General features: G+C 37.5%; 4 protein-coding genes across 12 annotated transcripts in view; 2 read left to right on the forward strand and 2 right to left on the reverse strand.

Annotated features, from left to right (window-relative positions):
• LOC127524783 (signal-induced proliferation-associated 1-like protein 2) overlaps positions 1-27409 on the reverse strand; it is a 150249-nt gene extending 122840 nt beyond the window's left edge. For 4 of the 5 annotated variants that reach the window (XM_051916667.1, XM_051916669.1, XM_051916668.1 and 1 more), the window contains exon 1: positions 27242-27409. The gene's annotated coding sequence lies outside the window, so the exon portion shown is untranslated. The remainder of the gene's footprint in view (positions 1-27241) is intronic. The other variant, XM_051916666.1, reaches the window with a different exon arrangement.
• Positions 27410-29438: 2029 nt separating this feature from the next.
• On the forward strand, positions 29439-33933 carry map10 (microtubule associated protein 10). Its single transcript, XM_051916697.1, has 2 exons — positions 29439-30435; positions 32189-33933. Exons 1-2 carry the CDS (start codon positions 29550-29552, stop codon positions 33439-33441), a joined length of 2139 nt encoding a protein of 712 aa, XP_051772657.1. The 5' UTR covers positions 29439-29549; the 3' UTR covers positions 33442-33933.
• Positions 33934-35906: 1973 nt separating this feature from the next.
• ntpcr (nucleoside-triphosphatase, cancer-related) lies at positions 35907-44582 on the forward strand. Its single transcript, XM_051916781.1, has 5 exons — positions 35907-36046; positions 37399-37561; positions 37663-37759; positions 40498-40698; positions 44145-44582. Exons 1-5 carry the CDS (start codon positions 36016-36018, stop codon positions 44211-44213), a joined length of 561 nt encoding a protein of 186 aa, XP_051772741.1. The 5' UTR covers positions 35907-36015; the 3' UTR covers positions 44214-44582.
• Positions 44583-54509: 9927 nt separating this feature from the next.
• LOC127524779 (spectrin beta chain, non-erythrocytic 1) lies at positions 54510-112130 on the reverse strand. Of its 5 annotated transcripts, none has more exons than XM_051916652.1 (33): positions 111461-112130; positions 107348-107416; positions 103108-103260; positions 95689-95835; positions 94969-95160; positions 94383-94466; positions 93910-94028; positions 92261-92375; positions 91987-92064; positions 91731-91846; positions 88527-88689; positions 79950-80065; positions 79761-79842; positions 77181-77330; positions 76629-76778; positions 75882-76138; positions 75685-75805; positions 73308-73502; positions 73020-73172; positions 70429-70646; positions 68931-69114; positions 67938-68093; positions 67460-67762; positions 66009-66116; positions 60849-62786; positions 59780-59845; positions 59536-59616; positions 59095-59181; positions 58839-58930; positions 58668-58753; positions 58292-58564; positions 56982-57089; positions 54510-56780 (listed from the first exon to the last, which is right to left on the reverse strand). In XM_051916652.1, the coding sequence occupies exons 1-33, from the start codon at positions 111929-111931 to the stop codon at positions 56533-56535; spliced, it is 6879 nt and encodes a 2292-aa protein (XP_051772612.1). In that variant the 5' UTR covers positions 111932-112130; the 3' UTR covers positions 54510-56532. The 5 variants fall into 5 exon arrangements, with proteins under 5 accessions (XP_051772612.1, XP_051772611.1, XP_051772613.1 ...); XM_051916651.1 differs by having other exon boundaries at positions 94383-94469; XM_051916653.1 differs by lacking the exon at positions 66009-66116 and having other exon boundaries at positions 94383-94469.
• Positions 112131-126337: the final 14207 nt, after the last annotated feature.

The raw sequence follows: 126337 nt of genomic DNA on the forward strand, positions 1-126337 counted from the left end.
GGCCTCACCCCCTTTGTTGCATGTTCTCGGGGGCGGGGTTTATGTAAATTTTGGGGTTTGTGATGTCACTAACCCGGGAAGAAGCTCGTTGTAGTCCCTACCAGCCGTTTGTTGTCGATTTCTGTAAAAGAAAATATCTCCCTTTGCATTGAACTTTGAGTGTCGTAACTTTGCAGATGTTGTTTATGCTCAAACAGCAACATTACACACTAACTAAAGTTAAAAAGTGAAATCATAATCAAGGACCCCTTATATAATAATATGACAAAAACCCACCAAACATCAGCTAAGATTAATATATTCTCCTACACAGTGAATGAAACCCTTATTAAAAGGAGTGGAAAGGAACAGAACATGGTCCGAGTCATTTCCATTCTCTCATCCCGCTCTCATACGGGGTGGAGTGGAAACATTCAAGGAAATTCTCATGGAGAATGAGAGACAAGGTCCGAGAGTGGCTGCTACTTTTAAAGTTCCCTTTTTTCTTCTGAAAAGAATCTCGCTGTGTGTGTCCTTCATTGTGAGACTCTTCCCTCAGGCTCAGTGCACTAAAAAAATCCATTTATCCTTCCTGAGAGTTTGAAGCGGCAAAGAAAAGAGCTAAAGAATCCAGCAGGAGTCACGTGCCGGGTGACATGGCTTTTCCCTTGTAAAGACTATGGGCCTGTCTCACCGCCGTGGGTCCTTCAGAATGGGATCATTCCTAATGACAGCAGAAGAGAAAAGCCCAGTACATCTGTTCCCAATATTTGCATTTCTTTGGTAGATTTCACAATGCACCACTTGACTCGATGGATAAAAGGACATTCTCATTCAGGCGTGAGAAACAAGCCCCGTGAATGAGTTTCTCTTTCAATCTGTGAATCAACTCATCGAGAGACATGCATTTACGGTTTTTAAAAAATGAATACGCCTGACGTGATGTGTGTGATCACTGCGTTCTCCTCTTCGACCCTGGTTTGAACCAGAAATGTGTGGAAATATATGCATGCAGACATGCAATATAAATGAGGCTGTCATTCAAAATGAGACCAAATTATTCTGCAGGATTCATCAGAATAATTTGCAGCATTCCATTTTAGATCATTTCATTAATGGTGCATTGACAACGTCTGCGGCACCAAGCAGAATTGCAAACATAAATATAGCTGTGAGCAACTGTTGGAGTTCAAGCGCTTTAAAGCCTTTAAGCGCATGCATAAAAATGTATAATGTTTCATTTAGCAAGGCTATAACCACCTCAATCATAGATGGAAAAGACAATTTACAGCCAATACAGGCAGTTTACCATAGAAAATATATGTTTTTTAAAGCTTTTTAACAGTTATAGCGCCATCTATGGTCCGATCTCCATAAAAAAGTGGGCATGCTTCTTTAGAGTCATATGCTGCATGTGCTCACCTATTTTTGTGTTTTGAGTTTTGAGTTTTTGTTTAGGATTTAAAGGCATTTGAGTGTATTTTGGCATGCCCATTTTCTAAATGACCTTGTTATAGCTACCCAAAGGGTAAAGTTCAACATTTCTTTGATAATTATTGATCTAGAGAATCGTACTGCACAGATTTGGTTCCAATCTGGCGAAAAACTTAGGACTAGTTCACAAAAGTAGGTTTTTTAAACAATCGTGAATATTTAATGAATGATTTGATTGACAGCAGTGGTTCTTGAGAAAGTTGTTCAGCATGAGGAGATCTATCAAATGATAAGAATATTGTGTGTATGTGTGAAACACCACATGATTACAGGGGCGCAAAACTCGTTAGCGCCATCTAGTGGCCGATTTCTTTCAAAATTCTTACAGACCTCTAGGACGATGAGTCGAACATGCCCACGAGTTTCGTTCCAATCGGCCTCTGTTAACCTTGTCTAATAGGTGCTCAAACTTCATTGGCCGATGTCGGCCATGTTTTTTGAGATACGCCAGTGTCCTCATAGACTATCATGGCTCCTTGGACCAAGACACTGCATGCCAATTTTCAAGTCAATCGGACTAACGATTGCATAGTTACAGCTGTTTTCATGTTTGTTTGTTTTTCATGTTATAGCGCCACCGAGTGTCCAATCACCGCATTTTTTTTTACTGTGACCAAAGATTGAGCCCATACACATGTGTACCAAGTTTGGTTAAAATATCTCATTCCGTTCAAGAGTTATAGCCATTTTAGTAAAAGTGGCTCCACCCACTTAGAATGTTTTGGCACTCCCTTAGCGACCGTGAATCGAAATTTCAACTTTTTTTGATAACTTTTGATATTCAGTCTCCAGAGAACATTTCTGTACTGGTTTGGTTCCAACTGGGCTTAAATATGAGTTACGCTCCAAGAACATAATATGTTATATTGTCAATAAACCACAGGAAATATTTAAAAAATGCATTGACACTTATGCACTTACAAATGGAAGTTTCTAGGACTAGCACTCAATTGCATTATAATGCATTATGGGACTTCAACTAGGAAGGAAACAGGATTGATACACAACAAGAGCTATATTCAAACCTACATGAGCACCACGTACTGTAGTACACGTGTTTAGATCTGTGCCACGGATCTAATTCATGACAGCACCATCTGAAGCGCTGTAGAGTTGTTTTCTTCATAAAAGAGACTATGTTCAAAGCTCAGAAGAATTTCACGGCATAAATGTTTATATAATTCAGAGTGACATAAAGAGAGCTTCAGTTACACCAAGAAAATGTTTCTTCCAAGCCCTCGAGACGAGATCAGTCACCAGATGAAAAATGAACAGAGAACAGTGCTTGTCCTTAATCGCAGCACCACTGGAGCCGAACTACACAGACCCAAATAAACCCGTCGTTCCTATTCCCCTCTCCCTTATCGCCTCAGTGCAGGGCTTCTGATTGAAGTCTGGAGATGTTTTCAAAGCTTTGGACGGCTGCACAGTACTGCAGAGGATCTTCTCCTTCACAACTTCATTTCACAGCCAGAGAAAAAAGTCCCCCTGCAGATATAATAAAAGCCACCACAGATAAATATGACATTTACCGTAAAGAAAACTGCAGACTTGAGATTTGTTAAGCCCAAAGGGGACCAATTTAAGAATGTTCCACAAAAGAGTTACTTTAATTATTTTATTGAAGGTGTTTTTCGCATAATTACAGTCCGCAGCATGGGAACAAACTCTCCATGAGCTATCACATGGGTTATCTTAAGCTTATATTCTTACAGGCCTCAGATCACATGCTACATTGAGCCGGGTTGAGACGAGCTGTGGGGTCTGTGATGGGTCTACAGCGGGAACGAGTCCTACTGCTGAATGCTGTTCTGAAATCAACAACAAATGGAAACTACATATAGATAACACATGAGTAGGGGTGTGAGATATTGGCAAAAAATAAAATCTCGATATTTTGGGGGATTTTTTAGGCAATATTTTGCCCAGAGTGTGTTTTTTTGCTGGTACCACGGTTGGTTTAGGCCTATCTAAAAGGTGGCAGCCCACCATTCAGTCCTGTCTTATGGTGCGTTCACAACCAGACGCGAATGAAGCGTTAAGTGCGAGTGATTTACATGTTAAATCAATGCAAAGACGCGAATAGACATCCGGCGACGCGAATGACATGATTCGCGCGAATTGCGCGAGTTGAAAAATCGGAACTTTGGCGAATATTCGCGCCACGTTAACCAATCAGGAGCTTGCTAAAGCCAGCTAAAGCTAGCTAAAGCCGGCAAATTGAGCTTATTCGCTGTATTTTACAACTACTTTCCCGTTGATGTGTTTATTCAGAGGAAGTGTGCAGAAACGAGACGAGCCGCCTGGCAGAAGCCCCTCTCATGAAGCGAATTCGCGTCTGTTGTGAAGTGAATTTCACGCGCCAATGAAGTGAATAAGGGTAAGGGGCGTTCACACCAGACGCGGCTTGTGCGAATAAATCGCGCTATTCGCACGTAGTTGGACGCTTGAACATTGAGTTTACTCGCTTCATTAGCGCGTGAAATTCACTTCACAACAGACACGAATTTGCGTCATGGGAGGGGCTTCTGCCAGGCGGCTCGTCTCGTTTCTGCACACTTCCTCTGAATAAACACATCAACGGGAAAGTAGTTGTAAAATACAGCGAATAAGCTCAATTTGCCGGCTTTAGCTAGCTGAGTAAAGAGCATTTTTTACAACTTATCAGATTGTCCGACCTCCTCACTCACTTTCTTCCAAGCAAGATCCTTTTTATTCCTGTTTCTATAAAAGTACAAAGATGTATTGTACAGCGACGATGATTTTGTCTTCCATTGTTGTTTCGGATTTCTGCCTCCGCTCGCTACGTCGTAATCACGTCACTACTAGAGCAAGCTCCTGATTGGTTAACATTTTTCAACTCGGGCAATTCGCCCGAAATGCTCAATTCGCACCGCCGGATGTCTTTGCATTGACTTAACATGTAAATCACTCACGCTTAACGCTTCATTCGCGTCTGGTGTGAATGCACCATTAAACAATTCGTTCAAAATGGTTGATTCATTTAGAAATTAAGCAAATTCATTCAAGTACGAAACATGTTGCTCTGCAGTTCTGCTCCGGCTTTGTTTGGAACTTTTTTGTTGGCAAAACGGAGCAAAAACACACAATATTGTGTCCAAAACACTCAATATTAACTTGTTGAACTGTTGAAAAAAATTGATATCACATTCATGATCGCGCTTATGTGCTGATATTCGGGAAAACGGCACTCTTGCTTGTGTGTTACTTGACTTACTGTTACAGGCTAAATATAAAACAACAGAAAAATCATACAGGGATATTTTTTGCCCACATAACTTAAATTATAGAGGCATTGTAACTGAATTCTGATTTTCATTACGCAGTCAATGCTTTTGGTCTCTCAAGACGTGTTTTTTCCAGTGTGTGACATACTTGATAATGTCAGCTTGCATATTGTTAAAACGACAATTGTGATATTATCGTAGATGATAAATATTGCACAGCCCTACACATGAGCCAAAGCCACAAGACTACAAGTCAATTTCAAGCTCAGGGTGGAATGAAAATCTAAAGGACAAAAGTGGAAGAGAAAAGTGTAAGGTAGTAGCAGTGTTGTTTTGAAACATGATTTTCAGGATGGCCATTAGTAGGAATGTGCAAAAATACATGCATTCAAATTTAATCTGACTTGACTTCAATCAAGTCAGTGAGTTGGCTATTGGACTGGACGACTAATCAATCGATCATAGAGAAACCAAAAATAATTAGGCTGGTTACTAGGTTCAGACGGAGTTTGAATGGTTGTTAACATTTTCAACTGTATACTCTTAAAAACAAAAGTTCTTTATTGGCATTAGAGCTGCACGATTAATCATAAAAAGATCACAATCTCGATTCAAACACTCACACAATCTTATTTTATTAATGGCAACAATTCGGCCATCTCTGTTAAACCTTTGACAAAATCATACCGAAACCTTCAAATATGTGTTTGTGCTGCCGTGGTGAGACAGAGAGAGCAGTTTTGAACCACACAGTAGTTATTTCTGTGTTACAAAACATCTCGTAGAACTACTGAAATAAAAGTTTAAAGTTAGGATATAAACAATGATGTCTACGATAGCGTAAAATAGAGCAAACAAACTTGGCGCTTCAAATAACGGTTGTATCAATTACATCATTACGCCACTAGTTGGCGACAAGTGACTTTAAAAAAAAACGCATTTGTCATTGAATCATTCATTCAAAAGATTCGTTCAAAAACACTGATTCATCCAGTAATGAAACAGGTATTTATTAATGAGTCATTGAATTCATTCAATACCATTTTTTTAAATAATTCATTCAAACATTTTTCCAGCAATTAAGATTTTGTCAGAACCTCTAGTAAATTACATGTTATTTTCTTTAGTTGTATATTCAGAATCATGGGAGATCTCAATTTGAAACCAAAAAAATCGTGATTCTCATTTTCGTGCAGCTCTAATTGGCATCAATGGTTCCATGAAGAACCTTTAACATCCATGGAAACTTTCCATTCCACAAAAGGTTCTTTATAGTGGAATAAAGGTTCTTTAGATTTAGAACATGGTTATTTTAAGAACTGTTTACTGAAATGCTCTTTGGGGAACCAAAAATTATTCTTCTATAGAGGCTTTCGCATCGTGAAGTTATAGGAACTCAGTTATAAGAACTAGCCACCAGGACATTCCCCCAAGAATTAAACTTTCCTGGTTGCATTCGCACCACATAAGCCGGCCAACACTGATGTCACTTAAGAACGGCATTCAACAATGCCAACAACTGGAGGATGGAGGAAGTGTGTCTTTGGTTTCGTGATAATGGAGATTGAATGTTGATGTATATGTTATGTGATTGAAAGAGCAAAAAGAAGGGGTAAGGGACAAAATCTCCTACGACAACTTGAAGTGCTACGTTACCTTTCTGGGTTTATGTTAGTTTGTGGAGTAAGTATATGCAAACTGTAGTTCATATTGTGCTTGGTTAGACCCTATTTCATTTTATGTCATGTCTTTATTTTCTGCACTAAATTATGGAGAGTAGCATCAATAAGACTAATTGATAACGGCAAGTAATATTGGTATAGATAAAATACTAATGATACCCATCCCTACTAAAAGACTTGTCTGACATTGTGATCCATTCCCAGTCATTAGATGGTTCAAGCTGTTTTAGGTGGTTGACTATCATCTGGATGGGATCTGGCTAAACTGGAAAACCATCTAAGACTAGAAACACACTAGTTGCTGTAGTCCAAAATCCATCTTGACCTCATTTTACCAGCTTTTAGTTCTACATGCTCAGCCAGAGTCCTTGGCCTTTAGGTCAACTGCACTGTAAAACCTGTGTGGAAACCTGTTGTGTTTCATATCTACAACTTAATCTGGTTTTATTTAGATTATCCAGCAAGACTGACCAGAAGTGAGCTGGTCAAACAACAGGTCACTGTGCAATGACAATCAAAATGATGAAACTACTTTTCATTTGTGTTAGTTTCATTCCACCATCTGCCTGTCAGGACTGAAAGCTTATAGAGGATTAAAAACAAACTCATGATAAAACAATATTTTATGGAATTAAACCATGTTTGTGACATGTGGCATTTGCTGGGATTACTGCACTGTAAATATGTTCCAGACTAAAAGCGTAGACGGCTTTAAGTTCAAAGACATGGATGTTTATGACCTGGTTTCAGAGAAACCACCTCCTAAAAACATTTACTACCCATCCGAAAACCACCGTGCTGACATCATGTAACAGAACTGCAATAATAAACTCGATATTTCAAAGCAACGAAGAACATCTCTGTTGCATAACAATCCTTTCAATTCATTCCGTTCTGGTACAATGTGTAGGGAATAATACATCTGTCTCATCCCTTCTCCATTTCGCCCCATGGCTTCTGTTTAACCGAGCATCTTTACCGGGAACTTGGATTGAAGCTTCCAGAGAGGATGATACTCGGAGAAGAGGGGGAGGGAAGGTTAAAGCCACAGATCTGTGATCTGGTCGACATTGCCAAGGAACAACGGATTACAAGAAAACAGGAGATGAGGAAGAATCAGGCCACTGTCAGTCCGGATCATTATCTGCAGACAATTGTGTTTGTAAGGTGGATAAAAGAGGGGCATTCGTACAGACATTACAGCTCAAACAGTAGAGCATGGCGCTAGCAAACACAAGGTAATGGGTTCGATTCCGAGGAAAAGCAAGAACTGATATGTTGGGTAAAAGCATCTGACAAATGCATAAATGTGAAAGCAATCAAACTATACTTTCTTTCCATTAGTAATGTCTTCAAGTCAACATAAACTGATGTTCGCAACCAAGTAAATAGGATATTCAAAATGTTTAGCAACTCATTCTTTGAGCGATGATAGTGGTTGGTAAAAATTGTAGTTTTGTGGCTTTTAATCAATGGCTGTGTCCAAAATCACCTCCATAGACCATTTGGGAACAGACGTCACAGTTATGTCACTGCAGTTGCGCAAAAACGGCCAAGATCCATGGAATAAGAGGAAAAATTTCTTGTTGGATGTCAGAATTTGAATGCAAAAAAAAGAGGGTCTTCATTGAAGCTAAATGCAGACGTTTATGGTTGTAAGCCATTAAACAGACAGACCGGTCAGATGAAACCTGTAACTATTTCCCTACTATTAGAGCATGAACTTGATGTAAACAATAGATCTACATAATATTCACACATATGCAGTTCATAGGGGGCATAATGTATTAGCCCAACAGTTACAGCATGAAATAATATTTAAACCTATAACAATTTACACCGATAACATTCAAACCTATAACATTTATATCTCCCAATTCTGCAATTGCAAGTTTATATCACAATTCTGAGTGGAAAAAAAAGTCTATAAACTCTCAGCTGTAAGGAAAAAAGGCAGAATATCGTGTTTATATCTTGCAATACAGGTTTTTCCTTCTCAGAACTGTAAAATATAATTTGGAATTGCAAGAAAAAGAGTCAGAATTGTGAGATATAAACTCGAAAATACATTTTTTATTCTTTTATTTCTTCACTTTCAGTAAATGTGCGACCTTCAGCCTGAGATGGACAACATGATCTACAAATGTGTATTCAGTCTTGTTGAATTTGCCTGAGAATCTGGAAGTGCTACAAGATAATGTTACCAAACAGTGTCAGGTAATCGAATGTAAAATGCATCAGTTGGTTTTTAATGGAGTTTGAGTGACAATAAATGCATCCGTGTCCTCCAAGCACTTGTTATGTGAGAACAATAGTGACCAGCATGGCAGAACACAACAGGAAATAAAGGCCAATTTCCTTCACACGCATGATAAAAGGCTCCTTCTGAAAGTGACAGCTCTTTCCTGTCAAAATCGCTTATATCCTGTAAACAAGAGTCCAGTAACGTCCAGTGATGTCATGAAAGAGTTGACACAATGTCCAATGAAAACATTATTTATAATAATTCAATTCAACTCAAATATATTAAAACTGATTTTTCAGACAAATTCTGATGGAATGAGCCATGTTGTAAGACACACAGAATGTGTCTGAAGTTTTCAGCTCAAAATACCCCACATATCATTTATTATAGCTTGTCAAATTTTGGGTGTGAGTAAAAAAACACTGTGTTTTTGTGTGTGTCCCTTTAAATGCAAATGAGCTGCTGCTCCCGGCCCCCTTTCCAGAAGAGGGCGGAGCTTTAACAGCACACGCTTCGGTTGCTCAAAAACAACAAAGCTGGAGAATCTCACGCAGCCAAAATGAGGATTGTCAGTAACGATGTTCAGCCTTACATTGTTCAAACCGGAGTCGACACTGATGGAGAGACTCAGGAAGAAGTTACAACTTTTAGACGTTTCTGAATGGTTAGTGGATAAATTTATGTAGTTGCTCTGGAGTTGATTCATCTCATCCACTAGCATGTGCCGTCATGTTAATCTTTTGTGCAAATCCAGCATTGAATTGACCCTCGTTTGGCGTAAAATGACAGCATGTCAACAACACTCTACTACAACAACTCTTCCACAGCAACATTACACACTAACTAAAGCTAAAAAAAGTGAAATCATAATCAACCACCCCTTTAAACTAAATCTTTAGTCTGTCATATCAAAGCACTGCAGCGTTCTCAACCTTCATGTCAAAATAAAGCCTGCAACAGATTATAAAAGCATTTTTGAACATCTCTGTTAGCAAAAGCAACATAAATCAGGTTCCTTCCAAAAAATCAGTCAAGAACACATGACTGCTGGAATGAGACCGCTGGCTTTATCAAAAGACTCATATTCATGAAACGGTCATCAGCAATTATACGCGGCCAGAGGAAGTTTCTGGGGCAAGAGAAGAGATAAGATAAGCCTGGAAGAGAGCAGAAATAACAGTGCAGCAGAGAAGACATGCTTTAAAATACTCTAAAATGCCAGTGCATTTCAGCGACTGAATTAGTTAAATCTCAGCTTTCATGCATCACTAAATGAGCTTTGACCTGTGACAGAGACACAAACTGGCTGCTCCACTGACAGGGAAGGTTAAATACAGAACTACTTGATAAGTGACTCTCTGATTAAGCTTAATTAGCCTTAATTAGCTGAACAGGAAAAAAGAAACAACAATGTGTTTGAGGACAAGCCCAGCAAAAAGAAGAAACCGAGTGAATGCAGGACTAGAGCGATTTGTTTTACTGTGATGTAAATGACAGGCTAACAAGTCAAGCAGCATTAACGTGACCAATAATCAGTATATTAATTGAGTGTTGCATTTGCACACTAACCATTATCAAATCAACCAGGTATTCCATGCATACAGAAACTTGCACACGGTAGGGCTGCACGATAAATTGCAATTAACACGAAACCGATTTGGCTTAGTGCGATTATTTTTTTATGCGCAGCTTGTCAGTGAAGCGCGGCTCTGTGATCAGTAGTAAATGCTGCTCTATCTGAAAACACTGCGAGTTTGAGTCGCTTATAACGTGCATTTGAAAAAACAACACGCGTCAAAACATGAGAAGCAATTATGAACCTCTTGTCCAACAAAAGACAACATTTAATAACATTTTACTCCAAACTCACTTCATAATGACAGTTGAGCATCCTTTTGTGAGATGATGTGGCTTCTTACACAGAATAAGGCAGTCGTGTTTTTATTAGTCATGTTTAATCAATCAAAGTGTTTCAATCTTCTGTTTATTCAGCTACAGCGATAGTATGGGATTTCCTGGAATGACGCGTGTTCTACTTCGGCAGCAGGGCATATCTGCAGTTTCTGCGTGAGAGCACCCTCTGGTGTTCAGATGAAGAAGCATTTACTACTGATCACAGAGCCGTACGTCTCTGACCAGCTGCGCATAAAATAATCGCAGCCTTTGCCAAATCGAGTGCGATAAAATTGCGATAAATCGTGCAGCCCTACTACTGATCACAGAGCTGTGCTGAACTGAGAAGCTGCGCATACAAATTTTGTTCTAAAAATATCGCAGCCTTTGCCAAATTGCCTAATCGTGCAGCCCTAGCACACATGCACTCTAGATACTGCAAAAACAGAATGAGCAGTACGCTATTCCGAACATAGCCTTGGTTAGTTGTTACACAACTCGAAATTCAACATTAGAATAACTAATATGATGTTGTTTCAACTTAAAAAAGTAAGTTTCTGTGCTGCCTTAAAGTTTTAAGTTTAACCAACTTGGATTTTTGGGTCGTGATTAAGTTGTGATAACTAATTGCAACAATCATTTTTGCAAGCATACTACAATATAAGCTGTATACAATGTAAACAAGTGCCGCAATTATCCATGACATCCATTTGTGCCAAGTAAGTAAAGCCTACACTGAAAGAAATGGAGCAGGATTTACTTGGAAAAAAAGTAGTAAACAATTTTCACGTAGATATTACTAGTAAATTTCACAAATAATTACAAAGAAACGGTAAGTAACACACACAATAGTCTTTTTTTGCTAAACGTACTGCAATGATCTTTATTTACAACTATTTGTAACAGTGTAACTGAGTTTTATGCCCATTCCTCATAAAAATGTTCAACATCAAATCATATTTCATTAACCAAGAACGTCATTTCCCACGATACTGTGCTTGTCCTTTTGTGATGCATGTCAAAGTAATTATTCTTAAAATAAATTGCTTTGTCCTAAAAAACAGTCTCAGAACCTCATGTCAGCATTTTTGTTTTACAGGTCTATTGTTCCCATATGTACGTACAGAGCTTTTGTTTCGAAATACTGTGATTGTATCAGTTTACACAAGAGATGCATTGACATTGAATGATTTTCATATTCATGCACCAAGACACTTCCAATAATGCATGATGCATGTACAAGTATTACCATGATTCCTAGACAAAACAAAGTATTCCATGCCAAATAAAAGGGCCAGGACTGATACAATTTGTGTAATTCATTGCTTGAACAATCTAGATTCATTAATATCAATCAATCATGCTCGATCAAATTCAATCTTAATTTAACTATGTATAAGTTAAACATGTCAAATTTAAATTGTTTTGTTGAACATTCTGTTCTTTAATGATTCATTATACTGGCAGCAGTTTGATATCATTACTGCATTAAACCTGCTGTAATATAGTGTGCACATGTATTGCATGAAGGAAGAATCTGATTTGTTGTCTTGCCAAAGGAAGGTCAGATGAAGGAGGTTAGAACATCAACCCATCCAGCATCAACTCCCATGAGGCTCACACTAACACAAACCATATTATCGTGACCACATTACCGCACATCTGTCAAGGTTACGCTCCATTTGACACAATAATTGAAACTCCTCACCCATAAAAACTGCATTTTAAGAGTTCATAATAAGAAAGCCCAGTGTAATAAATACAAATCCACTCCAACTAACACAGCGGTTGATGAGTTTTTATCATTACACACAGAATGATGTCAGCTTGTTTTTGAGGTCTTGAGGAATATTACAGGCAACTTTTAGGTTTCAGGCTTATTTCATTCAATAAAATCCTGTCATAATAATAAAAATGGAAAAGTGTTTATAATAGATGTTTCTGTTTCTTGCAATGTCAAGGTCATGGCTTCAATTCCTAGGGAATGCATGAACTGATAAATAAGTAGACGTTGAACACCATACATAGAACTTTTTTGGCATAAAGCGTTCTTTATAATTGAGTGAAAAACCCAAGATTTCTGTATAGAACCTTTTCTTCTAAAAGTGCTAGAAGGCCAGATGGCAAGAACATGGTAAGGACATCGAATGGGTAACAACTGTGCAAACTGCACTTCACTATCTCACACAGCAACTGTGAAAATAGGAAAAGGAAAAAGGCTGAGTCGAGAGAAAGTGAATAGTACAGAGTCCACAAGCGGCTGCATACCTCCCCCCTCTCTCTCAGACGCCCGCCCGTCACAATAGGGCAGAGGTATGCGCTTGAAATCCCTCTCATCTCAGATCCGAGGTCGAGAGCGTCAGGGTCAGTGTCCCAATTGTCTGGAGCCACTGGAGAAAAGCGAGCGGGTTAACCCTCGTGACCCCTGAGTCCAGCTCCAGTGCAGTTAATGACTGATCCGCTTTCACTGTCTCTACCGTGAGTCAACAGACACTCACCAATCAGAACATGATGTCAGGCCGCTGACTCAATCCTTAATCAAAACACATTATTTTCCCGCTTACAACTACCACTGGGAAATATGTTAGACCTGGATGTGAGATTAAAAAGAGTTATGAAGAAAGATTTACTTTTACTCACTCAAAGCTGTTGAAAAATAGCCAATGTATGCATATCTATTGCTCAATATTAAACCATCACTAATATTATTGCTCAAACTTACAGTTGGTTAACATCTTTGCATATGGAAATAGCTAAGTATTACATGTGGAACTCTTTCGAAAACTTTTAGCACGTTTTTACTATTACAGCTCTCAAGGTTTACTAATCGTGAAAAGTGTTGATTATCACATTATATTTAGATCGTGGCATGAAAGGTTGCAGTGATGAACATGTAGCCAATTGAGTGCATGGATGCAGTGATCTCGTCATTGTAACTCGATTTCTGCACACTTAACGAATGCTTTCATCATAACTAACAGTGCAAACGCAATGTAAAATATAGCTGCGAGCAGCAATTATCGGGGTTCAAGCATTTTAAGGCCTTTAAGCCAATGCGTAAAAAAGTATTATGATTTATTTAGCAAGCCTGTAACCATCTAAATCATAGATGGAAAAGACCATTTACAGCCAATAGGCAGTTTAACATAGGAAATGCATGTTTTTTGCAAGGGTTCCAACAATATAAGACACTTGAGCCTATGCCTAACGGTTTAGGAGTTTTTGTACTTTTCACCGCTGTAGAGCCCTGTTATGTTGGAGTAGTTCAGTTAGCTATTTAAAGGGTTAGTTCACCCAAAAATGAAAATTCTGTCATTTATTACTCACCCTCATGCCGTTCCACACCCGTAAGACCTTCGTTAATCTTCGGAACGCAAATTGAGATATTTTTGTTTAAATCCTACATAGGGAGCAATGACATTTCCTCTCTCAAGATCCATAGAGGTACTAAAAACATATTTAAATCAGTTCATGTGAGTACAGTGGTTCAATATTAATATTATAAAGCGACGAGAATATTTTTGGTGCGCCAAAAAAAAACAAAATAACGACTTATATAGTGATGGCCGATTTCAAAACACTGCTTCAGGAAGATTCGGAGCGTTATGAATCAGCGTGTCGAATCCGCAGTTCGGAGCGCCAAAGTCACGTGATTTCAGCAGTTTGGCGGTTTGACGTGATCCGAATCATGATTCGACACGCTGATTCATAACGCTCCGAATCTTCCTGAAGCAGTGTTTTGAAATCGGCCATCACTAAATAAGTCGTTATTTTGTTTTTTTTGGGCGCACCAAAAATATTCTCGTTGCTTTATAATATTAATATTGAACCACTGTACTCACATGAACTGATTTAAATATGTTTTTAGTACATTAATGGATCTTGAGAGAGGAAATGTCATTGCTGGCTATGTAGGCCTCACTGAGCCATCGGATTTAAACAAAAATATCTCAATTTGTGTTCCGAAGATTAACGAAGGTCTTACGGGTGTAAAACGGCACAAGGGTGAATAATTAATGACAGAATTTTCATTTTTGGGTGAACTAACCCTTTAACATGAAGCACACACGGCTGAACGGATAACCACTTTACTAGTTCTGTGCCACTCACTCCACAACGCATGCGCACACAGCAGACAAGAAACATAACCCCGAAAACCTAGTGGTAGAACACAACACGCCCATCAGGCCGATCAGGGCGAGCCTTGGTGACGTTGTAGACGGTGTGAGTACTACCAGCCTTCAAAGTTTCAAGTCCCTACGACTTACGGTTTGGTCTGCCCGATCACTTTTAGGGGAGAATGCTGATCCTTGGAAAATTAACAATTACAATAGAGTTTTAGAGCTACACACTTGAATAAGAGATTCGTTGATTCTAATAAGAATTTTGTGCGAGAGTCCAGAACACTCGCGTTTCCGATTTCTCAATTCATGAACCTCAATTTAAGCTTCGATGCAAATTTAATTCCACGGAATTAAAAAGAATATGATTTTTCCTGAATCCTATAAAGCATTTACTGTATCATTTCAACTGTTTTGCTTGACATGATAATTTTCACTTAAACTTTATGAACAAGAACTGTATCCACACAAGGGTCAAAAGCTAAAGGATCATCTAAGCGACTAAATCCATTTTCCCCTCCACATGCAGCACTTTGTGATAAACGGTGCAGTATTAAAAGCGTGTGTCGGACTTAGCCTACATTTCACTGAACCATGTGTGCAGCTCATACTTCAGATGATAAGTGGGTCATAACATCTCAGGCCCTCAGTAGCACAGAGTGGTCTGTGTTACCATATATCTCGACCCCTGACCAGAGGGGTCTTCAGTCCTGATCCGCATGGTGCCATCTGCCGAGCTGATGCTTGTTCTGTTGCATCACCGGTTCTGCTCTGACCTTCACTCTCGCTTTGGCCCCAAAAGCCACTTTTCTATTGTCAGGCCAGTGCGAGCCAGGGCTAACAACATGCGGGTGGGCCAATAGCCTCGGACCTAGAGCGGCCAGGCCAAAAATCAAGCTGTGTTTCCACTGTCGGGCCAGTAGCTGTGGTGCACTTGGAATAAAGAGGATGTTAGGATGTTGAATTGGTCAATTGTGATGTGACAAAATGTGATTTTATTTTTTGCTATATCACCCAGCCCTATAAAGCATACAGTTCCAACCCTAAATCCTCTAAAAGTCAGTCTACACACACCTGTGATGCACAGCAGTTGGATTCTATGTTAATACACTAAGATGAGACAGCTAAACTGCCCATGTTGTGCTCAAAACACATTTGTCCTAATCTTGACTAGTTTGGGACAAACCTGCACATTCCCAGGATTTCATCCATTAACACAAAGCACACTCCGGAGGAAATGTCTTAATAATGGGCCTCCATCTATCCATAAATCAACCACAAATGTGCATCACTGACACATGCTGGCACATAAGCATACATGATTGAAAAAAAAGAAAGGAGAAGAATGATACAAATGATACAACTCCCATTGGGTCTACAAAGAAGTGACTGTAAAAAGCACATGAAAAATGAGCTGTTTCTTCCACTGCAGTCCCTGATGCATAAATACTGCAAGATGTGTGGCTGAGAAACGCCAACATTTCTGACAACAAAATGGACTTAATGTGATTTTTTCAGTGTTCAAATACAAATTACCCATTTCAGCTTCATTTACTGCCAAACTCTCATATAGATATTTCAGTAAAGCCATGATGGCAGAAACAGAACGGGATGAGTGACAGAACGAGGAGATAACCAACTTATGTATCATCTGCTGTAGCACTCGCTGTGCAGAACATAAAATGCTTACATTGGGCCTGTAACATGATTATACGCGGCTGGAAAACACACACATCTAACAAGTATCACTCAGCTGGGATTCAGGAACTGGATTTACAACACTTCCTGACTTTGAAAGCTAAGTTTTGGCTATACGTCACAACATCAATGTTGTGTGATCAATGTCTATCTGCTTGTTCATGTTGTTGTACCCTGATTGTACATCTGTATTATTTGTGTAATTTATCAATATTATGTAAAGAGTCCTTGGGTTCTTGAAAGGCACTTTATAAATAAAACGTATTATTATTATTATTATTAGTAGTAGTAGTAGTAATGGTGTTCAACCAAAAGTGGTTATTTTAGTTCCAGTAGTCGGAACCAATACCAGTAAAATTTTGCGGTTCTCTGTATCAATTTCAGTACCAGAGCAAAAACTGTTGAATGAAGTACTTTATAAAATGTTGCCCTGTTTTGTCACGTCTGTTGGTTATCACTGTAAATCATCGCAGTTTCCAATTCAATCACGCATTTAAATACGGTTGTCAATACAGAAACTTTTTATTTAGATTGTGAATGGGTAATAAACAGAAAGCAAGAACCCGTTATAATAAAAAAAGCTGTCTTAATTGTATAATGAATCTCTTATTTACATCATGTTTACACTTGGTTGGTTATAATGAAAGGATTTGTGTGCGGCTCACGTTGAACAAAACAAAACCTGTTGCGTTTTCAGCTGTGTTAAGCAGACTTACTGACTAGTACCTCTGATAGGCCATTGCATTCACGTGCTCAACAGATATGATTGTGATTGGCTACAATGTTCAACGCTTGTAAAAACATGCTGTAATTAGCTGTAAACAAACACGAACTAGAGCGTTTGAAAGCAGCATCTATCAGCAGATGCTAAATATACCTGATACTCTGTACTACCACACTGCAGAAATGCTGGTACCTAGGGCTGGACGATATATCCTCAAATCAAAATCTCGATTAATTGTACATTTTACCTCGATTACGATTACGGATTCATTTTTTTTTTTGCCCTCATAGTTTACTGACGTGGTTTGTACTGTAAATATGCTTGACTATTACACCGTGTCTACACCAGACGCGATCGCAACTGCTCAAAGCTGTCTACACTGTAGACACGGTGTTAGGCTAGCGATGTGTTTTACGTTCGTAGAGAGCGGTTAATTAGGTGCGCTATTATGTGGTCGGATCCTTTTCTTCTCTTAATGGTTAGCATTGCTGTATTGTCAACATGTCTAATTGTAATGTTTGCAAACATTTTTATTCAATTAAAATTTGCAAAATCGCCCAGCCCTACCGACATGGGAAAATTACGTCGTGAGAGGTTCTGAATTTCGTTTTTGATTACTTTTAGATTAATCGTCCAGCCCTACTGGTACCGTCAACTTTTTTTTTTAGTGAGTGTGTATGGCCACTTTTTTACACCTGTTCAACTGCTCATTAACACAAATATTTAATCAGCCAATCACATGGCAGCACCTCAGAGTATTTAGGCATATAGCCATGGTCAAGACGATCTGTTGAAGTTCAAACTGAGCATCAGAATGAGAAAAAAAGGTGATTTAAGTGACTTTGAATGTGGCATGGCTGTTGTTGCCACACAGGCTGGTCTGAGTATTTCAGAAACTGCTGATCTACTGGGATTTTCACACAACCATCTCTAGGGTTTACAGAGAATGATCTGAAAAAGATGAAATATCAAGTGAGCGTGGGTGAAAATGCCTTGTTGATGTCAGAGGAGACTGGTTCAGCTGATTCAACAGGCACTCGTTACACACGAGGAACACGTTGAACCTTGAAGCAGATGAGCTGCAACACTCCTGTCAGCTGAGAACAGCAAACTGAGGCTACAATTCACACGGACTCACCAAAACTGGACAATAGAAGATTGGAAAAAAGTTGCCTGGTCTGATGAGTCTGGATTTCTGCTGCAACATTCAGATGTTTGGGTCAGAATTTGGTGTAAACAACATGAAAGCATGGATCCATCCTGCCTTGTATCAGCGGTTCAGGCTGATGGTGGTGGAAATGTTGTGAGGGAGATTTTCCTGACACACTTTGGGACTCTTAGTACCAGTTGAGGATCATTTAAACACCAAACTCTACCTGACCATGTCCATCCCTTTATGAACATCTTCTGATGGCTACTTCCAGCAGGATAACACACCGCCACAAAGCACAAATCATCTCAAACATGACAGTGAGTTCACTAAACTCAAATGACCTCCACAGTCACCAGATCCATGAAGAACTAAGGCAGTACATTGTGTATAAATTTCTCTGTCACACCACATTGTGACAGCACTCAGAGATGCATTGTGGGACTGAATCCCTACACAATAACAGACAAAAGGGTAAAGCAATGTCAGTGACAATGCCAAAATTAGCAGCAACAGATATTCCCTGGGCCAGTAAATCATCTCCGTCTGATACCTGCACAGAGACACAGGACAGCATGCAACACATCTGGAGAAACTCTATCAGGGCGTCTCCTTCACCAGCCTGCAAGATGAGATTGTGTTGGGGTGGATGCGTGCATACATTCGACTGAATGATGGATATATATACACCTGCTCAGATTTTATGTGTATTCATGTCCTTTAGCTAAGAACAATGTCAAGCTCTCAAGCCAAAGATCAGGATACAGAACACAGCCAGAGGTTAAAGAGGGCGTTACACAAACTGCCTTGCAAATAAAATGAATGTCTCTGCAGCGTCCAACCACACAAATCAAACACTTTTCAATGAGATAAAGACACACAATAAAATTAACTTGTACACATAATAGAAGTGGCGTTCACACCGTTTAACTTTATGCACCTTCCAATGTTACACTAAAAAAATCTTGGGTTATTTTTTCTACCCAAGTCCTGGGCTGAGCATTTTGGGTAATTTTTTGGGGTTATTTTTCCAGTGTTTGGGTAGTTTTTGTGTTACCCAGCTCCTGGGTCAGATGTAACAACCCAGTGTTTGGGTAGTTCTTGTGTTACCCAGCTCCTGGGTCAGATGTAACAACCCAGTGTTTGGGTAGTTCTTGTGTTACCCAGCTCCTGGGTCAGACGTAACAACCCAGTGTTTGGGTAGTTTTTGTGTTACCCAGATCCTGGGTCAGATGTAACAACTCAGTGTTTGGGTAGTTTTTGTGTTACCCAGCTCCTGGGTCAGACGTAACAACCCAGTGTTTGGGTAGTTCTTGTGTTACCCAGATCCTGGGTCAGATTTAACAACCCAGTGTTTGGGTAGTTCTTGTGTTACCCAGATCCTGGGTCAGACGTAACAACCCAGTGTTTGGGTAGTTCTTGTGTTACCCAGATCCTGGGTCAGATGTAACAACCTAGTGTTTGGGTAGTTTTTGTGTTACCCAGATCCTGGGTCAGTCGTAACAACCCAGTGTTTGGGTAGTTCTTGTGTTACCCAGATCCTGGGTCAGACGTAACAACCCAGTGTTTGGGTAGTTTTGTGTTACCCAGATCCTGGGTCAGAGTAACAACCAGTGTTTGGGTAGTTTTTGTGTTACCCAGATCCTGGGTCAGTCGTAACAACCCAGTGTTTGGGTAGTTTTTGTGTTACCCAGATCCTGGGTCAGACATAACAACCCAGTGTTTGGGTAGTTTTTGTGTTACCCTGGGTAAAATTAACCAACATGTGTATATTTACCCAGCCTTTGGGTTAAAAACAACCCAAATTTGGTTGTTTTTAACCCAGTGTTTTTTAGAGTGTAGTGAAGACAGTGGCGGTCAACTGACAAATATGGATATATGAATAAAATGGGCTTTTATTAGAAATTGGTTGTTTGACATGAAATATGTTTGCAATTTTCACGTCTTGTGGTGTGTGTGACGTACAAATCAATGCAAAACTATTTTAAGCAGCATTTGCTAATTACTATGCATGCATCTTTTATGAACTACATGGAAAAGTACATTTCATTTGTCACACCGCAGAACAATTTAAAACAATCTGATGAAGGGCAAAAATGGGATTAAATGGTCACTGGTTAGAGGACCTAAAATGTACTTTCCCTTATACATAGATAAATCTTGAATTTGACCGAAGAAACATCCAAGAACACATTATGCAGTATCTACTCATCTCACTGTTCATTTAAAAAAACAAATTTAGAATTAAAGTAGCTGCATTATTTAATCTGCCTGCTAAATAAGCATGCTTGATACCCGACAAAACACTTGATTTTAAAACAAGATTTAATTTGCCACATTCCAAAACCAACAAAAAACATTCATTGTCATGATACTTGTGTCTCCGCCAAATGACAACAGTTACACAAATACGGTCTGAATAAACAAACAGGCTTGTTGTGGCGTAAACCAGCAGCTGGCAGAGATCTGCTCTGATGATGCCAGTCACAACTGTTGGTCATTAACAAGTACAAGAGAGAAGAAACGGGTGACTGATTACAAACCAAACACAAATTCACATTGCTAAAGATCCATACATTAAAAAAATGCTTCTTGCCAACCTATTAGTACCTATTTCTTCTCCAATGCACCCAAACCAAAAGAGCCCTCAAGTTCCTATGATATTCTGGTCTCTATATGATTTGAGTCCGTGGATTGTCCATTTTATCGTTTGCCAAGGAGTAAAAATAATGATATCTCGAAAGTAAGACGCATGATTTGAAGAATGATTCACGTCTGGAGTGCAAACATGTTGGGTGAATTACATACTGAAGTGTTGGAGTCAAAGGTTTGTATAAATCACTAATGTTAACTATAAGCATTAGTAATAGAGACTGTTGCCTTAGGAAAGGCCATTTTTGATGGGCTCCATTATTTGTTAACTGAGTTGCCAGTAAACATGAAGAGCAGATGGCCTCTACTAATCCATTTCATTTGGAGTCCATCTCGTCTCTTCTGGTTAAACATGAAATATCCTTGTAATATCATGCAGTGAGAGTGATAACAGTGATAAACAGTTGTCTTGGCATCCTTTGGTCCTGATTGCCACATCTCAAGATATTCTCATCCTTTATCCAGTGGATTAGAAGCACGACTAAGATTCGTATGTTTGAGAAACGCTATCTTGTATTCAATACTAGACTGAAACACATTTCCGCCACACTAAAACAATGCACATAACCCATCATAAAGCATACTAAATAGTGTTAACTTGATTCACATTAAACAAAACGTTCCTGCTTGACGTGAGGGTAGCGAGCAGCTGTCCACCTGTCCTGACAGATGTTATTTTCAAGAGGAGTCTCCAAAATGAGCTTTAATTTCCTGTCATTATGTTATGAAAGAGTGCAACGCAAGATAAACATCCTTCTGCAGTCAATGTGCCATCTAAGCCCAGCGATGGGAAGACGAACTTCTCGTTTCTCCCATAAGGCAACAAAGAGGAAAACTTAAACACGCCAATAACATACCCAATGAAAATACACAATTTACCTAAACTAGTCAAGTCACATTTATTTATAGAGAGCACATTTTACAATACAGATTGTTTCAAGGCAGCTTTATAGCAATAAAATGAAAATAACAGTGTTACTGTGGAAAAAATGTAATCGATAACATTGCATCAATTTTAAAAAAAGACTTCACAAATAAACAATAGTGCCATTATTCAGATTCAGAATTCATTCAGCTCAAGAATTCACAGTGTCAACCTTGGCAAGTTCTTCAATTCTAACTCTCTTTAAACAGAAACTTGATTTAACAGTCTATGATGAGACTAATTAATACACACATTGACTGATGTCATAGTCAATCAATGTCAATATTCTTAAAGGGGTCCTTGATTATGATTTCACTTTATAAACTTTAGTTAGTGTGTAATGTTGCTGTTTGAGCATAAACAACATCTGCAAAGTTACGACACTCAAAGTTCAATGCAAAGAGATATTTTCTTACAGAAATCGCTTTTTAAGAACTACAATAAACGGCGGTAGGGACTACAATGTGCTTTCTTCCCGGGTTAGTGGACATCACAAACCCTAAAATTTACATAAACCCCGCCCCCGAGAACACTCAACAAAGGGGGTGAGGCCATGTTGGGCTGCTTTAGAGAAGAGGAAGAGTTGTTGTAGTAGAGTGTTGTTGACATGCCGTCATTTTACGCCGGACTGCTTCACAAACGAGGGTCAATTCAATGCTGGATTTGCACTAGAGATCGACCGATATATCGATTTACCGATATTTTCCCCGATATTTAAGCATTTTACCATAATCAGATATCGGTTTTGTAATATCGGATTTACAGATAAACGCCGCCGTCTTGTGGGTGTTTTGAGAATTGCGCAGGACGCCATTACAGCGCATCTGAGGGGAGACGAGACAACGGCGTGCACAAGTAAAGTATACTTACCTGCTTTGCTGTAATTAGTAAACTTTATTTAACATAACAGCCATTAACGCACAAATTAGATGTGTTACATAAATGCCTGAAATGTAGCTAGTTTATGCAGCTTGTCTCTAAGAAATAGAGACAAGCTCACGGAGTCACGTAAGATAATCCGTCAAGTCCTGTCACAATAAAGATGTAACTTTGCATGAATTAAATAATACAGCCATGAATGAGCACATGTTGGAAATAAAAGCGCTGAATTTAATTCTCTCTCTGTTGTCTATGCTCATCATTAGTCTCGTGAAGTCGTCTGCATTTTGCTGTTCACTCAGCAGGTTGATGCTCAGGAAATGCTCTTCCAGCACGGGCAACTTTTAATAAGATTCACTTGTTTAAAACACCGTAATTATATAAACATTTACTATATAACCATTAATTCGCTAATAAACATCCAAGTAAACGCAACTCTATGGAAATTAATTATTTATTATCTCCGCGAGCGATCGCAGTTAGAGTATAGTTCTGTGTAAATGCATAGATAAACAACGCTTTGTCAGCAGATATTTCATAATCTAGAACGACAAAAACATTATTAATAATTCTGATATAACATACCAGTTGAGAAATGCAATAAAATACCGTATTTTGTTTGTTATATTCCAATATTCCAGAGAATATTATTCAGTTATTTAACATTATCCAGCTAATTATTCTTCACTCTTTAGCCAATTAAACAGCTTATAAATCTACTAAAACTGTAGTTTAAAATGAAGTATTACATTTCTGCAAAGTTGATATGACTCCTGTCTTTAAATTTATTTTCTCCATTTGAAAACATTAGACATTCTACATTTATTTTGCTTACATTAGTGTTGCTGCTGATGCTTTTTATAAATACAATTATTTTTGTAATATGAAGATTAAAATTAACATGAAAGACTACTAATTTTCAACAAAAACAGTTTAGTAACAGTGCACTTTTTTATTTTTTGCACTTTCAGACCCCTCTATTTATTGGTGTATAAATAAGATTTGTTTTGTTTTCTATGCAAGGAGGGAGTGATTGTTATAAATAATAAATGGTTCTGCATATTGGTTATCGGGCACATGAACAACACACAAATTATCGGTATCGGTTCTAAAAATATCAATATCGGTCGATCACTAATTTGCACAAAAGATTAACATGACGGCACATGCTAGTGGATGAGTTGAATCAACTCCACAGCAACTACATAAATTTATCCACTAACCATTCAGAAACGTCCTAAAAGTTGTAACTTCTTCCTGAGTCTCTCCATCAGTGTCGACTCCGGTTTGAACAATGTAAGGCTGAACACCGTTACTGACAATCCTCATTTTGGCTGCGTGAGATTCTCCAGCTTTGTTGTTGTTGAGCAACCGAAGCGCGAGCTGTTAAAGCTCCGCCCTCTTCTGGAAAGGGGGCCGGGAGCAGCAGCTCATTTGCATTTAAAGGGACACACACAAAAACAGCGTGTTTTTGCTCACACCCAAATAGGGGCAAATATGACAAGCTAATATTTGACAAGCTCTAATTTTGTTTTTGGAGGGCTCCTACAATAGCTTTACATACATTCAAGGTCAAAAAACATGTTAATTTCCTCATAATATACATTGCACATTTCTCAAAGAGTCTGAAAACGGTTTGTTTGATGATTCAGTCTCTCTAAAACCCGAACCTACTCTGCTCTGATTGGTCAGATGGCCCAGTCTGTTGTGATTGGTCTATCACTTACAGCGAGCATCGGAAACAAAATGTTCATTAGCATATCGGAATTTCAGCTCTTCCTGATCCGAACAGTAATGATGGCTTCGGTTTTACCATAACAATCTCATGCTTTGGATTTGCTTTGGCAGCACAGAAAACAGCATCTTCTCAACATGAACAACACAAACCAAACTCAACTAGTGTTTGAGGGCGGGGCAAAGTAGACATTGTTCATGGGCAGCCAATAAAGACCATAGGCTGGCACAATGCAAATTTGTTACAAACCTACGTAGGTTTGTAAGTTTGAGCACGGAATCTTGGGACATGTGGTCTTCACCTCACAGCCGGTGCAAAAGAATTGGGACGGGACTCGAGCAGAAATCATGTTCATGGATGCATTATTAACGTTACTGTAGTATGAAGCAGAGCAGGACAGTGTTGTGGGAGCTGAACGAGGAACGATTGCGCAACACACGCCTCACGCAGCGGAACTTTTATTATGCCACAGTCGCCGCGCGCTTCCGCTTTTCCGGTCATGAGTATGAGGTAACGCAGCTCTGTTTATCATATTAGATACATTTGAGTGTTGAAAATGATGTTATAACGTTACTCTGTGCGTTCGCTCGGCGGCTGCTGTGAGACTCTTGTTGCACACTGCAGTAAGATAGATCGATTTTAGAATATCATATTAAATGCTGGATGGCTTGTGTTGATAAATAGCATGCCATTAATTTTAAAACTTATTGTACAATGGAGAAAATTCTGTATTACTGTTACTAAAAATAAAGCTGCATCTGATTATGCTATGTTAGCTACTTGACAAAATAGTGTTTTTCTCTGAGGCATGGTAAAGCATGGTACTCGCAAAAAAATCAAGAAAATTAGATTTAAACAATAAGACTAAACGTGTTGAGTTATATAACAATAATTAGTTTTCTGTCTATAGATATATCAAAACAGTTGCTCCCTTGTCTATTAAAACGTAATATATTAAAGCATCTTTGATGGTTTCTACAAAATAAAACCGGAAACCGAGGGTAACGCGGATATGACGCAATTGACAGGCAACTTCTCACACGTCCCGGAGCCTTGGTTAAAATTGCAATTTTCTCACGATTTACAAATAGTTGGAAACATTTCGGACATTGTAAGTACTCAAGTGAACAAAGTATATAACACTGGCCTAGTGGTTTTTGGATATTTTACTGCAAAAATCTTACATATTGCACCTTTAATTGTTGTGCACTTTGATCTTTAAAATTTTGCAGATGTTTTACAGCTATATTACACACTGCATGAAAGGCAATATTCAAAAAAGTATAATAGGGTTCACTTTAACAATGCTTTTTTACCCCCACCGTCTGCAACTAAATCACTTTTCAGGGATATAAACATTCTGATAGCTCACACAGTGTTTGTTTAATAAACTAGAATATGTCTATGAAGTATAAAGGCTTTCCAGGTGGTTTTCATCTTCAGAGACAGGGATGCAATATTGTTTGCTGGTATGAAAGAACTGATTTTCTCCTGTCCGTGTCCCTCATGTATTACGGATGATACGGCTATAAAGAAAATGGCTTTATTAACCTTGACACCGCACCGCACAAGGACTTGGCTGTTTAACTTGTCTAATCAAATGTGCAATTATCTGACCACAATCGGATACGTGCTGGCTGTTCAGAAGACAGAGAAAACAGAGAAAAAGTCCTTTGAGTGGCACAACACAAAGACTCATGCATTAATATTTACACTGTTCACACAGATATGATTTCTTTGTTTAGAGCAGAATAAATAATGACAGCTCATTATTAACTAAGACGCAGCAGTTCCTTTCCTTACAAAGAAATACCATGGTGGAGTAATAGTTTCAGATATGATATCACTGCATCATTAACATATTCATCTACATGGTACATAGAAAAATACAATGAAATTACTATGGTACATGTCCAAAAGCATATATGGCATTACCATCGTACTTCTTGTTTGTGTTATCAGTGGTTTTCACAAAAGTAAGCACAAAAAGTGTTATGGATCAAAGCCTAAAGCAGGGGTTTTCAATATTTAAGATGCCACGGACCCACAAATGCGATGTGTTATTCAAAAATCTATAAATGTACATCTCATATCAAGTAGTACACAATCTGTCATTTGTCATTCAAGCATCATACATAAAAACTGCAACCAAATAATCTTAAAACTCCTAATTCTGCCTTGCAAAACTAATGAATTGGTAACATGTGGTATGGATTATCACTTCAATAAAGAAAATTTTGACAATCCCATCATCAAGTAACTGGATTGTTGATCTATAAGAACATTCAAGAGCCCTCTAGTGGATTTCTGACAGCCTGTGTTTAAAATCAACTTTATTTTGAGTCTGCCTTTGTGTTATTTAAAGCACAGTCCCTGTGCTGCATTTGAACCCGATGATAACTCCATAGGTACAGGAACAGTCCATGATAAAGACAATAAATATGCAAAATGACAAAGTGCATGTGTCTGATAAACATGCAAATGTGTGGTATCTTCACCTGAGTTCTCAGTATTGTTTCAAGGACGCCTCCCAAACAGCAGGACTTTCTCAGTTCCTAGTGAGCTGTCAGACAGACATCATTTCTGGGCATCATTAGCGTTGACAACAAGGAACGCGCCCAAAACGACCAAACCTGCTGCACGCGACTATGACGCCTAGGTAGGCAGCTCACTAGGCTGTAAGTCACAATCTAAGGGTTTATATTACCAAAACTAAAACATATTTAATGAACTAAAACTAAACTAAAAGAAACTCAACGGACGCTATTATTACAAAAATCACAACACAATAAGTAAGCGGCACAAATAAACCTTACCTTCAGCATTCAGAGTAAAAGAAAGTCCCATAATGTGCAGATGAACGCCAATCTAATTCCTTAAAAAAAACACAAAGCCAGTGATTTGATCATATTCCATACAGAAACACTTGGATGTTCTCAGAGCAGCTGGTATCTTCACCCTCCACTCACTCAATCCAAAATACTGCCGTTTGTTCGGATGGCATGAAGCCGGTCTGTGGCCCCGCCCACCACGCCAGGTGATTGGTCGAGCTGTTGCCAAACTCCGCCCACGCACTTGTTCACAGAGTGGGCAAGAACATAAATATACAGTAAATAGACTTTTCAGTGCAGGTATTTCAGACAACTTTATGGTTTTCACACCAGGTCATTTAAAATGAGATTGTTTGCTGTTTGGGTATTTATGGATGAAATATTCTTGGATATCAGTTTAATAACAACTATAAACTGAAAACTGAACCTGGAGTAATAGTGGCCCCAACTGGAAGACTGAGGCAAATCTTCTTTACAGATTTTTTTTAGTCTTAAAAACAGATTATGATATATATATATATATATATAAATATATATATATATAAATGCACACATATGCATATACATATATAAATAACGACGCACACCGACCACAGTTCATGTGTAACTATGCAATAATTTTGATGCAATATTGTTAATAGTGAAATTTCTCTTTGTGTTGTTCTGTGGTTGTTGTTAATAATAATAAAAATATTAATAATAATAACAAGAAGAAGAGGAGGAGGAGGAATAACTCAAATATATTTATAAAATATATAAATTTGAGATGTTTACTAAGATCCTTCTATTATCTATTGAATCCCACAATAATATTTAAAATATCAGTAAGATTAATATATATAAAATTATAATTTATTGGGTACTTTAACTGAAGTTAAAATGCGTTTTCATGTCACTACCGAAACAGTGTATGTTTTAGTCCATTGGCTGAGATTGATTTTAACACACTTCTACATTTTTGATCAGGAAATATTCCTGTGTCCTTCCCTCTCATAGCCTCTCTTTCACAGTAGATAGGTCCATCATTTTGAGTTAAATGTGTTCAAAAGTCTGAAAATCTGCGTGTAACTTTAAGGAATGTCACTATCAAACACCTCTTTTTCTGTAATTAAGCAAACTTTTTTGGGTGTTATTGCATTAATTCCAAAATTTAGTTTATATGTGTGTACAACTGTTCAGAACTGTACTAGTTAACTATGTGCTGATTAGCATCTTTGAGCTAGGCTCAAAAGTATCTAAAATTGTCACTACCGAAACAGTCATGACCGAAACGTGGTGAAGTTTCGGAAGTGACATCATTGCTTTTTGAGTGTTATTCGATAAAATTTTGTTTTTTTCTGTGTACAACTGTTCAGAACTGTGCTAGCTAACCATGTCCTGATTAGCATCTTTGAGCTAGGCTCAAAAGTAACTAAAATTGTCACTACCGAAACAGTCACGACCAAAACGTGGTGAAGTTTCAGTTGTGACATCATTGTTTGAGTGTTATTCGATAAAATTTAGTTTTTTTCTGTGTACAAACTTTTAGTAGTTTTTGCAAATCATTAGTATGTAATATGTATTTTAGTATGTGAGTTAAAATTCTCTAATGTGATGTGGTCACTACCAACACATTACTGTCACTACCGAAAATGTGCAGTCACGACCGAAACATGGGAGGTTTTGTCAAAAATAAAGTATATTGAATGATCAACTAAGATGTTATTATAGTGTTTGGTTCAATGTTTATTCAAACTAATGAATCCTTCACTTTGAAATCAGTTTGATAAACGTTATGACTTTTACAAAGAAAGATTGGATTCAAAATACAACAAATCTCATAAATTATACTTGAAATATTGTTAAAATCGTAATTGTTATTGATTTACCTGTGAAAAAGTTTTTTTTTAAAAAATAGCAAAAATTATATTTACAAGGTACATGTAAACAAAATCTTAATAGGTCAATGTAACCCTTCTTATTAAATTATTTATTATTTTGTTTCGGTAGTGACAAATTTGGAAATATTCCAAAACTTTCTGAAAATACAATATTAGAATTAACTGCACAATTACTAGAAATGTGTACGTTGGATATAATACAATTTGCATAGATACAACATTTTACTTCTAAACAAAACACTACAGTATTGCTTAAAATGAACTACATCTCCCAGTATCCCACGGTGCCAGTGACGTATCAATCCTGAGACGATATCGTTGCTAGGTGATGCGACTCACGCACACTCGCTTCCTGGTGCAGTTTCATCTCCGTTATAGATAATCTGTCCTTTAAGATGATTGTTTATATATGAATGCGCTGTGTTTTACTTCCACGGGGAAGGAACATGTCATCGACGCAAGAAACTCTCTTCTCGTTGGAACTGGTGATCGATTACGTCCGCTTCGACGGTTCGCGTGGCAGTGTTTTGGCTCCTGCAGTGGGTGTCCGCTTCTTAGATTTCCCCACACTGCTCATCTACCAATCAGGACACGAGGATGTTTCATCTAAATCAGGCTATGCTGACCTGTGCGTATCACCTGAGGCTTTATCTCAACAAGATAATGGAGACAATCTGAAGTATTCCTTCCATAAAGGCAAATCCTGTCTTTTTAAGATGAATTTGGACTCGTTACACAACCATCTACTGAACACTCCTCTTTACGCAATGGTATTGGATGTAAAAGATGAGATTCCCAAACTTATAGGAAGCTCCTTGATATCCCTGGCTAAAGTGACGGAGAGAATTAAACTGGATGTGGGTAAACATGGTATTGGCTCTCCAAGCGCTTATGGAGAGAGACTGCTGACCTCAATCTGCAATCTGATGGGGAAAAGCATAGGTGCCATTTCTCTGGCTTATAAGATTGTAAGTCTAGGAGCTCATTTAATCCCTCATATCCCAGAAAACAGAGTCTGTGAAGTCGGCGTGACCCGTGGAAAAGCAGAACAACACGAATCAGTGCATGCAAAATGTGAGATGCCAACAAAAGTGTCTGAGAATCATCCTGGTAATGTTCTCTCACCACAAATAAGCCTTGATGGACAGTCAGCTGATGTAGTGATATCAGAAGCAAAGCAGCCAGGGCTTCCGGCTGAACAGAGAGTCTCGTGGTGTGAAGGTGCACAGGAATACACCGCATTCTGCCCTCCACCTCTGTTTTACAGCTCCGGCCTGAAGAACCAACAGGAGAGGAAAAGTAGGATGTTTACCCTACTGTACCCTACTTGCTGAAAGAATTTCTGATTGATAGCTCATACTTTTAAATGGGTAGTTGATTATGATTTCACTTTTTTAACTTTAGTTAGTGTGTAATGTTGCTGTTTGGCTGCGTGAGATTCTCCAGCTTTGTTGTTGTTGAGCGACCGAAGCGCGAGCTGTTAAAGCTCCGCCCTCTTCTGGAAAGGGGGCCGGAAGCTCATTTGCATTTAAAGGGACACACACAAAAACGCTGTGTTTTTGCTCACACCCAAATAGGGGCAAATTTGACAAGCTATAATAAATGATCTGTGGGGTATTTTGAGCTGAAACTTCACATACACATTCTGGAGACACCAGAAACTTATATTACAAAGGGCATTACTTTAAGCAAGTAAAACTAAGGCATTTTAGTATAATTGTAAAAATGTGTCCATTAACACTTACTAGACTGAAGCAACTTAGGTTTACTTGATTATCCATACAATGTGTAAATACATCATTATTACATGTGAGCATCAAATATCAAATATGATCATAAGGCTTTTGAGGAACATTTATTTGTAAATATCTCAATCATCGTTGTATTGCATTGCATTATATGTTTTAAAGGGGACTTGTAATGCCCCTTTCACAAGATGTCTCTGGTGTCCCCAGAATGTGTCTGTGAAGTTTCAGCTCAAAATCCCCCACAGATCATTTATTATAGCTTGTCAAATTTGCCCTATTTGGGTGTGAGCAAAAACACACTGTTTTTGTGTGTGTCCCTTTAAATGCAAATGAGCTGCTGCTCCCGGCCCCCTTTCCAGAAGAGGGCGGAGTTTTAACAGCTCGTGCTTCAGCAGTGACTGCGCCATTTTCCCGCAGAATTGGGCTATTTTACACTGTTGCCGCGGGTTGTTTTTATGTCCGCGGGTTGAAGCGACCCCAAATAACATGATATTTAGCGTAACTGGGCTAGTTTTGTGTAGCAATTGGGTGGGTTTTGTTGTGAAGACCTGGCAACCCTGCACTTCAGATACTCCACAACAACAAAGCTGGAGAATCTCACGCAGCCAAAATGAGGATTGTCAGTAACGGTGTTCAGCCTTACATTGTTCAAACCGGAGTCGACACTGATGGAGAGACTCAGGAAGAAGTTACAACTTTTAGAATGAAACTGGACGTTTCTGAATGGTTAGTGGATAAATTTATGTAGTTGCTGTGGAGTTGATTCAACTTATCCACTAGCGTGTGCCGTCATAATCTTAATCTTTTTAATCTTTTGTGCAAATCCAGAGTTGAATTGACCCTCGTTTGTGAAGCAGTCCGGCGTAAAATGACGGCATGACAACAACACTCTACTACAACAACTCTTCCTCTTCTCTAAAGCAGCCCAACATGGCCACACCCCCTTTGTTGTGTGTTCTCGGGGGCGGGGTTTATGTAAATTTTGGGGTTTGTGATGTCACCAACCTGGGAAGAAACTTGTTAAAAAGTGATTTCTGTAAAAGAAAATCTCTCTTTGCATTGAACTTTGAGTGTCGTAACTTTGCAGATGTTTATGCTCAAACAGCAACATTACACACTAACTATTTTGCTAAGTTTGGGCCTCCTTTGTCCTCCTTGAGTATGAGTGCCATATTATCACTATAAAGCCATAAAAGCATGATGTATTATATATGATACAAAACATAAAATCAAATAGGCAACCTGTTCTATTTATTTATTTATTTATTTATTAAAGATTTTCTGACTATTATGTTATATTTCAGGCTTTACAGGGTTAATTCCAGCAATGGAGAGTCTTAATATAGAGGATCCAGAAGATGGAAATAATGAAGACATGCATGATTTTCCAGAGATATCAGCTGTAAAGGCAGACAGATCGAGCAAGCTAACTTCAACTCCAAGGTCACAGCATGAAGAGACTGATTCAGCTCCGCTTGGGAATGTGATCAGGCAGTTACCGCTGCTGAATGCTTTACTAGTTGAACTATCACAGCTGAACGGACAGACGCAGCAGCAGCCGTTATCCATCCATCCTCACCTGGCGTGGTTGTACACATCAGCACCTGGAGCAAAAACTGAGTATCAGAAAACAATCAAAGCTAGTCCTAAACAGAGACCCGGTCAATGCAAGATAAAAGAAGGTGTAAAATCAGTAAAGAGTGCAAAGAAAAATGAAGAAAAGTTGCAACCTAAGAGGACGCTTAAATATGGCTTGACAAAGTCTTTTTGTCTCAGACTCAAGCTGGTCAAACCAGGACTTGTCAAACGGCATGAATGCATCGAATACCAGAACATAAAACAGGACCAGCCAACAAGACAGACGTCGTCTGACCATAAACGTGTTCGTAAGTCAGTTTACAGAGGCGTCAACTTAGATGAAACTGTTGAAACATTAGTTAGCAGTTTTGAAATGGACCCAGCACCAATTAAAACTGCATCATCAAGATCACAAACAAGTTTAAATGAAAGTCTTGCGAAACATGCTGCAGAGACGACGTTGGATGAAAGAGACAAAAAAGTTCGAGTTCATATTCCAAGTGCACTGAGTGACCGCAGTGAGCAGCATTCAGATCTGAACAATCCTGGCGTCCAGAGTTTTAAAGAAAACAGCAGGGAAGATAGTAGAGCAAGCAGCCGTCCTCGCAGGTCAAGCCTGAGTAATGGCTCCTTCGAACAAGAAGAGTATCAGGATGACTTCACGAGCCTCAACACAACTGACGGATACTCGCCTGACCCGCTCAGCAGCCCAGAACCAAACAGACGTAAAACAAACAGCGGTTCGAGTACTTCAAGTCAAAATAGAGGTCTTCCTGTTCCCGTCAAAGCGGAGAACTCTCCGCAACGTTCCCTCAAAGGCACACACGTCATCCGACCACGTCTGCAGACCTCCGCTCTGAGTCTGTCTTCGGATGACAGTGAGGGTGAGTTTGTGTCCTCTGGTAGCGGCAGACGCCGGAGGCCTGGATCGCAGAGCAGTGGACAAAAGACTCAAAAATCAGAGAGCTTTGACAAGTGACCCTGGTGAAAAGGCCATGACATTTAGCCGGGTGTCAAAGGACTCGGATTTGCCCGCTAATAACCCTGTGCTGAAGTCCGTTCATCTTCAGAACACTCTGGAGAGGAACGGGACAAACTGGGTTCTCTGGGACTGGACAAGAATTGCCATCACATTTCAGAACTGGTCTTCAACAAACTTCCAGGATATACGCTGTGATAAAGACAGTGGTGATCTAATATACTGTACATGAAAATGACCAGAAACCATCAAACATCTTGTTTTTATTAGTCATTTTAATATGAATAATATGTTTTACACACTGAATTGTTGCATAGAAATGCATTCATTGGCACAGTTATTTTGTGTGTTCAAATACAGCTTTAATTTCATATGTCAATAAGTATTTAATGGTTTTATTATTAATTCATATGTTTTTCAGTATTTGTAAAAAAAATCCATAACATTTCTACGGCAATAAACACACTTGTTGTTTCTAAAGCTCAAAGTATACTTCACTTTTTACGCGTACGCGAGTGTCAGCGTACCACCAGGTTTTTGTAAGGTCGCACATGCGCATTTATTTATTTTTTTCCAGTAATTAGTTTATCCACAAGGTGGCAGCCGTGCCCTGGGGGCATCGATTCACAAGGTAGTCAAAGAAAACCAGCATAAACAGAACAGGAACGCATGCAAGCTACAGCGACGATGGAGGCCTATACAGACGAGAGATTGTGTGAAGAGGTTAGAAAGTACCCTCATTTGTACAACTCTTGCATGAAAGCGAGAGATTGCTCAAAACTGCACATGCGTTGAATGCCTGTGTATGCGTACAAGTCAAATGAAGTATATTTTGCAAGGCTGTGCGGTCAACTGTGTGCGTATGCGTAAAAGACGAAGTATACCCAAGGCTTAAAGCCCTAAGTATACTTCACTTTTTATGCGTACGCGAGGGTCAACGTACAGTGCGCGTGACGCAAATTTCATCATCAGAAGAGTACGTGTGTATTGTACGCGCACCGCCAGATTTTTGTAACCATGCATACTTATACGCACAGTTTGCACATGCGCATTTAATTTTTTTGCAATAATTCGTTTATCCACAAGGTGGTGTCAATTCACAAGGTAGTTGAAGAAAAACTGCATAAACAGAACAGACCGGAACTCATGCAAGCTACAGCGACAATGGAGTCCTACATAGACGAGAGATTGCGTGAAGAGGTTAGACAATACCCTCATTTGTTCAACTCTAGCATGAAAGAATACAAAGATGTTTACATGGGTTGTAACTCGTGGCGAGAGATTGCTCAAAACTGTGCATGCGTCAAACGCCTGTGTATGCGTAAAATAAGACTGTGCGTGTACATTAGCGTACAGTCGTAAAAAAACGAAGTAAACCCAGGGCCTTAAGCAGAACCTTCAATCTATTAGTAAATGAGTAATGAACCCATTTAAGTCATTTAAAATGGATAAAGTGGGAATGTGGATTATATTGAATCAATATTTGATATAAACGAGATGTTTCATGCTTTTTATACAAAATTGATGCCCTGAATACACTTCAATATTTAAGCATAACAGTAATGTTGTATTTGATGAATCTCAGAAACAGTTGACAGTGAAACATAATTTAGCTGGAGTTAAAAACAAAACAAATTGATAAAAAATAAAAAATATTTGTTACAGTCTGAAAGTGGGCACAACAGGATTGGTTATTGAACCGTCTGATGGCAACAGGTGGAAAATAATAATTTTATTTTTATGATTTATATAAATTAATGCTGGGCAAACGATTAATCGCATTATGTTTACATAATATATGTGTGTGCGCTGTGTATAATTATGTATATATAAAATACACACACACACACATGCATGTATATATTTAAGAAAAAAATGTTATATTTATATCTAAAATATTTATGTGATGTAAATATATGTACAGTATATACATGCAAATATTTCTTAAATATATACATGTATGTGTGTGTATTTAAATATACAAAATAAGTATACACAGCACACACATATATTATGTAAACACAAACTTTTATTTTGGATGCGATTAATCGTTTGCCTAGCATTAATATAAATTTATATTATTTCTTAGTTATTGGCAGAACACCAACTACACATTTTCTATTCTTTAATATCCTAATCCTAAGTTAAAGCGTGATTTGTTTTTGTTCGGGGTTTTTTAACAGCATGAATTTTTAAATAAAAGTGCAGATAATCGGATAAAACGTAAATTAATATAATATTAATTCCTATAAATAGAATTATTAGACAACATAATTTACGATTTTTCCTTTTCTTTTAAACCTCTGTGAGAATAAATACTTTCTTTTAACTTTTTTTGTCATAAAAATAGCAGATGATTTAATGTTCCTCGTGGTGAATGACTAAATTATTGCACAATTAACTTGCACAAGACACATTTTTCCTCACTTATAAACTTAAAGTCTTGAGTCGCTCGAGCGCCTGCGTCATAATCATGCTGCCGGAAGTAGCAGTAATATAGTATGCAGTGTACATGTGTGGGATCCTGACCTGCCTGAACTAAAGCACGAAAGCAGCGGGAATCATCTGTAAACGATGAAGCACGTGTTCCTGACTGGCGTTCCCGGTAAAATGCATCATAAATTCACGAAGTAAACCCAAAAGTCATGTATCTTGTTCTGTGTGCCATGGAAATGTGAATAAACGCGAATATAGTATACATTTACACTTCTAGAAAGTATGAACGACATGCCTTCAGAGATAAGGACTCGTTTTGCATACTATTATTATTATTATTACAAACCTGACACATAGCAGCTCTTCTGAGCTTTGATTTTTAAGCCAAAACTTTTGAAAGAACTACCACAGTGCAGTAATAATATCAAATGGCATATGGAGCAACTTTAATATGCAAATTATATTAATATTAATCAATTTAATGATATGCAATTAATTGTATTGATATTAATCAATCACAGTATTCTGATCACTGACCCAAGCAACCAATTTTCTTTCTAAAATAATTTCAAATCAGTATTTCATCAATCAGTTAAAGGCACAATATGTAAGATTTTGGATTAAAAAATCCCAAAAGCACTAGAACAATGTTGTATATTTTAACTTACTTACATTATCCCAGATGTTTCCAAGAATGTTTAAATCTAGAGAAATAAGCAAATTTAACCGTGTCCATCCATGCGTCACCTATCAATGACATCATACCCGCGTTACCCTCGATTTCTGGTTTTATTTTGTAGAAATTATGGAAACACCAAAGATGCTTTAATATATTATATATTTTATTAGACAAGCGTTTGGATACATTTATAGACAGAAAATGAATCATGCTATATAGCTCAACACGTTTAGTCTTGTTGTTTTCTTGATTTACCACGAGTACCATGTTTTACCATGCCTAATATCGATCTAGTTTACTGCAGTGTGCAACAAGTGTCTCACAGCAGCCTCCAGGCGAATGCACAGAGTAACGTTATAACATAATTTTCAACACATCTCAAATGTGTCAATATTGATAACAGCGCTGCTTTACCCCACATACGCTCGACGGAAGAACGGAATGCGGCGACTGTGGCATAATAAAAGTCCCACTGCTCTCAAGGCGTATCGCGCTCGTCTCTCACTAGCAATCGTGGCCTCGTTTCTGCCCTGCTCTGCTTCATACTACAGCAACGTTAATAATCTCATCCATGAACATGATTTCTGCCCAAGTCCCGTCCCGTTTCTTCTGTGAGGTGAAGACGCCATGAATCCATGCTCAATCTCGGCATCATCAAGCTCAATAGGCAACCTCTAGTGGCGAAAAACTACATATTGTGCCTTTAATATGTGCATGTATTAACTTATCTGGTAAATAGCCATGCAGCAAGATCATGTACAGTCAGATGGTCATTATCACCAAATAAATCGATTCAAGGTGATGGCAAATTACCATTAAAACAAAGTGTTCTTCTCTGCCAGGTGTGGGTAAGACCACTCTGGTAAAGAAAGTGTGTGAGGCCGTGATCTCCACCGGGGTCTCCGTCAGCGGATTCTACACGGAGGAGGTCCGAGAGAGAGGCAGGAGAGTGGGCTTTGATGTGGTCACGCTCACAGGTGATAGAGGACGTCTGTCCAGGCTCAGGTATCATCTCTGTTTGCCTATCTATCAATCAGCCACAGGTCTTACTGCTTAGTGTTTTAGTGCTGTTGTCGTCCACTAACACACTGTCTGTTTGATCCCAGCACTGAATCCGCCGCAGGTGGACGTGAATACAGGGTCGGACAGTACGCAGTCGATCTTCAGTCATTTGAGAGTCTCGCACTCCCTCTTTTCAGAAACGTATGTATGGATGGATGATATAAACAACCTATTTGCATACTAATAGGCTCATAATTTAGTGTTTTTTCTTATCTAAACTGATATGTTATATGCTGAAAAAAAATGGTGAGTACTTAGAAATTGCTTGTAAATTTAACAAAGAAACTGCATGTAACGCATTGAATTAAACGTAAAATTTTGAAGTAGAAAAAATTTTCTTGTAAAACGTACTGCAATAATTATTTTATTTACGACTTCGGAAAATCTTTTTTGCGGTGAACTAACTACAGGGAAAGTCCCTGACCTGACTTTGAAAAACACAAAAGAAGAAGATGTTTAGCAGAATCTTTACAAAGAGGATTTGGGGGCTTTCAAGCTCCATAAATCACCAAAAAAAGCACATAACTTTTTTAGGTCTGGTTTTCAAGGGAGCGCCTGGAGATGCTGCTTGGTACACACACTTTACGTGACACACTTATCCTAAAAGCTGTCCTTATCACTTTTCTCCTGACTGCTCTCCTCTCTATCTTCTTTTCTCTCGAACATGGTAGATGATGATATTTTGTTTTTATTTTATTAACACTAATGACACAGACAACAGCAGGAATATTAGGCTGCTGTCACTTTAAGACCGAATGCGTGGACCGAATACACCGGTTTCTTTCTCAGCCGTTCACTTATGACATAACCGAGAGAATACTTGCAAGTATTTTGACAAAATTTTGTGTGTATGTGTTCATTCAAGCGCAAGTAAACCTGAAAGAAGAATTGATTGTGTCCGAACGCTGTCTGAAAGCCTCTCTCTCTCTCTCTCTCTCTCTCTCTCAGTATGCTCACGCTTCAGGTGTATGAGCCGCGCGAGTCCCGATTTTTGACTCTTCTTCCGCGTTTAAAATCGTTTGAATGTGTAAATTGGCAAGACAAACCACGTCTAAATGATAAACTTTCACATTATGATGATTAAACTTGGCAGTTAATCCGCGAATCACATGTATTCCACGTTTTCTGGTACGCATAATTTATTTTTACCACGCTCACCAGTTATGTGCACGCCTGATTATACTGTTGTTTTTGTTCAGCTGATGAAAGGCCTAGACAAAAACTCCATGAAAACTTTTGAAAGTTGTGAATACAGAAATGACGTGATCTAGGACCTTTATTACAAAAAAAAAAATGCAGAAAAAATGATTCTGTCCAGTTATTATAGTGATAAAGTTTTAAATATGGATATTTTTCTTATAAAAACCCATCGCTTCTCTTCAGAAGGCCTTTATTAACCCCCTGGAGTCGTATGGATTATATTTACGATGGATGGATGCAGTTTTGGGGGGCTTTAAAACACGCCCTCCGTTCACTACCATTATAAAGCTTGGAAGAGCCAGGATAATTTTAAATATATCTCAGATTGTGTTCATCTGAAAGAAGATAGTCATATACACCTAGGATGGCTTGAGGGGGAGTAAATCATGGGATAATTTTCATTTTTGGATGAACTATCCCTTTAAGGCTTGTCAGTAAACAGTCACTGTTATGATTGGGTAACGTCATTGCAAAGGGTACCTACCTACAACATAGCATATCAACGCCTACTCGCTATCCATTTAGACCAGACAAAGCAAAATTTACAGACAAAACAATGAAATAATTTACTTGCGATTTGTGATGGAGCTGCTGTCAAATCCAAGTTGTCTGCTTCATCTGTCAACAAAAGTTTCTTTGCAAACTCTCCATTACACTGTGCCTCGTTTATAAAACAAATGCTCCAAATAAACATATACTCCTCAGACACGATCCGAGACGCCATTAAAATAAACCATCCACATGTTCCTGATGCTGGGATCCTTCTGAAGTCTGTACAGAGACACAAACCAGCTGTCTAAACTGGACGTGTCAAAGCTTTCACTCTTCCATTTGCTTTTGACGCGACGCTCACATCCAGTGTAGGCAAATGTCAGCCGTTAAGCGAATGAGTGATGGTGGGCGGGGCCTATGGTGCGATGATGTATAGCTATTCGTCGATGTCTTGCTCTGGAGGAAGTCATATGGAAATGTATTTGCCCGTGTGACGTCACAGATCCCACAATATCCAAACGAGCCATTTTTGGAGCTTGATTACATAAATGCTTCGTTTATAATGAGGAGGACGTTTTAAGCGCTGAAACTGGCGGGATGTTTTAATGGTACAAAAACCTCTTGTATGACAAAAGATCAAGGTAAATTTGATTTGTCATGACCCCTTTAAGTTCTTATTCATTGGAAAATTTAGCAGCTCTCCAGTTTGTCATTTCAGGTTTGAACTTCCATATCTTCACCACTATGCTGCTACCATCATATACAAACACATATTTCATCTGTCTGTGAGCCATAGTCATGCATTCCTGACTGACACATTTAGTGTGTCTGGAGCCAGAGCCTTCATGTTAATCATCTTTGCTAGTTAGTGTAGGATGCGCCGTGTACGAGCCCTGAGACCTTTGAATGAACTTCAGTGTTATTTTAGTATCTTTGAGATAGTTTTTAATATTTTGAAATAGTTGATATTTTCCATTTTAAATTTCAGTTACGGTCTGCTTTTGTGGTTGAACTTTTGTGTTCCATGAATGAAAGAAAATCATATGGGTTTGGAACAACATAAGGGTTACTAAATTAACTTTTCCCTTCAGTGACACTGTAAAACGGCATGCAGAGAGTGTGGTAAACATGTTCAGATTTGAGTTTCTTCAGATTTAGTTTCATTATTCGTTGTCCTTATCGAACAGATGTGTGAGGGAAGCAAGAGGGTGTTTGTCATCGATGAGATCGGGAAGATGGAGCTGTTCAGCCAAGCGTTTATCCGTGCGGTGAGACAGACTCTGGACGGCTCCAGCTGTTCAATCCTGGGCACCATCCCTGTTCCTAAAGGAAAACCTCTCACGCTGGTGGAGGAAGTGCGCAACAGACAGGACGTCAAGATATTTATGGTAAAAATATGTTTTACCTCACTGGAATTTTCCATGCAAACATCCTTGGCACCTTTGATTTACATGCAACTACTGTAGAGAAATACTGCGGATCACTAGATGGAAAAAATTATAGTTTGTTCAAAGAATTTATATAACCCTATGATAAATTTAGGATTTATATATTTGATTTGTATATAAAATTTTCATCCATTTGGATTACCGTTTTAAAGGGGTCCTTTAATATGATTTCACTTTTTTAACTTTAGTTAGTGTGTAATGTTGCTGTTTGAGCATAAACAACATCTGCAAAGTTACGACGCTCAAAGTTCAATGCAAAGAGATATTTTCTATTACAGGAATCACTTTTTAAAGACTACAACAAATGGCTGGTAGGGACTACAACAAGCTTCTTCCCGGGTTAGTGACATCACTAACCCTAAAATTTACATAAACCCCGCCCCCGAGAACACACAACAAAGGGGGTGAGGCCATGTTGGGCTGCTTTAGAGAAGAGGAAGAGTTGTTGTAGTAGAGTGTTGTTGTCATGCCGTCATTTTACGCCGGACTGCTTCACAAACGAGGGTCAATTCAACACAAAAGATTAACATGACGGCACATGCTAGTGGATGAGTTGAATCAACTCCACAGCAACTACATAAATTTATCCACTAACCATTCAGAAACGTCTAAAAGTTGTAACTTCTTCCTGAGTCTCTCCATCAGTGTCGACTCCGGTTTGAACAATGTAAGGCTGAACACCGTTACTGACAATCCTCATTTTGGCTGCGTGAGATTCTCCAGCTTTGTTGTTGTTGAGCGACCGAAGCGTGAGCTGTTAAAGCTCCGCCCTCTTCTGGAAAGGGGGCGGGAGCAGCAGCTCATTTGCATTTAAAGGGACGCACACAAAAACGGTGTGTTTTTGCTCACACCCAAATAGGGTCAAATTTGACAAGCTATAATAAATGATCTGTGGGGGATTTTGAGCTGAAACTTCACAGACACATTCTGGGGTCACCAGAGACTCGTATCACATCTTGTGAAAGGGTCATAATTGGTCCCCTTTAAAATTAGGCCTAAATATTTTTCACCAAAAGTGCAATGCACAAATTTCCCCAAGAGATATATGATGCATGCTGGCCTACTCAAAAAGAAAAATGGAAGTGTGGCTACATTTGACCATTCATCCATGAGTCATCATCCTGTGTGTCTAGACCAGCTTGTGATGAATCCAGGCGTCTGCTCCGAGGTATGTGGAAACATACGGTGTGAACCCCAGTGCAGGTTTGTGTGTTGTGTGCTGATTTGATGGTTGATAACACAGATTCCTTTACAACTCTTATTGTTCGGCCTGTATGGAATCTGCGCCCACATCAACAGAAGCTCCACAGAATTCACACTTGCATTGTTCACCAAATTCTATGCATTCCACAATTCCTCATGTTTACTGAATATTCTTCCTAACTGCGTGGTGAAAGTGTTCTGAGAAATAAGTATTTAAAAAGTCTATATATGTAACCATTTTTATGTATTAATCGCTTTTTTTATTGCCAATGTGTGAACAGCTTGTAATGAAACTTAAAAAAACGAGACCTTCCCCAACTTCCTAGGTTGTCTCTGAAAGCCTGTCGACTGATTTTAATGTGAAGGACTCGTTTTTGCTGAGAAAATCAAAAGGATGTGACGTTTACACGCTCCCAAGATCCTCTCTTCCTTTCAATGACACATGAAGTTAATGCTTATACAATGTTTAGGATAAAAGAGCTGTTCTGTACTGTAATGTCAATGATTCATTCAAACTATATTCTCACATAGTCAGATCTATATAGTCTCAAAAATAGTCTTAAATATACTTTATAATCAAACTACTGCATCATAACAGTGTAATTTTATCGACCTCATCCGTCGACATGATGCGGTGAATCACAGAGCTGGTTCAAACATCTACATCGCTATGATTAGATGCTTTCTTACCTGCTGTTTTCTCACCGCTGTCATTTTTGTGTGTTTATTTTGTTATTGAGAGGAAAGCGTGCAGCACATATTTACATATTCATCTAAACGTCGCTCTCATCAGCATGGACGGCGTCTGGATGTTCGTTAACAGTATATCGCTGCAAAGATATTTTCAACATCTTTTTACTTCTAAGCGAAGAACGAAAAAGAACTTCTCATGAGTATATCAGGGCATTGAATCATGTTCTGTCTCTTGTGTGTTATGAGTGCGAGCACGAGCAGCAAGTTGCTGGCTGCAGTTCACTTAATGGCCACCGGTGTCGCTAATAACAAGGGTTTTTGAATTCTACACATAGCCCCTTTGAATAACTTCTACTTTTATATATATTCGTAGCTGACAGCATTATAAAGAGCTCAAATTTCAGTGTACATATATATACACATGTGCCGTGATTACAAGTTAGCAAAAAGACCGTTTGAATTACATCATTCAACTTCAGTAGCTATGTTTCCATCCACCTATTTTTATGTGCATTTTGGGATATCGCATAAAAAAATTTTTTTTTAAAAAGCTGGATGAAAACCCCAAGATGGGCATAAATTCTAAAAAAATTTGCATTAAAAAAACGTATGCATTCAACTGAGTTGGATAAATTTTTTATGCAATACAAAACATGCACATAAACTACGATGGAAACACTTTTACCAAATAAATCTCTTGATGCGCATCAAAAAAGATGTGACTTTTCGATTGGAAGGGATTACTGGAACAACCAGCAGATCGATCTCATTGCCCAGCATCTGAAATGCTGTTTTGGTCGGTATAATTCCTTCCCAGAAGCTCCTCACACGACTGCGTTCACAAACACCAGGCATCTGAATGCAAGATAACATGACAGCGTTTATTGTGTTTCGTCTGTGCGTTCTGAGGCGCAAATAATTCATACGAAAATTATTATATACAGTGGCTTCTATGCCGCAACTTTCATTTTTCTTAATGATATTTAGCGTCAGTTTATCAGGAAGTGATGATTTTGTTCTCTTTCACTGGATGCTTTATTCGCAAATGATTGATGCGATAAAAGTTAAATTCGCATCTTTGGATGGAAACAGCTAGTGTTGACATGTTTTAGGTTTAGTTTCATGCAATTATAGTTCCTACAGTCATGGAAAACCTGGAATTTTTAAATCATATTTTTTTTAATTGTCATTTTTCAATTGCCTAGCTGGGAAAATATTAAGATACAGACATTTCTAGTTATTGATCCACTAAAACTTGCTCTTTATGAGTGCAAACTGACTCAAATGATGTTTAAAAAAAATCTTATTAATCACAAACAAGTGGGAACAATCATGGACACTTAAGCTGGGAACTATCTGCAATGGATGTTTAACAAACAAATCAGCTCTTATTTGTGCTCATTTCACAATTGCTCATCTTTTCCGTTCTTATTTTCTTCAGAAAATGTCCAATTCCAGTTAATCTCTGCTGTTTGTTTTTCCTCCCACAGGTCACAAAGGAAAACAGAGACACGATCTTTGATGACATTGTGTCTGCTGTACAGGAGTGCCTGAAGTGAATGAGGAGGAACTGATAAGCTACTGATAATATATTTAAGTCATTTTCATTTTTGTTAGCCAACAAGCCCTTCGGGCGCTCCGTTCTTTCAATATGGTGCAGTGTGTCATATGTGTTAAATACATGCATGTGAATAAGCATTTCTCTCTCAAACACGTCACATAATGGATCGACCTCTGCATTATTGATTCGGAGCGAGCGTCCTGGAGGAAGGGAGCGTGAGAGTCACGGAGACTGTGGATGAATGATGCTTCAATTCGATAAAGAGGCCACTAAGGCGCCGACCTTTCCTCTTGCTGAGACGTGTGCTTCCTGTATCTATGTTTCCAATTAAACAGGAAAATAAATTAATATTTGAGAGGAAAACACAGTCAGGCTTCCAGATGTTTTATTTGTCACCTCAAATATGGAAACGTGTGCCTTAATATGCCTAAAAATGTCTGACTGTCTGTCTTTAGAACACAGAAGGACGAATATCACTTTTATGATACTTTTTCTTGAACATTCCTTAAAGTATTGACAGTAATGCATACAGTATTATTAAAAAATGCCAAAAAAATCATTCAGCATGATCACAGATGGCCAGTGCAATGCTATTAATCTAACCACAACTGTTAAAGTAGCAAACAAAGTCTACATTTTTTTAAGTTCCCTTAACTCAAAACATCCCAAACATATTGACATTAATGCATGTAATATTGTTAGAGAATGCAAAAAAAAATTAATGATCACAGTCAGATGGCCAATGGCCAGGAATTTAAGCAGAAAGTGCTCTTGAAGGTCATGTTCTCGAGTTAAATCTATAGTGTTGTGAAATCCAATTAAAAATTCATCTCTCTACCATTGCATTTGCATTAATTAGTGAAGATTCCCTCATAGATATGCTGCGATCAGACCTCATCCACAAACAAAACTCAACTAGAAATATAATTGTGAGTTTTTGCAGGACTGAGGTCTAGAGATGATGAACGGGCCAGTTGGTAAACAGCTTTTCCAAATGCAAAAGGAAGGAGAAAAGGCCACTGCCAGGCGAGATGTGCGTCACAGATAATTCTGTGCCAGTTTCATCTCTGCACTGACGTCCACCATCAGACGCAGGTCTCTGACTGAAGAATCATCTGTTGAAGTCTGTGTTTTAGTGTGTATAAACATCATATTTCTAGTTACTGCTCATATTAAAATTGATCATGAAATGACATTTACATCCTATTTTACTTGCATATCCTGACTCAAGAATGTGTCTTCTGTGAACGGCCCCCTAAAATGTGCTCAAACATCACTTTTAAAGTTGTGGTAGTCTTTTCTTCTCTATTGTGATGTATATCCGAGTGAAACAGCTTCCCAAACAAGAACAAATGTAGGGCGGGGCTTATTTTGTCCATGTGGAATTGATTGAATGGTTGTGGTTTGCTATTGGCGGATGTCATGTCCTTTACTTTTGAAGTTTATATTTCTGAATTACCATGTGTTTGTATTTGTTCCAGGTCATTTGAAGGTGAAGGGCTGCAGAGAGCCAGACAGATTGAGAATGGGATTGTGGGTAGAGTTGTGGCTGTCAGGGGACTGGTGAGGGTCACCCCGTCGCTATTCTCTTAAAGGCAGTGCCAATCGCCTGCAGCGGCAGCACAGATGGATTACATAATAGTGCTGATGGGGGCCGTGCCAATGCCTGTCCCATACCTCACCCACTGCGACGGGCATCTCTGCCAGAGACGGCCGACACTATATGCATCTGTGTTTATCCCTTTAACTAAACTCATGTCTTCTTGCATAACCAGCCAGTGGATGACATGTGCCTTGGGAAATAAGTTTAACCATGAATAAAAATATGTTTCACATGAAAGGGCATTCACATTCAGTTAATAAAGACTATATATTTACCTTTTCCAAAGTTTTGCCCATGCAAAACTCACTACAACGTTTTGTAGCTTGTTGCTTGGTCGTTGCTATGCAGTTGTTAAGTAGATGTTACTATATTGATATGCAGTTGCTAGGGAATTCTGGGTGGTTAATTTGCAAGAGTGTTGCTATGCAGTTGTTAATGCATTCTGAGGGACTGTTAGGATGTTTGGGTGGTTGGCAGGGTGTTGCTATACAGTTGCTAGGGTATTCTTGGTGGCTGCATTGTTAGGATGTTGCTATGCAGTTGCTAAGGAATTCTGAGGTGTTGTTTGTGTGTTGCTATGCAAATGCTAGGATGTTCTGGATGGTTTCCAGGGTGTTGCAATGCAGTTGCTAGGGTATTCTGGGTGACTGCATTGTTAGGATGTTGCTATGCAGTTGCTAAGGAATTCTGAGGTGTTGTTTGTGTGTTGCTATGCAAATGCTAGGATGTTTTGGATGGTTTCCAGGGTGTTGCTATGCAGTTGCTAGGGTATTCTGGGTGACTGCATTGCTAGGATGTTGCTATGCAGTTGCTAATGCATTCGGAGGGGCTGTTAGTATGTTGCTATGTGATTTCTAGGATGTTTAAGTGCTTGCCAGGGTGTTGCTATGCAGTTCCTAGGGTATTCTGGGTGGTTACTTCACAAAAATTTTGCTATGCCGTTGCTAATGCATTCTGAGGGGCTGTTAGGATGTTTGGGTGGTTGGCAGGGTGTTGCTATGCAGTTGCTAGGGTATTCTGGTTGGTTGTACTGCTAGAGTGTCGTTAAGCAGTTGCTAAGGCATTCTGAGGGGCTGCTAGTGTGTTGCTATATGATTTCTAGGATGTTTGGGTGGTTGCCAAGGTGTTGCTATGCAGTTGCTAGGATATTCTTGGTGACTGCATTGCTAGGATGTTGCTATGCAGTTGGTAAGGAATTCTGAGGTGTTGTTTGTGTGTTGCTATGCAATTGTTAGGATGTTTGGGTGGTTGCCAGGGTGTTGCTATGCAGTTGCTAGGGTATTCTTGGTGGTTACTTTGCAAGAATGTTGCTATGCAGTTGCTAATGCATTCTGAGGGGCTGATAGTATGTTGCTATGTGATCGCTAGGATGTTTGGGTGGTTGCCAGGGTGTTGCTATGCGGATGCTAGGGTATTCTGGGTGGCTGCATTTGTAGGATGCTGTTATGCAGTTGGTAAGGAATTCTGAGGGGTTGTTTGTGTGTTGCTATGCAATTGCTAGGATGTTTTTGGTGGTTTCCAGGGTGTTGCTATGCAGTTGCTAGGGTATTCTGGGTGGCTACATCGCTAGGATGCTGCTATGTAATTGACAATAATGCGTTCAGAGGGGCTGTTAGTATGTTGCTAAGTGATTGCTAGGGTATTCTGGGTGGCTGTATTGCTAGGATGTTGCTATGCATTTGCTAAGGAATTCTGAGAAGTTGTTTGTTTGTTACTATGCAATTGCTAGAATGTTTTGGGTGGTTTCCAGGGTGTTGCTATGCAGTTGCTAGGGTATTCTGGGTGGCTACATCGCTAGGATGCTGCCATGCAGTTAATCTGTTAGTATGTTGCTATGTGATTGCTAGGATGTTTTGGGTGGTTTCCAGGGTGTTGCTATGCAGTTGCTAGTGTATTCTGGTTGGTTTCATTGCATTGTGTTGCACTGATGTTAATATACAGTTGCTAATTAAAATAAAATAGTAAAATAATTCCACCCTGAAGCTTCTATGACATTCTGCTTCTTCAACAAAAGATTTTTCTCATCTGTTTAACAGTCCGATGGGTGAGTTTGTTTGCTTAGAAAAGTAATTGCATTATATTTGAGGTAATATTAGCCTACTAAAGATTCTGCATAAATGTTGACTCATTCTCTTTTAGTTGGACTAATAGCATTTAACACCAGAGCATCATTACGCCCAGTGATTTTGTATCCTGCTTTTTATCCATTTTCCTCTAAAATTGCTTTCAGTGCCGTTCCCTTGTGCGCACTAAAGATGAGTTTAGCCTCAGCGAAAATGGACAGAAGCAATTTTTATAAGTCTGCTTTATCTTAGCTTGCAGAACAGACTTGGTCATAACCACGAGCGTCTGCCCATAAGAGCCCCTCCATCCGGTGCCAACACATACAGATGGTGAGGATGGTGTATGTGTGTGTTCTTCTTCACTCATTGACAGAGCCGTCAACACAAAGCCTTACTGAATAAGCATGTTTGGACGCCTTCGAATCGGCTTTCATTTCCATATCGCTGACATGCATTCATAGAGAGCAGACGCTAAATGTCCGACCCCTCCCTGAATGAAGCCCAGGGGGGTTTACACAGTCTCGGCCGTATAGAAAAGAGCGAGAGAGCTTTTGTGAGCACCCTTTTAATATATTATAGTGTACAACAAGCTTCCTCACACATTGAGCTGAATCACAACAGACAGGCGTGCCGCCAATTAACCACTGGCTCAGGATACAACAAACGAGAGATGCACTCTGAACAAAACAGCATGTGGAGAATAAAGAGCGAGAGGGCAGCATATATTAGTCTGAGATATTGAATTAGTAAATGCATAAAGGATAGACTTCGGAAACTGAAGCCAGCACAATATTTTGTTAAAAAGGATGGAACAGAATTCAGGAGTCTTGAAATTTGTTTTTCAAAGGTAAAAGCTGTTTTATATTAATGTTAATGATAATTCAACTAAAATGAATGAATGCTCTTCATTTAAGGGCTTGTTCATTTTTTCAGAAAATAATGATTGCAATATTGAAATATTTGCAATTAGTTTAACAAATAATTTCATTTTATATCAAATTTACACATTTAACCCTTTGTTTGCGTATTCATTGATTTGCAATGAAATTATAATTTGGTTCACTTTTTAATAGATTGCCAGCTGAAATACAGTCAAAACTGCTTATAAGATTTATATTTATATCATATTTACACATTTAACCCTTTGTTTGCATATTGAATGATTTGCAATTAATGAAATTATAATTAATTCAGTTAATTTTTTATTGATTGCCAGCTGAAATACAGTCAAAACTGCTTTACACAGATGTACACATTTAACCCTTTGTTTGCATATTGAATTATTTGCAGTTAGTTAAATTATTAATTCAGTTATTTTTTAAATTGATTGACAGATCAAATACAGGTAAAACTGCTTATCAGATTTGTATTTATATTTATACTAGATTTACACATTTTAACCTGAGAGCAGAACAGAAGGACCGACCACAAGAGCAGAACTTTCCTGTAAAAGCGCTGCGAGGCGAGCCGTGATCAAAACACACGTGTAGGGTTTCACCTTTGAAGCCACACAGATCAAAGACCACAGTAAAAGATATAAAAGATCACTGGAGACCCGAACGCGACTACAAACACTCCATACCGGACACCTGTTCATGAGTAAAACACTCACATCTATTCAGAAATAAAAAACAAGCATGGTGAATAAGTACAAATGCATGAATGTGAAATGATCAGAATCGAGACAAATGCTGCACATCAAGACTACACAACCTGAACTGTTTCTTTATGATATTATGAAACGTTTGCTTCAGTGAAGAGCTCTTGTTTCTCAGTATTCAGCACATTTGACAAACACATCCTTAGTGCCCTGGGACGGGATATAGGATTCCAGCGTCCTCATATGAATCAGTGAATACTGAGAGAGGTCGTGACCTCTGAGGCTACAGGCCAGTGGTGACAATAACAAGAGAGATGGTCAGAAACGGCCCTCGGGACACATTTGGACAGAGAGTTTCCCATGACACCGGGTCAAACCTCAGAGAAAAGAACGTTAATGTTTTCGTTAATGTTATTGCATTGGACTAAAACTTACTGACTTTGCTCACACGGAGTATAACATTTCCCAAAATTTGGGGGATAATTTTTGTATTTTTTCCCCCACCTTGTTACACTTGTGGTGTTTCCGGTCAAAAATGACCAGCCTACAAAAAATAGCTTATAAATCTTCCGTTATACTATATTATCACCAAATATTGGATTCAATCTTGTGATTCTTCAAATTAGGACAGGTTTATACAGTATATAATACAATGTATAATACAAAACCGGTCCTAATTGAAAGAAAACAAGTTGACAAAAAGATAGAATCCAATATTTGGTGATAATATAGCATAACTAGTGACTTTACAAGCAATTTTTAAAAGGCCGGTCAAAACATCAAAGGTTTTCAAAGGGTTTTCAACACAGTTTAAGGGTTAATTTATTTTGGTGAGCATAAGAGACTTCTTTCAAAAGCATTAAAAATCTTTAATTATTCTGGTAGTGTATAGGGAATTTTTTTGTACTTTTTTTTGTTGATAAAATTAAGTGTTTCTTGGGTTCAGGCAACGATACAGACTATTGAGAATGTGAGACGCCTGTTAGTACACATTGATTTCTTCGTTCTTGTCCCATAGAGTCAAGTGAGATTGACCTGTGACGTGTTCAAATGTTGACAGCGGGACAGGCTACAGGAGCGGGTCACGACCTCTGTGACACAGAGCAGTGGAAGCGACACCCTGCCATTGACCAGATACTCTCCGATTCAGTCCTTCTTATGACCGGCAGAGAAAGACCTCGATTGTTGGCTTTCATCAGTGTAATTGACCAGTCAATGGTCTTTTTAAACAGGCTCTGCTCATTTATCAGCAGCATGGAGTAAAAGTGACACCAGGTCCATCAGAAAGAGACTAGAGATCCCAGACTTTTGGACCCCATATGACATTAAATATCAATGTTTGCCTCAGACGTTTCTCTCATAATTTCTTAGGAGAAATAAAAAGCAATAGTTGACACACTAAGAGTAGAGAGCTATAGCTGCTCAGATCATCTTAAAGGCGATTTCATTTGTGATTTTCTGTCCTGTGGGATGTTTTTAATGACCACAGACGAATTTCTTTTGTGAAAAGTCCTTGAAACTAGAGTTTTTCATTCTTCATTGATTCATTATGAACGTCAGGGACCAAACGGGGGTGAGGCGTGATGTGGACGGACAGGAAAATAACAGCAATGCTAAACTTCACTCAGTGTAAACGACTGACTCATTAAAATAATGAGTCACTGACAGAGAAGTGGATTTAATTAATGCCCCGTCTCACTGATGTCAGGCATACAGCCATACACAAGAATAAATTACATGTTAAAATATAAACCTTGGTGAGCATAAGAGACTTGTTTGCAAAGACATTTCTGGGCACGCACTGAGGTTTTCTGAGTGATTTTAGCATGTTGCTAACTAAAATACTGAATATCGTATGCATTTACATGAGGGCCGCTATGGAAGCTTGTTTCCACCACTAAATAAAACAAAAAAGGTAATTGCAACTTTTTATCTCACAATTCTGACTTTTTTCTCAATTGAGAGTTATAAAGTCAGAATTAATAAAGTCAGAATTGCGTGATATGAAGTCAGAATTGTGAGATAAACTCACAATTCTAAGAAAAAAAAAAATCCCTCACAATTGGATGCAATTGCGAGTTTATATCTCACAATTCTGACTTTATTAATTCTGTCTTTAATAATTCTGACTTTATAACTCGCAATTCTGACTTTATTAATTCTGACTTTATATCATGCAATTATGACTATTATTTCTGACTTTAACTCGCAATTCTGACTTTATATCACAAAATTTTGACTTTATATCACGCAATTCTGACTTTATTAATTCTGACTTTATAACTCGCAATTCTGACTTTTTTAACTCGCAATTCAGACTTTATTAATTCTGACTTTATAACTTGCAATTCTGACTTTTTTAACTCGCAATTCAGACTTTATTAATTCTGACTTTAATAATTCTGACTTTATAACTCACAATTCTGACTTTATTAATTCTGACTTTATAACTTGCAATTGTGAGTTTATATCTCGCAATTCTGAGAAAAGTCAGAATTGTGAGATATAAACCCACAATTGGGAGAAAAAAGTCAGAATTGTCAGATATATATGGCAATAACCTTTTTTTTTTTTTTTTTTTTAATTTCATGGCGGAAACTTCCATAGGCCGCTGCTGAATGATGCTACACGGTCCATTAAAAAATCTGTCCGTCCCTTTGCACTTGGCACATTTCAAGTACTTAATGCATTCTAATCCGACATTGACCATGTGGTGAAAGCCATTGTTTGCGCACTTTCACCCCCCGCTGTCAGCACTCTCAATTTAAACTCGGATTTACCACGGATCCTCTTTTGTTTGGCATCTTTTCGCGCTTCATTTTTTTTTTGTGGCGACTGTACCGTCTCTTATTATCATTTCAACATGAAATACTCACCAATTATGTATGCGCAGACTCTTTGAAAGCTTAAAGGGATTGAAGGGGCATCCAGCTTCCAGCCATAACAGCCTTTCATATGCAAACGCACGAGCGCAGCATCGACCTCTGAGGGTTTGGGCTTGAGCCGGAAGGCTCAGATCTCCTCCGCTCTTTTAATGATTATTGTGGAGGATTTCTTAGTGTTTATCTGCAGTTGCCATATCAGCGGTTTTGAAATCCCCATCGGAGAGGGAAAGACGAGGGTGTGTTGAATTGGAGGTGATTGTGTGCCCGGTGGATCGTTAAAACAGGCGTCAAACAAACAAACAGCATTTCTTCAGTATGAGAGAAGCTGCGGCCATTGAATTATCCCAGAGATGAAGGCAAATAGGTGTAGCCTACCACTTTCTTTGCCTAAAAGAACACATTTTGCTCATTTTACAAAGAATATAAAGATGCTTTCAGATATTGCCAGTCAGATGAACCATCCAACAAATGCTCCACTGTTATATCTAATTTCTTGTGGACATGTTACAATAGTAGTATGACGGAGATATTCACTGTGATATAACCTTTAAAGGCCCACTTAAGCAAAGTTCCTTTAAAATATGTTCACTCCTATTATTTATGAATGGGAGAAACTGCAACGCACAATATGGCGGAATACGTCCCGCCTTCTAAGTAAACGAGCCAATCGTTGATTGGTAAAGTCATTATTGTCTTATTGCACAACCTTATTGGCTCATCTAGCCTGAAGCTTTTTAAAGGCTATTTGAGCATAATAAACAACATTTATGTGACAGTTTTTATTGCTGATTTGAAATATTATAAAGTCTTTGACTTAAGTGCCTTGGAACGCGCAGCGTTATTCAGTGTGTTGACTTGACCCTTCACTGGGAGATTGATTGACAGGCGATCTAACCAATCATAACGCCAAATCTGCCATTTTGTCCGACAAAGCAGTCAGGGAGTTAGTAGATTAATGTCGGTGGACTTGAACCTGGAAAATGGTGTACTGCCATCTTTCCGTGGTTGAAACAACATTCCTTCTGATGTTCATTCATGTTTATTTGCTGCTATAAATTAACTAGTAAGAAGAGATGATCGTTTTGAGCCGCTTGAACTGAGGTGCTACAGCGATCTGTCACGACATATTAAAGAGCCACAAAATGGTATTTATTGTTTAGATTTCTTTAAAAACTACAAAATTTGAGACTTTGTTTCATATCAAAGGTAACCTGCTCTGTTTTGTCTGTCGACATGTTGTCAGTGTCCTCTTTGCTCCGCAATGTATTTTTTGTGGCGTGGGAGCAGCATAGCTTGTCGGACATAGCAACAGTAAATAAAGGGGGCGGGTCTTTGCAAACAGTCAATTTCAACTGAAACAGGAAAACAGGGCGGGACATATATAGAACAGCCCTTTTTAAAAATAGCCAATAGCGTTTTGTTTATATCATAGCTCGGCTAGAGCCGTTGAGCTTGGTAAAACATCCGTTTTCATTCTAAGCTCCTCCATATCGCTTTAAAATATAGCATTCTGTGCAAAATTCAAATGGGTCTGATACGTTTTGTGGTCTGCACCGACTTGCGGATAAGACCTTATATAGTAGTCAATATTTGAAGTGGATCAAAACCTTTCATCAAAGTTGTCCTGAAACCTTTTTCTTAGGACAACTTTGATGAACTTTTTTGATCCACTTCAAACGTTGACTACTGTATATAGAAAGACGGTGCACATGTATTGTTATGAATGGGAGAAAGTGCAACACGCAATATGGCGGAATAAGCCCCGCCTTCTAAATAAGAGCCAATCGCCTATTGGTAAAATTGCGTCACTGCAGCAGTGGCCATTAGAATCTCCGGTCAGACACGCGCTTTATAGAGACGTGCATTAGCTTGATCCAGCCGTTTTTTTTGTCACGATTGATGCCTTTGATTGGACAGAAGATTTAATGAGAAGCTGAAGTGCGTTGTGATGTCATGAAAATCCTTTTTAGCAGAGGTGGGAGACTGTATGTTTTATCTCCTAAATGCAAATTTTGTCATTGTTTTGGAACACACCAGCTTATTCATAACCTAAGGCTAACATTTTCATACGAAAAGCTAAAAACTTAAATTTTGATTTCGGGGGAACCAGTTAACCCCTGGACTGCACAAACCACAAAACTCATTCAAACTGCTGTAATGACCTTATTTTCTTACAATGCTTATAATGACATTATTTTCTTTTTAAGGCACAATACAGCTACTTTGTTTTTGTTTTTTAACAAACTGAACATATCAATATAGTCCTAAAATGTTTTCCACTGCGAAATGTCTAAAATAATGCATTACATGTTTAAAATTGTGTAAAAACAGTCATAAACATTCAGGCCGCACCAATCTCAAAACATTATACAGTTGACCCAGAACATAAAAAACTTTGTCCTATAAAAACGCACATGACACACTGCATTAGTTTAAATACAGAAAGCAACACTACAATAAGTGAATCAAATGTTTAGTTTGGAAACACACACACGTTAAAGGGATAGTTTGCCAAAAAACGAATAAATGAATGACAGAATTTTCATTTTTGGGTGAACTAGACCACACAGAACTCAAACCAACACAAAAAAACATGACAAGCTGACAAATAATATGTGCCAAAACCTCATAAAAAATAAACAATGACTGGACAGATTGAAACTAAACTGCAATTCAGGCCAAAAACAGATCATACATGAAGTGAAAACACATCAGACCACCTCAAATGGAATGTGGTGGGTATATTGAACACATTAGATATCAAAAGTCTCATATCAGTAGATTCATTATGGCAGCTGTCACCATGTCCACAGCAAACTTCACTCATTAATGCACATTTAAAACAACAATGAAATTTTAGCATGGGAAAATGTTGAGTTTAAAGCAAGAATTAATCCATAAATGGAACTCAACTCACCCTCTGGATGTTGCAAACTCAAATATCTCACTCTCTTCTTGTGTCCTTCCCTTTTTGAGGAATATTCTGTCCAGTCCTTCTCACTTTTTAATGCATAGTTTTGCTCCAACCTTAATTAAACACACCTGAACCGGGTAATTTGGGATTGCTAAAACATCCATGCAGGTGTGATAAAGCAAGCTAAATTCTGCAGGAACGCGGCTCTCCAGAAGGACTGGACACCCCTTTTATATAACAAAAGGCTCCAAAATGACAATAAAGCACCAAGGGAAGATTCACAGAGAGCAATGACTCTGTGACAAATTTCTTTTGTTCCTCTTTGGATAAAAGCGTCTGCTAAATGCATAAGGGTCAAAGACATTTAGATGTCCGCATCAATAGAAATTTACAAAAGTGATTTTATACACACAGAAAGCACATTAAATGCAAGTAAAACTTCTACTTTTAAGGTTTCAAATAAGTTTTGGGAGAATAAAATGTCAAAATGTGGGTGAAATAATGTTCCATTGTCATTCAGTGTAACACTTATATTTATGTAAAAATTGAAAAAACATACTTATTCTGACCTGTGTGTATTAAAATATATAAAAGAATAAGTGAGCATACTAAATTTTATTGCATTTTAAATGAGTAAAAAAATCTTGCTGACAAATGGGCAAAACCTAGGATAGTGGCAAAGTTTAGAAATGTAAAATTACAAGTATTAAGCATTTGGGGTAAAAGTAATTAGTCTTTAATATGGCATAAATAGTTTTTTTGTTGTAAATATCCCTGACAATATTACACTGAATGACATTTTAGTGGGTGTCTTCTATAAATCATGCTAAAAATGTATGATATTTAATTTTTGCTCAGAAAAAAAACAAAACAAAAATTAAACAGGACCCATTCTGATGTACTGAAAAACAATTCAAAGCTGTTTTACACTTATTGTTTTGATACTTGAAAACCATTTTTCATCTTTGACCCATTAATGTAAAAATAATGTTCCATGAAAGAAAGAGTCATATTAGTTTTGATCAACATGAGGGTGAGTAAATTTCATGTTTGGTTAAACTATCTATTAAAACGGTTGATGAAGTGAGAAGTGAATATTAAACAACCATACAAGATCTCATTTAAAAATGACAAAAAACGATTCTCGCCATCAAATCCATAAATAAATTGTAAGAAAAAAGTTTTTCAGAACTTGTGTCCTGCACATGTCAGTCAGGGTCTTTGACCTGCAGCGTGTCACAAAAAGTGTCAGTCACTCCTTTTTCCCAAAGAACTTCCTGAAGACGGATTTGTTCCGTGGCCGTGGGAGACTCGTGTAGCTCCTCATGGGCAGATCGGAGAAGGACTCCTGCTGGACGCCGCTTGGCTCGTCCATCGCAGTGCTTTTACAGACGGACGGCATCTCTCGATCTCCGATGAATAAAGTCACAGAGTAGCTGGAGCTGCTGTCCTGGCCTTTGCCTGAAGGGGGCGCTACAGGCTTTATCCTCTGATATGTGGCTGTGGACAGAGATATGAGTGTTTAAAGTTCATATAAAATTCATGTATACATAAATTACATTGCATGATGAATATTATTCAACATTAGCTTGGAGTCAATTGTTTTATTTGTGAGTCACTACATTTGGACTACATTATATAGCACCGTTTCATAAGAACGACCTGTTTACATGGCAAATGTTGTGACTGTATTAGCTGTACCTGAGGTAAAGGAGTGTGAGCGTCTCTTTTCACTGGTCCAGCCCTGAATGGTGGACATAGAAGACAACTTCTGTCTCAGAGACTCACCATGAGACTCAAACTCATCCTCTACAGAGAGAAAAAAACGAATATGAATCATTCAACCTCTACAATACAAGGGCAGACAGTATAAGTGAGTAACAAAGTACTGGAGGTGAGAAATAATGTGACCAAGGTGGAAATGACAAAATTCAGAGAGCTGAATAGAAGTGCTTCTCCAGAAATAGAAAGCCGCTGACAGCAAACAGATGTGACCATGCCTCATAATGTCTGTGTGAAGCTCGGCTCATGTTCAACACAGAGTCCTCTACTGCCCTCTTCTGGATGTCCAAGACATATTTATTTATTACTTGCATTAGTGGCCAGTGTTGAGGAAGCTACTCTGAAACTAAAAGCCATATTTATCTCGTTTATGCTTTTAAATACATTATACTAGCATACTTAAGATAAATTATATATTTAATTAAATATTTATTTTAAAATTTTACTTTACAACTAGACAAAATACTGATTAAGAAAATTATTTTTTTTTTAAACTAACTACTTTGAAGCTACTTATGGAGGAAACATCTAAAGTTATACAGATTTATTACAAATGATACATTTTATACTCTGAGCCATTTTTCTGGAACAAAAACAATGAGGGTTTATGAAATACAACTACGATTAACTTAAAATATAACGGTAATGGACAGCAGCATTTAACGAAATTTCAGTATAAAAAGTCAACTTAAATGCAGATAGATGGACGGATGACAGACAGACAACAGACAGACAGATAGATAGATAGATAGACAGATAGATAGATAGATAGATAGATAGATAGATAGATAGATAGATAGATGACAGACACAGATAGATAGATAGATAGATAGATAGATAGATAGATAGATGACAGACAGACAGATAGATAGATAGATAGATAGATAGATGACAGACAGATGACAGACACAGTTAGATAGATAGATAGATAGATAGATAGATAGATAGATAGATGACAGACAGATAGATGACAGACAGACAGACAGATAGATGACAGACAGATAGACAGATAGATAGATGACGGACAGACGGATGACAGACAGATAGACAGATGACAGACAGATAGATAGATAGATAGATAGATAGATAGATAGACAGACAGATAGATAGATAGATAGATAGAATGACAGACAGACAGACAGACAGACAGACAGATAGATAGATAGATAGATAGATAGATAGATAGATAGAGATCCAGTCTTCAGTCTACAGCACACACAATTTCTTACCAGAATGACCCGCATCTGAGAATGAAGGGAGCAACCGATCCTGATGTCTTTGGTGGATCTGCAGACCATCATTGGTGTGGACTATGATCTCTTTGGTTCGGCCTGAGGCAGGCTGACTCTGTGCTAAAACGGTTGTGGTGACATAATTTCTCATGGAGCAGTGACATTTATCTCCATACTGACAGTCTGTGATAGGAGGAGAATGTCTCGGGAGTATCTCTGAAGCTGAAGACCCATGACATGTCGATCTATTCACTACAGAATCACTGGATGCTGTAGAGAGAGAGGATTTCATTTGAATATGACTGTATTCATATAATGCAGCATGGACAATTTGTTAATGACAGACAGGCAGATATGTATAATGGTATAATACCCGTATGTGCTTGGATTCTAAGAATCCATTTCTTCATCATAAATCGGGAGGAGGCACTGAGGAGATACTCAGATCCATCACGCAATCTGAGAGAAAATGGTAAAACAAGTGAAGCGATTCAAACTACTTCCATCTGTAACTAAAACAACTCTTTAGTTGTTCATCATTTACCTCAAGCAAAAGCAATTGGGTTTTTTGGTGTACTCCGGTGACGGTTCACACACTGCTCCAATTAGGTTCAGAGGAAGGCTTGTCACACAGCTCTATGGGGTACAAATATAGACTCGTTTGGGTTAACTCGTATCCTTAGCTGCTTTACAGCTGCCATTAAATGTAATTCAAATCACAATTCAACCTTGCAATATAACTAATGATGTCTGTTTGCAATAAAGGAACAAAACATTTTGCAAAGTCAGATCATGCTTACCTTGAGTGTATCTTTCCTGTCCTGATAGAAACATATAGTTTGTTTGTACAGCACAGCATGATAAGAGTTCCACGCCCTGCATGGTGCCTGAAATAGCACATTTAGCTTATTGGTTACATAAAGACCAACTAAAAATGCACCAAAATAACCTACACCGACATCTACCACAGGTAAAAGCATGAGGCATGTGACACAAAATGCTCTTTTGTCTTGGTCTGTGTGAAGAAAATATCTGCAATTGAGCAACCCCTCCTGTATGAATGGCCCGCTTTAAGCGGGACTCGAACCCGGGTCGCCGCCATGGGAGGCGGGCACTCTAACAAGGAGGCTAAAGACTGCAGTCTCTAGCGTCCGTCGCTATAGCGCCTCTTGAGTTCAGGGGAGTGAGGTTTACACGCACAGCTCTTACTAGCCTAAGTCCGTTACAATTGTGATGTTTACCTTCTTTCCACCAAGCTGTAGTTTGTGTTTCCTCTCTAGAGTACCTTCCATAGACGGCAATTCCCATTCTTGTCTTCCGCTCTGAAAAAGACCGGTCAAAGTTCAGAATTAACAATCATTATTTCACAATGAATAGATACAGCAATGTCTTTTATTTCTCAATATTCTGAAGAACTTTTAAGCAGACTTGTAAGTAAATCTCATATACATTTCTAGCATTGTTTGCAATTTAACTTCTGTGTACCTGGATATCAGAGTCATTGGTGCCATCCAATCCCATATGAACAGACAGGAGGCTCATGGACTGGTCCTGTGGAGATAGGAGGACACATATCAATGCATTTAAGTACCGTGACAAAAACAGATTAAATGCGCACCAATCATAACTTAAAAAATGGGCATAATGATATGAAATGTGCTGGCCACAACTTCATTTAAAGGTTTCCAAATAAAACCCTCAATCCTCCTGGGAAGATCCTACTTTAGACTTTTAGCGCAAAAGCAACAAAATATAGAGCACACTTGCTCCTACACTGAATGATGGGAAATGTAACCTGTCACCTCATAAACCAGCCAACCAAGGAGTATTTTCTGGCCTTAAAGGGATAGTTCACCCAAAAAATGAAAATTATCCCATGATTTACTCACCCTCAAGCCATCCTAGGTGTATATGACTATCTTCTTTAAGTCGAACACAATCAGAGATATATTTAAAAATATCCTGGCTCCTCCAAGCTTTATAATGGTAATGAACTGGGGGAACAGTTTTGAAGCCCCAAAAATGCATCCATCCATCATAAGTATAATCCATATGGCTCCAGGGGGTTGATAAAGGCCTTCTGAAGTAAAGCGATGGGTCTTTTGTAAGAAAAATATCCATATTTTGAAAGTTTGAAAGATTGTCATATACAACTAGCATGGCTTGAGTGTGAGTAAATCATTTTTGAACTATACCTTTAAAGATAATCCAAATCCTCTCGCTGCTAAATACAATACTGTGGTGGCGCTCATCTCATTAATATCATTCTGACATGTTGCAAAGGCAGCACAAGTCAACAGCTCAACTACTTTAACCAGAGGTGTCCAATCCTGGAGGGCCAACATCCAGCAGAGTTTAGCTCCAATTTGACCCAACACCTCCCCTGATGTTTCTAGTAATCCCGAAGACCTTGATTTAATTGGTTCAGATGTGGTTAATTGGGGTTAGAGCTCACCTCTGCAGGACATTAGCTCTCCAGGAGCAGGATTTGGCCACCTCTAACTTCCTAAACGACAGGGTTTGACAGGATTAATTGCCAACTTGTAGACCTCACCTTCAGAAACCCCGTTTCCTTCTCCTCCTCCGCCTCTTCCTCCTCCTCCTCTCTATAATGGTAGATATACTTTTCCTGGTCCTCTATTTCGGGTAGTTTCACCAGATCTGAAGCAGTTTCATTAATGGTCACCTGTTTGTAAACCTGTTCCTGTTGAGTGAATGCAGCCCAAGACCTCCTATCCCCTTTGTCCAGAATTTGCCTCTCTTCCGTTAAGTTCTGCTGCTTCCCACAACCCATCATAGACTGGATAGATGGTGGCAGTCGAAACTCCGCCACAAGAAGATTGGGTGCGGAGGCTGTGACCAACTTCCTGAAGAGTTCTGCTTGCTCTTTGGGTGAGGGTTCCCTGTGCTGGTCTGGAGAAGAGGTGGCTGTCAAAGCCTGGTAGCCGTTATACATGATGTCAGAGTTTAGACTCTGTCGGTAGCTGTTGGTGTGGTTCCAGATGTCCTCCAGCTCCTCCTCTTCCTGCTCAAACTGTTGGTGGTCAGGGTGAACCTGATCCTCAACGTCAATAGATAAAGTAAGGCTTTTGTCTTTGGAGAACTCTAAGTTCCTGGTGGAGACTCCTGCGTCCAGCGATGGTACCTTCCCGATGGTCCTCTTGGGCACTGGGCACTCTGAAGAGTCTATGTACAAACCCTCTGAACACAACTTGAAGCTTCCAGAGCTTGAGTGACCAGAGTCCACCGAGTCCTCTCTTCCATTGGCTCTGAAGTTCAATACCACCTGAGATGCATGGTTTGGACTCAACTGTTGAGTGCTTGAGGTCTTTGTTGGCCTATGGAAGATGTGTCCATTAAGATTGTGAACCAAGGTATGGATGCTAGGACATACATGAATCTCTGCTGTAGTTGAGCTGTGGTTGGCTATCCCTTGGCTTGCATCTTCTGGAGGACTTACATAGTGGTTTTCTTTGTTGTCAAGTTTAGTTCCCATTGTGTCCCAACTAACTACCTCTTCTTTGGGCATTGTACTTATCCCAGACAGGTGTTTCTGTTGGAGTAATGAGGGGTGATTCACCTCAAATGAGATGTCTTCAATGACTGGAGAAGGTGGAGGAGGAAAATCATCTTCAGTAAATGAAATAGTGTCAACGCTGATCTTTTTGGAGTCTTTACAATCAATCCTAAGGATTACTTCACCTGGAGAAGTTTGTTTGGACTCTTCTTTTTGCGTTGGAGGTGAGCGGGCTGTTTTAAAGGTGCTCAAAGGTGTTGGACGATCAACCTGAGAGTCCTGGTGTTGAGAGTCTGTCTTCTTTTGCTCGGGAGGGCCAATTGTAATGACATCTTGAATGCTAGGGATAAGGCTCATATCCTTGGGCAGGTCGAAGCTTATCACTGAGCCCAAGGACAGAAACCTGCAGTGGTTCTTCACATGTCCTTGGGTGGCAACCTCTAAGGTGTTGTGAACTGGAGATCCAACCTCTCCAGAACATTCTGCATCTATGTCTTTCACCAAAGGGTTCTTCATGTAATCCAAGACCTGAGTTTCATCGCTGTTTGGTTTCCTTGCATTTTTCCGCTTCTTCCTTTCCTTCAGGGGCCAAGTGTGCGTATCGTATGTCACCGGTTCATGTACAGGTGGCAAACCAGCCTCTTCTGACACCTCTTCTCCCATGATCTTCTGAATGGTGTGTCTACGGTCATCTTTCTTCTTCTTCCCCTTCTTGCTCTTCCTCTTCAGGCTGCTGAAGATTGAGATGTTGCCGTTCTTTGGCAAGAGGTGAACAGAGGGGTTGTTGGCCTGCTGAAGGGTGTCTTCTGTGGAGGACGATGAGTATGGAGAGGTGCAAGGGGAGGAGAAAGCGTACAGAGAGGTCCTTGGAGAGGAGGAAGAGGGCCTCGGGGCTTTGTCTCGGGGTAGCGTCATGCTCTCATACACTGGGGCTACTGCCATGTTGTTTTCCATAACATGCAAGTAAGTACTTACCTAAAACACAAGGAAAAGATTGTTTTAGAGTGTTATTTTATCTTTTTTTTCCCCCATGCATGAAATGTTTAGCATGCATAAGTATCACGCTTCAATACAAATTTCACCCTTTAAAGATACATCATGCTAATTATCTGATGTGCAGTGGTCCAAAAACCATTTGGACAGTTAGGTCACACAAGAAATGCATGAATGTCATTGCATTACATAAAAGTTATTAAGTAACATCTGCAAACAATATTTGCTGGTCAATAGGTCATTAATGCATGTATGAAATCCGTTCTCGTCAAGTTCACACAGGTGTAGCCCATCACATTAACTATCAACATTCACTAATGTTTCACAACCACAATGTGTCTTCATTTTGGACCATGCTTGTGTTATCTTTATAATAAATGCAACTTGGTTTGATATTTTATCATCTTATGCAATAACATTCATATTTAAGTGTGGCTTGAGTGTCCAAAAACTTTTTATGGCCAGTGCAATTCATAATTCAAACACTGCTACACAAAAATGATCATTTGTATAATCATTTGTGTAAATAAGTGTGTTTTAGTATCTGAACACAGCACTTCTGTGAGTGTCTGGCTCAAGCAAAGCATTCCTAAGCAAAAACGTAGACACACACACGTTGCTTCGCATTTGTTACTGCTGAATGATGACATTGCTCTGCAATGATAAAAACAACTAAAATGCTGAAACATCTTTTCCTTCACTGCTTACGTGAAGAAGCTGGAATTCACATTGGCAATCAGAAAAATAAACAATTTTAACATTTAGTAAAGAAATTGCCAGGGTGTTGTGGATGTTATGTAGTCACTAAGGTGTTGCTATGTGATTGCTAAGATGCTCTGAATGGTTGCTAATGTCAAAAAGTCACACCACTAATAAAACCAGAACCATTAGATTTACATGAGAACAACATGAACCCATGCAAAATAACATTAGCACGACTACACAAGCACACTTAGGGTTTTTTTTTTTTCAAACTCCGGGCTTTAATAAGAATCATCTGCTCCTAAACATGTCGTCATACACAGCTGTAATGGCTTGACCTTTCACCCCGTGACTAATCTTATGCTGCTCTGGCAGCCCCAGACCATAAATCACACAGGCCAGTCAAGAGGGCCTTCTAGAAAGTTCACAACAAATTTCTCCAGCACCCCCCACTCCTGCTGGGAGCCATTTCAAAACTCAGCGATCATGGGAAGCGAAGGGTGAGGTCACATCTCAACACAGCGCTGCTGTCATGAGTGGGTTTACATCATGCTTAGAGACAGTTTACGTAAGAGTGAAAAACTCCACTTCATGCATCTTATCACCTCTCTTATCACCTTTCTCTGTCCGTGCATATCTGATTAAAACAACTGATTTGCAGCAAATCTTTACATCTTATAAAAGCCCCTGGCCTCTGCTGGTTTCAGACTCTTTTGTCATGACAGAGCAACAGTTCAAAGAGAATAAATAAAAATTAGAATAAATGCAAATTTTTTGCTCTGCTCCTCATGCAAAGTTATTGTATAAGTTCTGAAAACTTAACACTCATTATAAAGTATATTTCTAGTCTTAAAGGTGCAGTAAGCAATTTCTGAGAAACGCTGTTGATAAACAAACACGCCCCTACCCAAAAGGATCACACCCCTATCTTGATAGCTCCGCCCCCAAATTACATACAGCACAGGTACCTCCCCCCTAATGAGTGGACACGCCCCTAACTGCTGATTGGCTACAAGTCGGGCTAGGCAAAAAAATCTATTTTTTTCGATTAATAGTTTTTTAAAATGTGGTCATTCGATATCAATTCTCAAAAGCCACAAATCATTTTTTTCCCTATTTATTTCCGCAAACATTGAACATAATATCTGATTGACGTTAATCTTATTACTAGTCTTCTCCACTAGGTGTCATCCTCTTATTTACCTTGCACAAAGTTAAAGCGGGAAAGAACGCATGTGCATCATTATTGGATCCGTGCATTAGTCTTAAAGTGACAGCAGCCTAATATTCCTGCAGCTGTCTGTGTTTTTAATGTTAATCAAACTAAAAAAGACAAAAAAAAACTGAATATTTTTTGTAACTTTATTAAGAATCAACCTTTATTTAATTTGTATATTGAATATTATATGCAGTGTTATTTTACATTTGATTACTTTATTCAATTTCTGTACCTGAAAACTGTTAGACCAACCTGAAAAACCTTAAAAGCACTGATTATATAATTTGTATTTTTGTTCTTTTGTATTTATTTATTTGTGCTATTGCATGTAGTTTAATTATTTGTTCTTTTGTTCTTAATTTGTCTAATAATCTTTGAAAATTTTATTAGTTAGTAGTTTTAGCTGTGGTTTCAAAATTGGATTCGAGAATTGTTAAATTTCACTGGTATCTAAAATGTTGGGTGTCATAACCTATTTATTACAATACAAGGATACATGGGTCAAAAACAATAACTAAAAAATCCTGCAGACAGATATCAAAATGCATCTAAAATTAGACGCTATGACAGCAGCTAGACAACTTCCCACAAGCCCTAATCCTCATGATGTTTTCAAAAAAATCTGAGAGCTGTAAACATACAGCAACGGCCAAAATTTCCAAAATAACTTCTACTATTGACCAAAGTTTAAACTTCACAGACCCTAAAGACATAATAAAAGGAGGATACTGCAAATCCTTTTATGGCTACTATATGCTACTATATTTTTAAGCCCCTGTAACCATTCCAAGAAACACACACTTTTATTTTTGTTGCAATTACTTTCAAAACTTTCCCAAAGACAGTTTTGTAAACAACCCGAATGTTTGAAATGAGGCTTTATGTGTGTCTTGGAAGAGTTTCTTGTCCCGGTTTCTAATGCTTCCCATATACTGGCAGTGGAAGTGGTTATTTCCTCAGTCATCTTTTCATTACCTGCCTATACCTGTTTGCAATCTCCTCTAAACCACAGCGACCCCTCTTCCATCAAAGTCTCTGGCTTTGTTGCGTTTCCAACCACCAAACAAATAAATGATCAGGCCAGTGGCTCTTTTTCAGAATAGCATACTATTATACAACGATTTTGAGATGTACTGCAATGCTTCGGTAATCAAATTTTAATCAAATGATATGATGAGATGATTTCTCCTCTGAAAATCACGGTGTTAGTCAGTCCTCATGCACACAAACACAGTACCATGTTTTTGTTTTCTCATGCAGGGCCACCGACCAACTGTATTTACCTCTTCTGCACTGTGTCGATAAATCGTTTTCTTTCGCTTTAAACTACCAAAAAGCCCCTGGCAGCGCTTCCAAAAGCTTTTACAGGCAGAAGAGTGAGACTCAGCAGGCTGAAGGAGAACGTACAAGAAAATAAAACAGAGAACGATGTTGGGGAAAGAGAAGGAAAATATAAGGAGACTGAGAGGGATATCGAACACAAACTAGTGCATAAGCAGGGCTCCAGACTAACATTTGAGAGAAAATGTAAATATTCTACAATTATTAAATTTACCATACTGAACTGACTGACAGCTTCAGTGATTTTAAAAGGAGTGCTCTTTACTTGCTTTCTGTGTAATTCAGTCACAACTTGAAGAAGTTTTTGTTTTTCATGAGACTTTTCCTACTTTTCCATATATTAGGGAGTCAATAAGTGCTTCTCTGCTGCCATCTAGTGGTAATTTCATTTCTTTTTGTTTGCCTAGAAGTGTTAGTTTTCCTTCATCTTTAAACGTTTAGTTTTACAAGTCATTACATTAAAAATAACATTAAAATTTTATAATATTTAGAGCTTTTAAGTGCTGGAATAAGTGTGAAGCACTTTAAAAAGTTATTGAAAAGTGCTGGAATTTCAAAAGTTTGCATGAACCCTGAAATTAATAACTAAAAGCATTGATTTGAGTATTTCTGCCACAATACCAGTTTCAGTAAGCGTTACTACATTAAATCCATGGTGATTTGTGGACTGGAAAGCCTTAACTTGATCGTGGCACAGTGTTTTTCCTGGTTTCCACAATACCTGTGGTTTATAGCAGAGAACTGAACCTTTGCCGGGATTTGATTGACAGGCAACCTAACCAATCATAACACCAAATCCACAGTTATGTCCTTGGATTTAGTAGATTAACGTTGGTGAACTTGAATTTGAAAAATGGTCCTGACATCTTCCTGCGGTTGAAACAACATTCCTTCTGATGTTCATTCATGTTTATTTGATGCTATAAATTCACTAGTAGGAAAAGATGATCGGTTCACAAGTCCCTTGAACTGAGGCGCTACAGCGATCTGTCACGACACATTAAAGAGCCACAAAACAGTATTTACTGTTTAAATTTCTTTAAAAATTACAAAATTTGAAATACTACAGTGGTGTGTAGTAAGCAGTGTCACGTGATCAAGATCTGCGCTGTCTATTATTGCTCAGTGCTGATAAACGGTCCGCGCTGCACAGCTCAAACGAATAGCACTATTTCGTTTCACTTTTGTTTCGTTTGCCGTTTGATTTCTCATATGAAACAGAAATGGCAGCTCTTATCAGATGAGCAATGTGGTGGTCACACCAGTGTGGCCTCTAACAAAATGTAGTCGCACTGGCAAAAAAAAGGTCGCAAAATGCGACCATTTAGTCACAGTCTGGAGCCCTGATAAGTGATTGTCATCGTCAGTAGGGTGATGTTTAAATTATTCTCACCCTGTGCACAGGCTCCGGCACCGGCACGCCACTTTCCCTGCCAGGCGCCTGTACCTGGATTTGTGTGTCTCCGGAGTTACTGAAGCTGAGGATGAGGTTGACGGTGCCTCCTAGAGCGGAGGGACTGGGTTCCTTCAGCACCAGGTACGGTGAATCCGGACTCTCTAAATGACTGCTGTCATCGCTTCCTTTAGGACTGACACTCTTCATCACCTCATATTCATAACTGTGCTGAAAACTATCCTCCATGTCACCAGGGGGACTATCTATTCTCTTCTGAGAGACTTCGGTTGAGGTTTCCACCTGAAAAATGGCAGAATTAGCAGGAGACTGAGTCGATCTAATGAAAACTGACTATTGAGGATTTGCCAGATCACATTTCGCATACAAAAGAAAGAAATATGAAATAATAATAATACATATCTTATTCTGGGACCCTTTTTATGATAATTACGAACCATCAATGAATGTGTTCTACCTGTGGTTGTGAGGTGCAGACCGTGGCTTCAGAGTAAATGGCATCTGTTTGAGGTTCTTCAGCCTTCTGTCTGCTCAACAGCTGATCCTTCTGAGCCCTCCAGTGGACGAGGATCCATCCCAGCATGCTCCTCAGCTCCTCCATCCTCTCTCTGATCTGTACAAGACAAAGAGCAATGGGAAAAACAATCTATCACCATGTAAAGCCCTTTGAAGCTGCACTGAAACTGCAATTTGGACCTTCAACCCGTTGGTAGCTGTTGAAGTTCACTATATGGAGAAAAATCCTGGAATGTTTCCCCCAAAAACCTTAATTTCTTTTCGACCGAAGACATGAACATCTTGGATGACATGGAGGTGAGTAAATTATCAGGAAATTTGAATTCTGAACTACTATTCCTTTAAAGAGGACATATGCTTTTTTTTACAACTTTCTTTAGTGTGTAATGTTGCTGTTTGAGCTTGAAAAAGTGGAGTCAAGATTCAGAGGAGTTCAGAAACAGTGACACTGATATAGAGCAGTGTCACTGTTTCTGAACTCCCTGAAGCTTGAGTTTTCTTCTGGGAATGAACACGTCACAATATTCCTCATTTAAATAATTCATACGCAGAATAAAGGGGCGGGGCCTGGTTGAGTTAGTTAGTAGTGTGTTGAAACTGGCAGTTATGGTAAGGGGCGGGACATTTCCCAAACACACTCAAAGTGCTTGACCAATCACAACACACTGCTCCAGAGTCCAGCTGACCAATCAGAGCACATTGTGCTTGTAAGAAGGAGGGGCTTCATAGAGACAGGAACTAAACAGAGCGTTACTGACAGACTGGGAAGAGAGGAGCTGCAACAATGGAGAATATTAGGAAAATAATGAACATTTAAGCATGAAAACCTGTTCTAGTAGAGCCAGAAAACAAAACAATGGCATAATATGACATCTTTAAAGAAATCTTATTTGTGATTGTTCTTTTGTTTATATTTATGCAAAACATACTCTACCATTTTGTTAAGATGATGCTCGTCGCCAAAGAGCTTTTTTCCAGCCACGGTGAGCTGATCAAACTCCTCAAACTTCTGTTCAATCTGCCGATCCAGAACCTCAACTAGAGGCTCCTGGTTCTCTCGGCTCTGACGCAGAGCACTTTCTGAGAAAATGCAGGAGCGGGTGTCTTCTGTCCAAGAGCTGTGGGAGAGAAGATGAACAGCAGACGGATGAAGACAAGAGCTTCAGGCCAGTACACACAGCTCAAGATGATGCTTACCAGACGTTGCTTCATATGCATGAAGAGAACACAATGTGAACAGACATCTCCCATCAATAAATAAAACATTATTAATAAAACAAGCTCTGCAAATAAATTCGTAGAACATTCCTGGTAAATCACACCAAAACATGTCCAGGTCACATTTCACCCTAAAATCAAAAGAACTAAGAAATTATATGTTGCATCTATTTTTAGGACCATTTTTGCATTATTAAAGGGGCACAATATTAAAGGGGTCCTTGATTATGATTTCACTTTTTTAACTAAGTGTGTAATGTTTCTGTTTGAGCATAAACAACATCTGCAAAGTTACGACGCTCAAAGTTCAATGCAAAGGGAGATATTTTCTTTTACAGAAATCACTTTTTAAGGACTACAACAAACGGCCGGTAGGGACTACAATGAGCTTCTTCCTGGGCTTGTGACATCACAAACCCCAAAATTTACATAAACCCCGCCCCTGAGAACACGCAACAAACGGGGTGAGGCCATGTTGGGCTGCTTTAGAGAAGAGGAAGAGTTGTTGTAATAGAGTGTTGTTGACATGCCGTCATTTTACGCCGGACTGCTTCACAAACGAGGGTCAATTCAACGCTGGATTTGCACAAAAGATTAACATGACGACATGCTAGTCGATGAGTTGAATCAACTCCACAGCAACTACATAAATTTATCCAATAACCATTCAGAAACGTCCAGTTTCATTCTAAAAGTTGTAACTTCTTCCTGAGTCTCTCCATCAGTGTCGACTCCGGTTTGAACAATGTAAGGCTGAACACCGTTACTGACAATCCTCATTTTGGCTGCGTGAGATTCTCCAGCTTTGTTGTTGTTGAGCGACCGAAGCACGAGCTGTTAAAGCTCCGCCCTCTTCTGGAAAGGGGGCCGGGAGCAGCAGCTCATTTGCATTTAAAGGGACACACACAAAAACGGCGTGTTTTTGCTCACACCCAAATAGGGGCAAATTCAACAAGCTATAATAAATGATCTGTGGGGTATTTAGAGCTGAAACTTCACAGACACATTCTGGGGACACCAGAGACTTATATTACATATTTTAAAAGGGCATTATAGGTCCTCTTTAACTTCTTGTTTATTGAACTGTTGTATAAAATTGTGCAGATATTCAGGAAAAAACAGAATTATGCCATGTTCTTGTGAGATGAATCTTTAACATTAACAGAATGAGAATTAAAAGAAGGTCTTATTTTATAGTTTCATCATTTCCTTACATCATTGCCAGGTAGTTCCTAAAGAAATGCCGCAGGTGCCCAAACTGCCGGAGTCTCTTCTTGTTTTCGGCCACAGTCTTGCCGAGCTCTTCCCAGGCGTGCAGACAGGTCTGAATCTCAGTTCCTACAGCGTTCATCCTCTCTGGACAAACATCTGACAAACGGCTCGCCAGACTCTTCATAGCCCCGACCTCCTCCTTTAACACTCCATATTCAGCCTGGAGAAAGAAAAGACGCCCATGTGTAAGTTCAGAATGGTATACTACCTGTGCTATTTTGGCTGCATAAACCCTAAAAGGAACCATATGCCTTACATATGCAATGCTGGCATCACTGACAGTGTTTCTGAATGTAATTAAAAGTGCTAAAGGCTTAATAAGAATCAAGCCGCTCAGTGTTTCAGATCAAACAGAGATTGTCAGATGCCTTGTGCATGAGCGTCAAACTATTTTAGTATGAGCCATTAGGTCATTTCTTGCGCTTTGGGGTTTCCAGACAGCTGTGTGTGTTTGTGCTCCGCACGCCATTGAGGTTGCGTTGCAAAGCTCCCCACAATGCACAATGCTGCAGTCACAAATTAATCCACTGACACATACAAATACACTTCATAAATGCCTAAAAACTCTGACACAATGGAGTCCTGTGTGGATAATAAAGTCATGTGTGGGCTTACACATCGAGGCTGACTTCATTAACATCTATTGAACAAAACAAGGGTCTGGCTGAGCCTCAGTGGATGTCAAACTTTAACCACAACAGGAAACAGATTCTTGAAACAATGTGCTAAAACAAATGGGAGAAAGTCATTTCCATTAAATCAACACTGCGAGGTCACAGAGTCCCGGCAAACAAGATGCTTCCTGTTCTCATAGGGTGTAAATGCTTTGGATGTGTTATTGTTTTGTAAAAACACTTGGTTGCTGTCTGGAATGATCTTTTTTGAAAAATAAACAACCGCACAAAAAGGTGAATCCCATGAAAACATGTCCAGGTCACATTTCACCACAACAAAATCTGCATGAATAAAACAGCTCTATTTTTAAATTATGCAGCTCTCTAGAATACTCGATTCTGATTGGTCAAACTGTGTAAAAACACACTAAACTGTATTATTATCTGTTATTCCTACATATTTAAGCAAGTTTGATGTCTCATATCACTCCATAGTCTCTTTTGCCTCACAAAATAAAATCATTTCAACAGAATTCCATTGTGATAATAATAATAATAATAAATGTAAAAATATAGCTGCAAGCAGCAATTACCGGGTCAAGCCGAATAAGGGCAGAAAACATGGACATCTGTGTTCATGAGGTTAGGATAATGCTGTATCAGTTAAGGCACTTATAACATAATAACATGGTTTATAACTTCTGAGCAGTAGGTGGCGCTATGACGAAACTTTACATGCACCCTCAAGTCATGCCTGTGATGACATGTACCAAGTTTCGTGTCAATACACAAAACTTTTGCAAAGATACAGCTGCATATCTATTTTGGTGTGCTCGCAGTCAAATTTGTTGACGCAGTATAAAACAACGGTTGGGTTTATCAAAAATCTTTTATTAACTTTTTGTCATGAGTATCTGTAGATGCTACTTACCAAATTTCGTACAAATCGGACAAATTTTGTAGGAAGAGTTCGAAAAAGTGGGTTTTGAATAAAATTCAATATGGCGGATAACAAGTATGGTAGAATATGGCAAATTTGGTATCGTAGAACTTGGCATAAGCCAACAAATCTAATTATGTAAGTTAAATGACAATATGCTGAATTTTTCATATGTTATAAGCATTTTCATAAATTTCATTATAACTCTTGACCACTAGGGGGCGCCTAAAACTTTACAGGTCCTCTCAAGAACATGGCCTCGATGAATCATACAGAGTTTCATAATGATGTATTCATGCATTTGTAAAAGCATTTTATGACAAAATTCAAAATGGCCGACCAAAGAAAACTGGATATCGTTCAACTCGACATTCCTCAGGGAATCTAAGGAGACCATCCTCATGATTTTAGGACAAGGCATTCAAAAGTTATAAGCAAAAATAGCCATTTTTCCTATCTCTGCACCAGTAGGTGGCGCTGTGACAATACTATGCATGTACCCCAAGTCACGCCTGTAATGACATATACCAAGTTTGGTGTCAATTCACCAAATCATTGCGAAGATACAGCATCAACATCATTTTTGCGTGCTCGCCATCAATTTCTTTAATGCGCTATATGAGAACGGATCAATCAAAACTCTTTTTATTAGCTTTTTGCCTGGAGTGTGAGTAGATGCTATTTACCAAATTTCATGCAAATTGGACAAATGCTCTAGGAGGAGTTTGAAAAAGTATTCAAAATGGTGGAAAAATTTTCATGATGGAAATGACGTTTGCATCACAGCAATAAGAGTATGAAGATAAAACTGTCATAAAAAAAATAAGGTAGGAATGCAAAATATCTTACTGGTCCTAAAAACAAGGTGAAATACGAGTCAGGCACGTTCTTGACAGGTTTTATGGGATTCCCCCTAAACTCTTTTAATTTGCAACATTTTTCTATGGTAGTCCTGCATTGATGTTCAGAGTACCCGTACCTCCAGCTGGTCCTGGTACTCCTGCAGGCCATCCAGACCGCAGCGATCCGGCTCACACCTCACAGCCATCTCACTCTCCATCTCTAGCACATCTACGGCTAGTTCGGCACAGCGCTGCAGACACTGCTCCACGCGTTCAGACACCATGGCATGCTGGGAAACGAGGAGGAGACGAATAGCACAGAGAATAATGAACGCTTATATTCTCAAAATGCTTTCTTGCCAGGTCTGCCTTAACATAAACATTGAAAAGTTAATCTGATAGAATTAATTTCCAATTCTACACACCCTGGTGAGCAGTTCCTGGATGCTCTGGTCATGTGACTGCGAGCGGCCCCGCTCTCGTGCCGTATCATTGAGCATCTCCACAGCTTCTCTGAGTTCCTTTACAGGGTTTCCAATGGTTTCCATCAGGGGCTCATCATGTCCGCTCCTCGGCAAGCCCAGAAGAGACGGTCCAGAGTCAAGTTCACTGCACAGGGGCTGGAGGAACACAGTACAATATTAGACTTCTGCTTTAACAGCTAGAAAAAAAAAACACTGACTACCATTCGTTTCACATTATTATGCAGCTCTCTGGAACACTCAATTCTGATTGGCCGACCATGCCATTCTGATCAAATATTTATATTTAGTATATTATTGTAATAATATTAAACTAAGTATAATTTTAACAATATTTTCATTAATAATAACAATTATTTTTGCATTTAAACATTTAAATTTTTTAATACTATTTAAGTAGAATATTATATAAATTTGATAATAGTTTTATTTTATACTTTTATAAATATAAATTTTATAATAATATTATATTAATTAGTTCAAATCAAACAAAAAGTCTGACATTATGCAGCGCTCTAGAATACTTGATTCTGATTGGTCAATCATGCTATTCTGATCAAAAACTTTTTTTAAGTATTTTATTGTAATAATATTAAACTAAGTATAATTTTAATAACAAGTTTCATTAATAATAATAATTTTATTAAAATAATAATAATTTTTTTTAAATAATTAAAAAAAAAAAAAATCAACTTTATTTAACAATATCTAGTGATGGGCGATTTCAAAACACTGCTTCATGAAGCTTCGAAGCTTTACCAATCTTTTGTTTTGAATCAGTGGTTCGGAGCGCGTATCAAACTGCCAAAGTCACATGAACCATTGAAATTTTGAAACATTTTGAAACACTTGTGACGTAACGAAGCATCGTTTAATGAAATCATGTGACTTTGGCAGTTTGATACGCGCTCTGAACCACTGATTCAAAACAAAAGATTCGTAAAGGTTCGAAGCTTCATGAAGCAGTGTTTTGAAATCGCCCATCACTAGATATTGTTGAATAAAGTCACTACTTTGTTTTTTTTGGTGCACAAAAAGTATTCTCATCTCTTCATAACATTAAGGTTGAACCACTGTAGTCACATGAACTGTTTTTCAGACTTTAGTACCTTTCTGGGTGTTTGAAAGTGTTAATTATCTTACTGTCAATGGAGGCCTCACTGAGCCATCGGATTTCATCAAAAATATCTTAATTTGTGTTCTGAAGATGAAGGAAGGTCTTACGGGTGTGGAACAACATGAGATTGAGTAATTAATGACAGAAATTTAATAATAATATTATATTAATTAGTTGAAATCAAACAAAAAGGCTGGACTACCATAAGTCTGACATTATGCAGCTCTCTAGAATACTCGATTCTGACTGGTCAATCATGCCATTCTGATAAAACTTTTGTGTATAATGAATGACACTAAACTATTTAATTTGTTAAAGTTATATTTTTGGACTTTTTTGCCTTTATTGGATAGGACAGTCTGTTTAATATCTATGCTAGTTTAATGTTTCATATCTCAGTCTCCAGTCTCCTTCATCTCACATTATAAAATCATTTAAACTCAAATCAATATTTAATGTCCATTTATTCATTTGTTCAAAGTGGTGCAAAGTTCACCTTTTTACTTATTTTAATTGTAATATTGAAAAAATTAGAAATTTTTATAGAAAACTTGACATCAGCATGTTGCTAAACTAACAACATGATACTGTAATAATCATAAAAATACATAGCACACAAATATTGGGTAAAATAACCTATATTTTAATTAGAATAAGTATTTTTACTGATACATTAAGTTATTGAATGAATTCTAATAATATTTATACTAAACTTAGGTTTTAATAAGTATAAGTAACTAAGTATAATTTTAATAATAATAATAATATATTTTTATAATAAAATGTATAAAGTAAATTTGATAATAGTGAATAACAGTTATTTTATAAATATGCATTTTATAATCATATTATATTAATTTATTATTATAAATATAATTTATAAAACATACTAAATTTGCAGCTTATCTTATAGTGTGGATCAGGGATTGTCGTCCCATGTGGGATTCGAACCAGCAACCTTTCTGGTTATCACTAAATCACCTTATATTTTTATGGCACACTTTATCTCTGATGTCCATGACCTTTGCAAACAAGTCTGAAAAGCTGCAATTATCAATGCTAGAAATGAACCGAGCTCAAATGCAACGGCAAAGGTCATGGGTTCGATTCCCAGAGAATGCATGAACTGATCAAATGTACACCTCGCTTTGGATAAAAGCATCTGCCAATCGCATAAATGTAAATGAACTGCAAAAATCAAACCTGTCCCAAGGTGCTGTAGTGACTTTCCTCAAGCTCCACCTTCTCCAGGAACTCCGTGAGCATCCGCGTGTCCTTTAGCTCCGAGCTCTGTTGGGTCAGTGCCATTTGCACACTGCTGAACCTGAAAGAAATACTGATGTTCATACATCTGAACCAGTGTAAGCAACATCTGTCCATCTTGAACTGGCAGCACATACTTCTTCTCCACGTCCTTCAGTCGTGCAGGAAGCAGCTGAGTATGAAGATGTCTTTGTTTGCTCAGATGATCTATTTCCTGTCTGAGGTTCTGTAGCTCCAGTCCTCTGGCCTCCAGCTCCTGCTCCAGCTGACAGCTCTCTTGCTCCGCCACGCTCACGGACTCTGGGTCTCCGGCCAGTGACGCCTGCCTGATTGACAGCTCCACCGCCTCCAGCCACGCCTCCAGACTGGCCAAAGCCTGCAGCATCCGCACCACCTGCCAATCACAATCGAACACAAAGCTGCTGTGGTCTGTCTGGTCACATTTTTATACTGTAAATATGCATTACAAATCACAAATACACTGATGAGGCAGAGCAGACTTATGTTTTATAATTTGCTATATTGCATTGTGGGATAGAATACTCCATACAAGTTGTTCTGATTGTATACTACACAATGTAGGGATATACACAGATCAGGCAAAACATTATGACCACCTTCCTAATATTGTGTTGGTCATCATGATTGATCATACTTCCTTTATCACACTGGAAATGGATTCTCAGTGTTGTTTCAGGGATCCAGTACTCCACACAGTGTGCTCTAGTTGTGCATTCTGGCAAATGTAGTAGGTTATCTGGGCATTTCTTGCATGCTAAGCATATGACATATTATGCTCAGTATACATAGTGCATACTACTTCCTTTCACAAACAGAAGGTATGTCATTCTAAACATTCAAAGAAACACTAGATATACATGTACCCTGTAGTTGAGCTCCTCTGACACCTTCAGGACCAGTCCATTCCTCTCATGTCTTCTCTTCAGCTCGTCCCACAGGACCTCCAGCTGACTCAGAAACTCCTGGATCTTGACGCTGCCGGGATGCTGAGCCCTCACCAGACTGTGACCCTCCTGGATGGAAACAAATGCTCTATTCATCTCCTCATGGCTATGGTCAATCTAGCCCTTTGAAAAAGCAGCTAGCTTCTCTACAAGTTCCTGACAAAATGCAGCTAATTATACTCAAGCTATATTACTTTTTTTTTGATAAATATAAACAATATTAAAAAGAAACAGAACAGTATTTAATATATACAAAAACACTGAAGATTTCATTTCATTAGGAGGTAACAGCTTTTATTCTTTTTTACAAAATAACTTAAATCATGTTTAATTTCCTTTAATTTGCATTATCAATGGACAAAAACAACCCCAGGCATCATAAAGTCAGAGTTAGATGAAGTATCTATGCACACTTGTTGCGTAAATCCAGCGAACATTACTGCGCTAACACACTCTGACAGCTGCGCTCACCTTCTTGACCAGCTCTATCCTGGCTCTGTTGGACAGGATATCCTGTTCCAGTGAGGCCTGACGCCTCTTGGCTGCGTCAAAACCGTTCGGTCCGGCCAAGCTGCAAATTTGAGTAGCCATCGCAACGCTGTCTTTGAGCCAGGAGAGAGTCTGTGGAAAACACAAAGAGAACATGAACACATAACACCGACAGCTGCCTCCTCCCTATATAGGCAACAGTCTTCCTCACATAAAGTGAACAGAAGACGACTGACTTAATGATTCCAATAGTTTGACATTAGCATGTTGCTAAGCTAACAACACGATACTCTATTAATTATAAGACACAGCACACACAATTATGTGTGTAATAGTGTTGTCACGGTACCAAAATTCCAGTAGTCGGTACCAATACCAGTAAAATTTTACAGTTCTCGGTACCGATTTCGGTACCACAGGAAAAACTTTAAATATTTTACTATTTTATTTAACTAGTCTATTTTTAAAAACATATTAAATATGATGGTAATCATACATATAAATATTTGGAGCGTGTGTATGTTTGTGTGTGTATATAAATAAATTTTGAAATATAAAAAAAAATAAACAAATGATCAAACATCCATTTTGAAACAGACGTGCGTGTTTATTTGAGCTATTCCTTCAGTGAAACGACACACTACAGCCTGTAAAACGATGAAATAAATATCGGTAAATAATGGTAACCTAATAAGAAAGCTAAATATTATTTTAAAAAACATTCGTTTTTTATTTCCAGGGACACGAGCATAATATCTTCATGTTATCTCCTGATGTTACAAGCAGCTGACACTTGTTGTAAAAGGTCTGAAGAGCGAGTTTTATCTTCACACATTCAGGCTATGTTTGATTTTGCGCTGCCAGAAAAAAGGGAAACTAAAAAAATCACCAGAGTGTGAAATGCGCTATACAAATAAACTTGACTATTAAAGAAATGCTGGTATCGTCACATTTTCAAAATTACAGTACCGACTTGGTACCAAAGTACCGGTACTTTTGACAACACTAGTGTGTAATACCCTATATTTACCACTAGAACAACTATTTTTAAATGATACTTTATATAAGATATTATAATAGCTAATTCTAATAATATATCTTTTAAATCAAATTGATCAATTTATTGTAATATTAAACTAAGTATTAATTTAATAATAGCAATTTTCATTATGATTAATGACTATTAATAATTATTACATATGATAATTATATTAATTTTTCATTAATTTAAATATAATTTATATTTATTATATAAATGATATAAATGTTATATATATTATATAAATAATATAATATTTATTTACACACACGTTAATATAAATATAAATTATGTTTATGAGTTACTTTAATTAATTATTAATAGAAATTTGATAATATTGTTACATTAAATAAGTGTTAATATTATAAATTACATATTAATTTTATATGTAATATAAATTATATATATAATTTCAAAAAGTCTGATTTCTAATTGATATTAATATTAATAATATTAAACTAAGTATTTTAATAATAGTAATTTTGTATCATTAATAATGAATATTAAATATGACAATTATATACATTTTATCAGTATAATAGAAATTAGTATTATATATATATATATATATATATAGTCAAACCAAAAATGATTCAGACATTTTTTATATTTTTGATATATTTTTACTAGTGGGTTCAGGACACTACAGTTCATTTCTGTAAGTGAGGATAGCAAAATAAAGTAAACTGTGACATATTATACCCAAAAATTCTTCATACAGTGGACTACCAGTAAAACTGATAAAAATTTAGAACTAAAAATTATTCAGACACTTTGACCTGACCATGTTTTGCTTAAGTGTTATCTGACATAATTAAGATTAATTTTTTTCTGACACAGTTTAACTCTGAGATCTTGTCATATTTTATTACCATTTTTTAAACTATAGTGAATAAACTGTAATAATGAATGAAATGTTGGAGGTGTCTGAATACATTTTGGTTTGACTGTATATATATATATATATATATATATATATATATAATTTAACTGTCTGATTTATAATTAATATTATTAATTAATTAATATTAATGAATTTCATGCCTGATTCATCCACCATGAAGAAAGTATCTTTGAAGCCAGCTTAATGTTCTCAGTCTCTTGGAACAGAACTGAGGTGTCACATTCCATGAAAAAAATAGCAAGACATATTTCCAACACAAAGAGAGAAGAAACCCTTATTTAGACCTGGCTGACCTCTGAACCGCTGGCTACTCGGCCCAGACAGGGTTCAGAACCCGCGGGCTGGGTCTTCAAGCCAGAACAATTCCTGGAAGTCAGATACACTAGCAGAGACCGACACTGGTGTCAAACAAACACGCAAACCTCAACCAATTAGCAAAGACCCATCCATCAATCTTTCATGAGTTTATTTTGGTGGAATCCAAACTCTCAGCTGAACCGCAGTGAAAGGATGTCGGCTGGAGAAGCTTCCCTGTTCTGTCCGATTGGACACAGTTGGTCTGTTCGAAGCATAAACGATTGTGTAAGGATTGTGTAATGCTACAGTAATAAATGGGCACCTTGTCTGCAGAAACGGTGAACTTCTGGAGTTGCGAGTGGAGTGGTGGGTGGGCGATGGACTCGGGCCTCGACGCGTTCCCGCTGTAAAGCCAAACACAGGACCTCTATTTAACATGCTTTTCTAATTTGCATGTGTTCAAAAATGTTCCGAAGAGAAAAACACAAGACACGGCCATGCTAAATGTCACCTTTCAGTGGCTGTCTGGAGTTTGACGATGATATCTCTGGCACAGGCACGTGCTGGGATCTCTCCGGCATCTTGGCTGTCTGAAGGCTTCCCGTAGCGCTCGTCGTCTCTCCCACCCTGTGAAGTCAAGTCAGCTTTATTTATATAGTGCTTTAAACAATAAAGATGGTTTCAAAGCAGCTTCACAGTAATAAACAGGAAAATAACAGAATCAATAACTATGTTTCGCATCACAAACAAGAGATGGAAACGCCCAATTTCGAAAAAAAAAAATCTCTTAATTCGCAATTTTTATGCTCGCTTCAGGTGGTTTATGTGCATTGTGCACCTGCCTATAGGCGCATATTACTAACGCACTCTTTAAATAAAAAAAAAATATTGCGGCATTGACTTTAGACCAGGTTTCAGTTGGTTAATGGCGCAGTCTATTTTTAGTTGCCTCAAAATAGCAACATGCCAACAATGCGCCTGAACACACCTCGTTTTCAGACCAGCACGCCCATGGGCGAACAGATGGGCGCGGGTGCATTAAACAACGTGGCGCTGGACGTGAAAATAATAACTGCGTCGGGCTGAAACTGGCAAAAAACACTTGCGATGCACCTGGTGTCGTATGATAGGCCCCAATGTGTCTTTTTAAACTAGGGCTGTTAGTCAACTATTAGTTGTTCATTTAAGCGATTAGTTGACTAATCACACGTGTATATTAATAAGCCATATAAATCTTAATAATACTCCTTTAATATATACATAGTCTAATCAGTGCTCAAGCCATATGCAAGTTTTATATGGATTACATAACCTGAGAATATTTGTTTCCAACTTGAATTTGGATGACAATCGCTTGACTTTTCAAGCTTTCTATAGATGATGGCAGGAAGCGTATCCTGTTTGTTTTCTTTATTTTACAAAGGCACAACGTTGATGCTGTTTTACCAGGCTGCAGAGGAAAGCTTTCAGTGTGAGAATGAGCACATAAAAGCATTACTTAGCATGTTAGCATCAGATTAGCATGCTAAGCTAACTTAATGCTAATGTAGCTTATGGTTAACCTGATAGCTGAAGAGCCACATTAGAAAGAATGGCAACTGGTTAGCATGCTAACCAATTAGCACGCTAAGCTAACTAGAATAAGACAACAAACAAAGGCAGGGTCAACTTTGGACAGATATTTCTCGGGAACGGTAGCGAATATCAAAAATCTGTTCAGTCTTTTCTGTGCGGCTCAGTCCAAAGATAATCTGAGCCACATTTGGACAAAATTGGGCAAAATTTGTAGGAATAGCGAAAAAACGTTTTCATTTACTTCAATATGCCGGGCAGTGACATTGTTGGAAAGTGTTTTCTTTATTTTACAAAAGCACAATGTTTTCGTTATTGTGAGTTTACACAAATAAAAGTAAAAGGGTATAAAGTACTCTTTACAGTTTCGAATGATGATTTACTCTTATCTGTTTGACCAAAAATGACTGCGTATTTTAAGTTGTTTCTGCTGTTATTAGGAAAAAATGCAAGTGATCACACTGGCGCATCCATGTCATACAGTAAAGCGCGCTATACTTCAGCTTCCACACTCCCCACAAACAGTTGGATATGCGACTAATAATAGCGCATATTTATCTATTTTATTAGATAAACCAAATAGAACATATTAATGAGCTTTAATTGCTTATACATAGCCTAATCAGCACTCAAGCGCATGCATAAAGCTTGCGCCAGTGCAATGAATCGGTTCATTTATAAATAGACATTTCAAGCTTTCAATAGATGTATTTTGCATGTCTGTGAGTAAAGTTCACGCTGAGTTTCGGTTTATTTTTTGACTATCTCCAGTGTACACAAATAAAATGAGTCAGTTTCAAATTATGCATTGGCTACTCTTGATATAAGACCAAAACTGACGGAATATTTTAAGTTAAATGCAAGTGATCGCGCCGGCGCCTGCATTAAGCGAGCTACAATTTAGCTTCCACACCCCCACATAAACACTTGGGTATGCACACATTTATCTAGGTTAACCATAGAGTAAGCAGCCTAGTAAAGTTGCTTCTACTTACATGTTTCAATTGATAAGCCATATTTGAGGTTGATGGATGATTGGACATTTGGATTTTCTGCCCGACATACTGTAATTACACAAGGACCCGCCGTTAACGATCTGTCCCTCACAGACTGCGTGACTTCGCCACCAGTTTTTTTTTCTGCGACTAACCAGTAATACTAAAATTTTTGGTTGACTAAGCCTATTTTAAACCCAACTAAGCAAGCCAAATGCGACAGTGGCAAGAACCCAAACTCCCTGTGAAGGAAAACACGAGGTGCGTGTTCATCTAGCAGACATTGATGTGTTTAAACAGCTACAATGGATCCTTGTGTGTGCTTGTTTAAAACACGGTGGTCCGTCGTGATATTGATGTGTCACTGAACTGCGTGGTTGGCTGGGTAACCTGAGTTTGAATATCAGCGTGCGGTTGGAGGTGCGGACAGTGTGGATGTAATCCCAGAAAGAAAGGGAATACTTTTTTTTCTGGAAAGTTACAGTAAGCAGCTGTTAAACAGGCTCCAGCATCACAGGAGGAAGCCAACACGGGAAAATAATTATTCTCTCACTCGCCATCATGTCTTGAGTAGAAGGTCACAAACTCTGTTCAGGCTGCGCTGCTTTTTCACGTACATTACATCAACAATAAACAACATGATACTATAATAATAATAACATCACATGATGTTGAAAATTCAGCTTTGCATCACAAGAATAAAATTACATTTTACAATATATTCAAATAGAAAACAGCTATTTTAAAATTGTAATAATACAGTTTTACTATTTCTTTCTTCCATGAAACACAAAATGAGACCAAATCTTGATCTTGTTCTATACAATGAAAGTGAAAGAGGACAGATGACAAAAGGCACCATAAAGTAGCATATACGCTCTCAAAACTCATTCATATGTCCACATATATTTCAATTTGGCACTTAGCAATCTGTAATATATCCAAGTACCAATGATGTAATTAACATAAAACCTTGTGTGATGCACCTTTAAAGGGGTCATGAACTGCATTGTTTTGTTTTATAATGTTTCCTGGGATGCACTTACACTATTAGTATGATTTTTACATCAAAAATGGTCATAATTTAGAAATAAAAGGCATTTTTCCTACCCTGATTTTAGCCCTCTGATTTGAACGCTCTGTTTTAAGGGGCGTGTCTGCTGTGAGACTTCAGTGTAAACGCCCACTGCTGTGATTTGCTGATATCTTTGCATATGAAATAATTTAGTATTACATGTGGAACTCTTGAAAACTTTTAGCATGTTTTTATTATTACAGCTCTCTAGGTTAACTAATCATGTAAAGTGTTGATTATATTTAGATTATAGATCGTGGCATGAAAGGTTGCAGTGGAGAACATTGTAGTCGATCACAGACATGTTGTTGAGCTCATGAAAGCAGTGATCTCGTCATTGAAACTTTGAATTCTGCACACTAACGAATGCTTTCATCATAACTAACAGTGCAAACTCAATGTAAATAAGAGATTTGTCTATTATTAGGGGCGTTTTGTCACAAGTCCAGAACTCAGTCACTGATAAACTCACGCTGTTTGATTGACAGCTCCAGTGATTGTAAAGGAAGCGTTCTTTAATCGCTTTCTTTTTATAATTTAATCACAGTTTAAATAACAGATTATTTTCATCCTACTAAGAGAAACAACGTGAAGTTGAGCGTTTAGTCACTGGTTTGATTTACTGACACACAGACAAAGATCATCTGACTGTACATGAATCATTAATATCAGATCAGGCATTAGAATGAACACAGTTACTGACATGTTGTTGCATTACTGTCGAGTTTATATCGGAAAAGTCTGTTTGCAAAGCCTGCGCCGAAATGCATTTGATTTACCAAAGAATCCACAGTGAAATGTACCGAATACAAATAAATAAAGCTCAACTGAGACATTCACATTGTTGAAAATAAATAACCATATTCCTGCATTAGGATCCTTTGAAAGGTAATGTTATTTTAGTCCTGTATCGCTCTTCTCTCGTCCTCATCTAACACACCAGTAGGCGGGGCTAACGTTGCAATGAAGAAGTAGGCGTTGATGTTCTTTTGCATAGGAATATAATAAGATACCTCTTATATATCAAAAGCTCAAGGAAAATTAGATTTCTCAGTTCATGACGTATTTGAATGCAAATGAGAATGTAATGCAAAAGAGATCTGAAAACAAGACTTTCTGTGTATAATGATTTAAATGCAATTATTTAAATTTCAATGACTTGGTATATCATGGAGTATTTTCATGGAGCTTTTTTTGGTCATTTTTGGAGCTTGAGGTCTCATTTTGTGTTGTGCTAGAGAGCAAGTTGACTGAGGATGGAAACCCAAAGCCCCAGTTTCAATCCAGCTGGAATTTTACATTTAAATCATGCATTTGTGCAATTAAATATGCCAATCCCATTTCTATTGCAAACAGAAGACAAATATTTTCTAAAAAAGATGCTATGAACACTTAAAGTTTTTGATCAGGACACGGAGGGTGAAAATTAAAACAGAAACATTTGCACAATAATAACTTGCTGGAAAACAAAAATCAAGCAACACTTCAACAGTGCTTTCACCCAGACAAAATGGGTTTTCATGCACGGCACCCCATAGGCCCGTTTTTTTGCTTTATGGCAGCATATGAACCAGAGCTAGGCTTTCTCTGATTATGAGCTCAGGATGAATGAGTCAGAGTTTGGGAGAGAGAAACGCATGATGCCTGAGAGAAAGAAAGAAACAGTCGCCTGAGAAAGTGCCATTTGGAGCGCGCAGCAAATTTACAAGGCTTAATAGCATTTATAAACACGCCACTCAAGGAGTGGAAGCCTCGAGTTTAATCACACAACGGCACGTTATCATGCTATTCGTGAGCGTGAAGTGCTCGAGTAACACGCGCGGCGTAATTACATACTGCATAACCATTACGGACGTCTCCTTTCCACATGCTCACTTCAAAAAACTCCAGCACCTTTCCTCCATGATGAAACGTAAGGAATTGTGAATTATGTCACAGCCAGCTCTCGAATGGCTTTCTCTGCCCGTTCCCAGCGCTGATGCCAATTAGCGCTTGAGTTTTTGCTCGTATTTCATCAGCTCTCTCTCTCTCTCTCTCTCTCTCTCTCTCTCTATCTTTCAAGACCTCCGTTTCAGTGTAAAGTTGTGGAGTGATGTCAGCCAATTGCTCTCGTAGCATCTGGGAGCCATTAGTCAGAAATACAGGCCTCTTCATCATATTTACCTCACGTCACTAAACAAGAAGTTTGGTTATACATACACACAAACTCACATATGCTCACCAACGGATAGATGCTGTGCCTCATAACGTGTAACTATATTCATTCAGATAAAAACAAAAAAAACAAAAAAAAAAACAGCTTAAACTAACCAAGGTTAGTTTGGTTGTGTTTGGGCACAAAGTTTTTTGTTGAGTATCATATTTGATACATCAGGTTTTTATGGCTCATATAGTATGATACACTGATCAGGCATAACATTATGAGCACTGACAGGTAAAGCGAACAGCACGGATTATCTCTTCATCACGGCACCTGTTAGTGGGTGGATATATTAGGCAGCAAGTGAACATTTTGACCTCAAAGTTGATGTGTTAGAAGCAGGAAAAATGGGCAAGCGTAAGGATTTGAGCGAGTTTGACAAGGGCCAAAATGTGATGGCTAGACAACTGGGTCAGAGTATCTCCAAAACTGCAGCTCTTGTGGGGTGTTCCCGGTCTGCAGTGGTCAGAATCTATCAAAAGTGCTCCAAGGAAGGAACAGTGGTGAACCGGCGACAGGGTCATGGGCGGCCAAGGTGGGGAGCGAAGGCTGACCCGTGTGGTCCGATCCAACAGACGAGCTACTGTAGCTCAAATTGCTCAAGAAGTTAATGCTGGTTCTGATAGAAAGGTGTCAGAATACACAGTGCATTGCAGTTTGTTGCGTATGGGGCTGCATAGCCGCAGACCAGTCATGCTGACCCCTGTACACCGCCGAAAGCGCCAACAGTGGACACGTGAGCATCAGAACTGGACCACGGAGCAATGGAAGAAGGTGGCCTGGTCTGTTTTCTAAGGCTCAAAATATAGCTATAGTGGTGGGTATTAGCACAAACTGTCTCTTTCTACAGACATTTTTCTCTTTTAATTCAACTGCAGTCATGATAAAACAACAGTTTGAAGAGAATCTTACTAAGAAAGTTGAGCATGCACAACGAGACACTTGAAGTGTATTACTCAAGCATTTGTGTGTTTGTGAGAGCCGTTCAGTTAGAAGCATTTGGACCGGTGGTGCCATCTGGCATCTCGCTAGTTTTGGGGATTTGAGTCTTCCAGTAAAAGTCTCCATAAAGAGTAATGAGTGCGGCTCCCATACACGATACACCCAGGTAACCTCTGTTACCAGCACTGACACAAGTGGCCATTGTTTCAAGCCTGGTTCAGACAGAATATCGCCGGCATTGTGCCAATGAAACCAAAGCCAGAGAACCACCTGATGCAACGCTTATGTTGGGATCTAACGATTAAAAGTCAAAAAACAAAGCTAGGTCCACCTGGACGAAACGGCTCATGTTTTACTGGAAATTACTCTTCATTTTTGGCAGTATCAGTTTAAGTACATCCATGAAATATTGAGAAAAAGAAGTTCTGCATGTAAAATACCACTGCAATGGTGATGATCAGATGGTACTTAAAGTGTACCATGGTTTATATCAAAGTAATACCATGGTGTTTTGGACATGTAAAAATGAATTTCAGTGCCATATTAAATTTCAAAGTACCACAGTATTATCATTTGATGCCATAACTGTAACGTGGTACAAGATTTTGTAAGAATATTTTGTATATATTTCTGGACCATTTCATCCAGATCCATCCCTATAGCTTCGTTTTTGACTAGTTTTAATTATTAAATGCATATAAAATAGCAGTTATTTGGAGATTTACCATGGTAGTACTATGGTATTCTTCAAAAAGTTTATGTATACAAATATATCACATATATTTAATATTTATTTTATCACATGATCCATTCTAATATACTGATTTACTGCACAAGAAACATCTAATATGTTTTATATAGTATATGTTTTTTCAGGATTATTTAAAAAAAAGTTTATTTAAAATATAGAAATCTTTTGTAACAATATAAATGTTTTTATGTCACTTTTGATCAATTTAATGCATCCTTGCTGAATAAAAGTATTAATTTCATTTAAAAAAAAACTGAGAAAGGAAGGAGAAACATCCAAGATAATCATACTGCACACACTGAAGCTCTTCTTTAGTGCTAATGGCCTGTAATATAACAAATGGTTTAAGTTATTAATCCAATGCTTGTTTTCCTCTATTTTCTGCACGTACATCCAAAAGATGTTATTTCAGCCATAATGTCAGAGGATATGAAAACTTCTAGATTTGGGAGTTTTGAGAGAGTCCTGGCTGCCTGTTTTTGCCCTCGTAGCACAATCGAAGCGCGTCATACTTCATGGAAACGTCTGGATCTGTTGTGCCAGTGTCAATATCACCTTGAAAAGCTTTTCCTGAATGTGGTGTCTCACAGACAACGGGGCTTTGTTAGATAGACAGGATGTCATAAAATAAATGACAGAAGCTGACTCATTTACATCCCATCCAAACCAACAAGCAGGAAAAGAGGAGCCTTACATTTTGCCCACTTAAATAACTGCACCATCATCCGTGGAGTGAAGCGAGTGTATTTGTGTGGCTGAAAGACTCAATGTGTCAGAGGTCATTTACAATCAAAACTCTAGCGACTGCTGCACAGAATCAGCTCTATGCTAGAGGAGTTAACACTTGCTCATGTTTAGCGTCTGTTACGTAATCGTGGCAAGTGCTGATCGCCCTTTCTGCGTCAAGCAGTAAAAACGAAGGTCAATTCAACACTGGATTTGCACAAAAGATTAACATGACGGCACATGCTAGTGGATGAGTTGAATCAACTCCACAGCAACTACATAAATTTATCCACTAACCATTCAGAAACGTCCTAAAAGTTGTAACTTTTTCCTGAGTCTCTCCATCAGTGTCGACTCCGGTTTGAACAATGTAAGGCTGAACACCGTTACTGACAATCCTCATTTTGTCTGCGTGAGATTCTCCAGCTTTTTTTTGTTGTTGAGCAACCAAAGCGCGAGCTGTTAAAGCTCCGCCCTCTTCTGGAAAGGGGGTGGGAGCAGCATCTCATTTGCATTTAAAGGGACACACACAAAAACGGCGTGTTTTTGCTCACACCCAAATAGGGGCAAATTTGACAAGCTATAATAAATGATCTGTGGGGTATTTTGAGCTGAAACTTCACAGACACATTCTGGGGACACCAGAGACTTATATTACATCTTGTGAAAGGGGCATTATAGGTCCCCTTTAAAGTGAAATGCTTCGGTATCATTTATGCATTTCCGCTCAGCAAGAGTAACAAAAAAAGGAAGAAAAGAAAAACAAGCACACATAAGAAAGTAAGAGAATATACTTGTACAATTATAACAGAATCAAAGCTGCATACCGTAAACCCCTTCAGGCGATTTTGTTCCTCTTTAACCTCCTTTCCCATAATTCTGTGTGGGTCTGTTCCCACGCTGCCGGGCGTCTCTTGGCTCGAGGTTTCAGGGTCACTGCCTTCCCTGGTTAACGAGGGGGTGGAGGGTAGTTGAGCTGCCTTTTCGTTCCTACAAACACAAACACTCAGCCATCAAATCAACCTGCCAACTGCACCGGAGGCCGAAGCCAAGAACACAGAAGCACAATTCCTGATTCTAATTATGTCGACGGTGGATTCTCATTTACTGTCACTCTATGGAGATTTAATATAGTGACTGTGAGCGACCGATGATAGCCGATTACACATCTGGTATTTGTAACTTCCAAAATATTTTCAAAACAGCCACTAAGATGGATGACTAAACACGCTACATCATGTCTTAAAATAAATACACACATGGGAATAACCAGATTCAAGGGATTTAAAGCATGAAATGCTAAGCTTTTGGTGGATAAAGCACACATGCATACATACATGCATATATTTGGGTCATTGACGAATAAGGTTTTTAAAAGTGTAATGGAGATATAATTAATTTTTAAGTTTCATTAAGTGTTAATGATATTATGTGGTATAATCAATTAACACTGCTTTTGTCATTTTTTACAAGATGGACAAAATTTGTCACCAAAAAAGTCATTCGGTTTAACCAAAATTTCGGTTTTACCGAATGACACTTTTGGTTATATCGAATGACGATATTTTCAAACAATGCTAACAGGCTGATATCTAGCTAGCTAGCAAAAGGACAATCAAACATTTTATATTTAGTACAAGTTTTTAAAATATTACAACATTTTCCATGTTTTATAGCGGTTGTACCGAATGACCTGATGTTTCAGGACATGCGTATGATCAAGTGAAAACATGAATTTTTCAAATAGTTAAGAGAGAGTTAGTTACTTTGCTTCATGACCATGTGGTCCTTTGAAGGTGTCTGAATGATGTCACATCCTGTCACATGATATTGACCACATGACTTGATCCAAAATGTTCCCTTTATATTGGTTACTCCGAATGACATCAATGAAATTCATTTTTCCAGACATTCTTTCTCACAACAGAGCAACAAGTTCTACATATAATTTTAACACCATTTTGCACTATGTTGATATATGATGTTATAAAATCATGGCAGAATAAAAAATATATACATTTATTACATTTTAATTGAATAATTAAATGGCTGTATTGGCCTTTGGACGGTTAAACCGAATGACCTTTTGAAATCTTTAAATGTAGCAAAATATAATTAAAACTTTTTGGATTCAATAAAAGAGATCTAGTTGTGCTACCTTACATACTTTGGATGTCATATCTTTGTGTTTTATTATTATTAAGGCCTTTGGACAAAAAAAATGACCCGTCACGTCATTGGCCCATACACAAAATTATAATATAAGTATCATCAGCAAACAACAGGCTCTCGGAAAGGAGGGATGTAGAGAGACTGAATCATCAGACGAGTCATTTGAGAATCATTAAAAAATGTGGTGATGTGCAATGTATATTATGAGAAAATGAAAGCATTTTTTGACATTTGATGCATGTAAACCTGTTATAGGAGACCTCCAAAACAAAATGAAGAACCTTTAAAATAGCATTATTAATGCTGGGACAATACTATCGATGCATTGCGATTCATGGATTGTTTCTGATATTTTCCAAATGCATCGTAAATTGATTCTGAGCTTTGTTTTTAACAGCAGATGCCGCTCTAGGCTAGTTTTTAACCGCACGCTCAAATGCTCACGAAGAAGAGCGCTCGTGCATTTGGCTGAGTCTGACAAAGTATTTGCATTATTATGTATTTATGACGCGAGATTAATGTAAACAGCCCACTGCAAACACCCCTGTACTTCGCTTCAACCTTTTCGAACTTTATGAATGATTATTTTATAGAAGGTTCAATTTGTGTGTGTAAGGAATTGGAAGGAAGCAGAGTACGGAAACTAAGCTCAGAATCGATTCGAGAGAGAATCGCGATGCATTTGGAAAATCTTAGAATCGATCCAGAAACATTTCTCGATTCACAATGTAAATAATAAATAATGTATTGTCCCAGCCCTAAGCATAATAGGGGCACTTTAAGACGCTCCAAACGACAGATTTGAGAATATGGTTGAGATGGCGAATATGAGCCAGATGCTGAATGTACTGGGGAAATAAGCTCTGACGATGACAGTGATGATGGTAAAGAGCATCAGCTCAAATTGAACCCTTCTAAGTACCAAAAGGTAACGAAATATGCTTTATTTTATTCTTTTGTAAAAATATCAGGAGAGTTTTATACTATTGGAGCGGTTAGAGATCCATCCATGATAGCTTTAGATCCAGGTCGCTAAAGACTAATAATAATATAATGTTATATAATATATATATTAATAATCGCACAGAGTAACTCCACTGTCTTTATTAATTTCCCTCAGAAACGTTCCACTCAACGGTGAACTTCTACTCTGTTCACAGAACAGAGCGAGCTGCTTGTGTATTATTTTACCATTAGCAACTTTTGCCATGAATTCATCTTGATTAAACATCTGCATTGCCCAAATAAACTCTTATGCATTTAATATAAGGAATAAATTCCTCTAATTACAGGGATAAACCTACTTCATCCTCAACCAAAGACATAAGGAGGAGATGGCAATCTTTCCACAGTAAGCACATTATTTATTATGACTAACTGGGCTCGAGAGCAGGAATCGCAGACTTTTAGACCTCAAACGACGATGAAATCAATACGGACGCCTTAGATGATGGAGCAATAAAATGCAAAACAAGCTCAAACTTGGATTCAGTGGCAAAATTGCAACAAACAAACAAACAAAAGACAATTTCCAAACAAAATGTGATATTAAACGGCTTGTTTTGGTGTTTAGTGTTATAAAACATTGCGTTACTTGGTGGGAAAAATTCTGATTGGTAATAGCTGACATTATGAAAGTAAGCACACATTTTTTATATGCATCTAATTATCATTTGGAAACATTTTCCCTGGCTGTGCACCATGCGGTTGGTGGAGGGGAATACAGATGCAACAAAAACAGGATTGTGGAAAGCGCCTTCGGCTCTGTGGAAAGCCCGCAGTTTGCCCATTAAGGAGGGAAATGGCTTGTGTCCCCGAGAGGACACCATAGGGCTTGTGCGGTTTATAGTTTGAGTTACCTGAGAGTCTTCTGGAGGACGGCCCAGCAGTCTTTTAACTCACTCTGCTTCTGTGTGACCCGGGCCGCCAGCGCCGGGTGCAGGTTGGATAGCTGGGAAACGGTCACATCCAGCATCTGAAACCACACAGAAAGACACAGGAAAACAAACACGGGCGTCAGGATGGTGTTTGACAGACAGTTGGACAGTGAACTAAAGCATTTAGGGCACAGCCGCTCGTGTAGCTATAATGGGATATGAATTTTGGATCGCACACCATGATTTGACTGGCAATGTCCCGAATTTCCCCGTCTCTGCCGTTTTCCACTCCATTGCTTGGAGAGAGGCTTTTTCTCTGGATGAAAAGATAAAAAAAGGAGCAAAACCATAAATAACATTATTGGATTACATCAGCATCTCAATATTCAGTGCAGCAGCGGGGTGTATATTCATATCAAAGGACACGTTGAGGCAGAATGGCACAGATACTGGCTTTCCTGTGGGGTTTGAACAGAAATAGGACTGCTGATGGAGCTAAGGAAAATTATTACCATGTTATTGATGGAACAGACGACATTATCTGCCTGCTGGTAGAAGGATGAGACTTCGAGGGCAAGCTGAAGATTCTCGTGATATTCTTTCAAGTGCGACTGGGCCTTTAGCCACCTAGGTATTTGACAAATAATAATGAGAAGGAAAAAAAAATATATAAATATATGTAAATATATATATATACATATATACACACAACAGTTCTTTCTGGTTCTCAAATCTGATTGGCTGAGAGCGGTGCGATATTCTAGTGATAACAGCACTCCTACCTTTTCACCGTTTGTATCACTCCGCTTGAAGCGACGGTCATGGCGGCTGAGCAAATCCACCGTATTTTTATTTTATTTTTTTTTACAAATACTACACTTGTTGTACCACGAACTGTAGTTTTAAGAGTTTTTTTAGGCGAGAATGTAGTTTAGACCTGAAATATGTGACTCATATTTACTCATAGCGCCTATTTAACGATTTGTTTAGACATTTTCGGAGATGCGAGCTCCTGGCCGTCAGCAGCCATTCAGTGCTCGAGTACCCGCCGAGAACAGCTTCATCTCGGCCAGTGCTTCGGGGATTTGCCGCTGACTATTATAGTGGTTAAACATGAGATATAATTCATTTTGGGTACATAAAACGGGCAATCTTTGGTCTTATTAATCTATTACTTGTTCCTGAGCAAATCGAATTGGGCTATGTTAAATTTAATAATTTAATATTAAGGCTATATTTAACTTGCATCCTGTAGAGCACTGCTTTTGTACGTTTGACTGAATTGTACAATTGTGTTTATTTCCTGTTGTCATTTATAATGGCTATTGTTGTTAATTTAAATATTGTTGTTCAATAAATATTATTTTATATAAATATTATGTTTTATTTGCTATTGAGAGAGGGTCTGTTAGTGCGTAATATGGATTGAGTGAAAGTTACATTAATACGCCATTAGATGGCGGCAAACTTTATGAGTGATTGAAATTGAAAGGGACTTTTGTAAACAAAGGACATTGTTTTAGCGCTGTATGTTATGGAACATTTCCTTAACTGTAAAAAGGACAAATACAAAGATCGCTTTCCTCATCGGACATTCAAACAGATTTTTATAATGGATATAATATTATGGACATCGACCTAAAGAATGAATGTTATATCAGACACAGGTAATGCTCGCTCACGATCTCTCTTGCTGTTTCTCAATACTGTACAAAATACAATGAGTTTCAATGAAGCGACTCAACATTCCTTCGTTACTAGTTCTAAAGTGACGTTTTAGAATTAGTAGCGGAGGCTTGATCAAACTGTCAACTTGAGATTTGAATCCGTGGCGGAAGGAAGTAGTTCTGCACAAAAGAGGGTTTTAAAGACACTCTTATTTATTTACACACTTGTGCCGTCGAACTGTTGTATAAATGCAATATCACACTCGTAGCCATGCGATATGGCTGTATATCAGCATGCTGTGATTTCCTACGGCCGAATCACAGCCGTGCTGATATACAGCCAATACGAGTGGCTACGAGTGTGATATTGCTCATTTATATATATATAAAATAATAATCTACTATAATAATTGATTTTAAAACATTTGTACAATAAAAAACGACTCTAAAGGTCTGCAATCATGTTTTTAAGTATTATTATTATGTGCACTAACATTTTGTTGATGTGTTTTCTTCGGGTTGAGATGGTCTTTCCTTCAGTCTTTCCCTGTTTTTCCAGTCTGAGAGCCATATGATTGATCTCCTCATGAAGATTATGATAGAGCTGTTCATCCTGAAAGAAAGTTAAGCAAGATTTCTTGAGCTCTAATGACCTTAGATTTAACCCAGCCACATTTTTACCAGGTGCTTGGATCACATTTTTGCCAATTTTGGTCTAACATTCCCAACCCTAGAAGTACAAATGGCTGTTTCAATTGGCTTGAAGGATGTTAGTGAATCAGTGACATCTGTGAGCAAGTAATAAGTAGAGTAAGCAATGAATAGTGCATAAACGGAAGGTGCAAATCAGAAGCACTTCCTAACATACAGGTTATCTCAAAAAAGCCAATTGTTTTCCAGTACCAATAATTGAGTCCTGCTGATAATTTAGCAGCAATTTCTGCGGCTGTTGTCTGGAATCACCCACCTGTTTCAAATCCAGTATCTTCCTGGTAAGCTGCATCTTGTCAGTGTTTTCCCCAAGGATGTTGGCCAGAGATTGTTCCTGCTCCTGCTGACACATATAAAAGCTTTACAGCCCTGAATTGTTGTAGCCCAGCGATTGTTTTCTTTGAATACGGCTACTGTTGCTCTAAATGAGCTTGGCTACCATGGTGAGACGTAAAACAGACTTGTTAACTAACACCTCGGCTTCTTGGACGTAGATGCAAAGCAGGCAGAAGGTTAATGAGTGAAGAAAAATAGTAAAAATATGAACAAAATCACACAAGGAGCACATATTTCAATGAATTTTTAAAATGTATATGGGTCCATGTTGTGTTGCAAACCATACATTTCATAAATAAATATATTTCAAAGAATAATAAATACTAAAATATATTATTTATCATTTTAATTATATATATATACACACACAAACACACACTAACACAGGATCACTTCCATGTTCTCTTTATAAACCACTAAGATTACTGATTTAGGACAAAATCCAAAAACAATCCCATTCAAAGACTTTGTTAATTAGTATAACTAAACCTAGTGGTGTAATTAACCTTCTCTTTGATCCATGCCTCCAGACGGTCCACCTTCTTGTTAAACTCCTGGAGAGTCTTAGCTCCGCCCATCGCCTTGATTTGATTGGCTGCCGTCTGTTTGAGGGCGTTCCATTGGTCGCGGATCTGACCCAGCTGTTTCTTCACCAGGTCAGACGTCGGGTTAAGCTTGCACATTAATTGCTCTCCCATCTGCACAAACATTCAGCAACATTACATGAGCTACAAAAGAACATTCTGATGATTTACAGTCCGCTAAAACAACAGCTTAATCATATCAGCGGACTTGAAATCCACCCAACTCCGCGTTCCCCTCCTCTTAGACTAACAGGAGTTCCGGTTTTGCAACCCACCAGGGATGTGTGTGAGGAGAGGTTAATTATTTGCAATGTACTATTTCAAAATGTTGGAAAAAAGAGGACAAATTTAGCTGTGCTGGGGGGGGGAATGGCTTTTTTGTCATTTTGGATGTCTCACAAAAAGCTTTTTGAGGTTCAACAGGTCTTGTCACAGTTGAGCTGTTAAAAATTGCTTTGACACGTCAGCATTAAAAAGAAGTTATGATTGTTACCATAACAATTTGTAAATGTTTTGCCGTTTATTTGCAAAAGGGAGAACTTCTTTTGTTGATTTTGGCTGAGGAACCTGTTGAAACCTGACATGCTTAGAATGATGATTCATCCATCTTTTACTGTCCTAATTAAGACGGTTTGTCCTCACCTGGTTGAGTTGTATGACGGTGTTCTCGAAGTCCTTCAAATCTCTCTGGAGGGTTTGACAAACTTCCTCCCAGTCTGTCAGAGGACATTTTTGGACATTACTGCCGTCTCGCAGGTCTCGAAGCTTCGCTCTGATCCACGCCTCAGCCTGTGGGACACAAACACATGACGCTTCCTTTAAAAACTTCCAACTAATTAAAATGGAAGCTCATAAGTGGCTGTTTTAGAACACAAAATTGACAGTAAAGACATTTAGAATGTTGCAAACATTACAAATGTTACATACTTTGTATTTCAAATAAACGCTGTTCTTTTACTGTTTATGTCACTGTTTTCAAGGTTGATAATAATCAGAAATGTTTCTTGAGCAGAAAATCATCATATTATAATGATTTCTGAAGGATCATGTGACACTGAAGACTGGAGTAATGATACTGAAAATTCAGCTTTGATCACAGAAATAAATTACATTTTAAAATATAGGTGCAAGCAGCAATTAAGGGGCCAAGCACAACAGAAGCAAACAAGGAAGCTTGCAGCAGACCAACAATGTCATAATGGACTATGATAGCAACTGAGACAAAGACACTGCATGTCAATTTTGAAGTCAATCAGACCAACAGTACTGTAGTTAGAGCCAATTTCATGGTTTGTTCAATTATAGCGCCACCAAGTGGCACAGTCCCACCGCTTTTTTTGTGTGTGTGTCCTCAGAGTGCCCCCATACATAAGTGTGTCAAATTTGATGAAAATATCTCATTTTGTTTAGGAGTTATAGACATTTATATGTATGAACACACAAAAAAAATTACCCACACATGAATTTGATTGCATTTTTTTGCCACTTACTATAAAAATTTTGACTTTTGGCCATTAACGTATAGTTAATGTATAGTTATAGTTAAATGTTTCCGATCTTCCTACGGTGGTTTCATCTCTATCGGACTAACGGTTTCTAAGATATTCGTGAATGTTGTTTAAACGCTAAATCAGAACGTTGCACTAACCATACGGCGAAACCTAGCATGTTTGGTATTGTTGGACTCGGCAAGGATTCAGGAATCCAAGGAGATGACTAACATGAAAATAAGTCAACCACACCCAAAGGGTTAAGCATGTAAATAATTTTTTCACCACTAGGTGGTGCTGGTCCGAAACTTCTCAGACTCCTTCGGGGCATCGTACCGATGATCCATACCGAGTTTCATAATGGTACATTCATGCGTTCGTAAAAAATACAGCATTTTACTACAAAATTCAAAATGGCCGACGCCCAAAATGGCTTATACGGGAAAATTGGATATCATTTGACTTGGCATGATTCCCTGAATCTAAGGAGACCACTTTTATGATTTTTTGAACAAACCGTTCAAAAGTTATAAGTAAAAATAGGCATTTTGCGAATCTCCGGACCAGTAGGTGGCACTGCGCCAAAAGGCAGCATGTATCCTCAGGTCATGCTTGTGATGACGTACCAAGTTTGGTCTGAATACAATAAAAGGGTTAAGGAGATAGAACCTTACATCTAGTTTCGCAAGCGCTACGTAAAATTCGTTCGCACGTTTTTCGAAAACGGTTTGACAAATCAACTTCCATTCCACAACTTTTTGTCGCCATGGTCCGAAGATGACCTGGTACAATTTATTGAAATTCGGAGCAACGGCCTAGGAGGAGTTCGAAAAAGTTGTTCTTTTGGAAAATTCAAAATGGCGGAAAAATTTTCATGACAGGAAATGACGTCATAGAGTGCAATCGAATCGTCTTGATCCAAGAAATTTTTGTTTCTAGCCCTTACGGTTCAAAAGTTATTAGCATAAATATAAGTGCAAGTTTGGACAGTTGGTGGCGCTAGAGTGATTGAGATAGAGACTCCAAATTTGCTATGGTGACAGATCAGACTGTTCTCTATCAGTGTGCCAAATTTCATAACTTTCCCACAAGCGGTTCAATGGGCACAGACTTCCAGAGCGGAAGAAGAACACCAACGGATACTATAGGTGCCTTCGGTGCTTGGCCCCTAAATATATTCACATAGAAATCAGTTATTTTAAATGGTAATAATATTTCATAATATTACTGTTTTTACTGTAGTTTTGATCAAACAATTGTAGCCTTGGTAAGCAAAAGAGACAAAATCTTACCAGCCCCAAACTTTTGAATGCTAATATTATTAGAGAAACCTGGCCAAAACAAATGGCAATTCCACACAAAATGACCAATTTCTGAACTATTAAGCCTGGGTCACATCACAGAGGATGTTAGTTTCATCCTTTCTGTTTTTTCATAGTATTTTATTGTTAATGCTCGAAACATGAACACATGTTGAGACACTTAAGGCCCATTTTACGCTCGCTTAGCTTTCTGAGAGCACTCTGGAAACACAATATTAAGCAAATAGACTTTAAAGGGATCTTTAAAGCACATGTGTGAAGTCACAGTCGCTCGCTATTATTTCACGCAGAGGAAAGAGAAGCTCCTCTGTGACTTCTTGTTTTTGAAGAAAACAGCGATTACTTGTGTCTCGACTTACAGAAACACTTCAGAAACATCATCGGGTGATTGCTCACTGCTTCTCAGATATCACGTTATGAGCAGAAAGGTTTCTTTTGGCTGGAGCGCACAGATTGTTGCATAAGGCTTTTGAAACCACCATTTCTGGCCATGTTTGCACTGCGTGAATAGAAAACAGGTGGCCAAGCCCAGATAGGTCCTGGACATGTTTATTTGGTATGAACACAATGTAAGGCCACTGGCGGTCTTCAAAAAGCCCACCCAGGTCACCGCGAATGAAAGGATTGTTAAATGAACTTGTCATTTCTACAAGACTAAACGCAGCGGTTTGCATTGTGAGCCAATAAAACCAACAAATCGGGCTAAATATAAGGAGACGGCTTAGGATAAGTATTAGTGCTGCTGGCTACAGAAACCATCACTATTGCTAGAGCGCATATTAAATATTAATCTTCGCCTCATAATTCGTCCCGCACCGACAGATGTGATTGATTGCTGAGGAGACGTCAGTTTTGCTTTTCACATTTTTTTGAAATTTGTGGTCTTAAGAGTACAAAGCCAAATCAAAAACACAGGAGATTCACATCACATGTGGACAAAACAAAACACCCAACCACAATGCTTGGCAAGATCTCACAGTGCAGATAAAAAATAATATGATGTCACTTCTAATAAAAGATCAGCCATTATTTTTAATGGCTTCCCACAGGCTCAAAGGTATTTCTATATTGGAGACCTGTGTAAACAGCTCTATCGCCTCGTTTCTACCCCACCGATGACTTCATACAGGAGGCCAATGCCTTTGTTTCTTCCGCTTCCCTTTAGAACAATAGTCTGTTTTTCAAAAAATAACATTCTGTAAATCATACCGAATGTTGTGGTGAAATTATACTGCGATAGATGTCATCAGCGCGCCTGAGGTCATATACTTTCTTCTTTAAGTAAATTAGCAAAAGGAGTTCCTGTACTGTGAACTGATATCTAACAAGAGGTTGTTTAGTTAGGAAATGTTTGATATGAAGTGAAAACACTTCCTCATACTTGGGGAGAGGTGTGCTGTTAGCTTACTAAGCAATCAGGTGCACGATTTTCACTTGAAACGGGCCAAAATAATCCCACATACTTATACTAGTGTTCAAAAGTTTAGTGTCGGTAAGATGTTTTTGAAAAAAGTCTCTTCTGCTCACCAAGGCTGCAACACTTTACACTTTAAAAGTGTAAAAAAAAACATAATGGAGATATAATTATTAATTTTGAAGTTTTATTAAGTGTTAACAATGAGATTGTGTGGTTTTTATAATCAATTAAAACTGCTTTTGTCATTTTTTACAAGATGGATCACCAAAAAAATCATTCGGTTTAAACAAAATTTCGGTTTTACCGAATGACACTTTTGGTCATACCAAATGACGAGATTGTCAAACAATGCTAACAGGCTGATATCTAGGTAAAAAGGCAATAAAATATTTTATATTTAGTACAAGTTTTTAAAATATTACAACATTTTCCATGTTTTATAGCGGTTGTACCGAATGACCTGATGTTTCGGGACATGCGTATGAGCAAGTGAAAACATGAATTTTTCAAATAGTTAAAAGAGTTAGTTACTTTGCTTCATGATCATGTGGTCCTTTGCAGGTGTCTGAATAATGTCACATGATATTGACCACATGACTTGATCCAAAATGGTCCCTTTATATTGGTTACTCCGAATGACATCAATGAAATTCATTTTTCCAGACATTCTTTCTCATAACAAAGCAACGACTTCTACACATAATTTTAATACCATTTTGCACTATGTTGAGATATGATGATATAAAATCATGCCAGAATAAAAAATATATACATTTATTACATTTTAATCGAAAAATTAAATGGCTGTATTGGCCTTTGGACGGTTAAACCGAATGACCTTTTGACACTTCAAAATCTTTAAAATACCTTTATATGTAGCAAAATATAATTAAAACCTTTCGGATTCAATAAAAGAGATCTAGCTGATTTTTTATTATTATTAAGGCCAAAAACATGACCCATCATGTCATTAACCCTTGTTCAAAAATACAGTAAAATCCGTAATATTGTGAAATATTATTATAATTTAAAATAACTGTTTTCTGTTTGAATATATAGTAAAATGTAATTTATTCCTCTGATCAAAGCTGAATTTTCAGCATCATTACCCTTCAGAAATCATTCTAATATGCTGATTTGCTGCTCAAGAAACATTTTTTATTATTATCATCACGTTGAAAACAGTTTCATATTCTTCACTGGGGAAACTGATACATTTTTGTTCAAGGACAGAAACATTTGAAAAGAACAGCATTTATTTGAAACAGAAATCTTTTGTAACATGTATTCACTGCCACTCTAGATCAATTTAATGCATCTTTTCTGATTAAAAGTATTAATTTCTTTCATTAAAAAAAAAAAGGCCTGTCCTTTAATCAGAGTAGATGCCATACTTAGTTTGAATCTAAATCTAGTTTCATTTAATTGGTATATAAATTTAGAATTAACCCACTTTTTTAAGTGGATCCCTACAGAATACACAATATTATGCTTTCTACATTATAAAGGGTTTTACGAGGCAATCTTAAAGAGCGCTGGAGGAAGTGTTGACTTTCACCTCTATAATTTTCCTTCATTTGGGATTTCTTAAACGGAGGCCCGTTTCCACATCCTCGCCTCTATAATGCCACACTAACACAGATTAATCAGTGCTATCAGTCAACTGAATCGCCCATAAAGAGATGGAGGGTTTGCCCAACACGAATGTAAGAATAAATATACGTCCAAAGGCCATTTCCTAAACAAATGGCAGCGGTTCTTCAGCCTATTAACATTAACGACGTGTTGCGCTCATCCGTCGTCTAAAACACTGTGCTGCCCACTTCACTTTAACTCAGTAAATCTCACGGTTTACATGGGCTGTTGACAGTCGGACCAGAGAGAAGCAGCTGCGTCCTGAAGCAAATATCCCCAAAAAATGCCCTTGTATGTCAGAGCGAGCGTGGCGATGGGATAACGCGAGCACTTGAGCGGCTCGGTTTAGCCTCAGAAGGCCAGAGGCGTGAACAGACAGGGCCAAACAATGATCTCATCCCAAAATAATTGCTCCTCTTGTGGCTGTTCTCTTCCCTCCCACTCCCCTGTGCTGCCCGCACTCCAACTTCAGACAAAAAGAAGCAAAGAAACGAAACAGAGGGGCTAGAACAGGGTCAGAGGGCCAGGACGGTCTGTTTCCACCTTTATCTCCACTGCTTTTTCTTTTTTGTCTGTAAACTGCAAGTGTAATTTTCCACTTTAGTGATGCAACCACTCAACCAATTTACTACTTTTGACATCAGTTTAGTGGGGAAAAAACAAAAAAACTGAGCAAAAACTGGTCTACCTCTTCAAAGAGACACAAAGACAAATATTCTGATTTAAAGCGAAATGCTTTTGCTCTGTTATTAACTTTCAACAACATGTCCAGATTTCACCCCAAAATCAACAAGAATGAAATAAGAAATTATATTTTGTATAAAGAAAATGAAGCATACTTTTAGGCCCCTTTATATATAATAATTATATATATATATATATATATATGAATAAAAGGGCCTAAAAGTATGTTTCATTTTCTTTGTCATATAGTGATGTCATATATATAAAAAATTATATATATTATATATACACACACTTTTTAACATTATAAATTGGTCATTTCACAATGCATAATATATATATTTTATAAAATTATAAATATATATATGTATATATATATATATAATTTTATATTTTTATAATTTTTATAATTTTTTATATGTGAAATTATCAATTCATAATGTTACAAAATGTTGGATGTTATTTAAGATTTTTAGGCCCCTTTATATATAATAATTTATATATATTTATATACATATATATATATATATATATATATATTATAAATGAGCCTAAAAGTATGCATTTTCTTTCATATAGTGATGTCATATAAATATAAATTATATATATTATAATACATGGTTTTTTTAATAATTATAAATTGATAATTTCACAGTGCAAAGTGTATATATTTTATAAAATTATATATATATATATATATATATATATATATATAATAAAAAATATTTATAAAATTATTAATTATAAATATTAAAAATATATTTTTTATATTTAAAAAATATATATATATATATATATATAATATTATATATATTATATTATATATATTTTATATTTTTGTAATTTTTTCATATTTTATTACATTGTAAAATTATCAATTTCTAATGTTACAAAAAGTATGGATGTTATTTAAAATTTTTAGGACCCTTTATAAATAATATATATATATATAATTTTCTATTTTTGTAATTTTTTTATTTTTTAAAATTGTCAATTTCTAATGTTACAGAGAGTATGGATGTTATTTAAAATTTATATTTATTATAAAATATATTTTACATATACAAATACCATTAAAAATTGTTTTATTCCTGTGATCAAAGCATCATTACTCCAGTCTTCAGTGTCACATGATCCTTCAGAAATCATTATAATATGCTGATTTGTGTTGATATTTATATCTATATTATGCTTGCATAATTTGCACTGCTTAATTAAATACTAATTTAGGTTGATTTGAATTAAATAATTATTGTTGTGTTAAAATAAATTGTTACAATAAAAAAAATATATATTTTTATGCAAAAATACAAAATGTTTTCCAATTGAGTTTGGTGTGAAATGTGACCTTTTCACTGTATATAGCATTCTTGCAGCTCAAAATGTGTTAGCAGCTCCAAAAACATGGGTTTGATTTCCAGGAATGCATAAAATGTATAAAAAAATAATAATTATTTTTAAAATTCATGCCTTGAATCCAGATCCGGATCATCGCCAGAGTCAGTGATCATACCTGAGTGATCTCCATGTTAAACAGGGCGTTTTGTTGGGTAAAACTGTGGTCATTCTGCACCGATGAGACTTTTGAAACCAAACACATGTCCTTGTGCTCACAGGATGGACCGTCCATCGCGTCCCTCCTCGTTTGGGTTTTGAGTATGTGAGTCTGTGTGGAAAATAAATGAAAATGTCACTTATTCATGGGGAAAAGTGGTCATATATATGAGTTAAATCATCTGAACACTCTGTGCTGGTGGGCCTGAGAGCTTGTGTGACGTCATTGTGAGTTTATATTGAGAGTAAGACGCTTACACAATGGAAGGGCTGCGAAACAAGTCCGGGCAAGACACAAGGTCATTTCAGATCACTGGGACGCAAAACCACAAAGTGAATTCCCACAGTGATTGAGTCATTGATGACTACGAGTGAGGAAGAGCATTCATGTTTAAATATGTGGCAAATTATTCACAAGAACACACAGAAAAGAATGAGAAAATTAAACTACTATGCGTTTAAAATGTCTGTTCGATTCAGTATATCTACAACTGGAAAAAATACATTTATATAATTAAATACAAAATACATCAAAAATTTAAACTATAAACCAACAAAACCATAGAGTCTCAGTGATGTCATGCAACACCAGGGTTGATTATGAAGTGTTTGTTCAGATCACTAACACATGTGCAACAGTAATAGTGATATAGCGATTTGCTCTAGGATATTGATCATCCAATCAAATGGTGTCTAATTAGGGTCTCTTGACGGATTGGAGCTGTAAACATTTGCTGTGAATCAGCATGTAAAACTGTCGTTTACAACACAGAAAGCATTGCAAACACATGTCAGACAGTCTTATATAACCAAAAGCCACCGTCAGCACAACCGCTGACGATACTGGTGCTGAGGACACATTTAAAGTGCTCGAACAATTTCACGAAGCGAATAAAGTCAGGAAACATCTGTGCCGATGTTGGGAAAGGGCGGCCCATTAATTTATCATATCATCACAATCAGAGATAAAAGATGAGGTCACGTGTTTGTTTCCTAAAAACGTTGTACTGCAAAAAAATCATCTTTATCAGTATCTTTGTCTTGTTTTTCATTATTAAATATCTTTTATACAAGATACTTTTACTTCAGATGTTAATAAAACCACTCAACAATTTGATTATTCTTATTACAATAATTATTAAATAAATATATTAGTTAAAATTATATTAGTTAATTATTCAAATAAATATTTATATATATATATATATATATATACTTTTAACTATAAGTATACTACATTGCATTATATTTATATTAAATGTATATATTACAGTGTTATATTTTTGATATATTTATAAATACATGTCAAGTTATATAGATACATATAATTATAGAATTTTAAATAATATATATATTTAAAAGAAAAAATATATACATTTTATATTTAAAAGTATAACAACATTATATTATAATTAAGTGTTATTATATTAAGTTTTATTCTTGTTTTAAGCAATATATTTTTTGATAAATGCTTTAAAAATAGTCATAAATTCAATAAAATGTTGTTTCTTGTTTTAAGCAAATAAAAAGTGAGAGTTATGCCAATATTTTTGCCAATATGGCAATATTTTAAGAAAAATACACAAACACACGTATCTATCTGAAGCAATTTTGCTGTTCAAGTTGTTTTATGGATGTTTAGATATTTTTATGTTATATTTTTAACCATATGTAAAGTAATTCTTATAATAACTATTATAAATATATTTCTATATATTATTTTATGTTATTAAATTGTTTATTCTTGTTTTAAGCAATATTTTTAAATAATGTTTTTTTTAAATGGTCGTAAATCCATATTTTTCTTAATATTGTAAGAAAAATACACATAAACATACACATAACAACTGTGAATATCTGAAGCAATGTTGCTATTCAAGTTGTTTTATGGATGTTTAGATATTTTTATATTATATTTTTTGATATATATTTTTTTAACCATATGTAAAGTAATTCTTATAATAATTATTATAAATAAATATATAGATTTAAAAATCATATTAAAATAAAAATTGTATTATATTATTAAATTGTTTATTCTTGTTTTAAGCAATATTTTTAATGTTTTTTTTTAAATGGTCTTAAATCCAATAAGCAAAATTTGTTCGTTTTAAGCAAATAAAAGAATGTGAAAGTTATACACTCCACATATACAATAAAAATACACTTAATTAAACATAGATGAAACACGTCAGAATATCTTAAGCAATGTTGCTTCTCAAGTTGATTTATGGACGTTTACATATTTCTACTGAAAAACAAGACAAAAGCACTGATAAAGAAAATGATTTTTGCAGTGTAAATCTAAACTGTGTCCATCACTCGGCGTGTCCCGTCCATGTCCAGTGATTCCGAGTGTCATCCCATCCTGTATGACCTCATGTTTTCCACATGGCGGCAGTGAGGAAAGATTCCCGATGCGCTCAGCCTGGTCACACACGGATCGCAGGATGACTCCAGCCTCGGCCCAGAGGCGCTCAGGCTGCGACCAGTTTGTTTTGAGTGCCGGTTTCCCTTAATGCTGCAAGTAAACATTTATTTCACAGGCATCATGCCTCTCAAACAACAGCGTCGAGCGCAGGTGGCCGCGACCGCAGCCGCCGTCTCATCAAAGGGCGGTCCGCGTTTTAAGGGCCTCGACTCACATTAACCCAAAACGGCTGTAAAAGTTTCACCGCTGCTTTTTCCTCTGCAAAACCCAACTGAACACTTAAAATAATAAGTCGTTTAGGCTTGGCCCGCTGCGCCACTGACATCACTTCCTAAATTCCAAGAGCCCATTATCTTATATACATCTGGCTACGGCTGAACACAAACCACTCAAGAGGGAATTCACGGACAAAACGTAATTCTGCTGCACAGAGGTTTGGGGTCAGGCGTGTGTGAGAGACATTTTTACAACGGAAGAGGAACAAGAAATACAAGATCTGCAAACCGATACAGCGATATAGTTACAATACCATTGGCTTACTGTTTAAAAGTCTGTATAGACTAATTATTCATTTTCGCCATTTTCGATATAAATGTTTGAGCTCAGTGAAGATATTTGCTTCTTTAAGAGCCAAAAGTCTTGCGATTGGAAACAGAAACAGCAGCAAAAAAGGGTTATTATATTTAACTAAAACTAACTGAAATACAATAAATATTAACTGAAAATAAAATATAACTTTTATACTTTAAATTTTATTTCAGCTACTTGCCAAAGCAACATTTCTCATTTTATTTTATTTTCATTTAGTTTATCTCGATGTTTAAAATAATAATAACTAATCAAAGTGACAAAAACACACAACAAAATGATATAAAAATAAAAACTAATAAAAAAACAGTATCTCACTGATAACAAAATAAAATTGGTGTGAATGATGCAATCAAATTTAAACTTTATTATATTTGTGACTATAGAATAACACGAGGCGCGTCACACGCGCAATATGGCGGAATAAGTCCCGCCTTCTAAATAAGATCCAATCACTGATTGGTAAAGTCATCGCGGTTTCTATAGAAACAGTCAGACGCGCGCTTCCTATAGAGACGCGCACTTAGGACTGCGCATGCGCATCAGCTTTATCCAGTCTGAAAAATTCAGTTTTTTGTCATGATTTGAGCGTTTAGAAACAAAATTTATGAGACAGTTGTTGTCAGATTTCATTGGTGATTTCAAATATGAAATTTAATCGAAAGCTTGACGAACAGCTTTGGAGAATTTGATGTTTCCCCATTTAAAGAGATAGGAGCTGCACTTGCATGTCCGAGAGGCGTTTCTAAGATGGCCGCCGAGTGAAATGACTCGTCTTAAAAGGACTTTGGTCGTGTATATATCAGATTATTTTCCAAAAACTTAAAATACATTGTTTTCATAATAAAATAAAGTGAATATTTTTATAATAATAGTTCACTTGTAAAAGAATTTGAAATACACAAATTTCTTGCTTCAAATCAAAATGTTTGTTGTGATTTATCTCAGAGCTGGTTGGTTTGGTTTGTGGCTTTAATGAAGATCCCTATGATGAAAATGAATATGAAAAAAGGCCTTGCTTGTTTTTCCATCGCTTTGGACATAAGAATCTGCTAAAAGCATAAATGTAAAATCAAAGACTAACTGAAAAAGAAAAGAACCCGAATGATGAAAACATCACATCTTGTGCTGTCCGTCACTTCAGATTAGTGTTATTAATCTGGTGAATCATAAGGTTTACCTGTGGAGAAGAGGAGAGTTTCTCTCGGTCACCGCTGCGCTGCTTTTCAGCATCTTTACACAGCAACACCTAAACAAAGACACAAACAACGAGCTCTTATGATCCAGAATGATCATGTGAGATAGACAATAGTGTAATTTTGGTTTTCATGAGCAAAACCGATTATTTGTAGGTTTTTAACACACTAACATACAATAAAACATAGCATGCATATATATATTTATTTATTTTAAAGCAACCTTGAGCATATGTAAAGGTGATATATAGTATAGAGTAAATTAAACATTTATTACTATTATTATGTTTTATTGTTCTTAATAAAATAATGTATTATATTGTTGTATTATTATATTATATTTAGTGCTGTCAAATCGATAATTGCATCTAACAAAAATTTGTAAATATATCATATATGTGCGTATACATGTGTCTAAATTAGCACATTAACGCATGTGATAATTTTTTTCAGTTTAATCGCATTAAAAATATTTAACGCAATTAACGCAGCATCCGTTTTTTCTGTCATAATTTGGCTAGCGTTACATTATATGATCATGCTCTTACTCACACAAATGCTTTTAAACTATTCAAGCGCCACAAGACAAACGAGAACGCGCTGTCTGTGAATGTCGTGTCATGTGACACACGCACGGCTCATGTGCACAGAAAGACGCGCGCCAGTATCGAGTCCTCTTTCGCGCTTGAACAAACAATAACACACAGAATTATGCCAAAATGCCCGTTTTGTGGAGTATCCTCATAAGAGCAGTCTTAAATGAGTTAAATAATGTCTTAAATGAACTTAAAGAGTTGTGAGAAAATGAGATGCGTGTCAGATCCGCGTCATGTTCGGCAGCGGCAGCTCTTAAAGTTACAGCAGCCTAATAAACCAGTTGCTGTGATGTCTGTCATTAATGTTCATCAAAGAACAAAGATAATACAGAAAAATGTAGCTTTAATAAGGATTAATCTATATTTCATTTATTATTCAAGCAGTGAAGACTGTGTTTGATAACTTTATTCAATTTCTGTATATTTCCTACCTGTTAGACAGGTAAACATGACATTTATTATAATGGGCTTATGTGAAGATTGTTTTAAGTTCACTTAAATTAAAAGTTATTGTTTTAAAGCCTAATAAACGTTGAAATTGATAGCTTTCAGTTATACTGTAATGTTGAATGTCATCAGTAACAGTATTAAGTATCAGTGATACTGACCTTCATTCATAAAAAAGATGCCATTAAACAACTATTTAAAATATACTGCCTTTAAGTTATTTCTTTGGAGAGTAACTTAAATTATGACAATATAAAAATATTAAAAACTCCAATGTTTTTAATCACGATTACAGAAAAAAATGTGATTAATTAGTTTTTTTAATCGATTGACGGCACTAATATATATATATATATATAATAGGGGTGTAACGGTACATGTATTCGTCCCGAACCGTACAGTACGTACGTCACGGTTTGGTTCATGCAGTTAGACGATGAATACAGTCAGTCACAGGTGATTCACACTCCAATCCAGAAGGGGGCGCGTACGTTAATGTAGCGCTGTTTGCCATCCGCCACGACAGGAAAAAGCGCAGAATAAGAAGAACAGATGATCTATGCAGATATATGTTTACATGTAATCTCTCAACCAATGTTTCAACCGCGGAAAGACATCAACAAAACAGTTTGAGAATAATATCTCACGTAGCATTACATTTACCTCAGGCAAGTCATTCAGTGTCCACAGCACTAAAGAAATGAACTCTAGAGGGAGCATTTCACTAAATACATGCACTGTATAAGCTTATATATTCATTATATTTACTTTACCTGTTAATAATGTCTTTATTTAATATATGTTTAAATAAATTTGTCATGAAAACAAGTTATGACAGTAACTGTGTAAATGATTATACTTCCAATAATAATTCCAACCCTACCTGTACCGTGACCGAGGTACACACCGAACCATCATGTTTGTGTACCATTACACCCCTAATATACATATATATATATATATATATACACACACACACTTTTATGTTAGATGCGATTAATTGATTTGAAAGCACTTATATTATGTTACAATGTATTATATTAATATAAGAACGACCCAAAAACTAAGAAATCCTTAAAATTTCAAAACATTTCAAAACTTTTCACTCACACTGATACTGACAACACAATTTGTAATGAAATAAAAATTTGAAGAAAAAAAATAGGATCATTTTTACAAGTGTTATTCGACTTTTGGACCCCGCATATTTTATATAGTATGAACATACAGAAGCGTTTCTGAAAGGTGTCCCCTGCTGACCCATTGACATTAAACCAAACCTGACCGAACACACTGAATCCTGAAAGTGGACTGTAATAGAATGGAGCCTTTGAGCCGAAGCTCTGACATCATCTGAACTCGAGCAGTCATTCCAGGAAGAGCAGCGTTACATAATAAACACATCATCTGAACCACACAGATCCTGAGCACACAACCACACTCTTCTCCTGCATTTTCCAGCTTGTATAAGATACAAAACAAGACGTGCCTATCAGCTCATGTGGACTTGCATGAACTAATATTAAAGCTGAAAGAGTGATGACTTCATCAGCCTGGACGAGATCTGCTTCAATGGTATATTTGTGTGCCGTTTCCATGACATCTCATTATGTTTTGATTACGGAAGCTTTTGCTAAACAATGACAGCATGCGGAGGCTCCAAAAACAAGATTCCTCAACACCAGGACAGGCAATGGTTTCGGCCTGATTTGAATATTTACTAGTTTTTTTCTAATCGCTCATTAATTTAATGATCTATATCAAAACTGATTTGTTGATTGTGCATTTTTTGTCTTAATATTAACCCTAATAATAGACAGTTAAAATATATTAAAAAAAGTTTTCTACTCATACACTCAATCATTCATTTATTATGTATAAAGCATTTGTTTATAAAGAATATCACATGCTTTGTAAATAAAACAAATGATGATTAATAATGATGAAATGAGCATGAATTTCATCCTTAAAAAAAAAAAACACAAAAAACATTGTTGTTCCGAATACTATTAGTTATTTTTTTTACTTACACATTATGTAATTTTATATTGCCCTAAAAAAACAGATTTGTTGTTTGTGCATTTTCATCTTAATATTAAATTAATATTAAAAATTCATCCTAATAATAAACATTCATTCATTTATTGCACTTACTAACGAATATTATATACTTTATAAATAAAATATATGCTAATTCCATCATTAATAATTATAAAATGAGAATGTGTTTTACCCTTTTAAAAAAAATGTACATTGTTTTCCGGATATCAACGGTTATTATTTTTCTTACACACAATCTAAAAAATGCTGGATTAAAAACAACCCAAGCTGGGTTGAAAATGGACAAACCCAGCGGTTGGGTTAAATGTTTGACCAACCTGCTGGGTAGTTTTATTTAACTCAACTATTGATTAAAAATTACTGTATTTCTCGCTTAAAATGAACTCAAATTATGTTGGAAATTAACATTTATTAATATGTTTAATAAATGAACATTGTTTAATGAATAATAATTAAACAATAAACATTAAACTGCTTATTAATAAATGTTCACATTTTGATTATTATTGTTTCCTCTAGTAATTAAGTGTTTGATTTTTAATTTCCAACATATTTTGGGTTCATTTTAAGCCAGACATATAGTCATTTTTAAACAATAGTTGAGTTAAATAAAACTACCCAGCACGTTGGTCAAACATTTAACCCAACCGCTGGGTTTGTCCATTTTCAACCCAACTTGGGTTGTTTTTAAAACAGCATTTTTTATTTAGGGTGCATTATATAATATTATATTGACGTAAATAGATCGAAAGCATTTTTGTTTAATATCTTAAACCTCTTTGTACACCTGCATTAAAAAACTTTTTACTTCAGCCTTACACAAATGTATAATATAATTCTGATAATTGTCATTTGACTACTTTGCGGGCAAATTTCATTTGCATATTTTCAGTTTCTTCAGTTTGACTTTTCTGAATGTACAGCAAGTTCTTCTTTAAGACACATTTTTACAGATAAATCAAATACAGGAATACAAAACAAAGCGTTTCTTACCTTCAAATGCGAGTTGGGTTTATTCTCACAGCTGACACCCACTATTTTAGGCACTTGTGTGTTGGAAGTTGTGATGTTATTGTTGTTGTTGTTATTAATATTCTCCGAGTTCGTTCTTATCTTCTTCAGCTCCATCCCTGGAGTCAGTCTGTCCTTCGCAGCCTCCATTCGGCTGGAGATGGTGATCTTGCGAATGGATCTGGACGCAGCGTTCGGAGAGACTGTGTTTCTGTTCAGGTGGTCGTCTTCATGCGGATGCTTCGCCGGGACTGTCGCGGGTCCGCAGCGTCGATCACGGCCGAGATAAAGAGACACCTGTTCGTTCAGGTGCCTCAGTTTGCAGTTGTCCGAGAACGTCCGGTTTGGCAGGTAACCATCTGGAACCAAGTCCGAGCACTTCGGCACGGCTGGCGCTGAGAGTTTGGTCCCGATGGTGAAAGGCTGGATTTTCCTCACAATACTCTCCGACATGGTTTAGTTCAGTACGTGAATTTGGTGTCTAAATTAAAAAAATAAGAAGTCCGAAGTCCAAGAAATGCACGAAATCTAGTTGTCCACCTTCTTGTGCATGTTGAGAATGCACAAGACGCAGCCCAGGATGGCCTCCTTGGACTCCTGGGAACTGAGCCGGTCCCAGATGTGGCGCAGCACGGTGCCGAGGTGGCCAGCAGCCGCCGTGAGGCTTCTGCGGAGGAGCTGCGCGGCTGAGGCTGCTAATCTGCTACTGAAGAGACTGACAACCAGAGAGCGCAGCAAGAGGAAAACGGCTGGCATGCTGCCTGACTGCAAAGAGAGAGAGAGAGAGAGAGAGAGAGAGGGAAGGAGGAGGGGAAGCTTTCGTGAATGAGGGATGAAGTCACTGGACTTCTGTCAGAGCATGTGCAAAGCGCAGGCGGGAGGTTGTAAAGTCTGGCTGTCAAAACTTCCTCTCTGACTGAGAACAGAGGAGCCTGGCGATAAGAGCGGGACGGCGGAGACGGCAGGAGACCCCTGGGTGACCCTCGCGGGCAGACAGAAGCGCTTACCTTCGAAACGTACTGTAAATATTTAAAAATAGCAGATCGGCATGTTTTCCCAATCTTCGCATTCCAGAGATGAGAGAAGACTCTTGGTTTCAGTTAAATTCGGAGCATAAATAAGCTTCTGATGTGCGCTGAAAAGATCTGCAAAGAAGATAAACGCTGGGGTTGTGCTCGCGTCGCTGTCTGCTCTCAAATGAAGCTCTTCAGACTTTCTCCTCACGTCTTTGTTCTGGGCCTCCAACAGTTGTCTCAACAGGTTTCCTGCCCAATGAAAGTGCACAAGCTAAATTAAGCAGAGGAATGACATGTGTTCTGAACAAATGATGCCTTCAGGACTGACCTTTCACCCTTGTGACTACAGTGATGTAAGGGCACGTGTGGAGCTGACTAGTCACATTTGAACAGCAGAGAAAACAACATGGAGTGAGAACGCAGACCTGACGGGGTGAAAGCCTGTGACAGAGGAAAGTTGTTTAAGAATGCTTGTTTTAAGTATTAAACTCTGCACATCTTGCTACCACATAGCCACACATTACAAACCACTCTGAAGATCTTAGCAACTACATGGAAATAGGGTTGCCAACCGTTCCGTATATTACGGAATCGTCCCGTATTTAAGGCATCAATGAAGCGTTCCTTATGAACGGCATACGGAACGCAGTTTGTCTCCTCTGCCGGCTGGTCGCTCCTACTTCACGGGGCTCTACGCTAACAAAAAAATTTAGGAGCAAATTAAAAAATTTAGGAGCACTTTCCGATCAATAACAGACATTAACTTTCCCATTACAGGGTGATATTTTCCCCTTTAAATTAATTTCCAGGGGCATTTTTACCATTATAAGAGCATTTTTTTCTAAACTTATTAAATGTATGCATCATATTTCGTCAGTTTCTTAAATTAAAATAGAAAATTTGTTTTTAAATGTTAAACAAATAAATCAGTTAGAACAATAACACCCAATGAGACTGTTACCAATCAAAAGAAATCATCAAAAAATCCATCTTTGCACTGCAGAAGTGGCACAGAAAGTATTATTTTAGACATATTTATAGACTGTTTCATGCAGCTCATTTGTAAATATAATTTTTTGAATTTAGAAATATGTAAAAAATGAAACTTTAAAAGTTGGATATTTAAGTAAAAACAGTCTATGTAAAGTGTAAATATGAAAATAAAACCACCTGTAGGTGGCGGCAAATCTTAACGTGCGAGTCATTCATTCAGTCATTCAAAACGCAGATTCATTCAAAACCACCGTTTCTTGGAGATGCGCAACAGTTCTGGTGTGGCTTTGTTTGAAACTATTTTCACGAAATAGAGCTAAAACAGACAGTATTGTGGCTAAAATGTTAAGTCACTTAAAGGAACACTCCACTTTTTTTGAAAATAGGCTCATTTTCCAACTCCCCTACAACAGTTTTCGAATCCATTCAGCCGATCTCCGGGTCTGGCGGTACCACTTTTAGCATAGCTTAGCATAGTTCATTGAATCTGATTAGACCGTTAGCATCTCGCTCAAAAATGACCAAAGAGTTTCGATATTTTTCCTATTTAAAACTTGACTCTTCTGTAGTTACATCGTGTACTAAGACTGACGGAAAATTAAAAGTTGTGATTTTCTAGGCCGATATGGCTAGGAACTATACTCTCATTCCGGCGTAATGATCAAGGAAATTTGCTGCCGTACCATGGCTGCAGCAGGCGCAATGATATTACGCAGCGCCTGTGACCCACTGCTTGCACAGTAATGCCTTGCAACCATTGAAACATTTGTGAGAGACGCTGCGTAATATCATTGCGCCTGCTGCAGCCATGGTACGGCAGCAAAGTTCCTTGATTATTACGCCGGAATGAGAGTATAGTTCCTAGTCATATCGCCCTAGAAAATCGCAACTTTTCATTTTCTGTCGGTCTTAGTACACGACGTAACTACAGAAGAGTCAAGTTTTAAATAGGAAAAATATTGAAACTCTTTGGTCATTTTTTAACGAGATGCTAACGGTCTAATCAGATTCAATGAACTATGCTAAGCTATGCTAAAAGTGGTACCGCCAGACCCGGAGATCGGCTGAATGGATTCGAAAACGATAAAACTCAACTGTTTAACTCTAGGGGAGCTGGAAAATGAGCCTATTTTCAAAATAAGTGGAGTGTTCCTTTAATATCAACTTGTTTATTGGACTTGTTGGTTGCAACAACATTTAGTTCAAACTTTTAAGTGCCATTGTTTAAAAAATGCTATGTAGGCCTATCTTCCTGACAATTTATTTATTTTATTTTTAAAGTTTATGGTTTTGAATAGGGGTTGATGTTTATTATCCATTGGTGTAGCAATATAGAAAATGGGTAAAATTCAACAATTTGAACATGAAGCCACATTATATCTATGGATTGAACCATATTATAGGGCCTTTAAAATGAAGATTACAAAAGAAAAGTTTATTAAGAATGAGAATATAGACGGACATTGAGATATCTTTAATATTTTTAGAATTACAGACACACTAACTTTGGAAAAACCATAAACCATTAAACCATATTGGGTCTTAAAAATTAGGGAAAGAAAAGTTTGTTAAGAATTAGAAACTAAAAGGATATTAAGGATATCTGTAATAGGTTACAGAATGCAAACTTTGGGCGAAAAACACAGAAGTGCTTTTGCCATGCATTTTTGAACTGTTGGCAATATAATGCAACAAGATTACTAAAGTCAACAGATTTAACTAACAGGCCTACCTATCTCTGTGTAAAAATAAATAATGATGTTGTTGTTCTAAAGTCATTTTACCCCCTGCAATCTGACTCCAAATCTCAGGTGAAAATTGTAATTCTGACCCCCCTCTACAAAATATTGGATTACTCAGTAAATATAAATCCATTACATTTAATATTTTGGCTTTCTTCTTCATTTATGTTTGTCTTCAGGAAAAAAAAAATAAAATTGAGCAGGGAAAGTTTCTGAAATTTGGTTGATTTTGACACGTAATTACCCAAATGTGTTTATGTCTGAGAACCTTTTATACATCTTTTATACACATTACTTAACTGCAGATACTGAAATGACATACACTGTGTGGTACAGTACAAATATTTTGAGTGTCCCTTATTTTCCTATAAAGAAACACGATTGTCCCTTATTTTCCTTTCCAGAAGTTGGCAACCCTACATGGAAATGACCTGCAATCACCAAGAACATGCACTAGCAACTATACTTAAAACACCTTCAAATTGCAAAGCAAGGCCCCAGCAACACCTAAAATAATTCAAATCACCCTAGTAACCCCAAAACACCTTATTCTGCCTAGCAACGACCTAGAACACTCTAGGAATGCACTCAAAAAAGCAAAGCACCCCAGAAACTGCATATTAGCAATGCCCTATCAACAACCTAGAACACTCTAGCTAGCAATTCCCTAACATCATCCAGATTACACTAGCAATAGCATAGCAACACCCTAGCAACCTCCTAAAACAGTGTTTTCCAACATGGGGATTTACGAGGGGTCGCCAACCTCACTTTAGTTTGAGGGTTAAGGATTTTGTTTGTTTGTTTGTTTATTTGAGGGTTAAGGATGAAACGGTTAGCTACCAGTTTGACTATAAACCGACGGATACTAAGATACATCGTTATATCGAGATATTCGCGATATAAAAACGCGACGATATGTATCGTTGATGTAAACGATATGACTCGCAATGTAGTTAGTTTTATCCAAGACTCACCTTGCTCTTCCAAACACAAATGAAGATATTTTATGAAATCTGAGAGATTTCTGTTTCCTCCATTTAAAGTAAATTTCTAAATTTCCCTAAAATTTAAAAGATCTAAAAAATAAAAAAATAAAAAAAATAAATAAATCAAGCAGTCTAATCCAAATCCAAGTCTTCTGAGGAGACACAATGCTTTATATGATGAACAGATTTACAACGCACTTACTGTAGTAAACACGGACGTTCAAATGTATATAAGACTGAGTAAATGAAGAGAGAATTTAAATTTTTGGATGAACTAATAAAGTTCGGGAATAGCCATTTTGCGTCGTTTTGCGATTATAACTGTCGTTGATCATCTGAAGCGCATGCGCGCTGGACCAGCTCTCCTCAAAGTGAAAGTGCGAACATCATTTAAAGCGGCAGTCCTCGAAGTGAAAGCATAATTTTACTCACCGTATCGCATTTTTAAGATTGAAAGCGTTTTAGATTGTTTATTCTTATCATGTAAGTGTATAATCTGCACACGCGGCTTGTCTGTAAGAGATTCAACGAATGCCTGCATTGAAAGTGCGAGTGTAGGCTACTGCGTTATTAAAAACGAATATTACATAGTTTCAGTAACAGTACTATTTAAACTACTATATTTAATGTTGAATATAATGTATAATAATACAATGGGGCATTATTTTGGGATCCAAATGTCTGATTTTACCAGTAAAAAAGGCTGACATTATTTAGTATTCTGTATTTTCAGATTCAGAAGATAAATATTTTTATTCTGGTATCACCATTGTTTTACTGCTTTAAGAAGTTCTCTCTTAGGTTTCAGCTATCCTAATTCTAATTTCATGTTAAAATTCAGTTTTATTGTTCAGTGACACACGTGAATTGACCCTTCGCCAGTTTGATTGACAAGTGATCTAACCAATCATAATGCCGAATCCGCCATTTTGTCCGACAAAGCAGTCAGGAGTTAGAAGATTAACCTCGGTGGACTTGAACTTGAAAAATGGTGTGTACTGACATCTTTCCGCGTTTGAAACAACATTCCTTCTGATGTTCATTCATGTTTATTTGATGCTATAAATGAACTAGTAGGAAGAGATGATCGGTTCACGAGCCGCTTGAGCTGAGGCGCTACAGCAATCTGTCACGACACATTAAAGAGCTACAAAACGGTTTTTTATTGTGTTGAATTTCTTAAAAATTACACATTTGAAAGCTGGGACTTTGTTTCATATCAGAAGTAACCTGCTCTGTCTTGTCTGTCGACGTGTTGTCAGTGTCCTCTTTGCTCCGCGATGTATTTTTCACTATTGTGGGTGACGGCGCCATGGCTTATCGGACAAAGCAACAGTAATAAGGGGGGTGGGTCTTTGCGAAGGTCAATTGTTAATTTACATACAGAAGGTTCGAATAAATCTTGAAATCTTGTAAATTCTTTATTAAGTTGTATGTACAACTAAGTCATTGAAAATGGTTAATGTTTTGAAAATAAATATGTTATTTGACTTTGTTTAATTTTTTAATTTTGTTCAAAATGTCGCGATACGTATCGAATCGTGAGCTGAGTGTATCGTTACACCTCTAACGGATAGTATTAAAGTTTAATATTTTAATATAAAACACACTACCAATGCCCTAGAAACCACCCAAATAACTGCATAGCAATGCACAGAAATCTGACTCTTCAATATGGAAACACTCTAGCAACCATCCAGAAACACCCTAGCAACCATCCAGAAACACCCTAGCAACCACATAGCAACATCCTACAACTACCCAAAATACCCTATAGCATCATGGCGGTGAGTTTTTCATAGGCATATTTTTATAAAAAGTAAAAATCTCGTTAGCTCTGCCATTAGACCCGGCCGTCACACATGATGTCAGTTTTTACGAGGTGTCGTAACAAAGGCTATAAATCTCTCACTCGCTCACAGTAAAAGTGAAGAGGCGATGATGAAGGACTCTGAAAGGAGAGAAAGCAATATTATTGTCAGCACAAAATCATGATGGGCACAATTTACAAAATATCTGAGCAAAAGCATCTATTCTTTAATATCTCAGTTCTTCCTTCAAGCCAGTAATGAGACAGAATGGGGAGGAAATGGGACACTTTTGTTAACACCTGCAGAAGGTTTCAGAAGACATCTGAAGTCAAAAGTCACTTACATATCCGTACTTTATACTCTCAATTGGAGATGCACCAATGTATCGGCCAATAATCAGTTCAGCCGATAAAAGCAATTATTTTATCGGCCATTGGCCGATTGTTTAAAAACTGCCGATGATCAGGGCCAATTATATCCTGTCAATCGAAAATCTCTCGTGCTGAATTTAGGGCTGTCTAAGTTAACGCTACTTTCTAAAGTCAGAATTGCGAGATATAAAGTCAGAATTGCGAGATATAAAGTCAGAATTGCAAGTTATAAAGTCAGAATTGCATGATATAAAGTCAGAATTGCATGATATAAAGTCAGAATTACGACTTTGTAATTTATAACTCACAATTTTTACTTTATATCATGCAATACTGACTCTTTTTTTCCAGAATTACAAGTTATAAAGTCAGAATTGCGTGATATAAACTTGCAATTATGAGAAAAAAAAGTCAGAATTGAGAGTTTTTATCACGTAATTCTGACTTTATAACTCGCAAGTCTGACTTTATATCACTCAATTCTGACTTTATAACTCGCAAGTCTGACTTTATATCACTCAATTCTGACTTTATATCACTCAATTCTGACTTTATAACTCGCAATTCTGACTTTATATCACTCAATTCTGACTTTATAACTCGCAAGTCTGACTTTACAACTCGCAAGTCTGACTTATACTCACTCAATTCTGACTTTATATCACTCAATTCTGACTTTATAACTCGCAATCTGACTTTTATGCACTGCAATTCTGACTTATAATCTCGCAAGTCTGACTTTAATCACTCAATTCTGACTTTTATTGCAATCTGACTTTATATCTTGCAATTCGGACTTTATACTCGCAATTCTGACTTTATATCTCGCTTGTTTTATATCTCGCAATTCTGACTTTATATCTCGCAATTCGACTTTATATCACACAATTCTGACTTTATATCTCGCAATTGACGCGTTATAACTCACAATTCTGACTTTATATCACGCAATTCGGACTTTATATCTCGCAATTCGGACTTTATATCTTGCAATTCTGACTTTTTTTTCCTCAGAGTTGTGCGCATATATCTCGCAATTCTGAGAAAAAAAATTCAGAATTGTGAGATAAAAAGTTGTATACAAGTTGTTAATTTTAACCTCTAATATTATAGTAATGTACTAAATAAGAGGGTTCCCTGTATAGTTTATGGCATTAGTTGGGACATTTTTTTCCTTAAGAAAATCAGTATCGGCAGATATCATTCTGAATAATCGGCTATCGATTATTGAGAGCTCCAAATCTCTCTTTTCTCTTGAGCTTTGGACAATCAAATTTTCATTCAGGTTATTTCAAGCCTCATTAAATACTTAAAAAAGATGTTTTAACATAAATAGTTTAGCATTTCACCCATATTTTAGGATTAGGCATCTCATTTAGCAGATCCGTCAGTCGGCAGCAAGCCATATTGTTGTGAACCTGTTATGACATGGTTAATGACTGTTGTAAAAGGCTCTGGTTTCACTATGAAGTCATCCACAGACAGCCTTTAATGTGTTGCAGCTTGAACATCAGAGATAGATCCTATACATGAGGAGGGGCCGCAAGGGAAATAGGTGGAGCTTTGAAAACGCTGGGTCTTTATTTCACATGATGCCGCACCTCAAAAGCCTCCGCTGTCCTAATATTACAGTTCTTAGGCAAGATTGTTAAAAACATATTTGCGACACACCAAAACATATTTATCTGCACAGGCATATACCAATAAGTCTTGAAGTTATTGGTTCAAGGAACTGTGGAATGAGGTCACTGAAATTCAACTAAGGTGTTGGCCATATATTTCCTCAAATGTTTCAGTACGGTTTAAATTTATATAAAAGGCAAAATAATTAGCAGAAGAGAGTTTGCAGAAGCTGGGTTTCATTAGAAAAGTTTACAGACATATAAATTGAAAGATGGACCTGAACCATACAGACAAAAACATCACAGAGACTTGAGGGTGCAGGCCTATTTAGACTTGGGGCCTAGCAACCACCCAAAACACCCTAGCAACACCCTGACAAACACCCTGGCAACCACTCATAACATTATATAAATGCATTAATAAAAGATTTCCGATGTTTTATAAGAAAATACTAGAAATGGTCTTCAGATAAAATCCTACACAAACTTTTTTCAGAACATCTTAGAAACTATATAGCTAACTCTATAGCAACGCCCTAGCAACCACTTACAGCACTCCAGCATTGCGGCAGTGAGTTTTGCACTTCAAGGAAACACAAATTATTTTATTTATTTTTTTTGAAAATTACAAAACTAGTTAGGCTTAATTTACTCACTACTTAGCCACTATGTTAAGACTGTTTCTTAAAGAGGTCATGAACTGCATTATTTTATCATTTTATAATGTTTCCTGGGGTGCACTTATAATGTTAGTATGATTTTTACATCAAAAATTGTCATAATTTAGAAATAAAAGACATTTTTCCTACCCTGATTTTAGCCCTCTGATTTGAACGCTCTGTTTTAAGGGGCGTGTCTGCTGTGAGACTTCAGTGTAAACGCCCACTGCTGTGATTGGCTGATATCTTTGCATATGGAATGGCACAGTATTACTCTCTCGAAAACTTTTAGCACGTTTTTACTATTACAGCTCTCAAGCTTTTGGCACGAGTCCAGAACTCAGTCACTGATAAACTCGCACTGTTTGATTGACAGCTCCAGCGATTGTAAAGGGAGCGTTCTTTGATCGATTTCTATATATAATTTAATCACAGTTTAAATAACAGATTATTTTCATCCTTCTAAGAGAAACAAGGTGAAGTTGAGCGTTTAGTCACTGGTTTGATTTACTGACACACAGACAAAGATCATCTGACTGTACATGAATCATTAATATCAGATCAGGCATTAGAATGAACACAGTTACTGACATGTTGTTGCATTACTGTCGAGTCCATATCGTAAAAGTCTGTTTGCAAAGCCTGCGCCGAAATGCGATTGATTTACCAAAGAATCCACAGTGAAATGTACCGAATACAAATAAATAAAGCTCAACTGAGACATTCACATTGTTGAAAATAAATAACCATATTCCTGCATTAGGATCCTTTGAAAGGTAATGTTATTTTAGTCCTGTATCGCTCTTCTCTCCTCCTCATCTCACTAACACACCAGTGGGCGGGGCTAACGCTGCAATGATGAAGTAGGCCTTGATTTCTTCTGTGGAGGCGGAGTTTCACCTATCTATGACAGGATCAGTCGTTAAATGGACCTGGTGTCAATAAAAGCTTTTATTGGACTAACAAGGAAGTTTTCAGTTCTGAAACTTACAGGATATTCTTATATTACAATGACCTCTTATATATCAAAAGCTCAAAGAAAAAGTTGATTTCTCAATTCATGACCCCTTTAAGAACTTGTTTGACCAACTAGCAGTTACATAAGAAGTATACAGATCAAATTAGACAGATCTACATTTTTATGTAACTCACTTAAAAAAGTTATGACCTTTCTTGAAGAAACAAATCAGATGACTAACTTGTAAGACACGTCGAAGCAGTTTATGCAACTGGGCACAGGTCTTAGTAGTCTTTAAACTAGGTTTTATCTTTAGTACTATTTAAAAACTGAAAGGAAAATATTTGTATAAAGAAACGAAGAGGCAACGCACCAAAACCCAGGACTAGAGTGTCGTCTTTAGCACATGAAATAAGCGTAGTGTGCGGATGGTTCTTGTTTGAATAAATATCTTGCTCATCTTTTAACATGATCCACAGCGGGGAGCTGCACTGGGCTAGATGATATCATGCCCTCCCAAGATGATGATAAAAGACATGCAGCTCAAACACCAGGCCTGGCTGGCAGAAGGTGGGCTTACATGAGCTTTACTGCAGTCAATAAACGCAACAATCTCCTCTAAGATGAGCAATGATGTCATGCCGTGACTGCTCTCATCAAAATGTGTGGTTGGATGTTCTTTTCTCTGCTCTTTGATTGCTCTCCTTCATCATCAGGCTTTGGTTTGGGGGCACAAGGCTTTATGATTACAGTAAATGAACTTTACTGTGCTCGCTCGCATTTTCTCCTTTGCATTTACCCCCGAAATCCCCCATTACAATAATGTTGTGACAAAAGATATCATTAGTGTAATGTGAAAAAATCGTATTTATTTAATATGCAGAGTCTTGCTGACTTAAAAAAAAAAATAGTGCAAATTTTACTGTATTACAACAGTGAGAGTAATAGAAATTACAACTCAAAAATAAAATAAAATAATTAAATTACTCAAAAAAATAATGAATTATTAGAATTGGGGGATTAAATTGTCATAAAAAAAATGCAAAAAAGCATTAATAAAATATCCTGAATAGATGACTTTCTCTACAAAACAAAAATAAAAAATAAAATTACTCAAAAAAAAAAAAAAAAAAATTAGAATCGGGGGATAAATTGTCATGAAAATAAATGAAAAAATATTATAAAATACCCTAAATAGACAATTTTCTCTTCGAAACAAGAATAAAATTAAAAATAAATAAATAAAAAATTTTAATAATAATAATAATATAATAAAACAACATCTACATGACCTTTTCAAAGTAATAAATATTTATTTATTTATTTATTTATTGTTCTACCATGCCATATCAGCATTATAGACTATAATCAAGCTCAGGAGTAATAAAATGTAAAATAATCAACAATAATACTTCAATGAATTGTATACAATAATTTAACAACATTATCTTTACAACTAACAAAAATAAATAAAAATATTAATAACAAAACAAACAAAAATAAATAAATAAAAATATCAATAACAATAATATTAGCAACAATAACAGTTATTTCAATTTGATTAAAAAAAAAATCTAATATTATCCCATGTGAAACTTTTTTTAAATGTCCATTAATGTAACTTCTGAATAAAAATGTTGCCTAATTTAATTTAATTCAGTAGATTCTGATCAAATATGCTTTACAATCACAGTCATTTTTTTCCACTTTTTGGAAATATTGTTATTTTCAATATTATTATTAATTATCTCATGATCATGCATTCACAAACTATGGAACAAATACTCTCCGAGCGGAAACTAGTCGTAGTAGGCACAGTAAAGCTGCAATAGTGGGCTGATGTTAGTATTTGTTAGTATAAATCAACGGAATGTCTTTTATTTACACAAACGAGCACAAACCACATGTGCCATGCATGATAAATATGTCTGGCCACATCCGTGCCACACACGCAGCGTATATCAAGGGCCTCATTAGACAAAATTGCAGCTCTGCATGGAGACAATGGGCCCATTTACTTGACAGAATGCAAGTATCACATCAGTATGATCTCTTTACTCGGATGCTCTAAATAAATGGAGAAGCTCGAGACACTCAGACGATACGACCGCAGAGAAAGAAAAACCTTTTGATGTATTTGATCACTGGAAAAGCACGCGGGTCGACTGCTGCTCATTTAAACTGAATGACTTCAAAGATTCCCCACACGAAAGAAAAATCACAAACTACAAAACTCACTAAACACTTTATTTTATGAAGAAAACTTGTTGTTTGACCGGGCTTAGAAAAAATACAAAACACGCTTATCCTCAATGAAGCTGCGTGATTTAAGACGTCATTCATGTCTGTACAAGTTATGAGTGAAGTTTAATGCTTATATTTGGGGGTTGTTCAAATCCCTAACCTTGTGAGCAACGATAATGACATCTCTTTTTCATCTTAAGAGTTTCTCCTACGATAGAGATTCAATAACAGCAAATAGAGACTTTTTCAAGCGATTTTCAGATTTTCTTTCTGAGTAAAAGACCTCACACATGTGTAAAGTTTCAGAAGAGATCTGAACAATGCCTCGAACTGCTGTCTCAAACAATTAAACAAATTCGTATCTCTTGGACAGGCAACAATTTATTATTAGCATTAATACACAAATCTCGCTCTTCGCGTGGTGTACCTAAGTCCGTTCTTGGTCCACTTCTGTTTCTAATCTATATGTTTCCTCTCGTCAGATTGTTATGGTCTTAATTTCCATATTATGTTGATTACAACATATCCTGACCTTTCAGCCAATACTGTTTTTCTCCTCCCCTTCCATCACTTTCTGTCTACAAGATCTCAAAGTATGGATCGCTCAAAACTTCTTAAAACTGAATACTGACAAAACAGAGATCCTGTTAGTAGGCCCTAAATCCCTTGTCTTTTCCCAACATGACTTCTCCATTCATATTGACAGAATCTTGGGGTACTATTTGATTCCAAATGACGTTTTGAATTCCATATCAGCCGGCTTGTTACATCCTGTTTTTTCCACCTTTGCAACATTGTACGTATATGACCTTTGCTAAATTTAAAAAATGGCGAAACTGTTGTCCATGCTTTTATAACCTCGCGTCTGGACTATTGTACTGTAACTCTGTTTGTGGCTCTTTTGTTGTGTGGCTTACCCACTAAAACCATTAAAGGGTTAGTTCACCCAAAAATGAAAATTCTGTCATTAATTACTCACTCACACCTGTAAGACCTTCATTCATCTTCAGAACACAAATTAAGATATTTTTGATGAAATCTGATGGCTCAGTGAGGCCTGCATTGACACTTTCAATGCCCAGAAAGCTACTAAAGACGTATTTAAATCAGTTCATGTGACTGCAGTGGTTCAACCTTAATGTTATGAAGCGACGAGAATACTTTTTGTGCGCCAAAAATAACAAAATAACGACTGCTATTCAACAATATCTAGTGATGGGCGATTTCAAAACACTGCTTCATGAAGCTTCGAAGCTTTACAAATCTTTTGTTTCGAATCAGTGTATCAAACAGCCAAAGTCACGTGACTTCAGTAAACAAGGCTTCGTTACATCATAAGTGTTTCGAAATTTCAGTGGTTCACCACTGGGGGGCGTGACTTTGGCAGTTTGATACACGCTCTGAACCACCGATTTGCCGTCATTTTACACCGGACTGCTTCACAAACGAGGGTCAATTCAACGCTGGATTTGCACAAAAGATTAACATGACGGCACATGCTAGTCGATGAGTTGAATCAACTCCACAGCAACTACATAAATTTATCCACTAACCATTCAGAAACGTCCTAAAAGTTGTAACTTCTTCCCGATCAGTGTCCGACTCCGGTTTGAACAATGTAAGGCTGAACACCGTTACTGACAATCCTCATTTTGGCTGCATGAGATTCTCCAGCTTTGTTGTTGTTGAGCGACCGAAGCGCGAGCTGTTAAAGCTCCGCCCTCTTCTGGAAAGGGGGCCGGGAGCAGCAGCTCATTTGCATTTAAAGGGACACACACAAAAACAGCGTGTTTTTGCTCACACCCAAATAGGGGCAAATTTGACAAGCTATAATAAATGATCTGTGGGGGATTTTGAGCTGAAACTTCACAGACACATTCTGGAGACACCAGAGACTTATATTACATCTTGTGAAAGGGGCATTATAAGTCCTCTTTAATGTATGTCAATAATTGTCTCACTTGGGGCTATTTTTTTCCTAAGGAAAGGGAAACACGACAGTTGAAACAACTGAAAATTCAATGAAGTCTTATGAGCTTTGAAAGAGCAACCTCTGAACAAACAGCAGTGTTGAATACACTATTCACTGCACAGTGTCACATTTATTTGTCTTGCTGAAGTACAGAACAATTACTACACAAAGCGAAAATGTCTCTGTGTGTGTAGGAACTAAATGTGTTTGATTTTGGCTGTTCTCCTACACTAATACAGCAACATTAACAACCAGCTATGGTCAGGTTCACCCACTCATTCCATTGTTAAACATGAAGGAACTGACAGCGCGGTCGCAAAAAAAAAATGACAGCAAGTGCTAACACAACATCACAGAAAGGACAGCTTGTTTGACTTGTCAAGCTGGTGAATGACTTAAGTCAAAGAGAAGTTTGTGAAAACAAAGGCAAGAGTAAACCGAGACGAAAACGCTGGCAAAGTAATGCTGAAGTCATAAATTTG

This window comes from Ctenopharyngodon idella, chromosome 13 (assembly GCF_019924925.1).
Source record: "Ctenopharyngodon idella isolate HZGC_01 chromosome 13, HZGC01, whole genome shotgun sequence".
NCBI lineage: Eukaryota > Metazoa > Chordata > Actinopteri > Cypriniformes > Xenocyprididae > Ctenopharyngodon > Ctenopharyngodon idella.

Bases quoted from the DNA above. Each gene is read 5' to 3' on its own strand.
- ntpcr (XM_051916781.1), top strand. From the start codon at position 36,016: ATGAAGCACGTGTTCCTGACTGGCGTTCCCG. The intron at 37,562-37,662 runs GTATCATCTCTG...GTTTGATCCCAG, and splicing joins GGACGTCTGTCCAGGCTCAG to CACTGAATCCGCCGCAGGTG. The intron at 40,699-44,144 runs GTAAAAATATGT...TTCCTCCCACAG, and splicing joins AGGACGTCAAGATATTTATG to GTCACAAAGGAAAACAGAGA.
- LOC127524779 (XM_051916651.1), bottom strand. From the start codon at position 111,931: ATGTCGGAGAGTATTGTGAGGAAAATCCAGCCTTTCACCATCGGGACC. The intron at 69,115-70,428 runs GTAAGGAAATGA...TCTCTCCCACAG, and splicing joins AGGAACTACCTGGCAATGAT to CTCTTGGACAGAAGACACCC. The intron at 59,846-60,848 runs GTGAGGTCTACA...CTATCTCCACAG, and splicing joins AGGAAACGGGGTTTCTGAAG to GACCAGTCCATGAGCCTCCT.
- map10 (XM_051916697.1), top strand. From the start codon at position 29,550: ATGCGCTGTGTTTTACTTCCACGGGGAAGGAACATGTCATCGACGCAA. The intron at 30,436-32,188 runs GTAGGATGTTTA...GTTATATTTCAG, and splicing joins GAACCAACAGGAGAGGAAAA to GCTTTACAGGGTTAATTCCA.